The following is a 144,179-nucleotide window of genomic DNA, read 5'->3' on the forward strand; positions in this document are numbered from 1 at the left end:
TTGAGGGGGGAGGTATGTAGCAGGGTGCTGGTGCACAAGCACCTAATTACCCCCTGCTCAGCCAGCTTCAATCAGGGGAAATAGATTGGGGCTGGGGAAAAGGCTGGTGCCTGGCCTCAGGAACTGGCTGCACCTGTGGAAGAGCTATAAAGGCTGGCTGGCAGCCAGTGCAAGGGGGCGAATGGCCAGGGAAGGGTTAGTATCCAGACAGAAGGGAGAAACCCTGTAAAGAGGAGAAATGCCTGTAAAGTTTGTATATAGTATTGCTGGTGGTGGGAACTATTCTGTGAATAAACCACGGGTGCTGCAAAGGAGAAGCCTGACGGAGCTTTATTAAAGGAGCCCAGAGCACCAGGGGGGCAGGCCAAGAAAGGACCCGGTTACATAGGCATTCTCCACATAGATCAGAGATTTAGGATTGAGTGGTAGAGAGGCAGCGCGGACCAGTGGATAGGGCACTAGACTGGGCATTGGGAGAGGTGATTTCTCTTGGGTGGCCTTGACAAGTCACATCCTGTCCTACTCTTTTTCTATCTTGTCTATTTAGATTGTCAGCTCTTCTGGGCAGGGACCGCCTCTCACTATGTACATGCACACCCCCTGGCCCAGTGGGCTTCCAATCTCCTTTGGAGGCCTTTAGGTGCTACAGTACTAATTAAAAAGAACAAGTTGTCTTTCACTCACAGCGGTGACCTTTGCAGCTTAGGACAGAGGCAGATCAGCAGGGAAAAGTTGGGGGGTGGGGAGATTGGACGTCTATTGTCTGTCTTGTGCCCACTTTATGGAATTCACCCACCAGGGCTTTTGTCACTGGCTCTAAACCACATAAAAAACATAAAATAAATAGAAACCAGACCAATGCATTAGAAGATCCTGTAGCTGAAGAGTCAAAGTGAATAGCTTCAGAGCACACATGCACACACACAAAGATCCTCTCCTACACCTTTGCTTCTCGTAGTTTTGTGACAACAGAGATTATTTCTCACTGGAATAATGCAGCATTGTTGACATAAAAAAAAAGTCCCCTGCTTTGCTTGAACAGCACATGCCGTCTTGATCAGCTGTCTGAGGCGCCTCATCCGTACAAAGCATTTAAAGCTGTCTAACATCAAAAGTAAGGTAAGACAAGTCACTTTGATGCTCCACAGCACATGCCTAACATGATTATTGCAGAATCTTCCTGGTGATAATAGACTTATGCAAAGGAGGCCTTGACTCATTAACTCTTTTACCTTTCTTAGAATCCCCCTCACCTCACCTCCCCCCCCCCGCGCTTCTTTCTCTCTTGCAAAGCAAAAATACATTTGCACATAAGTGACAACCAAACAACAAGCTGGAGTAAGCAATGTGAAAACCACCCAGTCCCCCTCCTGAAAAAGAACCCTACCAGGGATAAGAAGTAGAGGCTCTCAGGTAAGGCAGGTGGAAATATGCCACAGAGGGAAAGCTCCCTCACTTGAGATGGGCTTATTCCTTTTTCACTTCCCATATCACCCCTTTATCTTCCAGAAATCTTATGAATGTATGAAAATAGAGCATCTGTCACCAGCCATCAGCATGGCTGATGACTGACAGTCTCTGGAACATGACTGACAGTCCCACATGTAAGGAGCCCTTGGAGGCAAAGTACATAAACAAACAAGCAAAACAACTAGCTTCAGGCTTCTCTTTTAGCTAGAAAGAAAAAGGGCAGATTCACCCTGGAGTTATTCCAGTTTTGCACCATGTAATGTAACTCAGTGGTAAATTGGGCCTGGAATGTTTAATGTGTCTTGCAGCTGGATAAAACAGAGTTCTGAGAACTATAGATACCTCAGTAATGAAGAAGCTCCTCCAATGTTTATCCATCCATTCTAGGGAAGGCCGATGATTTGGGACAAAGGGAAGGTTGAAACTCTGCTGGCAAGAAAAAAAATTAAATTTCTCACATGCTTTGAGGGGGGCTGAACATGGGGAACCTCTGAATGAGCAGACTTTGATGTTCTTCAGAGTTCTCTTGGTTAAAATCTCTTCTCAATGTGCAGGAGCCCGTTAGAGAAGCAAATAAGATGCCTGTGTGAATGCCTTTTCTTTTTAAGCAATAGAACAATAAAGAATGAAAAAAACTGGTGCTTCCATTCTTCATATGTGCCTGGATTTGGCTGAGGAATCTGCTGCTGAGATTGTCTGGATCCATTTTCAAACAGTGTAGGTGGTTAGCAGTGAGCTTTATGTTTGAGGAATCCACAGGCTCCATGTAGAGTCAGAATTTACTGCCTCTCCTTCCCCTTCCTAGGTGTTTGACTTACAAAGACAATGCAAAGTCCTGCCCAAGAATTCTCCCCAATCTAAGTTGTTCTTTGGGTTCCTTAAGACACTCCCTATGTCTTCTCTGCCTTAGGGCTTGGCTACACTTACAAGTTGCAGCGCTGGGAGTTACAGCGCTGGTCATGCAGCTGTGTAGGGCCAGCGCTGGAGTGTGGCCACACTGACAGCTACCAGCGCTGCAGTGTGGCCACACTTGCAGCACTTTCCAGCGCTGTATTGAGAGGTGCATTGTGGGCAGCTATCCCACAAAGCACCTCGTCCCATTTTGGCGCTGAGTATTGTGGGAAGGGGAAGGAAGTGTGCGGGTCATTCCGCTTCCTGTGCCAACGCCCCGTGGTGCATCGCTTCACATCCCAGCATTCACTCTTTCCGGCAACGTTTGGCGCCATTGTGAGTGTCTTTCTGTTTTACTCTCTGTGTGTGAATCGCGATTTCTGTGGCAAATGGAGCCCGAGCTGCTGAGGACTGTGCTGATGAGTGTCGCCAGCACAACACGTTTGGCAGTCGAGCTATTCCTTCAGCTCCAAAGTGACAGTGAGGAGTCTGACGATGATATCGATATCGATTCTCCTGCCGCGTGTGACACTAAAGTGCTTGTGGCATTCACGGAAATGCTCAGCACCGTTGAACGCCGCTTTTGGGCTCGGGAAACAAGCACTGACTGGTGGGATCACATCGTCATGGAAGTCTGGGATGATGAGCAGTGGCTGCAGAACTTTCGTATGAGAAAAGCCACTTTCATGGGACTGTGTGCTGAGCTCGCCCCCACTCTGCGGCGCAAGGACACAAGATTGAGAGCTGCCCTGACGGTGGAAAAGCGGGTGGCTATTGCAATCTGGAAGCTGGCAACTCCAGACAGCTACCGGTCGGTCGGGAACCAGTTTGGAGTGGGAAAGTCAACCGTTGGAATCGTTTTGATGCAAGTTTGCAAGGCAATTAATCGCATCCTGCTAAGAAAGACCGTGACTCTGGGGAGCGTGCAGGACATTGTGGATGGCTTTGCACAAATGGGTTTCCCTAACTGTGGAGGGGCGATAGATGGGACGCATATTCCTATTCTGCCCCCCCCCCCACCTGGCATCAGAGTACGTTAATCGTAAGGGGTATTTCTCTATGGTTCTCCAGGCGCTTGTGGATCACTGCGGGCGTTTCATTGACATTTACACAGGCTGGCCTGGAAAGGTGCATGATGCACGCATCTTTTGGAACAGTGGCCTGTTCAGGAAGATGCAGGCAGGGACTTTTTTCCCAGACAGGAAGATCACAGTAGGGGACGTCGAAATGCCCATTGTGATCCTTGGAGACCCCGCTTACCCGTTACTGCCTTGGCTCATGAAACCCTATACAGGGAAGCTTGACAGGAGCAAGGACCGGTTCAACTACAGGCTGAGCCGGTGCCGAATGACTGTGGAGTGTGCTTTTGGCCGTTTAAAGGCACGCTGGCGTTCCTTGTATGGGAAGCTAGACTTGGGGGAAAGCAGCATCCCCGCGGTTATATGCGCTTGCTGTACCCTCCATAATATTTGTGAAGGGAAGGGTGAAACATTCAGTCAGGCATGGACCACCGAGGTTCAAGTCCTGGAGGCTGAATATGCACAGCCAGAGAGCAGGGCTAATAGAGAGGCCCAGCACAGGGCTTCAAGGATTAGGGATGCCTTGAGGGAAGAATTTGAGGCTGAAAGCCAACAGTAATGTTTGCTGCCTTGCATGGGAGTGAATTGCACTGTTTACACTGTTATTCTATTATCCCTAAAATGATTTGCAGTGCCTCTTTCTTTACTGGGCTAAGGTATCTTTCACTATCTGCTATAATAAAGACTGTTTTCAAAGCCAAGAATTGTTTTATTGAAAAGAAAAAAACTTCCTTGACAGACAGACAGACACACAACTTTTCATGAACACAAGAGGGCAGGGGTGTGGGTTGGTGAATTGTACAGTCACAAGTTTGCATATGTCCTGTCTGGAGTGCTGTTTAATGAATCCTGCACTTCAGGGTGCATATACTGCATGGTGATGGGGGTTGAGTGCAGAGGGTAAGGGTGGTAGGTATCAGGGCTGGTTGGTGAACGTACAGGTGTTGGAGGCAGCCGGTGGTGGTAAGAACCTGGATGCTGGGGAAAGGCGGTTTGAGCTGACATTGGGGCACAAGGCAAAAAGCTTTGGGATGGGGGGGGTGGAGTAGCACGGTAGTGCTCTGCTTGCATGGCAACGAGTGACTCTATAGAGTCCGCTTGGCGTGACAGGATGCTTAGCAGCCGCTCCGTGCTTTTCCTCTTGGCCACTGCATTTCTCTTGCGGATCCTGCTTTCCTTCTCTCTCCACTCCTTCAATTCTTTACTCTCTCTAGCAGAGTGATGAATAACAGTTTTCAGCATGTCCTCCTTGCTCTTTCGGGGATTTTTCCTCAAATTGTGCAGCCTCTGTGCTGTGGTACATCTGCTCAGTCCAGCAGTCAAGGTCACTGTAGAAAGCCAGAAATGTATACATTTAACAGGGCAGCATTGTATTCACTATCTCCAGACATTAATTGCTACACTGAGGGAGTTCTTAGTCCTCAGTTTAGCATTCTTTTACCACACACATAACACAACAGAAGCCACGACATGGTGAGTGAGGGGTGCTTATAGAGGGAGAAGTGGGGCTTGAGTGATAGAGGGGTGCTTGCTTCGGGTAATCTGGAGTGATAGAGGGGTTGAGTGAAGATGCAGCTGCAGGGGTGATCTTCACTATCTCCCTATCTCTTCACTGAAGAGTCTCCCAACATTTTTCACAGGAGTTAATCCTGGAAGATATCTCCCTGCTGCGAGTCACTAGGGAACAGCGGGAGGCTCTTTTACAGCAATGTGGATTCCGCCCTGGACCCTATGCGGCTTCCCTGTGTTCAGAAATGGTCCCCCCACCCCTTGCGGCACAGTGGGTGACAAGTCCAAGTCCCTTGACTGGGACAAGGAACACAGTGGCTCTCCCTATAAACCTGCGCAGGCATATTGCCCACGCTCTGGCTGAAACTTTTGCTGAGATCACTGCAGCCGATTACCGCGACGTGATAGACCACATCAATGGGCTATTCCACATCTAGGCTGGCATGCATGCAGCCCTAAACCCTCTTCCTCTCCAGAAACATTTCCACCCAGAAAATAAAAGCCGCTTACCGGTAACCCGCTCCTCTGCTTGTCCTTCTGCAAGTGCTGGCTGCTGCGATTGGGTACTTTCCTCCTGGCTTGAGAAGAGCTCCTGGCTGCATGCCCACTCTGGGGTGTCTTCCCCCATCCCAGTAGCTTCACTCACGTTTTCCTCCCCCCCCCCGCCGCCTCCGCATCCGCCTCCTCCTCCTCCTGTCCCCCAGCCTGCTCAGAAGTGTCCATCGTTGTCCTGGGATTGGCAGTGGGGTCACCCCCAAGTATCGCGTCCATCTCCCTGTAAAAACGGCAGGTCGTGGGGGCAGCTCCGGATCGGCAATTCCCCTCGCGGGCTTTGTAATAGGCACTCCGCAGCTCTTTAACTTTCACCCTGCATTGTAGTGCGTCCCGATCATGGCCCCTATCCAGCATGGACCTTGGTACCTGCTCAAAGATATCGTAATTCCTACGGCTGGAGCGCAGCTGGGACTGCACAGCTTCCTCCCCCCAAACACTAATGAGGTCCTGCAATTCGCCAGTGCTCCATGCTGGGGCTCGTTTGCCGCGTGGAGGCATGGTCACCTGTAAAGATTAACTGATTGCACTCCACACCTGGCTGCAGCAAACAGGAAGGAGATTTTTAAAATTCCCGGGGCATTTAAAGGGCGGGTCACCTGAGGCAAGAGCAGTAGAGTGCAAACTGATGAGCAGAGTGGCTGAACAGGAATTGTGGGATAACTCCTTATTCCCTGGAGGACAATTAAAGCGCTGGTGAGTGTCCACACCTGCTGAGCAGCGCTGGATCACCAGCGCTGCACTCCTTATACCCCAACCGGGATGGGTTTTCAGCCAGCGCTGCAACCAGGGAGTTGCAGCGCTGGTTGTGCCCTGCAAGTGTGGACGGGGTGTAATTGCAGCGCTGGAAAGCCTCCACCAGCGCTGCAACTTGTAAGTGTAGCCAAGCCCTCTGACTTAGAGCAGGTCTACACTACCTCTTAAATCGATATAACTTTCATTGCTCAGAGGTGTGAAAAAGACACTCCCCTAAGTGACGCAAGTTGCAGTGAGTGACCGAAGTACTGTCCACACCGGCACTATGCTGGTGGGAGATGCTCTCCTGCTGAAATTGCGAGAGGCAGAAACTGAGATGGAGGAATTATGCCTATGGGAGAGTGCTCTCCTGTTGGCATAGCACGTCTTCACCAGACGCGCTACAGCGGCACAGCTGCACCAATAGAGCTGCGCCAATGTAGGGATGTAGTGTAGACTTGCCCTCCGTCTACCAATTTACAGTGTTTAAATGGCCCTGTTATCATAGTATCTGAGAGCCTCGCAATTTTTAATGTACTTATCCTCACAGCACCACTGTGAGGCAGGGAAGTGCTATTCTCCCCATATTGCAGATGGAGAACTGCGAACAGGGGCTGCTAACAGGGAGTTTCGCAAGGGAGTTTAGAAGGGGAGTGGGAAGGGAGCGGGAGCCCCTCGCCAGCCCTAACCCCTTCCCCGTGGCCCCCCCCCTAAAACCTATAAACCAAACCACATTCCAAAACTACTTTCCGTAAACTACCCTTTCACTAACTAGGAGACAATGCAGGCAGAAGCCCAGCAGCAGAGTGGGGGCTATCCAGTTTATTGCGCTGACTGTCGCATGTATGATTACCTGCCCTGTGGGCGGGTGGCGTATGTGTGCAGTCGGTGCAAGGAGCTCCTGGCCCCCAGAGACCATGTACGGACTTTGGAGGCCAGGGTGGCGGAACTGGAGGAGCTGAGAGAGGCAGAGAGGTATGTTGATGAGGCTTTCCGGGACACTGTAGAATTGTCCCACCTCCGCTTAGACAGCTCCTGTGCTGTTGAGGAGGAAGAAGGGCCCAGGGAAGTAGAGCAGTCGATGGGAGCAGAGGGAAACCTTCCCGTAGTTGGAACCCTCCTTCCAGATGGTGCTGTGGTTGCCTCTCGCACTGAGGTTGCCTCTCCGGGGGAGGGAACTCCAGCTTCTAGGAAAAGGCAGGTGTTAGTAATGGGAGATTCGATTATTAGAAATGTAGATAGCTGGGTCTGTGATGACCGGGAGAACCGTATGGTGACTTGCCTGCCTGGTACGAAGGTTGCGGATCTCTCGAGGCATCTAGATAGACTTATGTGTAGTGCTGGGGAGGAGCCGGTGGTCGTGGTACATGTAGGTACCAATGACATAGGGAAGGGTAGGACAGATGTCCTGGAAGCCAAATTTAGGCTGCTAGGGAGGAGACTGAAATCCAGGACCTCTATGGTGGCATTTTCAGAAATGCTCCCAGTTCCACGCGCAGGGCCAGGTAGGCAGGCGGAGCTTCAGAGTCTCAATGCGTGGATGAGACGATGGTGTAGAGAGGAGGGGTTCACGTTCATTAGGAACTGGGGAAACTTCTGGGATGGCAGGAGCCTATACAGGAGAGATGGGCTCCACCTAAACCAAAGTGGAACCAGACTGCTGGCACTAAACATTAAAAAGGTTGTAGAGCAGTTTTTAAACTAGGAGATGGGGGAAAGCCGACTGCTGCAGAGGAGCGTGTGGATCGGACACAGACTTCTCTTAGGGGAGAGTCTGATGATAGAGAATCTCCAGGTTATAGTCAGGAGCAGAGGAATGAGAAGTATAATGTAAGGGCCGGATCAGTTGATAAACAGTCACATAAAAAAGAATCTGGCACATCAGAAAAAGGCAGGCTAATAAACAGGGACAAGTTTTTGAAGTGCTTGTACACAAATGCCAGAAGTCTAAATAATAAGATGGGTGAACTAGAGTGCCTTGTGATAAAGGAGGATATAGATATAATAGGCATCACAGAAACCTGGTGGACTGAGAGCAATCAATGGGACACAATCATTCCGGAGTACAAAATATATCGGAAGGACAGAACAGGCCGTGCAGGGGGAGGAGTGGCACTATATGTTAAAGAAAGTGTAGATTCAAATGAAGTAAAAATCTTAAGCGAATCCACAGGTTCCATAGAGTCTCTATGGATAGAAATTTCATGCTCTAGTAAAAATATAACAGTAGGGATCTATTATCGACCACCTGACCAGGACAGTAATAGTGATGATGAAATGCTAAGGGAAATTAGAGAGGCTATCAAAATTAAGAACCCAATAATAGTGGGGGATTTCAATTATCCCCATATTGACTGGGAACATTTCACTTCAGGACGAAATGCAGAGATAAAATTTCTCGATACTTTAAATGACTGCTTCATGGAGCAGCTGGTACGGGAACCCACAAGGGGAGAGGCGACTCTAGATTTAATCCTGAGTGGAGCGCAGGAGCTGGTCCAAGAGGTAACTATAGCAGGACCGCTTGGAAATAGTGACCATAATACAATAGCATTCAACATACCTGTGGTGGGAAGAACATCTCAACTGCCCAACACTGTGGCCTTTAATTTCAAAAGGGGGAACTATACAAAAACGAGGGGGTTAGTTAGACAAAAGTTAAAAGGTACAGTGACTAAAGTGAAATCCCTGCAAGTTGCGTGGGCCCTTTTTAAAGACACCATAATAGAGGCCCAACTTCAATGTATACCCCAAATTAAGAAAAACAGTAAAAGAACTAAAAAAGAGCCACCGTGGCTTAACAACCATGTAAAAGAAGCAGTGAGAGATAAAAAGACTTCCTTTAAAAAGTGGAAGTCAAATCCTAGTGAGGCAAATAGAAAGGAGCACAAACACTGCCAACTTAAGTGCAAGAGTGTAATAAGAAAAGCCAAAGAGGAGTTTGAAGAACGGCTAGCCAAAAACTCCAAAGGTAATAACAAAATGTTTTTTAAGTACATCAGAAGCAGGAAGCCTGCTAAACAACCAGTGGGGCCCCTTGACGATGAAAATACAAAAGGAGCGCTTAAAGATGATAAAGTCATTGCGGAGAAACTAAATGGATTCTTTGCTTCAGTCTTCACGGCTGAGGATGTTAGGGAGATTCCCAAACCTGAGCTGGCTTTTGTAGGTGACAAATCTGAGGAACTGTCACAGATTGAAGTCTCACTAGAGGAGGTTTTGGAATTAATTGATAAACTCAACATTAACAAGTCACCGGGACCAGATGGCATTCACCCAAGAGTTCTGAAAGAACTCAAATGTGAAGTTGCGGAACTATTAACTAAGGTTTGTAACCTGTCCTTTAAATCGGCTTCGGTACCCAATGACTGGAAGTTAGCTAATGTAACGCCAATATTTAAAAAGGGCTCTAGGGGTGATCCCGGCAATTACAGACCGGTAAGTCTAACGTCGGTACCGGGCAAATTAGTTGAAACAATAGTAAAGAATAAAATTGTCAGACACATAGAAAAACTAACTCTTGAGCAATAGTCAACATGGTTTCTGTAAAGCGAAATCGTGTCTTACTAATCTATTAGAGTTCTTTGAAGGGGTCAACAAACATGTGGACAAGGGGGATCCGGTGGACATAGTGTACTTAGATTTCCAGAAAGCCTATGACAAGGTCCCTCACCAAAGGCTCTTACGTAAATTAAGCTGTCATGGGATAAAAGGAAAGGTCCTTTCATGGATTGAGAACTGGTTAAAGGACAGGGAACAAAGGGTAGGAATTAATGGTAAATTCTCAGAATGGAGAGGGGTAACTAGTGGTGTTCCCCAAGGGTCAGTCCTAGGACCAATCCTATTCAATTTATTCATAAATGATCTGGAGAAAGGGGTAAACAGTGAGGTGGCAAAGTTTGCAGATGATACTAAACTACTCAAGATAGTTAAGACCAAAGCAGATTGTGAAGAACTTCAAAAAGATCTCACAAAACTAAGTGATTGGGCAACAAAATGGCAAATGAAATTTAATGTGGATAAATGTAAAGTAATGCACATTGGAAAAAATAACCCCAACTATACATACAGCATGAAGGGGGCTAATTTAGCTACAACGAGTCAGGAAAAAGATCTTGGAGTTATCGTGGATAGTTCTCTGAAGATGTCCACGCAGTGTGCAGAGGCGGTCAAAAAAGCAAACAGGATGTTAGGAATCATTAAAAAGGGGATAGAGAATAAGACTGAGAATATATTATTGCCCTTATATAAATCCATGGTACGCCCACATCTCGAATACTGTGTACAGATGTGGTCTCCTCACCTCAAAAAAGATATTCTAGCACTAGAAAAGGTTCAGAAAAGAGCAACTAAAATGATTAGGGGTTTAGAGAGGGTCCCATACGAGGAAAGATTAAAGAGGCTAGGACTCTTCAGCTTGGAAAAGAGAAGACTAAGGGGGGACATGATAGAGGTATATAAAATCATGAGTGATGTTGAGAAAGTGGATAAGGAAAAGTTATTTACTTATTCCCATAATACAAGAACTAGGGGTCACCAAATGAAATTAATAGGCAGCAGGTTTAAAACAAATAAAAGGAAGTTCTTCTTCACGCAGCGCACAGTCAACTTGTGGAACTCCTTACCTGAGGAGGTTGTGAAGGCTAGGACTATAACAATGTTTAAAAGGGGACTGGATAAATTCATGGTGGCGAAGTCCATAAATGGCTATTAGCCAGGATGGGTAAGAATGGTGTCCCTAGCCTCTGTTCGTCAGAGGATGGAGACGGATGGCAGGAGAGAGATCACTTGATCATTGCCTGTTAGGTTCACTCCCTCAGGGGCACCTGGCAGTGGCCACTGTCGGTAGACAGATACTGGGCTAGATGGACCTTTGGTCTGACCTGGTACGGCCTTTCTTATGTTCTTATGAGGCACAGAGAGGTGAAGTGACTTACCCAAGGTCAGACAGGCAGTGTGTGGCAGAGAAGGGAATTGAGGGCTGATCTCTCAAATCCCAGGGAAGGACCCTAATCACTGCACCATCCTTGTTCTTTAAGACCCAAGACCTCTCATTCAGGGGAGCTCAGCTCTGATACCTGCTTTCTCCTTTTCTATTCCCCTCCAGGCTTTATACTGCAGGCAGATGTTTTGGGGAAGGGCAAGCTGTCTCCAAGAGAGAGCATTAAACTCTTCCTTCTCTGATACAGTATAGGGTTTGTCCATCCAGCCCATCTCAGCAAACAGTGCAGCTCATGAGTGAACCAGCCAACAGTACTACTCAAATAGGCCATTGACCAGCCAGCAGATACTATAGATATCCCGATGCTGTAGATCTGCATTCCAGCTAGTGACAGCAAAAGGCCCCACAGCCGATCCCCCTGAGCCATCCAGGTCCCTTGGTTTGGGTTCTTTTTAAATATTTACTACAGACTCATGCATGAGCCACAGTGGAAATCAATGTGAAATCAATTGACCATGTTAAAGAGTAACTAACGCATTAAGACAATCACTTTCGCACTTGAAAATAATTGGGCTGTGCTAGTCTGTTGTGGGAGGAAGCAGAATATATGCCATCTTGGTGGGTTTTCTTCTTTTCTCTGTGTAAGAAGTTGTCCAGCCCTATTTCCATCAAAGGGACCCTGCTCCACAGTGACAGGCTTGCAAAGTTTCTCTTCATATTACAGGTCTGGGATTTATGTATTTATTTTTAAAGAGAAACTACACTAAAGTTTTAATTAAGTGCCCCAAAGTTAGGCGGCTTCTCCGAACTAACTGAATCTTCTGAATCTGGGCAAAAAAGTTCAGCGTAGTTCTAATTTCACTGAGAGCAATTTTGCTATCCTCCATTGAAGCCATGTTGATTTTGGGCTGCACAAAAGGAGTTTGTGCTGAGGATTTCATGGTAAGTTAGCTGGTGCCATAGCAGGAATCACTGCATGAAATTCTCAGGCCTGTGTTATGCAGGAGGTCAGAGAAGATGATCACAATGGTCTCTTCTGGATTTAAAATCTCTGAATGGATCAAGCAAAACGCACCCTAAAAAAGCCCCACATCGATGAGCAAAGCTAGCCAGCTTGGCTGAATGCAGTGATGGAAATTCCCAGCATGTTATGGAACCATTGAGCTGTAATCACTGAAGGACAGGTTATCTGGGTTTGCCTGTGACTCTCCATCCCCCTCCCAGAGATTAAATCTGTTACAGTCACGTACCTTTTCAAAAAAACCTTTTACATTTAATTTCTGTCAGCACCTTATTCTCACCTGCTGCAGGTGAGACCCCACCTCAGAGTCTGCCACTTACACAGTAATTAGTGCAATCTCCTGGGATTTGTGTATGCGTGCATACAGCTGTTTTTCTTACCCATCCCTTCTTCTGAGAGGAATTTTTCACCAACTTGCTATGGAAACATCATGAGCCACAACAGCTCCAAAAACAGATCCCACTAGAGCAGACTGAAGGAGTTTTTAAAATAATTTATCTAATTGCTACTAGTTAAAATAATACAGGAGTAGCTTGAAGAATGCTGCAGAAGGATGATCCTGTGGTTAAGGGATGGGACTGGGGGTCTGGAGACTTAGGGTTGGTTCTTAGTTCTGCCACAGACTCACTGTGTGACTATGGGCAAGTCAATTAATCTCTCTCTGTTTCATTCCTCCAGCTGTAGAAATGGGAGAAGAGTATTCTCTTCTTCCCACCTTCTGATTGTCTTGCCTATTTAGATTGTAAGCTCTTCAGGACAGATCTTGAGTTACTTTTTGTCAGTACAGAGCCTAATACAATGGGTCCCTGATCTCAATTGTGGTCTCAGTGCTACTGCAAACAATAAAATAATAATAAAAATAATTAATAAAGAACCTTAGGTCTCTACCTTTAAATTCCAAGGGAACCCAAATGTGTTTCTCTAAAATAAATTCCATTTTCTATATTGGCTAGGAGACATTCTTTGTTGGAGGCAGGATCCTGGACTAGATGCAGTGCTGAAATGCTGTAGTCTAGCAATTTCTATATTTTTAGGGATGTGTGCAAGTTCCAGTGTACTGATTTGCCTTTGAGGCTTACTTATAGTGGGTGGTTTTTTCCCACCAAAAAAATCGGCCTACAGTCTTGGTCAAGTTTTGTTCTACAAAGGGCTGGCAAGGGAAATGAGTGCTTCCTATGTTATTTTGTTTCCTCTGAGCAGGTTTCTCCCATCCCTACTTGCAATCTGTCCTGAACAGAAAATGCATGATTAGTTTGTTCCAAGAGAGCTGAATCTGAGTCATAAAGCTCAGATCTGTCTCCAAACCCAAGACCTCCCCAAAGTTCAGGAATGGTCCCATAAGAATGGCCATACTAGATCAGACCAATGGTCCATCTAGCCCAGTAGCCTGTCTTCTGTCAGTGGCCAATGCCTGTTGCTTAAAGGGAATGAACAGAACAGGACGAATTATTGAGTGAGCTATCCCCTGACATCCAATCCCAGCTTCAAGCATTCAGATGTGAAGGGACACCCAGAGCATGGGGTGGCATCACTGAGTGTCTTGGTTAATAGCCATTGATGGACCTGTCCTCCAGCAACTTGTCTAATTCTTTTTTGAAGCAAGTTACACTTTCGGCCTTCACAAAATTCTCTGTCAATGAGTTCCACAACTTGACTGCGCTGTGAAGAAACACTTCCTTTTGTTTGTTTTAAACTTGTTGCCTATTAATTTCATTGGGTGACCCATGGTTCATGTGTTATCTGAAGGGGTAAATTTGTTCACTTTCTCCACACCATTTTTGCCCAGATCCATTTTTGTTCACTTTCTCCACAACATTCATGATTTTATAGACCTCTATCATATCCCCCTGTCATTTGTCTCTTTTCCAAGCCGAACAGTCCCAGTCTTTTTAATCTCTTGCTTCACATGGAAGCTGTTCCATCCCCCTAATCATTTTTGTTGCCCTTCTCTGTACTTTCTCCAATTCTAATATATCTTTTGTGAGATGGAGCAATCAGAACTGCATGAATTATTTAAGGTGTGGGCGCACCATGGATTTATATAGTGGCTTTATGATATTTTCTATCTTATGATATTTTCTGTCCATCTGGAGTGTTGGCTAAAACCTGTCTCTAGATGCTTATTATTATTATTTCTATCATGGTAGCACTTGGATCCTAGATCAGGGTCCCATTGTGCTAGGCTCTACACATGGTAAGAGATAGACCCTGACCTAAAGAGCCTACAATCTAAATAGACAAAGGGCCAATTATTATCCTTAATTTACAGATGGTGAATTAAATCAGAGAGATTAAGTGATTTGCCCTGATCACACAGAGTGTTTGTGGCAGAGCTGGGAAATGAGCCCAGATCTCTTGAATCCCAGTTCAGTTCTGTAGCCTTCCTCTCAATAACTGTGTAGGCTTGGATGTGTCCATTGCATAGGCCACAGAGACCTGGCACACACTTTCATTTAATTCAACCTTTTCTCCCCCTTTAAAATAGAAAAAGGGCTAAGACTTTCTTCCTGAGCTTCAGGGATCCGTTAATTGGCTCCCTAGTAAAATTACACAGAGTCGGCTGCCTGATAATGATTGTAAATGACAGAGACTATCAGGTTTACCTTGTGATGTCCCTGGGGAGCTTGCAGTTAGTTTAGTCTGAACTCTGCTTCAGCTGTTCGGGTTCCTTTCTTCTCGGCATGCGGTGGCTGGACTCAAGCTGCAGTCTTTCAAACCTAATTAGCGTTAGGGGAAGAGGGAAAAAAAAACAATACCCTTTTTCCTTCCCTCGGCTGACTTTGTAATGTAAGGACAAAGCCTAATTTATGCCACAAGTTCCTTTTGAGTTTTTATATTTCATAGCAATATCTTCTGTTGTGTTCGCATGAGAAGAGTATTTTAGAGTATTTGAACTGTGAGGTCCTTTCTCCCTCGGCATGGTTAAGAAGCACTAATCTCCGAAGAGTAGTTAATTATGACTGTTCCATGCATTGTTCAGCAGAGATTTAGGTATCTTCTGCCTCATATTAGAGAAAAGATATTATCATGCTCCTCCTCTCCGCGGGTGTGCTATTAGCATTTGAGCTCGTCAACATCTTGAAACATCAATAACAATTTAATTTTCAAAATCCATCTCTCACCCAAAAAGTAAAGCAAAACCAAACAAAAAGGACAAAATTCCTTCCACATGCCCATACTTGGACAAACTCAAGAGTTGGTTGGCCTTTTTTGAATTTCAATTTTTTATTATTTTTTTTAAAATCACATTTTGAAATTTCAAATTTTGAGGAACTTGGAATATTTTCTGGGAGAAAAGGCCTGATCCTCCAGCCTTTTTTCCTGAGCATTGTCATGGGTTTTTGAACATCTTTGTTCAACTGTCCTTTGCCCAGATCCTTAGCCTTCCAGCTGACCCATTTGTTGCTGTTGTTTTACACTTGAGAAGAGCAGCTTGCCAGGCAAGGAAGCTTTTCCCCCTTGGCACAACTGGCACCTATAAGATGGAGGTGGGGACTACCTTCTCTGAAGTATCAGGTATTGGCCATAGGCAGAACACTGGGCTTGAAGGACAGGTAGTCTAACCACACATGGTATGTTTCAAAGAATCTATATTTTACATTTACTTGGGAGGAAGCTCAAAAATAAAGGGAAAGAGGGAAATGAGATGGTAAATGAAAGATGAGAGGGGAAGACAGAGTGGAAGAGAGACAAATCAGAAACGTGTATTTCACAATTAGGAATGCACTGGGGAGCTCCCTCTGAGTCTGCTGCTCCATTGAAGTCAATGGGAGTTTTGCCACTGATTTAACAGCACAGGGCCAAGCTCTCCATGCCATCTTCCACAGAAGGGCAGCAGATAGTTATGCTTGGCTTTGCCCCTCTTCTATCCCTGTTTCTGTCTAGAAGGGAAAACTGTTACATGCCTTAGCTCTGTGTGTGGCCTGAGAACCAAGGGGGAGATACCTTATCAGTAATAAGTGGGTAATGCTAATTGGGGACAGATGGGTTACATTCAAAGGTAGAGCTGGGAACTGGGAGCCCAACTTCCATTGAATTTCCCTGCAAGCGAGGTGTAGCCTGATGATTAATTTGAGGAGCAAAATGCACGTGTCACTAATAACAGCCTCTTTCTTTGATGGCTACTTAGAGATTAATTATGAAGAAGATGATTGGTGAGACACAAAGAGATTTCATGAATTTTATTAATGCCACAATCATTATAAGCAAAATCACAGAATTAGAAAAACACGAACAGCAGCAGAATTCACATATTGTATACTCATGAATCCATGGGACTGTGGGTTCCCCTTAAGGAGAGAAAAGCATTAAGGTTGACACCATCCTGCCATCCTGAATTCTTGCCATGGCTCAGGTTCAATACCCCTGTATGCACCTATTTCTTACATCCACCTATTTCTGAGACCGTATTTGATTAAGTCTCGAGCTCCTGTCTATTCTTGGGCATTTGGGCTATCTATTTTGGGTATTCTCACTATTGTCGTAAGGGTAGAAGATTCTCTGTTCAATGACATTAAGGAAGTCTGGCTAAATACAGCCTTTGCAGGCTAACAGTCTATCACAGGATACATATTGCTAAATCTTCTAATCCAAGGTTACTTACCTATGCTAACTTACATTAGGCCTAACGTGCCTCATGCTAATAATTACTACTACTAGGCCCCAAGCTAAATATTGTACCCCAGGTCTACTGCAAAGCCTATTTGAAAATAATCCTTACATTTCTTTGGTTACTCCTACTTTGCATGAGAACTTGAGTTTCATTGGTGTTAATTTAGAAAGAGTTAAGATGCTTGCTAAGTTATAAATGATTATTTACCTGATCATCTGAGTTCAGGTCATGGGTCAAAGGTTAACATGGATGCCTAACTTCTGTAGGCACTTTTGAAAATCCCAGCCTGAGTGGTTACACAGTTGCTCATGTCAGTGTTTAAGCATTTCAAACTGCCTGCTACATCCCTAGGAAAAAATGACCAAGAAAGCTCATTGTGGGGTCTTATTAACCAATACATTCTTTTTTATTTCCAGGGAATACATCACAATATCACGTCATTCTGCTTTCTGGAGCTGACCATATGGTTCTGATGCCTCCTTGGTGAAAGATCCTCACAAACTGACAGGTCACTAGTTGCTGTGGTGCCGAATGGGACAACGCAAAACAGCATATCCGTAGGTAACATCTTGAAATCATTTGGGGGCCGAGCAATTGCATACCTGGAAAAGCACCAGAACATGAGAATCCAACAGCTCTGTGGGCTCCTTTTACCTTTGCTAAGTAATGCTCAGGACAGCTAGGGAATAGCAGCTTTTTGCAATGTCTAACTACACTTGAAAAATCCTTTTGAATAATTAGAACAGGGACTGCGAATGGCTAGCCAACTACAAAAGCAGTTTCTCCTTCCTTGGTGTTCACACCTCAACTGCTAGAAGAGGGCCTCATCCTCCCTGATTGAACTAACCTCGTTATCTCTAGACTGATTCTTGCCTGCATATTTATACCTGCCTCTGGAAATTTCCATTACTTGCGTCTGACGAAATGGGTATTCACCCGCAAAAGCTTATGCTCCAATACATCTGTTAGTCTATAAGGTGCCACAGGACTCTTTGTTGCTTTTTTACAGATCCAGACTAACACGGCTACCCCTCTGATACTAGAACAGGGATCGGCAACCTTCAGCATGCAGTCCATCAGGGTAATCTGCTGGCGGGCTGTGAAACATTTTGTTTGCATTGACTGTCTGCAGGCACGGCCCCCCTCAGTTCCCAGTGGCCATGGTTCACCGTTCCCGGCCACTGGGAGCTGTGGGACACGGTGGCCAGCATGTCCCTGCAGCCCACTGCTTCCCGCAACTCCCATAGGCCAGGAACAGCAAACTGCAGCCACTGGGAGCTGTGGGAGACTGTGCCTGTGGACAGTCAATGTAAACAATTTGTCTCGTGGCCCACCAGTGGATTACACTGATAGGGGGTGGTAACCTTCGGCATGTGGCCTGACTTAGAAGGTGCATACTATACAGTACCATTCATAGGCTTTCTTCTGCCCTCAATTATACCTAGGAGTAAGATGTAAGTTTTTAAGTGAGGTTAATTAATCACTGGAAGAGATTACCAAGGGATGTGATAAAGTGCTTTATCACTTGGAGAGTGGGTGTCTTTTTAAGAGAATTGCTCTAGTTCAACCAACATTTTTGGCTCATTGCAGGAATCACTAGGTGGGATTCTCTGGCCTTGGTTATGCTGGAGATCAGATTAGATGATTATTGTGCTCTCTGCTGACTTTAAAATCTGTGGAATCTATGAATTTGGACAACCCCACTAATGTCACATTCTGGCCTCTCGCTAACGGCCAGTGTTCACATGTAAAGAATAATCAGACATTAAATAAGCATCATTGTCTCTCATGCTAGCCCATAGTAGGCACTGTAACCACCACAGAATTAGATATATCTAAAGGTCTTTGTTCAGGGGATATCCAGGGCCATAACAAGGGTCCTTAGTTTGACTCAGAACTGGGGAAGGGACCAGAATTAGGATATCATGGAGGCACAGCACTGGAACAGATGGGGCTGCTCTAGTTTAAGATTAAGGTTAGCATCTTAGCTGCAAATCAAGACTGAGGTGTCTTGTTAGAGCCACATGAAGGCTTCATCTGCCTGCACTGAACATGTAATTAGTGAATGCTGTGACTCCTTTGTTTTCATGAGCAGTCCAAAATTGATTGTATCTCCTTTCCCACCATCTAAAATAATTGCTGCATTATGATTATGATTGATTAAACAGATATTTTTTGGATCTTTCTTTCCCAGCTCAAACTGAAGTAAATATAAAACACTGTTTCAAATAAAATGCACTCCCCTATTCCTGTGCGGATTGGACTCTTCTGTCAGACGGTAGAGTCCAAAGCAAAGGATTCCAAACAAGTCTAATGCTTTGCAGTAAATGTCTCCAAAGGAATCCTGCAGTGAGAGAACAAAAAGTATTCTTATCTGGAGTGGTCGTTCAGCCCTCTGGTGAGGTCAATTAGCAGATTTATTATTATTGGTATTTCTGTAGCACTGAGAAGCCCCAGTCATGGACCAGAACCCCATAGTGCTTGGTGCTATAGAAGCATAGAATAAAAAAAAAGGACCCAGCCCCAAAGAGTTTTTACAATCTAAGTAATATTAAGTAAGGATATCTGACACCCTTAGCCACAGATTCAGATCCAATTTAATGAACCTGAATTTTACATATGTCAGCTCAGTCTTATATCTCCACTAGAGCATGTGGGAATGGTTGTGTTTCATACTCAGCAGCCAGAGAAAAGCCAAAGCCAAATAAATTAGACTCTGATTCAGCAAAGTACATAAGCATGTTCTTAACTTTAAGCACTTGCTCAAGTCCCATTGACTGAAGGGCTTTGCTGAATCAGGGCCTTAATTTGGAGAGTGGTTTTCAAAATGCTTAATAAGGATGATCATTGCCTAATCTTGAAAGTCACATTCACTAGCCTTGGTACATGGTACATGCCAAGATTGCTCACCTACCACCCCCCTCCATTGGTCCCTGTGGATTTGTATGAAGGATACAATAATGACCACTGGAGAGATGACCATGGATAGCAATCAGGGCCAAAGGAAGCCAGGTATCTTTGGAAGAGACACATTTAGGCCAGGTCCTGGTCAGTAGGCACCAGCATTTTGGTAAGAGAACAACAAGAGGATAAGTTGATAGAGGCAGGGGCGGCTCTAGGGATTTTGCCGCCCCAAGCATGGCAGGCACGCCTGCAGGAAGTCCACCGAAGCCGCGGGACCAGCAGACCCTCTGCAGGCAAGCCGCCAAAGGCAGCCAGCCTGCCGCCCTCGCAGCACCGGCAGAGCGCCCCCCGCGGCTTGCCGCCCCAAGCACACGCTTGGCGTGCTGGGGCCTGGAGCCGCCCCTGGATAGAGGGTGATTCAGGTGATATTTCACTCTGAGACTTGCAGGAGACCAGAGTGTCAATATCATATTAAGACAGCAATATCCCAGCTACACAAGTGATTCATGGGATATTTTGTACATCGTCATATTCTTATTAAAGTTCCAAAATATCTTGCTGTAAAAATAAAGGATATTGTTGAGACGGTCACCGCTGGACACTCATGGGCTATCTCAGGTCAGTGTCACATGGGTGTCTGAATTTGAGTCCCACTCTTGATCCTGCATCACTGCTAGCCTGTGCTATTCCTTAGTTAGTGATATTGTTTCATGGAGTGGAAATGGTGCTTGTTGCATTGTGTTGCCGTATAACCCTCAGGCCACCCTGCACTTGTATGCAATGGTACTTGTCAGCACATGACTTAATACAAAAGACTGAAGAAGCAGGATGATTTATCCTGTGATACAGGTGTGGCCCAAACCAATTGCACTTGTATCTTAGTGGTACTGGAGCAGGTCTTTGGCAAGTGTAAATCGGACAATTTACAGCCATCTGAGGATCTGGCCCACTGTTGCCAAGTAGTAATAGAAGTTGGCATCAGACTACTGTGGCAAATTGCCGGTACTGTTATGCTGGGTCTCGCGCTTTCTCTTCTTTGGGGAAGGTTCAGGGCACCATTGCTTGCCTCTGAACTGGTATTTTTAATTACCCCACTAGTGTCCTTGAGGAGTGGAGTGGAGAGGCAGGGACCTGGGCCCACCCTCTTCTCCAGGTCCCAACCCAGGGGCCCTGAGGTTAGTGGTGAACCACTTGTACTGGTGGTTCCTTCCCCTGGGTTACTTCCCTCTCCTGCCCTTCAGCTTGTGGAGGGGCTTCTTGCCTTCCTTCTACACAAGCCAGGTGCCCCTTACCTAGGGTTTTTGGACTTCTCAGCCCACCGCAGCACTCTTCCAAACTTTCCTTTTGTCTCTCTTCAAAACTGTTCTCTGCTTCAACCAAACCTTCCTGCTCCAACAACCCACACTGTCTGACTGAAGCAGGGGTTTATATCATGTGACTCACTGCTGGTACTCTAATTGGCTTCAGGTGCTCTAATTGGCTTCAGGTGCTCTAGTTAATTTATAGCAAACCTTCCACCCCTTGCAGGGAATAAGGCTCCCTGCTAACACTCTCCTGCTGCCCTCTGGCCATGCTGTATCACACTACGTATGTGGTGAGGTTGGATAAGGGAGGAGATATTTATTGACTGCACTTGGTAACCAACCCACTATTCAGTGAGAGGTCATGAAATATTTACCCCATAAAACACTGAGATACAGGACATGTCATATGCACAGGATAGTCTGTTCACACTGCTGCACTGAATAGTGATATGCGACCTGATTGTACTCTCAATATTGGGTTTCCATTGACTTCAGGGGAGTTACTTCTAATTTACACCAGTGTGAGATCAGAACCAAGTCCACAAAGAGCAATACTACCAAGACTGTGCTATAACTCACCCGGGAATCTGTTAACAGTCTCTTAGACAGTGGCACAAGTGCAAGTTTGCATCTAGCTCTGGGGGCCACGTATGCCATGCTGTTGAAACTGCCACTCAGCATATTCTTCTCTGCCAGCTGTTCTTCCAGTTCAGGGTTTGTCCCACCCGTCACCAGAGTCTGGAGCAGAGCCAAGATGTGGTGGTTACGGTAGGTCTGGAAAGGAAGGTGACAGCAGACAGGAAAACCTCCAGTTCATATCAGGCTGACAAAAGCAATCACCCTATTAGTTTAAGATAGAAATGACCTTTGGGTACCTCTAGTACAGTAATCCCTGCAGTGCAGGATTATTCTCCACAGTGTGTGCTCCAGTGGTTTGACTAGACCTGATCAGAAAATAGGACTTCTCCCCGCTACCTCACCAGCCCGGCCACCTCTCCTCCAAATTAGATGAAAATGAAAAAGAATTCCTGTCCTGAATCAGGACAAAAGTGAAAAAAATCTCAGCAATCTTAATGAACCAGAAATCTGGGGGAGGGGTGTGTGAAATTGAATTGGGTCAACAGAAACGTTTCATTTTGATTTTGAGCTTTTTATTTTCTTAAATGCTTTTTGCAATAAATTATCTTAAATTTCTAAACAAAATATTGTTTGGAGTAAAAAAATGGAACACTTCACTTAGAAAATGTCAAAAAGGCGACATTTTGGCAATTTTGAAACTTCTATTTTTAAATATTTTTCAAAACAGGAAATTCATTGAAACCAACCCTTTTCTGAGAAAAGTTTTGGTTTTGATGAATTTGTATTTTCCAATGAAAAAATATTTAGTTGACAAATTCCCATCTATCTCTGATTACAGTCTAAATAGACAAGTCAGACAATGGGTGAAAGGGGAAACAGAGGCAGCAAGTAGTGAAAAGACTTGCCCAAGGTCACACAGAGGTCAGTGATAGTAATGGAAAGAAAGCCCAGGTCTTCTGATTCCAAGCACAGCACCCTAATTATGTGGCTATATTTTTTTTAAAGTTATGCAGCATGCTTTAGCTTCATGGGCCCTCTGTTTTGGAAAAAGACTGGTGAAGACAGAACTAACACATAGAGCTTTCAAAATATCACCCCAGAGTGGCGAAATAGAATACTCAATAAGTGTATAGTCCAAACTCTGCAGGACGCAGTGGGTCTGGTCCTCTATTGTCCTGCACTTTGTGAATTCATTTATACCAATAATAGTAGGCAAAAAATACTACCAGCTCAGAAAGATAGCTTCTGAAACACACTCTTCACAATGTAAGCAACTCCACAAGGAGAATCAGTGCCAGCCATTTAACCTAGAGAAGGAGGCTCTCTGGAGAAACTGTAAAGCACACCTTGAAACGAGGTGGGGTGGGGGGAGGGAAGACAACTGAGCTATTGCAAACCTGAAAAAAAAAGTGTCTGGTTCAAATTCAATTTTTTGGGGGGGAGGGGAAAATAGCATTTTTCTTATGTTTATCTGAATCAATTCCCTCTGTCCATAATCTCAATGCATCAAATCATTTAATTTCTACTCTTTCTCAAAAACTCATTTCCCACATGTAGCAATCTTATGGAATCTGTCACCTGCATTCTCAGGAGGAAAAACTAAACAAGCTGTGGAGAAGGAATGGTGTTACTAAATCCAAGCTAAACTCAAATCCGCTTAAGAACATATGAACATGTTGTTGGGCAAAAGGCTATAATGCTGTTAGAGTAATTATCAGCCTTTTAAAGTAAGGAGCTGTAGTGCAGGGTTATTCTGAAGTGATACTGTTCCAGAGGAATCTGCATTTTACATATTTAACTGAAGAGCACTGAGCTATTTAACATATCATTGCTGTACTTTTTGACATCAAAAGAATTGTATTTCCATACTTGGGTGAATTAATAGGATTTGCATGTCACCCTCATTCTGTACTTTCTTTGCTCAGTTATACTGTAGAAGTTTGAAAGGGGCAAAACAAGTAAAGAGATGTGTAAGAGTATATGCACGCAGGCAAGTTTCAGTGTGCATAAAATGGATCTCCAAGCTCACTGTAAAAGAGCCAAGTTCTTGTGATGAAATGGGGAGATACCACTGACTTCTCCATCTGTTATTTGGTTACAGCCTGAAGAGTGTGGATGTCCTTGGAATGCCACGGCATAGAACAGGACAGGCTGTGAACCCTATTCTCACATTACTGAGCAGTTACCTTGCTGAGCATGATAGGAAATCCAGACCAATTGTAGGTGCTGAGCATTTGCAAACCTGGCCCTGCATGAGTTGCCCCCCATCATGCAGAAAACCTGTGGCAGATCCATTAATTGCACTCTTTTCAGTGCCTTACCCACAAAATCATCCTCTCTCTCTTCTTGCGCTATATAGCTCCTTTCTGCCCAGCTAGCCATCAAGTATCAGGTTAGCGCGAGAGCCATTTCTACTTTGGACTTCCGAGGGGGTTATGCTTCACTTGACGGAATCTACTGTCGTTGCTTTTCCTCCACACTGACCTCTCTAGCACCGTCCTTTCCAGTTACAGGAAAACAACAAGCTGGCTCTCAGGCAGCCTCAAAAACCCAGGAACTTTCAGCAGATCTTCACAATGATGGGAAAGCAGAGATGATATTTAACAGCTGAATGCTTTCCTCTAGTCTTTATTCTCATTCGCTTGCTTTGCTTTTCCCAACCCTCTGCCTGACTAAACAATATCATGTCTCTTTTCCTTCTTTCCTACATTTAATGACCAGCTGAATCTGACCAAAGACGTTCTGCTGAAAAATTAGACCTGAGAGTTGATCATTCCTGGACTGACTTGGGATCTGAAGCCTGAGTGAAATTTTATCCTTTAAGACAGGTCATGCTAGATCTCAAGTTACTTTTACACTTGACACCAGCAATCCTTAATTACAGTCAGGCTGACTGACATATCAGTGACTAGCAGCAATATAATACTTTCCCTAACACTGGAGCCTTCTCAGGAAAGCATAACTGGACTTGACACTCTTTTTTTCTGGACTGCTTATCCCTTCAAGAGGTTTGCTGTGTATTTATTCAATTTCTTTAAAACTGCCGCCCAAGCAGTATCTTGTTACACCTGAATCCAAGGCACGTCACATGTAACTTGCCTGCAGCACTGAAGGTCGAGGGGGATGGGAGGTGGCACAGTTAAGAAAGAAGGGCAGCCAGTTTGGGAGATGCAGGCTTATTATGAATTGAGCTGCTGTCTTGCTGACAAAATGTTGGCTTAACTGCCCCACACTTTCCATCATCTGTGTCACTACCATCAGGATCACTCACGTCTGTCAGCAATCTGACATGGAGTACGTTATGGGGGTGGGGAACTGTCATATTCTCTCTGCTCTCCTTACATTTTCAATCCCGTATACCATGTTAAACACACTCTTAAAGATACAAATGTTATACGGAGCCATTGCCAACAATTTTTGCAGGTTCACAACTTTACCTCTTTTGTAAGAGTCCTAATCTGATGTGGCTTGCAGACATCTGGACCACATAGGGTCTATGATTGTGGCAACACGTGTAGCACATTAGTTGTACACCTAAATCTCTTTGTAGAAAACATACCACTGTCATGATACATAGCCCACGGAAGTCAATAGAACTACTCCCATTGATTTCACTTTTCAATCCAGCCAAATTGAATTTCCATGCTGGTGCCAGATGGACATCTCTGGAGAATGAAGTGTTCTGTTTATCCCCACATCAGTTATAGCAGGGTAGTGGTCATGCAAATGTCCCCCACACTTCAGCTCACCAATGCACCTCAAGCCGGACCTGGAGGTACCTTCTCCCACTCCCCTTGTCCCTCCCTCCCTTGGATGAACAAGAAGTTTGAGTCTTCATGGGCCATTCAGTTTTTGGCACTACTATTGTGATTTCCAACAAAGGGTCCAATTGGTGTCAAAGGTAATGATGGTTTGAACGAATACATTTCCCTTCACAGGAACAGCTTGTTCCTGATCTAAATCATGCTAAAAAAAAAGTCATACTAATCCTAAATATCTTTTACAGCAAGTAAGAATTCTTTAAAACAAACAAACAAACAAAAAACCTCTAATGAAAACACTATAAAATAACTCCAGATAACTCTTATTTATATAGCGTAGGGCAGCGGTTTTCAAACTGTGCGTCGGAACAACCTGTTTTAATGGGGTCGCCAAGGCTGGCCTTAGCCTTGCTGGGGCCTGTGGCCGAAGCGAAGCTCGAGCACCACTGCCCGGGCCAGAAGTTGAAGTCCGAGGGCTTCAGCCCTGGGTGGTGGGGATCAGATTACAGGCCCCCCACCTGGGGCGGTGGGGCTCAGGCTTTGGGCCTGCCCACCCCCACCCAGGGCAGTGAGGCTTGGGCAGGCTCAGGCTTTGGTCCCTCCTCTTGGGGTCGTGTAGTAATTTTTTTTATCAGAAGGGGGTTGCGATGCAATGACATTTGAGAACCCCGGGCGTAGAGAATGAGAGTGCTGATAATGGTGTGCACTGAATGAGATGTCTCTTGGAACTTATGGTTCTCCGGATTTCCCTTAACCCTGTGGAACTCACTGCCACAAGATATCATTGAGGCCAAGAGCAGGATTCAAAAAAGGAGTAAACATTTCTCTGGATAACAGGAATATCTAGAGCTATAAAATGTAAAGGATTAAAAATATACAAGAGTTTTGGAAGAGCTATAAACCCTCCTGCATTAGGGCATAAGACAAGCTCTAACTAATCCAATCACTACCTACTGCAGGGTTTTTCTTGCACCTTGGTCTGAAGTAGCTGGTATTGGCTGTTTTTGGAGACAGGATGGGAGACTTAGTGGATTTATCCCATATGGCAATTGCTATGTTCCTTGATCAGTTGTCCCTGTCCTAGCGAGTGGTTGTTTATGAGGCAACCAGTTACAGGAGTCAGTGATGTACTTACAGTGGACAAGAGAGAATCCAAAAAGCTATCTGAGAAGATAGCTCCACTGGAAAAGGTGGTGGTGAGATCCAGCTCCTGTCCTGGGATGTGAGAGGTGCTGCTAATGTTGTGATCAATGAACTGGACATTCGATGTAGCGTCTGTAGAATCAATCAAGCAAGCAAGCAATCAATAAAAGAAGGAACACTAAAGATCTTAAAAACACTGTAGTTACCATACAGGATGAGAACAGAACAATGATTCATCTAACCTAGCCCATTATCCTGTCTCCTGCACTAGCCAGAATCTATTGCTTTAGAGGAAGAAGAGAAAAAAAGCATTTAATGAACCTGACCAGTTGTGCACTGGGGCAAAAGCGTATCACACCAAGAACCCCCACCTTAGAGACACGGGGTAAAAGTTTCCAAAGCACTCAAATGACTTAGGAACTAAAGTCTCGTTTTCAAAAATTATCTAAGTCTTAGGTTCCTAAGTTCCCAAGTCACTTAAATGTTTTGGAAACTTTTACCCATAATGCCTCACTATCCTGTAGCAGTGAGTTCCACTAGTTAATTACATAATCATAAAAAAGAAAAAAAATGCTATGTGTTTAAATGTATCTAGTTAATTTTTTGAAACCCTTGCCCCATCAGTTCTTATGTTATGGGACATGGTGGGACGTCAGGCCGTCTGTCAGTCTTGCCCACATTTAAGAGCCAACAGAGAGTTCTTGAAGAAATCCTCATAATAAAAAATGGCATTGCTTTAACTTTCTTATCTATTTTTAATAGACTGTGTAAATCCATCCAGGCAGAAGGCACCTGCTGTGCTCCTGAATGCACTAGGTATATGCTAGTATTTTAGTGATGCCAGTGAGAATGTTGATGAATGACAGCAACACAGCTGGAGTGGGACAGAATGAGCAAAGGAATTAAGACCAAGAACCCATTTTTCCCATTAAAAATAAAACCTTAACAAGTAACCTTTCTGTGATTACTGATTAATGTATTTTGTGCCCTGCAGAGCTAGGAGGCATTTGAACAGATACTTAAAGCAGATGACTAAAATTGGCCAGTTTCACATTGCTGTTGAAAGACTTCTGATACCCAGTGACACTGGCGTTATCATTCAGCAGTGTATACAGAAATGTAACCAAACCTAGATGTTGGGGGTCAGACCCTCAACTGGTATAAATCAGCATTGCTCCATTGATGGGCCCATAAGAATCTGGGTATAAAACCCATGGACATACTAGCATAGATTGAAATAACCGGTTTTGTTTTTTCACCCATTCTTTAGGGGGGTTGTTATTGTTTATGTTTTTTGTTTCACTTATTGGCCTCTTGTGCCAAGGGTATCTAGCTGCCGGAACTCCAGAGGAACATCCAGTCATCCTGTGTTTGAGGGAGTAGCCGAGCAAATCAGAAGTTTGTTGCGTTGAAAATCCAAGCTCTGCCAGCCAGTTCCCAGGGCTGAACAAAAGCCCACTGCACTCAGTGAGAAATTCTATTGACTTTAATGGGCTTTAGATCAGCCTGATGGGAGTGGCTGGTTTGGCTAGTTCCCTTCCTTGAATACTCCTCCTCATGTCCCCATAAGTCAGGGAAAAGCAGCAGTCGATCAGAATATAAGGGCAGTAACACAACTCTCCAGATGTGGGAATGATCCTCCAACAGCTGTATCCATGCCTATTTCCTTCATGGGTACTCAGGCCAGTGTACTTGGCCAGCCAAGCTTGGCAATGCTGAATCAACTAAGATATCATATTGCTGATGAGAATCCTGAGGAAACGGCTTGGCTGCTTTTAATACAATGGGTCTGAGTTCCTGGAGAGCATTTTTTAATGTAGAAATTGGGTCTGCTGATGCCTTCTTATGCCTGTTGGGAGCTGGGAATCTGTAATGGGCTTCCTTTGGTAGGTGGTGACTGAAGAGCTCCTAGGAATTTACTAGTTACCCGTTATATTGTGGCAGCTCCTAGAGGCCTTCGCAGTCAGTACTCCATTGTGCTAACTATTGTATGGACATAGAGCAAAGGCCAAGCCTTGACCAAAAGAGATGGCAATTTGAAAGAGAGAGGATGAAATCCTATCCCCATGGAGATTAACGTCAAAACTCCCATTAACTTCAGTTGGCCCAGGATTTCACCCAAAGATATTAAGGGTCTAAGATATTAAGGGATACCAAGATGCTTCTTTTGGCAGGTTTTGAGCAGCGTGTGACTGGTATCCAGAAGATGCCTTTGGTAGATGGCAACATTGGTAATGGATGTCCTATTGCTGACATTGGTATGTAGTACCCAGCAGTGACCAGAGGTTAGCCACAGACCTGATCCAAAAAGCATTTATATATATGGCTAACTATAATGTAATAAGAAAAGCCAAAGAGGAGTTTGAAGAACGGCTAGCCAAAAACTCCAAAGGTAATAACAAAATGTTTTTTAAGTACATCAGAAGCAGGAAGCCTGCTAAACAACCAGTGGGGCCCCTTGATGATCAAAATACAAAAGGAGCGCTTAAAGACGATAAAGTCATTGCGGAGAAACTAAATGGATTCTTTGCTTCAGTCTTCACGGCTGAGGATGTTAGGGAGATTCCCAAACCTGAGCTGGCTTTTGTAGGTGACAAATCTGAGGAACTGTCACAGATTGAAGTCTCACTAGAGGAGGTTTTGGAATTAATTGATAAACTCAACATTAACAAGTCACCGGAACCAGATGGCATTCACCCAAGAGTTCTGAAAGAACTCAAATGTGAAGTTGCGGAACTATTAACTAAGGTTTGTAACCTGTCCTTTAAATCGGCTTCGGTACCCAATGACTGGAAGTTAGCTAATGTAACGCCAATATTTAAAAAGGGCTCTAGGGGTGATCCCGGCAATTACAGACCAGTAAGTCTAACGTCGGTACCGGGCAAATTAGTTGAAACAATAGTAAAGAATAAAATTGTCAGACACATAGAAAAACAAACTCTTGAGCAATAGTCAACATGGTTTCTGTAAAGGGAAATCGTGTCTTACTAATCTATTAGAGTTCTTTGAAGGGGTCAACAAACATGTGGACAAGGGGGATCCGGTGGACATAGTGTACTTAGATTTCCAGAAAGCCTTTGACAAGGTCCCTCACCAAAGGCTCTTACGTAAATTAAGCTGTCATGGGATAAAAGGGAAGGTCCTTTCATGGATTGAGAACTGGTTAAAGGACAGGGAACAAAGGGTAGGAATTAATGGTAAATTCTCAGAATGGAGAGGGGTAACTAGTGGTGTTCCCCAAGGGTCAGTCCTAGGACCAATCCTATTCAATTTATTCATAAATGATCTGGAGAAAGGGGTAAACAGTGAGGTGGCAAAGTTTGCAGATGATACTAAACTGCTCAAGATAGTTAAGACCAAAGCAGATTGTGAAGAACTTCAAAAAGATCTCACAAAACTAAGTGATTGGGCAACAAAATGGCAAATGAAATTTAATGTGGATAAATGTAAAGTAATGCACATTGGAAAAAATAACCCCAACTATACATACAACATGATGGGGGCTAATTTAGCTACAATGAGTCAGGAAAAAGATCTTGGCGTCATCGTGGATAGTTCTCTGAAGATGTCCACGCAGTGTGCAGAGGCGGTCAAAAAAGCAAACAGGATGTTAGGAATAATTAAAAAGGGGATAGAGAATAAGACTGAGAATATATTATTGCCCTTATATAAATCCATGGTACGCCCACATCTCGAATACTGTGTACAGATGTGGTCTCCTCACCTCAAAAAAGATATTCTAGCACTAGAAAAGGTTCAGAAAAGGGCAACTAAAATGATTAGGGGTTTAGAGAGGGTCCCATACGAGGAAAGATTAAAGAGGCTAGGACTCTTCAGCTTGGAAAAGAGAAGACTAAGGGGGGACATGATAGAGGTATATAAAATCATGAGTGATGTTGAGAAAGTGGATAAGGAAAAGTTATTTACTTATTCCCATAATACAAGAACTAGGGGTCACCAAATGAAATTAATAGGCAGCAGGTTTAAAACAAATAAAAGGAAGTTCTTCTTCACGCAGCGCACAGTCAACTTGTGGAACTCCTTACCTGAGGAGGTTGTGAAGGCTAGGACTATAACAATGTTTAAAAGGGGACTGGATAAATTCATGGTGGCTAAGTCCATAAATGGCTATTAGCCAGGATGGGTAAGAATGGTGTCCCTAGCCTCTGTTCGTCAGAGGATGGAGATGGATGGCAGGAGAGAGATCACTTGATCATTGCCTGTTAGATTCACTCCCTCAGGGGCACCTGGCATTGGCCACTGTCGGTAGACAGATACTGGGCTAGATGGACCTTTGGTCTGACCCGGTACGGCCTTTCTTATGTTATGTTCTTAAGCACACAAGTAATTCCTCCATTGGCTTGGAACTAGTCATGTGCTTAAAGGTAGGCACAGGCATAAGTGCATCACTGGACTGGGGGCTATATGATGGACTTTTTGCAAGACAACTGTTTTTGTGCTTTCAGGTCTTAAACTCTTGAGGGCATTTGCCTTCCTATCTTACCCCTGAGTCTGAAAACAGATTCCCAATCTGTTCTAGGCCACAGTGGGGGCAGAGAAGCATGTGCTAAGGGACTGGCCTCAATTCGTTCCTTTGTCAAAGATCTAACATGACTACAATGCAAAGCCATATCAACTGATTGCAGGTTTTTTCCCCTCCACTGCCATGTGGAATCCTGGAGGGAATTGTGCATTTCGTCCATTGCCTATCTCAAGCCACCAGCTTGACAGCATATTCTCTCCTCAGTGGGGCTGGATCGTAGCAGCCTGCTCAAAACATTCTGAGATGATGGGAGGCCAGAGACATAAAAACACACAGCACAAGTGAATATCAAAGCATAACTATGGGAAATTCAAGTGTCAGAGTGGTCCATAGGTCTGAGATGCTGGTAGGAAAGGTGTTATTATTTGATTATTATTTCTATTGCAATATTGGCTAGAAATCTCAGGCATGGATAGTACCCCATGGTGCTAGGTGCTGTACAAAAAGATGGTCAATGCCCTGAAGAGCTTACCACCTAAGTGAGGTATCATGCCCTAAACCTATGCTTTGTAATTGCTTCCAAACTATCAGTACCAAGACATGGGACAGAACGCTGATGAAATCAGGCTGGAACCCTCAGAGCTCAACCTTCTTTCATGATTTTTGCTGCTTCCTGGCACCTATGGGAAGTTAAGCTGTGATAAGGCAGCATCAGGACCATAGTAAGATGTTTTGAGGATGTAAATAAGGATAGTCTTGTGGCTAAGGCACTGGATTGGGACTCAGGAGAGCTGGGGTCAATTTCTGGTTCTGCCCCAGACTTCCTATATGACCTTAAGCAAGTCATGAGATCTCTCTATACCTCAGGTCTCCTTCTGTACATAAAAACGGCCATACTGAGCCAGACCAATGGTCCATATAGTCCAGTATCCTGTCTTCCAACAGTGTCTAATGCCATATGTGTCAAAGGAAATGAACAGAACTGGGAAATTGTCAAGAGATTCATCCCGTCAACCAGTTCCAGCATCTGGCAGTCAGAGGCTTAGGGACATCCAGATCATGGGGTTGCATCCCTGACCATCTTGGCTCATAGCCATTGATGGAGCTATCCCCCAGGAACTTAACTAATACTTTTTTGAATGCAGTTATACTTTTGGTCTTCACATCATCATCCCCTGGCAATGCATTCCAACGGTTGACTCTGCATTGTACTTAGAATAATAGAATCATAGAATATCAGGGTTGGAAGGGACTGCAAGAGGTTCATCTAGTCCAACCCCCTGCTCAAAGCAGGACCAATCCCCAACTAAACCATCCCAGCCAGGGCTTTGTCAAGCCTGACCTTAAAAACCTCTAAGGAAGGAGATTCCACCACCTCCCTAGGTAACCCATTCCAGTGCTTCACCACCCTCCTAGTGAAAAAGTTTTTCCTAATATCCAACCTAAACCTCCCCCACTGCAACTTGAGACCATTACTCCTTGTTCTGTCATCTGCTACCACTGAGAACAGTCTGGATCCAACCTCTTTGGAACCCTCTTCAGGTAGTTGAAAGCAGCTATCAAATCCCCCCTCATTCTTCTCTTCTGCAGACTAAATAATCCCAGTTCCCTCAACCTCTCCTCATAACTCATGTGCTCCAGCCCCCTAATCATTTTTGTTGCCCTCTGCTGGACTCTCTCCAATTTTTCCACATCCCAAAATTGGACACAGTACTTCTGATGAGGCTTCACCAGTGCCAAATAGAGGGGAATGATCACATCCCTCGATCTACTGGCAGTGCTCCTTCTTATACAGCCCAAAATGCCGTTAGCCTTCTTGGCAACAAGGGCACACTGTTGATTCATATCCAGCTTCTCGTCCACTGTAACCTCTAGGTCCTTTTCTGCAGAACTGCTGCCTAGCCACTCATCCCCTAGTCTGTAGCAGTGCATGGGATTCTTCTGTCCTAAGTGCAGGACTCTGCACTTGTCCTTGTTGAACTTCATCAGATTTATTTTGGCCCAATCCTCTAATTTGTCTAGGTCCTTCTGTATCCTATCCCTACCTTCCAGCATATCTACCACTCCTCCCAGTTTAGTGTCATCTGCAAACTTGCTGAGGGTGCAATCCACTCCATCCTCCAGATTATTAATGAAGATATGAACAAAACTGGCCCCAGCACCGACCCTTGGGGCACTCCACTTGATACCAGCTGCCAACTAGACATGGAGCCCTTGATCACTGCCTGTTGAGCCTGATGATCTAGCCAGATTTCTATCCACCTTATAGTCCATTCATCCATCCCATCTCTCTTTAATTTGCTAGCAAGAATACTGTGGGAGACCGTATCAAAAGCTCTGCTAAAGTCAAGGAATAACACATCCACTGCTTTCCCCTCATCCACAGAGCCAGTTATCTCATCCTTTTGCTGGTTTTAAACCTGCTGTCTATTAATTTCATTGGTGACCCTTGGTTTCTGTGTTATTTGAAGGGTTAAATAGCACTTCCTTATGCACTTCCTTATTCACTTTCTCCACACCATTCATGATTTTATAGACCTCTATCATATCTCCTCTTAGTTGTCTCTTTTCCAAGCTGAACAGTCCCAGTCTTTTTAATCTCTCCTCATATGGAAGCTGTTCCATCCCCTTAATAATTTTTGTTGCCTTTCTCTGTACCTTTTCCAATTCTAATATGTCTTTCCTGAGATGGGGTGACCAGAACTGCATGCAGTATTCCAGGTGTGGAGGTACCATGGATTTATATATTGGCATTATGATATTTACTGCCCTACTATCTCTCTCTTTCCTAACGGTTCCCAGCATTCTGTTAGCTTTTTTGCCTGCTGCTGCACACTGAGTGGATGTTTTCAGAGAACTATCCACAATGAATCTAGGATCTTTTTCTTGAGTGGTAATGGCTAATTTAGATTCTATTATTTTGTATGCATAGTTGGGATTATGTTTTCCAATATGCATTACTATGCATTTATCAATGCTGAATTCCATCTGCCATTTTGTTGCCCAGTCACCCAATTTGGTGAGATCCCTATGTAACTCTTTGCAGTCAGCTTTGGATTGAGTAATTTGTATCATCTGCAAACTTTGCCACCTTACTATTTTCCCCTTTTTCCAAATAATTTTTGAGTATGTTGAACAGTACTGGTCCCACAGATCCCAAGGGATACCACTATTTACATCTCTCCTTTATGAAAACTGACCATTTATTCCTGCCCTTTGTTTACTGTCTTTCAACCAGTTACAGATCCATGAGAGAACCTTCCCTCTTATCCCTTGACTCCTTACTTTGCTTAAGAGCCTTTGGTGAGGGACTTTGTGATCAGCTTTCTGAAAGTCCAAGTACCCTATATCCACTGGATCACCCTTGTCCACATGTTTATTGACCCCATCGAAGAATTCTAATAGATTGGTGAGGCATGATTTCCCTTTGTAAAAGCCATGTTGACTCTTCTCCAACAAATTGTGTTCATCCATGTGTCTGATAATTCTGTTCTTTACTATAGTTTCAACCAATTTGTCTGGAACTGAAGTTAGGGTTATTGGCCTGTAATTGCCAGGATCACCTCTGTAGTCTTTTTTAAAAGTGGTGTCACATTAGCTACCTCCAGTCATCTGGTACAGAAGCTGACTTAAGTGATAGGTTACATACCACAGTTAGCAGTTCTACAATTTCGCATTTTCAGAACTCTTAAGTGAATGTCATCTGGCACTGATGACTGATTATTGTTTAATTTACCAATTTGTTCCAAACCTTCCTCTATTGACACCTCAATCTGGGACAGTTTCTCAAATTTGTCACCTAAAAGAAATGGCTCAGGTGAGGGAATCTCCCTCACATCATCTGCAGTGAGAACTTTTGCAAAGAATTCATTTAGTCATTTATTCATTCATTTACCTCTGTAAGATGAGGTAGTCATACATCCCTACATCTTGGGGTGTTGCGAGGGTAAATTAATTAATGGATGTGAGCTGATAATATACTATAGGGATGGAGACCTATATGGGTAGAATGTACAGTCACTGGACCTTGGGCAGCTTTGGGGAGGATCATGTTTATGTGGAGAGCTACGTTTTTCTCTCTCTCCAGCTGGTGCAGTTTCAATTAGCTCAGCCAAATAGCCTCTCCTAATAGAAATTTTGTTATTTTTTGAATGTGTCTCTGGATTCTTCATTAACAGTTATTCCAAGTGTAATGACTACCAGGTCACAAGCAGCACCACCACAGCCATCTTTGGAGCTTTTCTGTACTTTTACTTCCTGCCCCAGCTGGAACTGGGAAGCACAGGGGATCATGGAAATAGGAGAAACAATAAATAAAAAATAAATACATAAATAAAATAACATTGTCAAACCTCAGACAAACAAGTAAACCTCCTATTCAAACCATCTCAGCCATTCCTACCGCCGCCTCAGAGGATCCAGCTTTGAAAGGGTTACCATAAGCTGTGCTGCAATGATCCTGAGAGATGGTTACAGATGGACAAGAAGGAAGGGTAGGTCATTGGTTCTGGCTCAGTTATGAATGGAGGGTGGTTCTGGAATTGACAGAACTGTCACTGAGTTGTTCAGTGCACATGGCACTTTTAAGGCTCATGCCAAACAAAACAGTGGCTGAGGGAGTCAGGGCCCAGTCAGGACGCCTAGCAACACACTATGCTAATTTGATGAGTACTGCCTTGTGTCAGCACTCTAAATGGAACTAAACATCCACATCCCTGGAGACTAGCAGCCCAGCCATACCACTCTGGTGTCACACTGCCTGCTATGTTACTAGTAATCAGTTAATCACTGCACATGTTTCTAATTAATGGATTTAGTATGTAATCACCAGGGGATGAAGATGAAACTGCCAAGAGTAGCATGAAAAAGCATTGTGGGTTGTCTCTGTTATAAATGAAATCCAGAGTGGCTGAACAATATGGAATGTGAAGGACAGACGTATTCACTGGGTCTGATACTAAAATGCGCCGAGCTCTCGAGCTGTCTCCAGACTAATATGGACCCCATCACAGCAGTGTCTGAATCCCTCACAGTCATTCTGAATTATCTTCACAGCACACCCCTGTGAGGCAGGCGGTACTTAGATTGCATGCTCTTTGGTACAGGGACTGTCTTTCTGGACAGTGGGCTGAAGCCTCCAGGTGACAGTGTAGTACAAATGAGATGAAAGAGAGAAGTGTTACTAGCCCTAATTTTACAGATGAGGAACTGAGGCACAGAGAGATTAAGGGACTTGCTCAGGTCCCAGAGGGAGTCTGCAGCAGAACCAGGAACTGAACCCACATCTCCTGAGGTCTAGGTCAGTTGCATAGCCACCAGGGTATCCTTTCTCTCCTCAATAGACTCACTATACACTGGGGATTTTGTAACACACTGTTATAGGTTTTTTCCCCTGACTTCTTCAAAGCCACCAAATTAACATTTAAATCAACCCTTTTAATGCTCCGTGGACATGCAGTGCTTGTTGTTTTCTGTCTGTGAATTTTAAAGGGGGTCTGGGGTAAATAAATAATGCAGTACGCATATCGCTTCTGTGAAATTTGTTCCCAAAGAATAACTTACTCAGCTCTGTGATGACGGGGATCCTTTTATAACTTGGCTCTGATTCATTCTCCAGTGTTCTCACTCTGCCAACTGCCTCTGCAGAAACAGTCAACAACAACATGAGGAGAGAAGAGAGAGGTAAAGGCGGAAGACAATGGTTCAGAGACTGACATGTGCAGAAAGGCACTTACCTGAGCCTAAAAAAATGTCATTGTCATGTAAAAATCCCAAAGCACTTCCTATAAATAGAAAATTTCTTGCCTCGGTTTGCTTTTCCAAGCTGCATTTTATTCACTCAGAGTTTCAAAGGATTAAAAAAGAAAAGCTCTCCTGAGAGCCGCTTATTGACATCATAACTAAAATATAATTACCCTCTGAGGAGCAGCAGGCTGGTAATAGTGTTGTTAGGCACAAAGCCCCTAGTAAGCCAATTTGCACTCCGAGGGTTTTTTTTTTCCCTTGAAGGACACTGTAAAGAAATGGGATAGGACATGTGCAGCAAAAGTGAAGGGGAAAGCAAAATGGCCTGCGTTTTGGAACTCAAGACCTAAGCCAGTGGTTTAAGCAAGACATGTGAAGGCCTCCTGGAAAACATTAGTCCTGATTCTCCTCTTACTTTACACTATCCGGGTGCCTTCAAGGAGTTAGTTCTGAGTTACATCAGTGGAAGTGAGAGGAAAACCAGGCCCATTTTATTTAAGGACAGTTTTCAGATACTGTGCTAGATTGTCTGCTTTCCCCATCTCTTGTTTGGATAGGATCTGATTCTGTCTCCCTTACTTATTTTCTATCAATCAACATCTAAGTGCTTATATTAGTGCCCATCACTGTAATATCTGAGTAGGTGACTATTAATTGGACCACTCATTGAGTAAGGCATTATTCCAAGTAAAGATGGCAGAATCCAAACTGTACTAGGGACTCTGACTAAAAGCAGGGTCTCGTCTCAGTCAGAGACAGGATATTGGGTAGTGGATCATCTCTCTTACAAATCCTATATAAAGTGGCTGAACAAACAGGGATAACAGAAGTATTATCTGGGTCTGGAAGTAAAATGCATTGAACCTTCTCTCTGTCTAGACATTGATATGGTCCTAGATGGGCCACTGGTCTAATCTATCCTGACAATTCCTAAATTCAGGTGACAGAACTGCCCAAAAACATTTGAAATATGGGGCAGAGAAGCAACACTAAAAGCACCTCCTGGGCATGCACTGGCATTTCTGAACATCTGCTGGTGACATCAGCTGAATGCCTGAAAATGAATTATTGCCTTTATTCTATCTTTGCACATAGTGTAGTAGCTGATTTGAATGTATGTCAGATCATTGCCTGGATACATTTTCCTTATGTCAATATTTTTGCTACCAAACAGTACACAGCACTGTACCTGAAATCTTACAAACTGGCAGGGTGCTATTACAAAAGATTACTTAATTGTAGATTACTACTGTACATTTGAATTTCAATAGCATATTAAGTTGTCAGACTTAATTACTGTTATATATTTAGATTATGCCACAGATTATTTAGTTCAGTACCTAGGTTTGCCAACCTGTTCACTTTGTGACATGACAGGGTGATAATTACAGCATTACTGGAAAACCTAAAAGTTTTCATGGGAAAGACTAGGAGCCCTTGGCATTCAAGCTGACCCTAATAAATGGTCATTCCTGTGGGCGTAAATAATGTTGACCTCCATGGGGGCCTGGTTCACTAAGAGCTCTTCAATTGTATACCCCTGGGGACAGGTAATGTGTGGAAGAGATGTGGTGGGCTCAGATGGAGCTCTCTGAAATGTTTATGATGAAATCCAAAACCACAAGACACATGACTGGTTCAGGCTTTGTTACAAACTCCAGACTCAGATCATATAGCTGCAATGTTGACATAAGAGGCAATGTTCACTTAACTTTTGAGGAACCTAGCTAGGACTTCTGCCTCAAAATCATGACAAATGTCCAACTTTTGCAAGGTTGTGGATTTGAAATGAGGTGGTTTTATTTACAGCTGCAAAGTTTAGGATGATGGAGAATCAGGGTCAGTAAGGTGGCTGGATGTCCAGCCAAGTAATTGAACGGTCCATCAGCAACTGATAAATATTGCACAGAAAAGTCCAGCTTTTAACTGTCTTTTTTAAAACCAGGCTTGCTGCTTCATAACATACATAAATAGCTATTTTAAATTGGTCCCTTCTGTACTTGCTAGCTCCTCAGATTATGATGATGTTAAAGAAAGATCTTCATAATCTATGCTCTCTCCTCCCAGACCAATAGTTACTGTCAGCCAATGCTTTTCTACTCTTGGTCCCCAAGATCAATCTGGGTCAAACCAGGGGCAGGTCTTCATCAGTCATTGGTTCTCTGGTATGAACCCCACATCCCCTAAAAACAGGATCTTGCATTCATGGGTGTGCTGCAATCCCACTTATTTCAGATGGACTAATTTGGACTATTTATTGGTTCCCCTGCACTTGCTTTAGTTCTGCTTCTCTATTTATCTTCTACATGTCTCCTCCCTGACCCCAATTCTGTGAACAGTTAGATTCTGTATACACTGGGTTTTTTTGTTTTTTTAAATTTTGTCTTGGAACTGTCAAGCTATGCCAGTGAAAACCCCAGTCTAGATGTGCTGTACTAGTATAAAATGGAGTTTGTACAAGCTAGTGCAATTTATTCTAGTGAGTTTCCGTGGTGGGTTGCAACAGTAGAAGCCCTGATATGCTTCTACTGGGGAACAGGTCTACATTACTATTTTCATCTCAAGCTTCCAAAATATAACTATAGGTGTCTATCCTGTGCTGTGGGCACCTACTCCACACATTAAAAATCACTGAATAAGAAAATGGCTGCCTATAAATACATCCATTCCTTCCTCCAAAGCCTCATCAAAGAAAAATAAAGGAGCCGTGTTAGGGGTTTGTAGCAGTGCAACCATAGTGTGGTATATAGACTGGTCCAAATTTCCCTAGTCTAAGCCAAACACCCATTTAACTTTAAGAACATAGTGGTCCCAAGAAAGTCAATGGGACTATCTGCATCTTAAACTTAAACATGTGTTTAAGTGTTTGCAAGATCAGGGATCTTTTGAGATAGAGCCCCCGCATAAATGGTTTTGCCAGCCTCACATCAGCTGTGTTTAGCAAACTGTTTGGACATCATCTATCTCTGTGGGCTCTTTTCTCTCCCCTATCCCCTTCTAGTTCTTTTACTTGGCTTAAATCAAGTAACCAAGCTCATTTCTTTTCCCCCTCACCTCACCAAAATGGAGACAGAGAATAGAAACCCCCCACCCTTCCTCATTTATATTTGGATCATCAGCTGACCTCATGAGGTTCCTTAGTTGCTAGCATTATTCAGCTGTTTCACCTGGAAGTATTCCCCTCAACTAATGCCACCTGAGATAATCTCAGCAGCAGGGAGCTACCTGCTAGAATTTTATTGCAAGAGATTTTAAACCCCTTCAGCACTACACACAGTGGCCCTGCTGTAACAATGCTCATAAAGAAAGGAAAGATCAACCCTAATTTGCACTTGAGGCCAGATTTTCAAAGGTATTTAGGTATCTAAATATGCAAATAGGCACCTACTGGGAATTTCAAAAGTGGCTAATCAAGTTAGCCACCTAGGGTAGGATCCATGAAGCAATTTAGGCATTGCAACGCTGAATGTTATAACACCTAACTTTTAAGTGCCTAGAAAATCACAGGGACAGCACTGTGATCAATAAAGCCAGGTTAGGCATCTAGATTCCCTACTAACAATGCATGGGGAAACAGAGGTGCCTCAGAATGTGATCCACAAAAGCCAGCATGCGAGGCAGGGAGCCACCTAAGCTAGCTGATGGGGCGTTCTAAGCCCCACTCCTCCCATGGAACAGTCAGAGAGAAAGAGGGAATGACCCTCTAGTATAGTGGTTAGGAATCCACCTGGAAGGTGGGAGAGGACCTGTCTACCTACTCCAATCACTTGTTATTTATCCACAGTGGAACAGCTTCAGCAGGAGACACTGAAGGAGCCCCACATCAGACTATCCCATAGCTCTGTGGTTAGACCTGCTCCTGAGAGGTGGGACCCCCTCTATTCAAATCCTTTCTCTCTGCTGACAGATGGGGGAATTAAACCTGGGTCTCCCACATGAGTAACAGTTATAAAGTGGGTACCACTACCTCCTCCTCCAGCTGGCTTTTGAATGGGACCCAATCCAGTAGATGTGCTCAGAGGAAGCCTACTGGATTGTGCCTTGCACGTGACTTAGGCTGCCGAATGCCTATCTTTCCCCCAGCTCCGGAGTCACTCTGAGGTTTTGGTGGGAGATAGGTGGCACAGCATAGACAGTGGAGCAGCAGTGAGTGAATGCCAGAGTCTAAAGCTTAGGCACTTACGGGATTTTTACAGAGGAAAGCTAGGCACTGAGTGAATTTAGGTGTCTACAAAGTTAGGTGGCAGCCAAGCAGGAGATTTGGTGCCACACCTGGGGATTTAGATACTTAATGCATAGGTACCTTAGTTACTTCCTGGATTGACCCTTCAGACAGCCTAAGGGCAGCTTTCAAGTACAGGACTATCTGATCTAGCAAGGCTGGGAACTTTTGTTTTTATATGTGAGGTTATTAAAAAGAAATAGTCATTCAAAAAAGTAACATTTTTACTGTATCTCCTGTCTTTAACCACTGATGCCTTTACTGACCACTATTTTGATTTTTACAGGTGGACTACAAAATAATTAAGAGGAAACAGTGAATCTAGTGATTATAGCAGTGGGAGCTGGGACACTTGGGTTCTACTCCAACCTCTCTCCACCTTAGTTCATAACCTGCTGGCTAACCATATAACCTCTCTGTGACTTGATTTACCCATTTGCAAATGGAGTGTAATAATAATTTACTTCTTCCTAGGGGGTAAATGTCTATAAGACGGTTTTGAGATCTTCATATGAAAAGCCCTATAGGAGTGTAAAATATGGCTTCAATCTTTTGTTGGATCAGCAGGGACTTCCTACAGGTGGACCCAGCTGCAGGATCTGGGCCTATAATTAAAAATAATTACAGCAGCAAGGAAGAAAGTGGGCTGGATATTTTAACAACACATCTAATGAATCTAGAAAGAGGAAAGAGCTAATTTATACTCAGAAGGTGAATCACTAAACAGATTTAATGGCTGGCTCAGGAAAAAGTTTTTTTTTTTATTGATGATAATGTCCTTTAAGTGAATACTACTTTTCTGTCCCCAGAAAACAGTGTAAATCTGAGAAATGACCTTAACTGAGTAGCCAAGGATCTATGAAATTGGGATTGTAGTCACTTTAGGGATCCAGAACTCACTAAAAAGTGAGTTAGGAGAGAGGCACCTTATATATACCTGAGTGAAAAACCTAGAATAGATAGAAAGGGATCATGTTGGGGAACTCAGTCTTTTGTCAGAAGATGCCAAAGCTGTTCGACTCAGTGGTGACAGAATCTCTTTCCTTTTATTCAGATTATTTTTTTAGAAAGAACTGATCACAGTAATGAGTAATAAAAACAAGAATAATTTGCATTTCCACATTGCCTCTCGGCCAAAGATCTCAACTCATGTTGCCAATGGTAATTAATTTGGCTTCACAACAATCCTATAACTTTGATTACAGAGGTGTACAATTGGGGTGCAGAATGGCTAGGTAGTTGCCCAAGGACACACAGCAAGTCAGTGGTAAGGATAAGAATAGACCTGATGCCAGGATTCTTGCTCTAACCACTCCTTCCCAAACCCATAAATAGAACCCAGGAGCCCTGACACTCAGTTCCCTGCTCTAACCACTAGCCCACACTCTATCCATAAGTCAGGAAGAGAACCCAGGAGCCCTGATTTTTAATCGTCCCATCTCTAACCAGTACACTAGACTCCCTCCCTGAAACATAACCTAGAGGTCCTGGCTCTCGCTCCTATGCTCTAACTACTAGCCCTTTTCTCCCTCTCCAGAGAAGCAATCTGATTCCTTATACTCTTGTCAGTATCCCTGTTTCTCCTATTCTGGGGCTGAGCATTTACTGAGCTTTTCCATTATCCATGATATAAGATTCTTTTCCCCCCATCCCTCTCGGTCATTTTAATGAATGAGGAAATCAGAGGCATCTTATTCCACATGCTCTGCTTCCATGGAACAAATCATCTTGTCATCTGTCCATCTCCCAACAGAATTGTTGGAAAGCGACATGGTGTGAGGAAGGATAGTCTTGTAGTTAAAGCCCAGGAGTGAGGATCTGAGATCTATTCCTGCCTTGTTGCTGACATGATGTGACACCTTTGGCATGGGCCCAGATCAACAAAGGAATTGAGCCCACAATGCCTGAATACCCTTGAGGACTTGGGCCACGTTGCCTAACTTCTTTATGCCTCAGTTTAAAGAACTGTTTAAAGAATTGTAAAACATTGATAATACCCACCGGCCCGGGGGCTTACTGGGGTTAATTAAAGTTTGTAAAGGGCTCTGAAATCTTCTGATGGACAAAGCTATAGACGTATTTCCAAGAGAGGTGGGTAAAAATGTACTTGAGGAAACTGCCCAGATGGGGTGGGAAGAGTTGTTTTTCTATTTTTCTCTATTATTGTTATTGCAGGTAAGGCGTTTGGATTCTGCTCATCACAAGTTTTCGTGATAAAGGCAAAAATGCTGAAGAGAAGAGAGTCAGTGATTGATAGTAATAAATGTCTTTTTATTCCTGTAGGTCGATCGATAGATAGATCGATCGTTCTCCATACCTATGTACAAAGATGTATGTACAGTAGCTATATCTATCTATTATGGATAGAGAGATACAAATATATATATATATATACACATACACACACGGTATATCTATCTATCTGTATGATCGATATATAGATCTATAACTATAGATCTAACTTTATACCTATGTACAGATCGCTTTTTAACTAATATATCTGTTTCAGCTACATGTACCTCTTACTCAGACATCCCTTATTAGTCACTTTTTCTTCTTTTTTAGTCCTATATTCATATTGTTTTGTCAATTTATTATTTAAAAACGTGTCTCTGCCTTACTCTAATCTTTCCTTTGGCACAGCCATTGTTTTAAAAGTCTTGTGAATGATAATAAAGTATGGGAAAACACTTAGGAGAGCCATATATTTCTCAGCCCGTTTTCAGTTAATTAATACTTCTCCTTTCCCAAGAGGAGGACAAATCTTGGCTCCTTTGCCAAATGAAGGGAGGAAGAGAGATGCAATAAATATTCTGCTGGACTGGATGTTTTGCTTCCATGGCAATTCTGTGCTAAAACTGCTGCTTAGATGAAAACAGCAGCAACCCCCCCCCTCCAAAATCCCCCATGGGGAAACATACAAATCTCTTACCTGTGTTGAAGGTTAGGGAATGTGTAATGCATCTGCCATCTACCACTGCCCATTAGCTCCATTCACATAGGCTTTTGCAAACAAAATTGAAGCTACTAAAGCTTCAGAAGTAAGCATGGATGCACCCCCTCATTCCCCATCCTCAGAAGGTGGAAACCCAAAGTATTGCTCTGAATTTGGAAGAGTCACTGATGTATTTATCTTTTGGAGGGATAGGCTAATTACCAGAGCAGTGGTAAATGAGGGGGCAATGCCCAGTGGGTGGTGGAGAGAGAGAGGACACAGATGATTCCTCATAAAATTTTTCAATTTGACTTTGTCGTGTTTTGCTATAACACACTGGGTGGCTCTCTGAGCACGTGGAGAATAGGTCCCAGAGCCCTTTCCTTCCCATTAAACACCTGCTTGCCAAGCAGAAAAGTGTCCTTCCCCACTCCCTGACTCACCTCATTACTTAAGCTTTCTCTGTTTTTAATTTTTTTTACAATTATTTTATGCCAAGGGGTTTCCTAGAAACCAAAGGATGGCCTGTGGGACACCTATGCCCCTATGGTTGTTCCTGGCAGTGGTAGTGGGTATATTTCCCAATACACACTGCCCATTGGTGAGAGTAGTCAGCTTCCTATTCTCCCTGACCCTTGCCAAGGAGTTGCTCTTAACTGGTGCCCCTCACCTCAAAGCTGCAAGATAGTGGGAACTGCTACCTTGTGTCCCTTGATTACTACCAAATCCGACACCAGTACTAAGGCAGACAGAGGGCAGTGGCTGCATTTTTTACTTCTTCATGTTGGACAAAGCAGGACAGGGACTGTGGCAAGAGTTTCAACCTACAATCCGTCACTGGTGGGACCTTGAAAAACCTTAAAATTGCCGACAAAAAGTGCATGTTACCATCGTGGATGGTGTTAGTGCAAAGTCCTGACCCCTTTCAAGGTTTATGCAAAAGTAAACTGAAATATTCCTCTTCTAATGCTGCTGCTTGAGAGAGGAGACAGAGATTATTTTATTTTCCCTTGCTTCATCACATCAAGATGCTCATCTACATAACTGAGAAGTTCTTACCTCCAGCAGTTGAACTGCACTTAAACTCCATGGACCGGATGTTAAGAGTGGCTAAAATGCTTTCTGTGTCCACCAGAGTTGGGTTGGTGGAAGCTCTCAGGTTAGAAGACAGGATGGTACACATGGTGCAGTACCTTATGTTAACTGCCCTCAGGTCTGCACAGGAGAGAGCGCTGCCCTGGTAGAAAAGGACAGATAATTGGAGTATGAGACTGAGAGAAGGGTGAACATTAAAGGGTCATAGGTTTGGTTCAGATAAGCAAACACATTTCAGAAACTTCTCCAACATTCCTCTCACCAGCAAAGGTCCAGAAACAGAAGTAGAAACTGCAAAAGCTTTGAGCTTCTCTTGTGAAATTTTGGATACCTTCCCACTTCTTCTGGGGAGCAGGTTCTCTGTGCTTCTGCAGGAAACCAGAGAGTGCAGAGGCACCCGTAAAAGAAAACAAACTTCGGAGAAGTGAAAATTTCTCAAGAAATTTTTGGGTTCAGGTTCAAGTTTTGGGGCAGAGGATCAGTTAAGTTCTTGTTGGATCTGAACGGATTTGTCCATCCCTGATGAGAATACAGAATTGCAGAAGGAAAATCCAGTGGAAGACAAAAGAAGCAAAGTCCCATCATAAGGGGAAAGTGTCAACATTGGAGTTTTGCACATGGTTACTAAAAACATATTGAACTTTAAAATGGTCTAAAAATGGTGTGAGTGTGTGTATGAGAGAGAGAGACAGAGAGAAAGTGAGAGACTGAACAGAGAAATTCTTACCGGGAATAATAGCAGCTTTGGGAAATTCTGGATAAATTTCCACTCTCTTTTCATATATTCCAGAGACCCGACAAAGACGATGTCTTTCAGCTCCTGGTAAGTGAAGTTACTGGCTCGTAAAGGCATCACAAAGTTCCGTAGCCCAATCAATGTCGAGTTAGCATCTCCAAAGACACAAACCACGATATGATCATGCAGAGGTGAAGTAGTTTGTCCCTGGTGCTTCTAAATTAAAACAGAACAACCCCCATGCTGCTAGTTTTTTACATTTTTCTTGGATCATTTCCTTACTGGATAATACCCTTGCCATAGAATCAGATTTTGTATAAAATGAAACAATTCCTCATAAGTTCTTTGAGTCCAAACTCACTCCCCTAAAGTTTTGGTGGCAGGAATACAACATAGCAGAGAAGATAGCTTACAAGGGTGAGGTGAGCTACATGTTCAAATCCCAACAGTATCTGCTGAGCCCTACAGTCTTCTAAGATGGTAAAATAAATGCTAGACAGTGTTGTATTTATGAGTCTTTCAGGTGAGCCTTTAAAAAGTAAGGTCCTGTTAGCTGTGCATGGATATTACAGATACAAGGAACTTTTTCACTAAGGGTTGAAAGTTCACCTTGAAGTTGTGGTCAAAATCTCTCCCCCTCACCCACACATACATTGCTGTGAAGTGTGCTCCTCTCAGTACACATGAGCAGTAAATTCCATGAAGCTTGCAACTTCCTGTCAGAAAACACAGGCTGATTGCTGCAAACAGAAGAATTTTACCTAGACACCAGATTAGAACCCATTCCTCTGCTGTGCTCAGCCAGAGTTCTGGATTTTAAAGGGACACTCCCTACCCTTTCTGCACTGGCTTCTCCTACAGTGCTAAGGTTTTGAGTGTGTTCCATATCATGGCTAATCAGTACTTCATTGCAATGGTGGGATTAGAACTCCAATCATCTTGCTCCAAAAGCACAGAGCAGTATTGCTTGGAGCAAGCTATTAGCAGTATAGGGCCTACAACTCACAGTGGAGCAGTTCTTAGTCCCTCCAGTAGAGAGCAGTGATGTACATACACAATTTTAAACCCTCTTCATTCCCCTCCCCCACAGTCTATTCACCTCAGCTTTACTGCTCCTCTCATCTGTGTCCCCCTCAAGCCCCTTCCCTTCAGGGTCCCCGCTCCCTTCTTTTCTGTCCATTTATCCGATATCTTCCCAACCAAACCCACCCCCAAATAAATAAATACATACATACTTTAAATTGTAGCACTAATATGACATCTGCTGCCTGCACACTGTTCTCTCTGCTTGTGTTTTATACCATGTTCCCCATGCTGTGTCTGCTACCCTGTGTTTGTGCATGAGCCCCCATTCTTGCTTGGTTCCTAGGCACTACTGAAGTCAATATGATTAATAACAACAACAACTTTGGCCAATTTGTTATTTGCATAGGATCATATTTATCCAGTTATGTATTTATTATTAATTTCAGGGTTGGGGCCCCATTGTGCACGGCAAGGTACAAATGCACAGGAAGACATGGTTAGTCATTGTCATCTCATTTAAATCACATAGATCAGGGGAGAGGCAGAGCAATCATGTTATGGAATTTGTTTCCCTATTTTTTGACCAGATGTATATTTGGGTTTTGCATTTCTGGTTCTGTGACGTCATGTTTCCTTGTGACACACTACACGGTTGTTTTCATCATCCTCTCTGCATGACGAGGTGTTGAGTAATGAGATGTGACTGAGGAAGCCTTATTTGATTGGTACATGGTATGTGTCCACATTAACCAGTCAAGAGCTGTCAATGTATGTATATGGTGTGTGTCCACCTTAGCCAATGAGGTGTCAAATTAGTAAGTCCTCATAACATTCTTTCCCCAACCGCTTTTCTTCCCAGAGAAACAAAAGCATTATGGCAGAGGAAACTTTCCTGATGAGAGATTACAATCATAACTAAATTAAATGATTGTCTCTAACTAATTGGATTAGTTTATATTGAATAATGAAACCTTCAGCTGTATTTAATGCAACATGCCTTAAGTCCAATGATTAATTTGTTGAATGGAGCTAAACAATTAAAAAACACAATCTATTATATAGTGTATTTAATAGGAACAATTGGAAAAACTATGGCTGCTGGAATCTGCAGAAAGAAATACTGTATGCAACTGCTAGATCAACAGGAGCAAGTTTGGTATAATAAGTGAGCAACAGGGACTGGCATGTCATTTTGGAGAAACATGTCTACACGCTTGGGGTGTAATTCCCAGCTTAAAGAATCACACTGGTGCTAGCGCTGATAGTGCTAGTGCACTAAAAAGAGCATAGCATGAGTAACGGGAGCGGCTCACCACCCTAGCACATATCCACCTGAGACGCTACGTACGTAGCTGTGTTGGTTAGCACCTCAGGCTTCTTGCACTGCTGTGGCTACACTCTATTTTTAGCACACTGGTTTGATCAGACCTAGTGCTGATATGATTTCTCGAGCTGGGAATCCCCAGCCCCAAGTGTAGACATACGCTAAGTATTTGAAAATGGAACTTAGGTGCTTTTGAAAATGCTACACTTGGTTTATCTGACCTGAGCCTCCAGGCTTTTCGGATATTTATCCCTTTCTGTTTTGGAGGTTGATGGGTTTTAGGATCCTTTTACATGCTCAGAAGGAGGATGCTGCATTTCAAGCAGCATGAATTCCAACCGGCTGCAAGTCTCCCAGCTGGCGGAACAGCTTGAACATTCTGTATGTCTGATGAAATCTTTGATCACCTCACTGCAAGATTTGGTTGCCTCCTCTCAGCATCCTGGCAGCTCAGAGCACCGCCTGCCATTTCTAAATGGAATTTTGTTCTTTTAAAAGACTAACACTTATAGTAAATAAATGAACTAAAAAAAAAAGTTTAAAGATTCCCAGACTGGTAAAATCAGAACACAGAAAGTCTTGAAATTTGCAATTAAGTCATTTTAAAAACAAAATATTTGAAAATCAGTTTCCCCTTTGCCTACCTGCCAGGACCCTCTAGTGAACCAGCTGCCTCCCCACTCGTGCTGCATAGGAAAGGCTTTGCTGAGGAGCGATTATGTATTATATTAGAGATATATTAAAAAAAGCCCCCTCTCTGTGCCCCGCATATAGCCCTAGAAAGGTTGGGGTTCAATTCCCAGCTCAGCCACAGACACCCTGTATGACCTTGGGCAAGTCACTTAGCCGCTCTCAGCCTGAGATTCCCATCCGTAAAATGGGGATAACACTCTTATCCCTGTCTTCTGCATGTAGCATATACCTTCTTCGGGAGAGGGACGGTCTCCTGTGTGCATGTCAGTGCCTAGCATGATGGGGTCTTTGTCTTGGTTGGAGCCTCCAGATGCTACTGTCGTACTAATAATAACAACCAGCCGGAGAAGATGGAACACCCTCAAGGATGGTACAGCTTCCAGACATTCCCATTCCCACCTGTCCCTGAGGCTCAACCCTCAGGGTCTCGTAGCATAGATCAGTGTCTAAAGGGCACAGTGTATCCCGAAGAGAACAAGAAAGAACACAAGTAAAGTGAGTGAGTGAACAGTGCAGGTGTGAATGTCCTTGGTACTGAGTACACAGTGGGTATCAACCTCTGCAGACAGCAGAGCCCTTCGATATTTAAAAAGGCATGCTAGTTCCATACAGCCTAGCTAATTACACCACACCTACCAGGATAGCCTGTTCCAATGGGACAGCCTCGCACCAGTGGAACATTCCTGTTGAATCCAGCAAAGCATTTCTATCCTCTTCTATCACGAGAGCTGCAGTCCTAAATAGACAGAGCAACTGATCAGCTACATCGCAGCCATGGTGACAGTTTAGCCACATTGAAATGATCTTTGTACCTGTTGGCAAAAACCCATCTTTGTCTGACTCATGGCTAGTCTGTCCCACTGCAGCAAGGCAGATCAGTTGTGTGGAGCTGTACATTACACACAAGAGCCCTGTCTTGTCCCTGATGGTACATGGTTACAGTGATGGTGGAGCAATTTAGAGAACACAAGAGGGGATTATTTAGATGAATCCTCTTGTTAATGTGCTGTGTAGAGCCAAGCAAATGCAGGGAAAACATATTCATCAAATATTTCTTTGAATTATTATATGGATGGTTCTAGTGGCTGTTTTGTGCTTGCTTCCCCTGAATACTCTAAGCATCGAGTTCATCAGCAGGGATGTTCGTGGAAAGAGCGATTTTTATGCAACCCTGGTCTAGCCCCAAAACCCAATGAAATCAACAGGAACCTTTCCATTGACTCAATGAGTTTTGGATCAGGACGATGTTGCAGTGTATTGACAGAAAGTACATTTCAGATATGTAGTTGTGCTTCAAAGTGTTATACTCATCTAATCAGGGAGCAGAAACAAGACCATGTGACTTACATATCCAATCAGGTTAAATTCTGAATGTTGTGATGTTACTGTTCCTCACCTCAAGAATTGTTTGGAGAATACTTCTGAATGACAGATAATTATGAGTAAATCACTATCTGATCACCGCCAACTCTTGAACAGAAAAAGAGGTGAAATGTGTTGAATAAATAATTCACTCAGAACGATTTTCTCTGGTTCTAAAGTTGGGGTAAAATCAACCTTGAGCAATTGTCAAGAACATTTGTCAAGTCAGGTACAAAATCTACTTGATCACCCTATGACTGTAATGACCACAATAATGGGGGAATTAAAAAAAAACACTTACGGGATTAGATCTTCAGCTAGCGTAAATTGGCATAGCTCCATTGCTTCCATAGAATTACATGAGCCTGCACCAGCCGAGGTACTACCCCTTCCTATTTGACATGTCTTAGGGCTTGTCTACTCTTAAAAGGCAGCAGTGTCGCTGTAGTGCTTTAGTGAAGATGCTACCAATGCCAATGGGAGGGCTTCTTTTACTGGCTAGGTACTCCACCTCCCAAAGAAGTGGTAGCTATGTCGACAGGAGAAGCCCCCCGTCCCATTGATATAGCACAGTCTACACCAGGAATTAGGTTGGTATCACTACATCATTCATGGTGAACAACGCAGTTATACCGGCATACCTTGCTGGTGTAGACCATGTGTCAGTAATCTCTCATCTAAACAGAATTAGCAAGGTGAGGTTCACTGAATGGGAGGGTGTTGCGGGGGCAGGAGGGAGGTGTGAAGGGAAAGGGTGACATTCCTTTATGAGGCTTGCAGGGCCTTTCTGAGTCTGTTTCTTTCCACAGGAGACCTCATCAAAGACCAGGCTGGAAGTTCCAGTTGGCTGCTGCTAGCTCACCAACCTTAGTCTAAGGAAATAATAACAAAGCCCCAGGGTGTCCTCGTTAGAATGGGTTGCCTTGTTCTTTTTAAATTAACATGTTTCTAGGTTTTATAAACATTCACCCATCATGAGACCAGCACAAAATATAAAAGCCACAAAGGGTCCATTAATGGCACTGAGCAAAGCTGTAATGACTGCAGCTTGCCAAGCAGCCTGCAAGCCTTCTCTGCAACATGTTCAAGATATTAGAACATGTGCTGAGTTTAATTTTAATCAGAAGTCAGAGAGCTGGCTCCATTGCAGACCTGCAGTGCCTTCTTAACCCTGTTCTCTCTTAGCTAGCACAGTCCAGCAAGGACCAGCACCAGATGTTTCAGAGGAAAGTGCAAGAACCCTCACCCATGGCAGATATGGGATAATCTGCCCTCATGATGGTCTCACTTTAGAGACTGTCTTAAACACTGAACCATAAGGTCTTATATCTCTTCCGAATTTAATTATTATTAACTATTAAAACTCTAGATATTATTGCTACCATGTAAATGTCTAGTCCCTCTTTGAATCTTGCTAAATTCTTGGCCTTAATGACATGCTCTGGCAGTGAGTTCCGCTACCTAATTATAGGTTGCATTAAAAAAAAATCCTTGTATCAGTTTTGAATTTTTCATTTTCCAATTTTATTTGCTTTCCTTTTGTTCTAGTGTTATGAGACAGGGAGATAGTCTAAACTTGTTCTCTAAACAGAACTGTCTACAGTAATTGATATATCCAGGGGAATAAATAAACCTGCATCCCTTTAAATCTCTCCAGTGTCTCTGTACAGTCTGATGCCAAATAAAGACACTTTTGTCCATTAGCCATACTGCTCCTCCCCAGTATTCAAGGCCTCCTCCCTGCTGCCCAGATAATGAATGTCCCAGCCAGTGATTAAATGGTATTTTGGCAAGTTAGAGACAGTCTTCTCACAAGCTCTTTTTACTCTACTCAGCTCTACCAATCAATCAGTGCACCCGTTTTCTGTCATAATAAAACCATCATCTATATATACAAGCCATCATGGGTGACATCTCCCTTCATTCCAATATTATAGGAAACATATATGCCTTGGAGGAAACACCTGTTGGAACCCTGAGATGAAAAAAAAAAAAAAGACTGCAAGAAACCCACTTCATCATAAAGGCATCCACCTGATGTCCTTGCCAAAGCAAAGGGGATTGTAATTTAGCTCACCATTCTTTAACTAAGGTTCCCTTCTGCTATATGCTCTGCAAATGGCATGATCCTTGCAGAAATCTGCTTTCCTTGGAAGAGGAATAAATCAGCCTACACTTAGATTTTAGGAATTTGAAAGTGGGGAAAAGAGTCTTACTGGTATATAGCAAAGAATCCTGTGGCACCTTATAGACTAACAGACGTTTTGCAGCATGAGCTTTCGTGGGTGAATGCCCACTTCGTCAGATGCAAGAGTGGAAATTTCCAGGGGCAGGTAAATATAAGCAATCAAGAAGCAAGCTAGAGATATGATATCTGTCTGTATTTGTGCAAGTTTCTTCATGAGGTTGATGGATTTCCACTCCATACGGCTAAATGCAGTGCCTTGCATGGTGTCAAGTATCAGAGAGGTAGCCGTGTTAGTCTGGTTCTGTAAAAGCAGCAAAGAATCCTGTGGCACCTTATAGACTAACAGACGTTTTGCAGCATGAGCTTTCATGGGTGAATGCCCACTTCGTCGGATGCAAGAGTGGAAATTTCCAGGGGCAGGTAAATATAAGCAAGCAAGAAGCAAGCTAGAGATATGATATCCATCTGTATTTGTGCAAGTTCTTGCATCCGACGAAGTGGGCATTCACCCACGAAAGCTCATGCTGCAAAACGTCTGTTAGTCTATAAGGTGCCACAGGATTCTTTGCTGCTTTTACAGAACCAGACTAACACGGCTACCTCTCTGATACTTGACACCATGCAAGGCACTGCATTTAGCCGTATGGAGTGGAAATCCATCAACCTCATGAAGAAACTTGCACAAATACAGATGGATATCATATCTCTAGCTTGCTTCTTGATTGCTTATATTTACCTGCCCCTGGAAATTTCCACTCTTGCATCCGACGAAGTGGGCATTCACCCACGAAAGCTCATGCTGCAAAACATCTGTTAGTCTATAAGGTGCCACAGGATTCTTTGCTGCTTTTACAGAACCAGACTAACACGGCTACCTCTCTGTCACTTACTGGTATATAGATGCTTAGGGCCAGATTATCAAAAGAGTTCAGGGCCAGCTTTTCAAGAGCTTGTCACTTACTGTTGGGGCCAAATTTCTCAAAAGGGCTGAGAATGTTCGGTGCTGGGCTTTTTCAAAAATCTGGCTTTGGGTGTCAGAATAAGAGCTGCTGCTTACTGAGTGCTTCGGAAAAGCTGAGCCTTGTTTAGATGCCTGAATGGGAGCTGAGCTGCTTGAAAATCTGGCCACAATTCTGAGTGCTGAATGTTTGAAAATCTGGAGATAGATGCATATCCCACTTGTGGATGGATGCGTAGGGATGTGGGGGTGTTTCCAGGTCCCAGATGTGGGGGTGTTTCCAGGTCCCACTCTGTGTCTGATCCACCCAGAATATGAATCTTTTATAGCCTCACCTGACAATGCTTGGCTGTTTAACCAAGCCGTAGAAAGACTTGTGCTTTCAGCTCTAGAGGTCCCCAATTTAATCCCCTGTGTGTCAGCCAGGATGGCAGCCATCACAGGTGCTCCAGAGTTGAAATGATAGGTAGATAGATAACTACAGTTTGATAGCGAAGTTTGTTCTTTTCCTATATCAACTCATAGTCAAAATTGTAACAGAAACTCATCAGTCACGTCTTAGTGAACACTAGATCAGTACCTCAGCTCCAAGGTATGCTAGAAGACAGACAGATCCATTATGTTTCAAACTTCATATGAGAACTTTGAACTAGCATAAGTGATTAACAGTTGTTTATAGCATTGCAAGACAGGAATGGAAGCCTTTTTATCATATCTCCAACTGCCAACAACGTCCTGCTGATAAGCTATCTTTAAATCCTTCACAATGTCTTTGCAAAGCTCTGAAATCTTTTTTGAATCCCCAGCCTGCAGCATTATGACCTTGGATGTTTCATTCTCACATAAGAGAATGTGCTTGAAGTGAGTCTTGGTGTCAGGTTTTTTTTTTTTTGGTGTTTGCTGAGTTCTTTGCTTACTTGTATTCCCTTGGCTTCGGCAAGCCGAGAACCTTTGCAAATCCTCGGAACACAATGCTGCCTTCTGTCTCCCAGTGTTGTAATGAGGAGAGGAAAAGGACATAAGACTGAATGCAAAGCATCCTACCATTAGTGGTGGATGGAAGAATTTCTTGATTATGCCTGAACAACTAACACACATGGTAAATCCCTGACGGGCCATTGCAGAAGATTTCAGAAAGAAGAAATCTCTGGGTACCTGAATGAAGCAAGCAGGTTGATTCAACAGCTGGAGCTTGGAAAGTCCTCATCCCACCAGCCTGGACATCGTTCCATTGTCTTCTGCATGTTGAGGCTCGTGAATGAGTTAATGCATGGAATATAGGCTATTCAGTTCACATCCCATTTGGGAATCCTCTTTATTGTTTTTTTAATCACTCCCAGATATTGCACCGCACATATGTTAGTCTTATACTTCAAGGAGGAGTGGGGCTTCAAACACAAATCAAAAATTGACTGTGCCTGAGCAGGTTGCTACACAGTCTTCCTTTCATGGCCATGGCTGCATTGTGAGAATACTGCTTATTCATCATCACAGATTAATTTATATCACTTCAATCATAATGGATCAAAGTGGTTTACGTACTTTGCATGGAACTGTGAGGTGTAATTAATTAATGTATGCAGAGGAGCTGTGCATAATTGCAAAGTATCATTATTTGTAGTATTGCAACAAACAGTTAACAAACATATCGAGCAACAAGTAAAACCTATCTAAAAAATAAGCCTTTTAGAAAAAAGTATTGTAATTGTATCCATTGAACCAAACAGCTCCTTAACAACATACATGCAACCCCCAGTGAAGTGAGTGGAGTTACACAGGTATCACTAAAGTTGCAACAGACAATTTTATTTATAGTACAGAAACACCTAAAGGCCACAGCTGAGATCAGGGCCTTATTATACTACGTGCTTTGCCTGCACAGTGTAAGGGGCAATCCCTGCCCCCCAAAGCTTTCAATATGAACTGACAAGACAGAGACAGGATGGAAAGTGATTTACCTGCAGTCACACACTAGGTGGATAGAAGGGCTGAGATCAGAACCCAGATTTTCTAACTCCTAGTCTAATCCATTAAGCCACAGCAAGGCCATATTGAGACATACCACGCTGCAGCAGCACAGCTATACCAGACGCTCTGGTCAAGATGCTCTATGCCGATGGGAAAGAGCTTTCCCGGCGGCATAAAAAAAAACCACCTCAGTGAATGGTATAAGCTATGTGGACGGGAGAAGCTCTCCCAACGATATAGCGCTGTACACACAAATGCTTATGCTGGTGTAATTTACGTAGCTCAGGGGTCTGAAATACTCACACCGCCATGCAACATAAGTTTTTCCAGCATAGGCTGTAGTGTAGACATAGCCTGAGACAGCACCAGCATTGTGCCAGTTGCTTTATGTTTAACTACAAGAATAAAGTTCTCTGTAACCACAAGGTTAGCAACTTTTGTTTTAAATGAAATTACATGATTATTACAGATTATTACATGACTGCAGGAGCTGGGCTTTAATAAAAACACCAAATATCACATGATTTGTCATAAAATCATGAGTTAGCAACTCTGTGAACAAAATGTGGGTGCAAATGTACAATAGGTAACAATGCTGCACTGTTGGCGAGATGGCCTAGGTGCTCTCATGGGTCCTTTCCACCTCTAAACACTATGAAGCTGTTTGACCTTCCTTAGTAAGCCGGTCATCTGATCTGTATGTCCCCTCTCTGCCCTCCACTCTAATTAGCTTCCTCAGAAAGGTTGCTAGCACTTTACTGTACAAGGACACGTTGTGCAGCACGCAGATAAAAGCCAGGTGCCATAACTCCAGCACTGACGTGTTTAATAACCACACCATTATCACAACAAAGCCAGACGCCCCGGTTGCAGATTGAATGTGTGTGTCTGCAAATTGTTTTAACAGAAAACAATAGATCATTATGAGTGGTGTCCATTTTGAGATCTCTGCTGAAGTTCCCAAGGGTTACTGTAGGGCCATTAAAAACGCTGTCCTGCCCACACCTATGTATAACGTATTGCAACTGAGAGATGGTTTAAAATTGCAAACCACTGACTCAGAGTCGTATCAGCTTCAGGACTCTGGCAGCCCCTAACTAGGTTAGTCTGGGACCCAACCCCCACTTCCCTCCTCCAAACACACAGATACACTCAATTCACCAGCTGTGACATCACCCATGATTGCCAGAACATCATTTTGAAGGGGTATTGTCCTGATACGATACTGTCAAAACTACTGTTCTCTGTGGTGTCCTGCTCATGGTTCCTTCCCACCCTCCCTGCATTCCAACTTATTTCATGTCACTGTACCACTGATTTAAATTGAACCATTTTCACCGAGATGAGGAAAAATGCCTTTTACTCACAGCACAAACTTCTGAAGGTACACTGCTGAAGAAGTGCTGTGGTTTGCCTTATGGTGGAAATTGGTGAAAAGCCCATATTTGGCTGGTTTTATACTATGAGAGAACTTTACACACAGCTGTACTGATGGAAAATGACCACAGAGATTTACAGTGCAAAGTTTTGGATTCAAGCCCATTGTCAATCAGAATGGGGTGGATGCTAACTTTAAAAAAGTAGGGCCTGATTCTGCTACTCACACTTTCAGCAGTGGCTTTTCTCGGTGACAGACTGATCAGAGAGTAAGGCACCACTCAGCTTGAGCACGGGTGGCAGAATTTGGCCCCTAATTATTTAATTAAAACCCCAAAGCACTTGATATGTATGAAGGAACAACGCTGAACTTGGCAAACAGGGAAAAACAAATCTGGTCATAATGACCAATAATCTCCAATGACAACCTTGTTTTTCTGAGAACTTCTTAACAGTTCCCTCTTTTTTGTTTTTTTGGTTTTTTTTGGTCACTGCTTATCAGAATTTGCATGGCTAGTTAGTGGGTTAATTTAATTATGAACAGTGCTTCTGAACATCCTGATGGGGGGATCTGTGGAGGGCAACAGAATCTGTTCTTGAATTATGAAATTGCACACACTCACACATCTGGAAGCCATCATGGAACAGATCACTGTCTTGTAAACACATGTTGAGTGTTGCAATATTGTACTAATCACTTCCAACCTGTCAAAGTTTGCAGGAGAATAGTGACTGGGAACATTTGGGATAATTTGTAACTTAGTGCCATCAGCTACTTCCCCCCACTTATCATGACGTAATTAATAGCAAAATAATCTAAAGAATAGAACTTGGGTTAGTCAAGATCTTCGATGATAGGAGTGATTTTTCACTAAGGCCAATATCCAGCAAAAGCTGGGACCCAGCTACACAGCAGCATATCATGTGATTTTTAGATGAACTGAATCTCTAGCATGTGAGACGAACTGGTCTGAGTCCTCTACAAGTGGCATGCAGCTCTGATGCTGGCTTTCTGCACTGGGGTGGTGTTGTATCAACCAGGCAAGGTACTAACAAACTTCAAAAGGACTTTATTTTTAAAGTGGAAACCTTTTTACCAAGCTGCTGCTGCACCCTCTGTAACTCTCACTCTACCTCCTCAAATCCACCCCCCTTCCTGTTTCCTGTCCTTTCAAACTCCCTACAGCCAGTGCTCCCAGTTCTAATAATCACAAGCAACATCTAAACACCACATTCCCTCCTCTCTTAAGAAACTCTCCCAATTAAAATAAATATTGTTGTTCTAACCACAGGAACAAATAGGAAACAATTCACTATACTATTGGCAGAAATATTACACTGAAACACTGTAGATACTACATAACAGTCTCTAGTCCAGACGGGTGGTCGTCTGGGTCTGAGAGGCCATCTCTCAAGCCCCAGTTCCAATGCAATGTCTTGTTGTGTTGATACTACTGTGAAGTCATCCAAGCAGACTGGGTGTTAGTATAATCTCCTCTTGGTGCATAGGCAGGTGCAAGATAAGAACCATTCCATACCCGCCCTTCAGAAAGTTGATAGGTGTAAGGTCCCTTCTTCTCTATGATTGTAAGAGAAGCTGTGAATTTATGGTCCCCTTTGCATAAAATTCCAGGTTTTTGTATTCTAATGAAGGAACCACACTCAAACGTTGGTTCCGTAGCACCCCGCCGCTTGTCTGTGAAAGCCTTATACTTTGCTTGGTTCTGTTCATCTGTTTTTCCTCACCTCATCCTCGGTTGGGGCCTCAGGTTGTGCCTTTAACAATCCAGCAATGTTCAGTTTAGTATTCATCTGTTTCCCATGCAGTAACTCTGCAGGTGATCTTTATGTTGTGGCATGTCATGTAGCCTGGAATGCTTGCAAGAAATCAGTAGTGAAGGGTATCCACAGTCGCCCTTCCAGTTTAGCCATTTGCAAACTCTCTTTCAAACTTCTGTTAAACCGTTCGATTTCCCCATTGGCTTGAGGGTAATATAGGAATGACCTTCTGTGTAAAATGTTCCTCTCTGCTAGAAAAGTTTCAAACTCCAGGGAAGTAAATTGACTACCATTATCTGAAACCAGTTCTTTGGGGTTACCTTCCCTGCTAAAAACTGAAGAGAGGAACTTAATAACGGTAGCAGAAGAGATTTGTGATGTAAATGCTACCTCAGTCCATTTACTGAAATAGTCTATTAAAGTGATGGTATAACGACAGTCAATTGGAGCAGCATCAAAGGGTCCTACAGTGTCAATCGCCACTTTTTCCCATGCAGATTCAGGAAGAGGAACAGGCTGTAATGGAGGGGTACATGTCACTGCTGTCTTATCATGCATTCGGCAAGTGACACAGGATTTTCTGAGTGCTTCAGTTTGAGAGTCTATCCCTGGCCACCAATACAGATCCCGTCGTCGTTGTTTGGTTCTGACAATTCCTTGATGAGTATCGTGTGCCAGGTGTATGAGTTTTAACTGTAATTCTTCTGGCACAAGTAGCTGGTGTGTACCTCATAGCACACAGCCATCGAGCAAAGAAAGTTCATCCAGAACTCTAAAATAAGGCAGCAAAACTGGGTCAAAGTTTTTAGGGTTACTGGGCCATCTCTGTCAGAAATTCCCATAGTTTTTGTTGAATTGGACACGCTGAACAAGCAGCTTGAAATTGTTCTCTTGTAACTGCAGTAAGAATGCTTGTAATAAGTGTGACTACTACATCCTCATCCTCCAGTGGACCATCTGGTGAAGGCAAAGCCAGGCAAGAAAGGCAATCAGCTACCACATTTTTGTTTCCAGGCTTATATTCCAGTTCATAATTGAAAGAGAGTAGTCTTGCAGACCATCTAGCAATATGATACCCTGCTCTTCCCAGTCCTTTCGTGGTGAGCAACATCGTCAAAGGGCTGTGGTCTGTGCACAATTTGAACGTGCAGCCCCACAGGTAAGTTCTCCACTTTTCAGTAGCCCAGACATAAGCAAGTACTTCTTTTTCGACTGTAGAATATTTTCTCTCAGCATTACTCAGTGTCCTTGAAGCAAATGCAACAGTCCTCTCTGTGTTGTCCTCATGAAGTTGTGTGAGGACAGCCCCAAGTCCATAATCCGAAGCATCAGTAGTTACAATTGTGGGCAATGCAGGACTGAATAGTGCAAGTACAGGACTATGTACAGTCAAGTCTTTCATCATTTCGAAACAAGCTTGTGCATCCGTTGTCCACACTAAGGTTGAACTTCTCCATAGTAATTCTTGTAACGGTTCAATGACAGAAGCATAATTGGGAATGAATTTTGCATACCAGGAGGTAAGAACCAAGAAGGGACATAAGGTTTGCAAATCTGTTGGAGGAGGAGCATTTGAAATTGCCAGGATATGGTCTGGATCAGGTTTTAGTCCAGCCTGTGAAATTGTATGCCCCAGAAAGGAGAGTTCAGTTTGTCATTTGCATTTGGACCTATTGAGCTTGAGGCCTGCTTTGTTGATGCAGTTTACTACAGACTGCAGGTTATCATCATGCTCCTCAGTAGTATTTCCAAACACGATAATATCATCCAAATAGCACTGAACTCCTGGTTGATTCTTCAGAATCAATTACATCATTTTTTGGAAGGCACTTGGGGCTGATGCGAGACCATATGGAACACATTTAAAACAAAATAGTCCCTGATGTGTAATAAATGCTGCGAGGTCTCTGCTATCTTCATGCAACATAACCTGGTGGTATGCGCTCTGCAAATCAAGAGTAGAAAACATCTTTGCTCCACGGAGTTCTGCAAATACTTCTTCAATGTGAGGAAGAGGATGGCTGTCAATCACTATAGCTTTATTTGGCTCCCTTAAGTCCACACAAAGGTGAATGCCTCCACCCTTCTTCAGCGTCACTACTATAGGTGAAACCCATTCCGAGGAGTTAATCTCTTCAATAATGTCCTTTTGAACAAGTTTTCTAAGTTCCTCTGAAACAGCTTCCCTGACTGAAAATGGTAAGCGCAGTAATTTCTGTCGTACAGGCATCACATTATTCCGCATTTTAACTTTATGCAGAAACCCATAAGCACAGTCGAGTTTCTCCTCAACCTGGTGTTGGGTCCCAGCTGAAACTGGTGTGTATACCACAAGAGTGCTTTGCTGAGGAAGGTCAATTCATCCATTAACTACCCTGAGATTTAAAGCAGCCAATAAATCTCTGCCAAGGATAGGAGTGCCTTTGTGGACAATGTAGAACTCTGCAGTTACACAGCAATCACCAAAAGTAACTATTGCTGGCAGGCAGCCATGTACTGGAATATGGCTTTTCAAATACCACACCAACTGAAGTTTGGGTTCAGTAAGAGGCACATCTTTAAAGTAATGCAAATAGATGGAATCAGCTAGTATAGATACTGCTGAGCCACTGTCCAACATTAGCTGAATAGAGTGTGATTTACCTGAGGGTATGGCGGAAACGTTTACAGTGCACAATATCTGTTCTGGAATATGTGCAGTAGTGGTTTTGTCCACGCTCAGCACAGTAACATCTGGTATTGTAACTGCGTGCACCTGTTGATTGAACTGGCTACTGCGACATACTTTAGCAAAATGCCCAATCTTTTTGCAATGATTGCACTGAGCTACTTTTGCTGGACATCCTGTGTAGCTCGCAAGGTGTCGTGAGGATCCATAGCAAAAACTTTTACTGTATTTTGAATTTGACGATTCAGTGGCTTTTCATTAGTTTTCCTCCTGCAATTGTTTGTCTGCGGCAATAGTGAACTTTTCTGCAAAGGAGTCACAGCCTGGACTGTGCCTCCTGTATCCCTGCTCATTATTTTGGCTTCAGCTGTAGCTGACTCAATCTGAGTAGCAATGGTTATTGCTTTTTCTAGTGTAAGTCGTGGTTCTAGAAGTAAGCGTTCTCTTACAGGAAACATGGTTGTTTTCTCAATGAGCTGGTCTCTAATCATCTCATCTGCCATACTCCCAAAGTCACAAGTTACAATCAGACTCCTCAGGGAAGCAATATACTGCATTATAGTCTCCCCTGGTTTCTGCCCACGCTGGCGAAATCTGTAGCGATTAGCTACTACATTCACTTTTGGCACAAAAAAGTTCTTTAATGTAGTGAGTGCAGTCTCATATTATCATCTGCAAGGGGAAAAGTGTAAAATATACACTGCCCTTCTGCTCCAAGGCAGTAGATTAGCAGAGCATGCTTTCTTACTTCAGAAATCTCTGTAGCACTGATTGCAAGCAGTTAAGTCTCAAACATATGGATCCAGGCAGTAAAAGCAATTGGAGGCTCACCTGGGCTTTGCAGAAAGGGTGCAGGTGGGTTCAGAGGCAGAAGATCCATCCTCGTCGCCATAATGTTGTATCAACCAGGCAAGGTACTAACAAACTTCAACAGGACTTTATTTTTAAGGTCTTTACCAAGCTGCTGCTGCACCCTCTGTAACTCTCACTCTACTGCCTCAAATCCACCCCCCTCCTTCCTGTTTCCTGTCCTTTCAGACTCCCAACAGCCAGTGCTCCCAGTTCTAATAATCACAAGCAACATCTAAACACTACAGGTGGATTTAATCCAATACAAAACAATCATTTTCTCTTAGGGAGACATACCTGGTGGAGTAGTGGGTGTTTGGACTCAGTGAAACAAAGAGGACTTTTGTTGAGCCAGGATTGAGCACAGAAGGTGAAATTCACCCCACACAAGGCCAATGCACCATTTAAGTCCTGTTTAGGCCCAATTTTGAGTGCTTCAGTGGTGCAAAGGTCTTGTGGCTAGCCCTCTGCACAGGGCTGAGTTCCACCCAGGCAGACTAAGGAATTCAGGACTTGGCACTGTCAAAGAGGCTTCCTACCAGTATTTCTCACATGCTAGCGCACCAGTTCAACCAACAAAATATGTCTGCCTTGTACTCCAAGGAGCTCCAGTTCATTGTTAATCCACTGCATACCTGTTTAACTCAAATCCCCATATAGTAATTAAACAGTTTTTTTTAAATGGATCATTACAATGTGATTTATGACTTTTGTGTAATTGTCAGAATTACTGTAGGTAATTAAAATACAAAGTGCATGCTGCCAGAGACTTCAGTCACTCTCTGCACTCTCATTAAAAATCAGGAGCTGACCAAATTAGAAATAGATTGGTTTGCACAAGTTCACAGGGAAAGCTAATTATGAAACTTATCCTTATGCACTCAGAACTCACATAGTCAGTCACGCAAAGTCTTAAAGCGATAATACTATTGTACAATGTGAAATGGAGTGAGCAATATATGGTGGGAACAACTCTCATTACGCTGTGCAAAGCAACTTCATTTTGCATAGTAAGTATATGCCCAAACCCTTTGGAAAGCTTGATAATGGACATGAGAGAAGGGAATAAAGAGGCTTAGGGGAGAGAGAAAGACTATGCTTTCACATGAGATTTGAAAAGAGGTAGAAAAATGCAGGGAGGAGCAGAAGTTGCAGAGAAGAAGGCTCTCTCACCAACAGTGGCAAGCTGGAGAGAAAGAAACAGAGTGAGGAGAGTAGCAAGCGGAGCTGAGAGAGATGAAGTCTGTGAGGTTGGCTGGAACAAGTCCATAGGCATCTTTAAAAACAAGGAAGGGAGATTTGTACTGGACTGTGAAATGCATGAATAAACAAAGAAGTCAGCAGACGGCAGGGGTTGAAATGACACTAAAGCTGGCTGGGAATTTTTTGGCAAATTGTTTTCACATCAAAATATGTTGATTTCTCAGAACTGAAACTGTTTGCGGGAAAGGGTTTGTTTTGATTAATTTCTTGACTAGAAAATTTTTTGGAAAAAAAAGTTTAGAAATCATTGAAAAGTCCAGTTTTTGATGTTTTTGAAACAAAAAATTTCAACTTCACAGTTCACGATGACTTTTCCTTTTGAAATTTGGGCTAATAATAGTATTTTTAATGGTCCAGATTGAAACAAAATGTTCCTAAATTACCTAAACAAAATGTATCAATTAACCCAAACCATTTTTTTTCAGTTTTTCACAGGTTTGTGAAAATTTGAGATTTTGAATTTTCATCCTGATTTGGAATGGACATTTTTTCCCCCTAAATTTCTAATATTTTCCCAATATAGAAAAAAAACAACATTTCCCACCCAGATGTAGTTGTCACCTCTTGATGCATAAAATTCTGCATGTCCTGCTGTCTGGAGAGCAGGGACAAGAGGCTACGGAGGCCAACATACAGATTTCAGCTGAGTTTAAGTCAAGAAATAAATTGTTGGTGAAATCATGGTCCCATTGACATCAGTGGCAAAACTCTCATTGACTTCAATGAGGACAGGATTTCTCCTCCATAAATTATAACATGTCCTTAAAATTCCAGATGCAAATAGACATTTTTTCATTAGTGGTTATGCAAAAATTTGATACTTGTGTTTTGGTACCAGTAAATGAATCAGATTTATATGTAAACAGATTTATGATGTCACTAAACCAGGCACCTCTTGACAGGTTTTGCACTCTTTGCACAGCTAGAGCTGTCACTAAGTCTCTTATACATATCACCACTTGATCCAGGCTATAATGTCTCATACACTGGTGTGTTGAGCTTTAGGCTTATTGGTTGAGTTATCCTTAAGATGAAAAAGACATCAGAGCTCCAAGATCAAGACTCACCCGGCGCTGTGTTAGAATAATAAATGAGGACATTTCAAAAATTATTTTATAAAGGAAAAGAGGAACTAACAAAATGCTGCTGGAGCTGAGGTTGAGTTGTGTTGGGTTCCTTACAGGATTCTGGGGCTTAGGCGTTGTGGAGAGAGAAAGAGAATATAGCTGAATGTATCCCACCTGATTTCTCCAGTCCAGATAAGTCCAATGAGCTGCATTTATCAGCAGATCTTATCTATCAATTTATCTAACCTGTCATCTTGACACAGACAAGGACTTTTTGCTAATACACAACATGAAGCATAGACTCCACTCTAGGGTAAAGAATAGAATGCAAAATAGTACCCTTGCTTCCCAAAATACAAAACAAAACAAAAACCTGCCTTAGATCAGGTTCACAAATATTAAAAAACAAACAAAAAACAAAAACAAAAAAAAACCCTGTTCATTTCACATGAGTCTACCCACCCCCATCTTTCCCCTACAACTCCCCAGCACTCTTCATTTAAGGTCATATGGCAAATCAGATTTTCAAAACAAGATTTGGGAAAATGTGGATGAAATAAGAAATGGCCTCCTAAACATTTTCCAAAAACCCAGTCAGAAGGGTTAACTTTGTTTTTCATTCCTTGTCCCTCTTAAAATTTCAATTTCCAAATGACATTGGAAAGGCCAAAATTTCCTAGATAAAAGAGGCATGGAGAAGCATCCAAACTTTTCACATTTATCCAAACCCTCTGAGGTTGCACTATGGCTTTAGACACCCACTGACATTTCCATCAACAGAAAAACAAAGGGAAAGTGAAACTTGTTTAACTCGTAAGTTAGGTTTTCCCCCTGACTGAAACACAGGCAGCTAAAGTTTCCCAGAACCCCCGCTCCTTCAGGGTAAATGCCAGGTAGGGATCAAAAGCACGCAGTGCATGCTGACAAAAAGGATCTTGCTTATTGTAACAACACTTTCTCCACCTCTATCTATCTCCCTTTTCTTGAGAACACAGTTTTACACTTGTCCTTCATACAAATAACCCGAGGGTGAGAATTATTCAGAAGGCTTGTGTTTGACACCCCATCTGTTCATTTCTGACAGCGATATATAATGTAAGGCTATAAAAACTTGAAAAATAATGCAACATAAAAAGGGATTGACTCGGCTCCAAGAGGCCATAAACGGTAACAAATACCATTGTATGATTTATTTCATGCTGTAATCTTTACAGTAAGTCATCTTTCAGACATTTCCATGTGACAGGTTTTAATAATATTAATGCCCAGAGCAATCCAAATCATCGCCAATAGACATATTTATCAAGCTGCCAATCCAAGTAAATGAAATTCTATAAGCAATAATGTAACATGTTTAAAGGAAGCTAATAAAACAAGTCAGCAGAGAAATATTACTTCAAAGTATTCTCTCTCTAATCCGGCCCTGGATGTTATACAGCCAAAATGCAAATCTTTCCCCTATGTGATTTATTGCTCCAAAAATACCAGTGACCTTTTCGTGAGCTCCTGCACAGCCCCTCACACACATTCATAAAGATCGCGATGCATTCTGCCAGATTAGCTGAATGCTGGAGTGCTTACCATTATTGCTTTGTTTTGCCTTGCCTTTGGATTGAGATGTGATGGGTAGCATCAAAGAATATGATTTTACATCTTTAAGATTTATTAAAAACTGACAAGCCCTAACGTAGGCTTCGCAACTCAGCAGGTATTTAGGAACAATTATCCAGATGCTAGATAAGTTTCAATTAAAGAGGAACTAAAATTTGTTTTTTTTAACCTGGTTTTCCCTTTCATCTAATTCAGTTTTTATTAATCCTTTGTTTGGCTAAACGATCTCCCATCCAGGACAAAAAAGAGTCTAAGACAGCACAATCAAGAAGCAATATGGGATCTTATGCACAAACACTCTTTAGTACCTATCTAGAAATAGAGCAGGAATGAAAAACAAGAGTCATCAACTCAGCAAAAAATACACCATTAAATTTGTCACGCCTATAGGCAAGAACTTGCGGAAAAACCATGTCTAGTAAAGGAAATGTATTGATGGAAGGACTCATAAGTGTCTCAGGATCCTAACAGGTTTCTATTCTTTCACTTATAGCCCAGCTTTATAGAATTTCTTTTGTGAAATGGTACCAGTTAAGTTAATTTCCGGGATATAAAGACCCACTTCCTGGTGATCTATTTTGGGTGAAAAAATGTGTATGTGTGTGTGTGTGTATTTGAATTTTGTATGTGTAGTTTGTGAGAAGAAATAATTAATCAGAGCTCGGCATGCAACCAAAAATCTATGCATGGCCTGGGCCCAGTGGGTGTTTGAGGTCTAGTAACCCTGCCCTGTTCCCTCCACCTGGACCTCCTTGACATTTTCTGAATTTCAGGTTCTTGATGAAATTTTAAATTGAAAATACATTTTTTTGACAAAGAACCCACTCTCGACAAATATAGACACAAGTGTTTTGTCAAAAAAATTGAGTGAAAACTTTAAGCTAGTGAAAACTTTTCGTGCAGTGAAAAAGTTTGCTGATTTTGACATTTCAAAAGTTCTGAAACTGTATTACCATATTTTGAAAATTCCTGTTTTTTTGGGGGGGGAGGGGCAGGGGGGTACCTACTCTACCTTCTCTCTCACACACTCTTTAGATGGAGTCTATTTTAGTTGTATCTGAGCACCCTTTTTATAGAGTGCTTAAAACTAAGTGCCTTAAAAGTCCCCAAGTCCCTGTAACCTTCCTAAACAAGGGGTCATGTGATCTCTAAGTTCTTGTCTATGGAAGGGAATAGAGCCATTTGTAACTGAACTGGTTTAAGCATGAACAGTTCAGTAGATTTACACTAACTAGAATGAATTGGTTTAAGATCCTTTGCCTATTCCCTAAATATTGCACTGTCCCTAAATCATTTCAACTGCAATGCCCTCTTGGCATCCATCCTAAAGTTCTCACCATAGCTCCCAGAAGTGGTGCATCATGAAGATTTTGAACAGCCTCTTGTACACAATGTGAACCAGTGCAGTTAGTCTGTGTCCATATATGCGCTGCAATAGTTCAAGACGAAGTGGCTTCTAATGCTGCAGCAGCAGAGCATACTCCAAATGGTATTAAGCCAGTTTGGAAAACTTTTGGAGCACTTCTGTGCATGAACACAAGGGCTGGGATTTCAAAGGAGCATCTGAGAGCTAAGTACCCAGCTCCCACTGAAGATCACTGGGAGCTGGGCTCCTAAATTTCCATAGATCCTCTTTTAAAATCCCAATGGAGGTGCAAAGGATCCCTAGTTCGATGACATTTCAATTTGTCAAGAAGGGTTTTGGTCCAGGGCTCAAGCCAGGGAGACACATTCTACTGCTTAGTGGTCAGGGCAATGGCCTGGGATGTGGGAGACCCAGGCTTAAATCCCTGCTTTGCTGCATTTGGGGTCCAGAGCAGGGATATAAACATGGGCTGCGCACATTGCAGGCCACTGCCCTAACCTAACCTCTGTGCTATGGAGTGTGATAGTCATCCTCTCACTAGAGAGCCCAGGATGGAAATGCTCAGGCATGTTCACTCAATTCCACTGTTGCAAAGACATGCACAAAGTTTTGTTTCATTCCATGCAGAACAAAACCAAATATTGAAACCTGGAAAGTGACTTTAACAATGTACGGGGTGAGTACGGTAGTGCCCCTGCAGGGGAGGCAGCCACACCCGGAGGGGGTGGTTTGCTTGCAGTTGGTCCTGGCCACTCACTCAGCTCTCACTAGTGGGTCCAAATAGCTGCATGTACACTGCAGTGTCATACCCTAGTACGTTACCTCAGCTGGCATGCTAAAGCTAGTGAGAGTAGTTAGTGGTGGCAGCCGCTAGAGAAGGGCATGCCTGGCCCTCCAAGGAGTCGAGGTCAAACACTTGTGGAATATTAGACAATAGAAACTGAATGAAGAATGGAAAAGACTTCATTTGGCCCCGTTGTCATTGCTGAGAATAAGGACGTGAACCAAAGAAGAAAAGAAGTTACCAAAGCACAGAATTGTTGTACTCTGGACAACTCTACCTAGCAGAGTGTGTATCCGCTTTGTGAGCTTGGGCACATCACTTCCCCTCTCTGTGCGCCCCTCCCTTTGGGCTTGTCTTCGCTACAGAGCCTTCTCTGGCATAGCTATGCCAGCAGATCCCGCTAGTGGAGACGCAGCTTAAGCAGACTGAAGTTCTTCTCCCAGCATAATCACACCACCTCCCCGAATGACGTTAGCTAAGATGACAGAAGCATTCTTCTGTTGACATAGCTGTGTCTACACCAGAGATTTCACCAGCATTGTTCTGTTGGCTAGGGGTATGCTTTTTTCCCATTCACAGATGACATAGCTATGCCAGCAAAACTGTGTCACATAATCTGAGACTTTGGCTGTCTTCTCCATTTAGACTGTGAGCTCTTTTAAAAAGAGATTGTCTCTTACTATGTGTTTACACAGTGCTTCCTGATCTCAATAGGAGCCTCTAGGCACTATTATAATGACCATAATAAGTACTACTACTAACTGTAACATTGTAAAATGTTCTCCCATGAGAAGCAGTGGAAGTCCAATCCCTGGTGGCATTAAATCTAGACATCCGAAAACCTTGTGTAGGGTACAGTGATGACTTGGCTGGATGGGACATCATTGCCTCTTTTGTGATTTGATGGTGGGCAAGAATCTTGATGGGGAATGGAATTATGTATTTGCGTATTTGGCTGCATCTTCAGGGAATTACAGAACATCTCCTAGTAAAATTTGTGTTCCTTTTCGTTAAGCGGCAGCAAAGATCTCAACGAAAAACAAATAAATAAGAAATTCCTAATCCCCAAGGTGTAATGCCAGAGTATGGAAACTCACTTCTCTTGAATACCTCCCTCTGGCATAATTGACTTTTCATGCACATTTTAAAAATGATATTTCAGCAGGTTGTGAGGGCTCTTTTTTTTTTTTTTTGTAAATTATGTTGTGGGATGTAAGTGGAAAAGAGACGTGTTATAAATTAATTGTGTTTTCACTTATATTTAACGAGTCAGCACAGTCTAACAGCGTGTGTGCATGTGTTTACTATGCAGTTCCAATATTTACAACTGACCTAACTGGTTGTAGAGCAGGAGCAATGAACAACGTTTTATTGTTCTGATCCTATGTAAGTGCTGGGGACAGCTGCTCAGCTGCAAAGCTACCCAGAGGAGACCCTGGAGTTTTTATTATGCCAATGCTTGTCTTTGCTGTCAAAACATAGAAAAGGATTGTGTGTGGGGGTGGTGGGGGTGGTATTTATTAAGATTTGTTTTCTTCAGGTCTCTGGTGTTCATGAGCCGTTAACAGACTTAGATCTCGAGCCTTTGTAGAAGGAAGGTGACAAACATTGTGTGACGATATCTGATTAAAATATGACCATGTAGATCGTTGTTGCTACCACTGTTATATAATTGCAACAATTCTTATACAAAAAGTGTATCTAGTAAGATGTCAATAGAAAAGTTATGATTTGCTGAAAATTATTATAGTGTCACTGTGCATCTCTCAGGGTCACAACTGAGAATATCAAATTCAGGACAAACTGCTGAGAAATAGGATAGACACACCCCAAAACTGGTGGTTATTCTCCCATCAGATATACCAAACCAGCAACAAAAGTAAACTTTGGTTTCACCACACTGGCTAACAAGAAGTCAGGAAAGCAGTCTCCTTAGGCATTCCAGTCCTGGATTCAACACTCAGACACTAGACTTAAAGATGAGTGGTTATTTAAAACCAGTTTCATCAAACAAAATGATTCTTCTGATTCCAAAAGACCAGCCACATATCCAGGTCAATATATAACTCAGATCTTACCCAATAATCACACTGTTGCCAATCCTTTACTATCTAAAATCTAAAGGTTTAAGAAAGAAAGAAAGTTAAAATTGGTTAAAGGAATCAAATACATACAGTAATTGCAAAGTTCTTGGTTCAGGCTTGTAGCAGTGATGGAATAAACTGCTGGTTTGTTAAGTCTGTGGGTGCTTCCAAATCACTGGAAGGTCCTTGATCCCTTGGCTAGAATGCTCCCATTAGTGTCAGTCCATAGTCCAGAGATTTGAGCAGGAAAGAGGCAAAATTGAGGTGTTTCCAGGGCCTTTTATAGCTTCTCTCAAGTGAAGGGAAACCCATTGTTCTCACTGCGGAAAATTACAGGTGACAAGATGGTGTTTGGAGTCACATGGGCAAGTCACATGTCCATGCGTGATTTTGCTTAGTCATAGCAGGAAAGTCCATTAAGTGTAGATGGGGGTCTTCCATTGTGAGTTAAGTATTCTTTAATGGGCCATTCACTTGAATAGTTTCTTCACAATGTGCTGGCTAAATACCTTATCGGTGCTACCCAGAAGCAAACAATACATGCATAATCATAGCATAATCATATTAAGCAAATCATAAGTTTTCCATTGACACCTTACTTGACACACTTTGTATAAGATTTGTTGCAATTATATAACAGTGATAACAACAATGATCTACATGGTCATATTTTAATAAGATAACGTCACATGTTGGTTGTATGTTCCTTCCCAGCCAAGATCTTGTGCACTCCCCACAAGTCCTTGTATAACAACTCTGGCCAATATGTGCTTCATCCCCCTCTAGTGCATGGTGCATCACAGTATAACAGCCTACTACTGCTGCCAGCTATGTATCAGATAGTGATTCCCCTTACTTGGCTGAGCAGCACCTTACACAATAAGTAGTCCCACTGAAGGTCAGTAGGGATGCTTGGGAAGGTAAGTACTACTCAATGTGAGTAAGAGTAGCACAATCTATCTTAACTGGAATGTCTCCTTTAGTCCCTGCAGGAGAGGTCTCTAGTGTGGTGCCCAGGTTCAAACTCTACTGATGACCATATATCCAGTGGAGACAGCTGGAGGAATTTAGATTGTGAAACCTGGGAAGGTCTCCCCTGGTGGTACTGCCACCACTATGGTCAGCAGACTGATTCAGGCTGGTGCTTAGGCTAGACAAGTGGGACTGCTGTCAGGGGGTTCTCTGGGATTCAAGGCCATTCAACTTTATATCATCCTTTTCCCATGATGCACCAGAGTCCAGATTTGCTAAACCTTCCAGGCATGCAAGCACTTTTTTGTCAGGTGCTGAGTTCAGAATGCCTGGCTTCTTGCAGAATTGAGCCCTTCGAGGAAAGTATGGGTTGATGGACTGAGAAGCTGGATGTGTATAGGGCTGAACTGAGCTTCTGCGAGGCCATTCAATTAATCAAGGCAGGGAGGAGCCATTAAACCATCTATTGCAATCAAAACCAGTAGCAATGCCACAAGAAGTAGTAGGTGCAAAGGGTTTTTAGTTCCATCCTGAAAGAAAACACCCTGCCATTCTCATCTCTCACACAAATATTCACTGCAGCAGCAAGACCAAGAAGAGTTCTGAATTTCTTACCTGGGAGTGATACCTGAAATAGGAAGAACCCCAAGAGACATCGACTTTACTGGCTCTCGATCTGGAAGGTACAGTGTTTCTTGGGGAATCTTCAGCTTGTCTGAAAACAAAGGCAGTGAATATATCCCTTGGTTGTATTTATATGCTGATTGCAAGCGGCCATCCTGCCATAGGAGAGTTCTGCAGGGGCTTAAAAATGCTTGACAATGGGGCTTTGGGTAATTGCTTAGCCAAACAACCACACAGCTAATAAAGCATGGTATTATATTATGGTGCATATGTATAGTATGTACATGATAGCCTTTAAGTGACTATGACTCATGGTTTCATTCCAAAGGGCTGTTCAAATAAATCTTTTTGTTTGTGGTTTTTAGGGGATTCATATAAACCAAAAAACTAAAAGTAAAACTCACTCAAAACTGCCAAGTTTTGCCCTCCAAAACAGGTGACTCTCCCATTTATCCTTTGGTAATGCAAACTCCAAGCTATATACCATTGGGTTAAATCGGACTTTTCCAGTGTCTTTGGTAGTTGTCTTATTCAGTGAAAGGTGAATACCTTTACCATGCACTAAGGGCTTGTCTGTGTGGGGACACTCAGGAAAAGTAATCCGAATTAACAAAGGTGTGAATTTGAAGTGGATTTGTTAAACCCCATGTGGGCATGCTCGTTCAAATTAAAGGGGCCTTAACTCAGGACTTGTCTATACCGTAACTCAGTGTGAACTGTGTGAGTATGAATTGCAGAAAACACCAAAGTGTTGCACTCTGCTTCATGTGAACACTGCTGGTGTGAACTAAAAAGTACACTGTTTGTCATAATAAAGTCCTGTCTGAAAGAGGACTGCATTAACTGGTAATTATGGGGTATTGGCCATGTATATGGCTGTCATGTGCATATTATACGCTATAGTATAGTTTGAAGGAGGACTACGTTAACATGAACAAGGTACCTTTCAGTTTGCCCCAACTGCATCCACCTGGGGCAGTTAGAGCACAGCTCTTCAGTGCACTCTGCCATTCACACCCCTCCAGTTCACACTATGGAGCTGTATAGCCATAGCCTGCTCAGTTTAGTTTAATTCACTTTCAAGGTGAAATAAAATCAACCAAATTAAGGCCACTTTATAATTCTGCATCAAACTGTCCACATGGATTTAAATAGGTTTAGATTTAGTTCAACTAATTCATTTTAAAGGTAATTCGGATTAACTTTCTTGAGGCTTGGTCTACACTAAAAAGTTATAACTGCATAGTTATGTTGATCCGGGGTGTGGGAAAAAACCACACCCCGGACTGACATCGCTATACCAATATAATCCCCTGTGTAAACACAACTATCTCTATGAAAGATGACTTCCAACAGCACAGCTAACTTCATTTGGGGAGGTGGTGTTCCTGCACCAACAAAAAAAATTTAAGTGAGGCCAGTATAATCTCCATGTAGACATATCTTTACTGTCCCCATGTAGACAAGCCCTTAGGTCCTATGGTATAACACACACTTGCACAGCCTGTTATACCTGGGTGTTCAACTGCATTTTGTGGGAAGAGAGTGGGGGATGCTCTTTATGTGTGAGTTACGCTTAGATTAGAGAAAAGCTCCAGACAATCTCTTCCTCCTGATTAGAAATAAAAGTCATAGAGGGAAGAGTGAATCTGTCTTAGGCATTATATGGACCCCATTACTCACGCAATTGTCTGATCATCTCATAGTCTTGAACCTTTTTATCCTCACAGCACTCTGTGAAAAAAGGCAGTGTTATTACGTCCATTTTACAGATGGAGAGGTGAGGCACAGAGAGATGAAGTGAATTGTCCAGTGTCACACAGGGAGTCAGCAGTTGATCAGGGAAATTAACCTAGGCCTCCCAAGTAACAGACTAACACCCTAACCACTGGAGTATCATTTCTCTGAATAAACTGATGTTCCATCTAATCCTCTCTTGGCCAAATCCTGAGGTCCTTCCTGCTGAGTAACAACTGTGCAAAGGTCTCAGGATTTGGCCCACTGCTTCTCAGAGTCTCTTTCTTGCCGCCTGCCTTTCCACTCTGCATTCCTATCACTGTCGGAGCCGGACAGGAGGCTCAGCAAAGATCTCTACGTTACGTGTGTCCAAACATGTCCCATGTGTGTATGTGGGTGGAACTTGGACTGAAGAGGCATTCAGACCCACATATCTCTTCATCGCACAGTCTGACAGAGGAAACCTATCACACGCCCTTTATTTCCTTCTGATGTTGTAACTCTTCCCAAATTGTTCTAATCCAACTGAAAAGTCTCACGAGTTAAAACATACACCTGGCAGAAAAAGGACATTTTTTTCCATGAGCCATTTGTCAACTTTAATAAGTAGCAATTGTACCACACAGGTGTGTTAGAAGCAGGTGCATTTACTCCTGGTAACAAGATAGCTCTATCTACCATTCTACCCACCTCTATTTACTTACAGTGTCCTGTCTCAGTTTATCCAAGTGACTGATATTTCCTTATCTGGGGATTTGTTTTCCAGGAGGTGGGTGGGAAAAAAACCAGCTCTCTGAGGGCACAGCATGCAGCTGTCAGCCTTTACAGGAGTTCAGGCTTAATAAAAGTATGGTAAGCCAAGACAGATATGGTATAAAAACAGCCTAACTAGCTTCAGGAGAAACAATCATCTGAGAAATCTCTGAGTCTGAGAAAGGATGGTTTTCAGGTTAAGGCATTTGACTGTAAGTCAGGAGATTTGGGTTCATTTTCTGGCTTTGCCACAGACTCCCTGTGTAATTCACATAAGGCCAGATTCTCAACTGATATAAATCAGGGCCCTTGACTTTCAAGGTGGTAAGGCTGAATTTTGTCATCTGAGAGTTTGAGCTGGGATTTTCAAAAATGCCTGACGACCTTCTTTAAGCACCAAGGGATTTTTGAAAATCTCATCAGGTGCTGGTCTACATCTGTAGATGACAAAATGCACTTAAAAATCTGGTCCTAAGTGGCTTATGAGCACAAGATCTATTAACTTAAGTTACTTAGGGATTATCTATATGTGGAAATTTATTGATATTACTATATATATACACAGACGCTCCCCAACTTACGCAAGTGTTCCGTTCCGGAACGCCTGCGTAACTTGAATTTTGCATAAGTCGGGAACGTATACCCAACCATTACACACACACACCTCCCCCCCCTCCACCTTTCTAGCTTACAGAACTTACAGAACTTTTTCCGTAAGTGCGGATTTGTGTAAGTCAGGTTTGTGTAACCCGGGGAGCGTCTGTATATTGTGACAAAGTTCCTCCTCTACTTTAGTGGGTCCTGCGCTTATTGGCAGATTTTCTCACCTCAGTGATCTTCCCCACAGTCTGGATCAACTCCTCCTGTGTCTGATCAGGAATTGGGAGGTTTGGGGGGAACCCGGGCCTGCCCTCTACTCCGGGTTCCAGCCCAGGGCCCTGTGGATTGCAGCTGTCTATAGTGCCTCTTGTAACAGCTGCATGACAGCTACAACTCCCTGGGCTACTCCCCCATGGCCTCCTCCAAACACCTTAGAATCATAGAATCATAGAATCTCAGGGTTGGAAGGGACCTCAGGAGGTCATCTAGTCCAACCCCCTGCTCAAAGCAGGACCAAACCCAACTAAATCATCCCAGCCAGGGCTTTGTCAAGCCTGACCTTAAAAACCTCTAAGGAAGGAGATTCCACTACCTCCCTAGGTAACCCATTCCAGTTCTTCACCACCCTACTAGTGAAAAAGCTTTTCCTAATATCTAACCTAAACCTCCCCCTCTGCAACTTGAGACCATTACTCCTTGTTCTGTCATCTTCTACCACTGAGAACAGTCTAGATCCATCCTCTTTGGAACCCCCTTTCAGGTAGTTGAAAGCAGCTATCAAATCCCCCCTATTCTTCTCTTCTGCAGACTAATCAGACACCAGGAGGAAGGTCCTTCTTTATCCTCACCACAGGACCTTCCTCCTGGTGTCTGATAACGCTTGTACTCCTCAGTCCTCCAGCAGCACACCCTCTGCCTCTCAGCTCCTTGCACCTCTTGCTCCCAGCTCCTCACATGCACTTCCTCTCCTCTGGCTCCTCCTTGCCTGACCGAAGTGAGCTCCTTTTTAAACCCAGGTGCCCTGATTAGCCTGCCTTGATTGGCTGCAGGTGATCTAATCAGCCTGTCTGCCTTAATTGGTTCTAGCAGGTTCCTGATTACTCTAGTGCAGCCCCTGCTCTGGTCACTCATGGAACAGAAAACTACTCATCCAGTGACCAGTATATTTGCCCTCTACCAGACTCCTGTACCCCTCTGGTCTGGGTCTGTCACAATATATATATATATTGTATAATTATACAAGTATAACTATAGCTGTAGATTCAACTATAGTGAGATAATTATTGCAATGCTGATAAATTTCCTGGTGTAGACAAGCTCTAGGCATGTTTGAAAATCTCAGGCCTTGTCTACACTTAGGAGGGTTTGCCGCCATAGATATACTAGTAGACCTATATTGACCACACCTCCCAGTGGAGACACAGCTTATACCAACAAAAGAATTTGATTGAACTCATTCTCCAAATGGAATAAGCCAAACCGGAAAAAGGACTCTTTTCAACATAACTGTCTACACTAGGGCTTTTGCCAGCATTGCTATGTTGGTTGGCATGCGATTTTTTTCACATCCCTAGCTATGCCAACATAGCTATTCCAGTAAAACTTTCTAGTGTGGACCAGGCCTCAAAACTGCTCGAGATGTATGTGGTCTCTAGATAGAGGCTTCAGGCTGGCTCCCTTCTTAAAAATACTATGGCAGCCCCAGATGGCGGAAGGTTATGTTTTATTACCAATAGCTATTGGCAAGATTTAGGTATTTTGCAGATAGGGCAGGAATAGCCCTTGTCTCTGATTTTAACAGATTGCCCTTGCTTTTCACAGCCATGTGTACTCCAGTTAAATGCTGACACTGTATGTCATGCACAGTGGGAAAGCTTTTGGCTACTTTAACTGAAGTTCAATTCTCTTAGGTTCCTGCATTCATTTGAAGATTAATGAAAATGAATCATATCCTTAGCTGGTGTAAAATTACCCTAATTTCATTGAAAACAATGGATAGAGGCTGATTTACACCAGCTGGGGATCTGGCTCATGATTCCTTATCTCACTTCGGCTGACAGTGGAACTAGAGGCAGCTAGGACATTATGTACTGATTAAGCTGCATTACTTCTTTTGTCACAGACCAAAGCACTTATTTTTATGCAGTGTTTTGCTCTGATACATCCAAAATGCTAGCGGGAACTGACGGCAAGTTCTTATGTTTGGTAATACTTCGAACCCTCTGAAGCACATGTTTCCCTGCAGTCTATCTGGTGCAGAACTGTAAACAATTGTTTTTTATCAGGCTACGTTTATATTAAAATCCCATCTTGCCCTTTCATCTAACTGCCTTAAATTGCACAGGAAGGAAAAGGAAAAGCCGTCAGGTGTGAGAGCTCTTACAGTCTCAATGTCTGTCCATCTGTCTCTTGATGACTCTTTTTGAGATATCTTTGTATTATACAGAAGCTTCTGTTCTGGGAATCAGCTGGCTTTGGGGGACTTTAGTTGCATCTACTTTAATAAGTATGTGGGACTGAAAAATGGGCTACAATTTCTCTTTATAAACGACATTCCTACATGGAATCCTCCAGGTGTCAGCATGCTTATGTTTGTTCACATGGCCTGTTTTGTTGAGCACTCTCTATGAATGAGTTTTTCCTTGATCTCAGCCTTGTGCACTTCAGCCATATATTTAATAATGGGGCTTGGCTGCCATCTACTGCTGAAAGGAGATTTAATTTAAAATATATATTTTGTGTGTATGAATTTGCTGAGTGCTGATGAAGGATACCTGACTGACAGCTGTGTACAGCAACAGTCCTATATCCAGGGCACAGACACAGTGGTTGAGAATTTCAAAACAGTCTAGATTTACAGATACGTTCTTCACTAAAACTAGGGGATTTAGACACAACTCTTCCATTAGACTGCTTTTGAAAATTTCAGCCAGTATGTATAGCTGCTGTGCATGGGTGCTCCAGAGGGCCACCAAAACGGAGCTCAACATTATTTTGAGGAGTACACTGTTTGAGAATAGGGGAGTATCACAGTTCCATGGTCTTTCTGGTACGGCCGGCTCTGGCTTTTTTGCCACCCCAAGCAAAAAAAAAAAAAAAGTGTGTGTGGGGGGGTGGCCGGAGCAGCAAAGCAGGGGGGAAAAAAAAACGTGCAGCCGGAGCGGCAAAAAAAATCCAAAAAAACCTTGCGGCGCGGCCAGAGCGGCAAAGCAGGGGGAATTTTTTTTTTAAAAACCTGTGGCGCAGCTGGAGCCAGGGTGCAGGGAGACTCCCTGAGCTGCAGACGTGCTCCAGCTAGAGGAGGGGAGAGGGAAGGAGCGGGGAGGAGAGAGAGAAGTGGGGCAGCCAGGGCTTCAGTGGGGCACTTCCCACGCGGCCCCGACTGCGCGCAGCCTGCCAGGAGGGCTCTGCGCTGCTCCAGTCGGCTGGGAGGGAAGGACGCAGGCTGCCCTGCCGAGTTTGCTGCAGGGCGCTCCTCTCCTCCGCGCCGCCGCCCCCTACAGGGAGGCTAGATCGGCGAACCAAAAAAACCCAAAAAACCGGCCGTGCCATCCTAGGATTGGGCGGAATGCCGCCCTGTAGAATCTGCCGCCCCAAGCATGAACTTGCTCGGCTGGTGCCTGGAGACGGCCCTGCTTTCTTGTCATGGTGGTAGAATACAAGTTGTGCTCTAGTCAAACACAAGTTATTGAGCTCAATATAGAGATAAGTGGGTGAATTTTAATGGCCTGTTATGTACAGAAGGTGAGATTAGATGATGTAATGGTACTTTCTAACCTTGAACTCTATGAATCTATGAAGCAAGAAGAGTGTTAATTAGTAATGACCAAAGTGATGTACATTTTGGCGTGGACAGGTATCCACTAAGGAATGAATTGAGATCCATCAAATCATTCATGTAAGCCAATGAAGAACCAATGGACTGAAGGAATTTGCACTTATTACCTGGCGTAGATTTCAGCAGGTGATATAGTACTGAAAGGCTGTAGGTCACATTTCCAGTGCCAGGGAATTTGGGGTGGGATGGGAATGAGCCATTCCACTGTTGCACTGACATTATCGTGAATAGGAGTTTTTCCCATCCAATCTATGCTTTCCCAATTTTTAGTCTAAACTCCTTAAATCTTATAATACAATCTTGCTCAACCTCAAATACATCTTTGCTGCCTTCATTTTTATTATTTCCTAGTCTTATGATGATGATAATATCTTATATAGAGTAATATCTTGACATCCATACTCATTGTCATATGCAACCTTTACTTAGGGTAATTCCCACTGACTTTAATGAGAGTTTTGCCTGAGCAGGAATTGAGTACAAACTGAGTAAGGACCTCTGGGTTTATCTTGTAGTACCTTTCACACCAAAGCACCTCACAAACTATACACATCTAGCACCAATGAAATGCAATTGCCCCAGACTCCAGTTCTGGAGTTAAAGAGCAGCAGCCCATGCAAAGTATGACAATGAGCATAGGGGAAATTCTGGCCATGGAGATGTGGCTCTTATAAAAATGCAACAGGAACCTTTACTGTCCAGTCAGAGTAGTTGGGATCAAAAGGTCTTCTGAGAACTCATCTGAAAGATCTGCACTCAATAAATTGTATGTAATTCAGCTTCAATCTTTCAGAAGGATAAAGGGTTATGTTCAAACCTACATTTTCACAGACAGAATAAAGAAGAGGATGGCTCAGTAACCTAAGAATCAGGTATGAATTAGCTAGCTGCTTCCTATTTCCTCTAACTGAAACCCAGTCTGAACAGAACGTTACCTGAAAAGGATCTTGTCCGAGATTTGCTTCTGCAGTGACATTTTTTAATCAGCTCCGGATTATCAATATCACTATGGCAAGCTTTACAGTAAAAATGAGCCCTGAGCAACAAAAGAAAATCAGGAGAAATTGGATTAAATTTAGCGGAGTGGAAGAATACATCCAAATGCATTTGTTAACTCTTGAAAGCTCTACTTTTCTAGAACTTTTTTACTGTAGGATAGTACGGAAAGTTACCTTTTGACTTCCACCTTGGATTTGGCAATAAAAAAGCCCATTGTGTTTCGATGGATCTTTATCTGTGCAGATGGGTTGACCAGGATGCTATTGGAAAACAGTTTGGAAACAAACAAACAAACAAAAAGGGAAAATTACCGTTCACAGATTCCAAGGGTGAGGTTTTTTGGCCTGTGTTCTGCAAGGAGTCAGAGTAGATGGTCATAATGGTTCCTTCTTACCTTACAGTGTACGAGGCACTTATACACCACCTCACTATCACTGTTGTGTTCAAGTTTCACAACACCCCGTCATTCGGTGAAGTGTTATTTGCCCCATTTTACAGATGGGGAACTGAGGCAGAGAGATTGACTTGCCTGTGGACACGTGGGGAATCTGTGGAAGAGCCATGACTCAAACCCCAATCTCCTGAGTCCCAATCTAATATCTTAATAACAAGACTAATCTTCATAGAATTACCACGATATAACAACATTTTAAAAAATGTTTTAAAAATGTTTTTTAAATGTTTGTTAGATTGTTAAGTTTATAGGAAACTGACTTTTTTCATTCTCCAAACAATTTAAAAACATTTATTTTAATGTAATGGATAAATTCATAGTCTAGCTGCAGTTGCTGAATATTCCAGATAGATCCAGGTGCACCCGCTGTGTTGATGAGAATGCCAAATACTTCCCATTGAAGCATGCCTGTTGTGCTGTTAAATGTATTAGGGATGTGCAGGTTCAATGCACCTGCTGCGCTGCTAAACATACTATTACATCCTGGAAAAAGACACCTGAACATCCCAGGCACATTCAGAGAGCGTGCACCTGCTATGCTACTATAAGTACTAGGTAGATTTAGGTAGAATCCCCTTGCAGTGTTACTAAATTTATCAGATACAGTTAGGCAGAGCTGCTCAGCTGCTGGATGTACCAGTGACATTCTAACATCCTACTTATTTCAACCCAGTTTTAATGGATCTTGGCAGTACAGCTGGAGCAGGGAACAGCCACATAAGGATGCATCTTTTCGCTTCCCACCCAAAAAGGAAGAGGTCCCCTCCCCTCAGCTCCTTCTCCTCTTTAGTTGCCCAGTTACTAATGAACAAACAACTGAGGCAGAAGAAAAACATATTCCTTATTATTATTATTGTGACAGCATCTAGAAGCCTCAGCCATGGACCAAGGCCCCCACTGTGGTAGATTTTGTACCAACACAGCACAGAAAGATGGTCTCTGCCTCAAAGAGTTTTCCCCCTTGTCATCTTTTTCTCATTCCCATTATTTCCCTACAGACGCCGGAAGCACCAGATTCACCCAGGGACTGACTTGCAGTGGAGCTAAGCACCCATGACACTCACTGACTTCACAGTTGTGAGTATTCAGCACCTCTGGAAATCAGCCCTGTGGTATCTTTAGTAGTTTTCTCTTTCCTCTAGCCCTTTGTTTTGTTGTCAGTGTTTCTTTTCATGTTCTCAGAAGTTTCCCCCAAACAGGCAGACACTTCATTTACAAAGGCAGAAAAAAATAATTGCACTTAATAAACTGCTGTTTTCTGGATAATTTCTTAATGTTTCCTAAAATCTGCAGCATTGGCTCATTCCCCTTTTCTCAGCCAATTCCAGCATCCCCATTAGGGTGTCTTGCATTTCATCATTAGAGCAGTTAGGGACTACTATCTGGCTCTGGCCCAGATCAGCTTCAGATTTTAGCAGATTCTGCTTTCAGCACTGACAGACTATGCCTTTGTGACCACACTTCATGGAGTTGAGGAACCTTGGCAACTTCTGAGGTTAAAACCTAGGGAAGTGTTTCTATTAGCGATGGAAAGAAATGGGCTCAGATTGAGCTGGGTCACCCCAAATCAAGGTGAAACATCTGCAGTTTGCACATGAGATGCCAGTTAAGATCATGAAGTGAGGCCTAAACTGCTGAACAATTCCTGTTTTCATGTGCCTGTCTCTGTCCATGGTCATCATTGTCATGTCCCTGGTACCGTGGTCTTGTACTGGCTGGGAAAAGGGCCACTATGCCAGTCATTATTGTATAATTGTGCTATACAGAAGAAGTCACATATTGACCTTCCCTCCTCCCTCAACACAAAGAAAACCACAACTTTCTTTGTGCCCGAACCCAAGAAGTGCTGCCAGCCTTCATCTGCCATAAAGCCAGTGGGAGATGAGAGTGCTCAGTAGGAGGGCTGGCTGCAAAAAATCCAGAGATTACAAAATTTGTTTTCATTCCAACATGGAGTGAAACCAAAACCTTTTGAAATTCTTTGCAAAAACAGAAAAAGAGAGAGACCTGTCTCAGAATAGCCAGCACATTCAACTGAGATGTGGAGGACCCCAGTTCTAATCCCTATTGTAGATCAGGAACTTGAACCTGGGTCATATCCCAAGTGAGTCTCACTTAAGTCTTGCAACATTTCTGCCCAAACCAATACATTGCCCAGGGACAAATTTCATCCAAAGGGGACTGGGAATGGTTACTAAATAGACAAGTTCTTGTTAAAAGAAATGGATCAGCAGCTTCGCTAGTCACCTGTTTTCATGAACGCCAGATCTGAATTCAATTGCGAGCAGCACAAGGTCCAGCTTCACAAAGCAGAACCTGGGGAAAGGAAACAGGCCCGAAGTGGATTGGTTAAACTGCATTAAGTCCCTGTGTGAACACTTTTATTCAGAATTAGTGTGTCCTTATTCAGCTCATCTTAATTCACTTTGGAAGTGAATTAAGTGAAATCAGATTAAGGCTCTAATAGCTCGTCTACACAGGGAATTATTCCAGGATAGTGATTCCTGATTAATTCCATGGGTGATGTTCTGGATTAAGAGCTTCCAACGCATGAAGTTAATCAGGAATAGTTAATTCACTTTATATTTACACCCTACCTTATTCTGGATTGACGTTCAAAAAGGAAGCAGGGAAGTAACACTGAACTCTGTTCTACCTACCGGCAAACGTCTGGAAAAGTCATGTCCACAAAATCATTGGAGAGCCAATGAGTCATCACTTTGTAGTCATTGGCATCGAAAACGTTCCTGTGCTGCAGGCCTTTTCTCTTCACCTAAAATAAATAACCATGGAGCAAATGTTGTTTCGCGAAAGAGGCAGTGTAATACTGGGCTGCCTCTGGCCATGATTATATATTAGTGTGGCAGCCCTGACAGTTACTAGAATTCAGTGACACCCAATGGCTACTGCAACAGCCACATGAGCAGCACTTAGAATAATGGGCCAAGTTAAACCATAAGTGATCTGAATGCTTCACACTCATACATTAATTGAGGCTGGTTGTTTAGCAGGACTAAAAATGGAGAAAGTCACATAATGATGAAAACATACAAAGAAGTTCCAGAGTCAAATAATTTTGAGCAAAAATTCCTTTACTTTGCAATAACAATTACTCTGTCTACCTATCTATTATAGGGCTGGTCTTCTCTTAAGAGTTTTAGTGATGTAAATATGTTGGTTAGGGGTGTGATATTTTGCGGGCCTAGTTATACTGGTAAAAGCCAAAGAGTAGGGGCAATTATACTGCTATAAAGGTGCTTTATATCAGTATTGCTTATTTTGGTTCCTCAATTGGAATAAGCTATACCAGTATAGTCTCTTTAAACCAGTATAACTGTGTCCATCCTAAGGGCGTTGCTGCTTTAACTATACCAGTATAATATGCAGTTAAAATAGCAAAAATTTCTAGTGCAGAGAAGTCCTTAGGGTTTTATACTGCCACCCATCACCATGGTATATTACTGCCTGCCAAGAAAAACAATTAATGGAGCTGTTTGAAAATTCTCTGATGAAAAGGTTTTGTTTTTTGTTTTTAAACGGAAAATGGCTTTGTTGACAAAATAGAAATTTTGGCAAAAAATGCTGATTGTCAAAGCCTTCCAGGGTTTCATAGAACAAAATAAAAAAAAAGTTTTTTGTTTTGTTTTGTTTTTGTTTTTCTGGCAACCAGAAAAACACAAATTTTGATCAGAAACTAAACACCTGAAAAATTTTGCAGGAAAGAAAATTTCCTAACCAGTTTGAACAATTAATAGTAGTTAACTAATATCTTGGGCAATTTATTCCATGGCCATAATTACTGTTTGATAATGGACCGTTTCCTTATATCTAACCTGAATTCCATTGTCACTTGAAAAATCACATATACAATTTTTTCTTGGAAGGAAAAGGCAAAAATAATTTTAAAAAAATGTGACTAGTAGAAAAGATACCTGTATTACATCTAGGCGCCATGCACTTGACTTACTAGCTTATGTACAGTCCATGTTCCTGCACACTAAAATAATTTATTTTATGTAGATTCCAGATTTTTAAGAGTGACTACCAACTGTGAGTGCTTCTGTTCTGGGATGCTCGATTAGAGAAACCTTGGGCCTGGTTTTGAGACATGTGGAGCACCAAAAATTCCACCGAAGAAAGCGGGTGGATGAAAATTTTGATGAAAATATGTTTAGTCAAAAATCTTCCAACAAGTTTTAGGTACAACTTTTGTATATGAACCAGACCTATATTTATTTCATATTCCATTCACTTAATCTGTATAAGCAAAACCTGTGAATGAAAAGTATCAGAAGTCAGAAATGGTATAATTCTCTTGCCACTGTTCTAATCTAGAATAGAGGGAAATTCAATTAGCATAGAAGCCACTTATGGAAGGCATCTCAAACGACCACTAGGTGATAGTAAAAACATATCCATTGCAGCATGAGGAAACATGAGGCTTCTCTAAACAACTTAATGCCTGACAGTTATTTCTTTTTATTACATCTTCTGGCATTGGCTGTAAGAATTGCGAGCAATTTTGTGTACTGAAAAGTTAATATCTTACTTGCTAATTTTTCTTCTTTAATAGGGACTGTCATAAATAAACAGATCAGGGTTAAGGTCTCTTTTACCTGGAAAGGGTTAACAAGCTCAGTAACCTGAGAAACACCTGACCAGAGGACCAATCAAGGGACAGGATAATTTCAAATCTCTGTGGAGGGAAGCCTTTGTCTATGTTCCTTCTTTGCTCTGTGTTCTCTCTTTGGATCTAAGAGAGGCCAGACATGTCTCCAAGTTCTCCTGGAGTATTTCCTACTATCCAATATAGTGAGTATTAAAAAGGCGAATTAGTCTTATAATTTGATTTCTACATTTGCAATTGTGTGTTTTGCTATAGAATTTCTTTAATTCTGTACTGTTATTGCTTTTACTGAGAAAGAAAGGAGGGGGGATTCTCTCCAGAGATTGATAAGTTTAGACCCTGTGTATTGTTCCATCTTGGTATTACAGAGACAGTTACTTTCTTTTTATTCTTTAATAAATCTTTTCTGTTAAGGACTTGGTTGATCTTTCCTTGGGTGAATTCTCAGGGAAAGGGGAGGAGGGAGGCATCCCTCTGTAGTTGAATCCCGGTATCTCTCCTAGGAAAAGGGAGGGGGGAGGAAGCAGGGGGGAATGGTTTACTTCTCCTAGGTGTAAGAACTCCATGGATTTGGGGCTCTTGGGATCCCCAAGGATTTTGGGGAAGGACTGTGTCCCAATACACGTACATTATTGGGTGGTGGCAGCTTTTACCAAATCTAAACTAGGATTTTAGTTTAGGGGAGTCCATGCAGGTCCCCATATTGGAACGCAACAGCTCTAAGTGGGGGTGAGACCTATGACATGGTAGGCAGCGGCTGGGATAAATTAAGAACCAGAAGCCATAAAGAGCGATTCTCTTCTTCTAGAGCAGGAAAGCAACCTGAGAGAAGAAAGGGGGGTAGAAGTATTCAGCTTCTAACAAGGTTTTGTTAGAAGGAAATTTTCAGCGAGGCTGGCTGAAGGGAATAAGGGTTTTCTAACAAGGCTTTTGTTAGAAGGGACACCTACTGAGAGGGTACTTAGCAATTTGCAAGAGACAGTTGCAAGACCGGTTTGTTTAGTGCTGTGAGGAGGAGGGGGACATTTTTTTTTCTCTTTCTCAGTCTAAAGCACAGTTGGTAGCTGTGAACCAGCTACATCAGCATAACACCAAATGCAAATACAGAGTTTTTGTTTCTTTTCTATTCAGTCTCTCCGGGAATAGAAAGGGGTAGGAATTGGAGGAAACAGTTCACTGACTGCAGAGGGGTGTGGCCAGCACCAGAAAGCAACACCAGCAAGCCACACAGAAAATTCACTGACTGCAGAGGGGTGTGGCCAGCACCAGAAAGCACAAAGACATGAGTACCAGTCAAACAGCTAACCACAAAAAAGACATGGAGAAGCAACAAGCCAGAGAGGCTGACCACAGGAGGGCGTTGGAGCTCCAGAGGGAGGCCCACCAGCAGGCCCTGGAATTAGCAAGAGCTAACCCAAATGTTCCAGCCAACCCTAACAATCCTTCTCCAGGCACTGTTCCCCATCCCAAAAAATTGCCCACCTACATGGCAGGTGAGGACACTGAGGCCTTCTTAAAAATTTTTAAAAGGACCTGCCATGGGTACAGCATCCCTGAAGACCAGTACAAGGGCTGGTCAGGAAAGTGGACTTTTGCTGTCTATGACAGTTATTCCATCCCCATGCTACTGGGGGAAGACTTGGCCAACCATGTGGAGCTGGCCAAGAGGGGGGGGGAGTGGTCACCCGCAGTCAGGCCAAACAAGCTTCCACTCCCATCCCTGTTCCTGAGCCGTCCACCAGGGCCCCGTCTGTGTTACCAGACACCCAGACAAAGGTGGTGGAACCGAATCTCATGCCAACAACTACAGCAGCCATAATACATCCAGTCCCAGGACCGGAACTGAAAAAGCAACCAACGGCAGAACCAGCGCCAGTACTGACGCCAGCGCTTGCAACTCCACCGCCAGAGGGCGCCAACGGGCCTGAACTGGCAGAAGCAGCAGACAACCCTACCCAAGAGGCTCTGCCGGAGCCTGAAATAACACCTAGTGCACCAGCGGAAAGCGGTCCACAGTCAACGAAAACAACCTCATCACCTACATCGCTTCCAGAGGGATCAAGCCCAAGTCCACAGTCTACGGAGGAACTGGTGTCTCCAGCCTCAAGGGAACAGTTCCAGACTGAGCAGGAAGCCGATGACAGCCTTAAGAAAGCTTGGGTGGCGGCACGGAGCAACCCACCGCCTCTCAGCTCTTCTAATCAATCCCAGTTTGTTGTAGAACAAGGACTTTTATATAAAAAGATTCTTTCTGGTGGACACCAGAAAGGCCAGCATCCTCAAAAACAGTTGGTAGTTCCAACTAAGTACCGGGACAAGCTCTTAAGCTTGGGCCATGACATCCCAGTGGTCATTCTGAGGTAAACAGAACCAAGGACAGGTTGGGGAAGTCCTTCCACTGGGAGGAGATGGGCAAGTACGTTGCCAAGTATGTCCGGTCAAATGGTTAAAAAGTGTTCTTAAATGTCAAATATCTTGTTGTTTACATACTTAGTAGTATATGTAATAGTGCATGTGTTTTGTTAATCTGTTTATTTTAAAGTTCTATAAGGAAATCACCGCCAGTGTGTTTCCCCCACTGTCTGCGATTTGGGGGGCGTGTCATAAATAAACAGATCAGGGTTAAGGTCTCTTTTAAGAATTGCGAGCAATTTTGTGTACTGAAAAGTTAATATCTTACTTGCTAATTTTTCTTCTTTAATAGGGACAGATCAGGAAAGGGAGAGTATATTAGTATTCACTCTTTTGCAGAATGATAGTACCTAAGTCCTGTGCACACTTAAGCCCCAATTAAATTCTATTTGGAGGGTGTAAGTGGTTCAGTGGCCTTGTTCTGTCCCTCTGTAAAGGCTGAATCTAAGGTTATGTCTACACTGCCCAGCAGCTTAGACTTCAGGGGTATGAATTGCGGTGTGCACCAAAGTGCTGTGCCGTATCTCCCCCATGTGGATGCTGTGGGCATGAACTAAAAGGTTCCCACTTCGCATTAATGTAGTCCTGTTTACCTTTTAGTTCACACCCAAAGTGTGCAATTGGGGGAGTTATACTAGAATGCTTTGGTGCACACTGCTTTCCATTCCCCTGTTGTCTGAACTGCCAGGCTGTGCAGACAAGCCCTAAGCCTTGGTCAACACTTAAAACACACTTAAAACACAGAGCTACGGTGCTCAGGGGTATGAAAAGTTCACACTTCTAAGCACCGTAGCTATGCTTACCCTAACCCATGGTGTACCGTGTAGACACAACTAGGTCAATGGAAGAATACTCCCATCAACTTAATTGCCTTCACTTGGAGAGGAGAATTATCTACAGCAATGAAAAAAACCCTTCCATCATGGCAGGAAGCCTTACTACGGCACCCATAGCGTAGACATAGCCTAACTCTGTAAGAATAAAACAAAGACGGGAAATTAATGCACACAGAGAGATCCTAAACCGTGAGAAGTAGGGTATTAACTACACAGGATGGAAAACCTACCCCGGGACTGACTCCCACCTCATTTACATCAATCAGTTCAAATCAGGAGTAATTCCACTGAAGTCAGCAAAGCTACACTGGCTTGAGAGGAGAATCAGGATCCATACCTTTAATCATGCTGTAAAGCATTATTGCAAACCTGTGGTACTACATTCAAGTGTTAAATAAAAATAGCCTATTAGATTAGCTAGTCTCCCCTGCCAAATTAAGTCCCAGTTTAATCAAGATAAGCCTGAAAATACCCAGGCACAGCTTCCACTAAAATGAGGGATACATGCTTGTCAGATAAGATCCTGCAGTGGTCAGTCACATTATTTGGACAAGTGAAGGGCTTACCTTGGTACTCTTTTGCCTAATGAACAGGCTTCTTAGGAGTGTGGACAAGCCTGGGACCAAGCAACTCTGTGCTATGAAGCCTAGTTTTAGTTCAGACAAACAGATGATGCTGTCTCCTCTACTCCAGTCCCAGCTGGGGATGTTTGCCAGGTATACCTGTCTCAGGATAAGATAGTGAAAACAAGTGAGGGTCAAGACAGGCAGGTACATGATGTTCCTATAAAATAAAAACTGTCTTTTCTGTCTCCATTTTTTAATTTTGAAAAAAATAGTTATTGAAATTTTCAAAATAACAATGTTCTAAAAATGTTTACAAAACCAGTAATGAAGATTGTGAACAGCTCTAGGCCAAAGTTTTTAAAAGGGGCTAGAGATTTTGGGTGCCACTTGGTTTAGGTGCCCTACCTGAAAACCTTAAAGGAGCTAAACACTTTCTGAAAATCAGGCAGCTTTAAGAGGTCTCACATGGGCCACCAAAACATCGAGGCACCAAAAAAATCACTATTTTTGAAAATCCTGGTCTAGCTCCTATCGTTCTGAAATCTAGCCCAGTAGGGATCCCACACCTTGCCACAGTGGATCAGACTAACTGTCCCTCTAGTTTGGTCCCCCATATCTTGCTATAACTAATACTTGAAGCTTTGCTGGAAAGCAAAAATAAATCTCTGCCAGCTGAGCAACGCTTCTGATGGGGACAGCACACAATGCAGAGTTAAAACCTAAACATATATTTTTAAAACAAAAAATCTAGCAATGCCCCTTTGATGGCACACAATGTGCACGAGAGAAGAAGATTCAGTTATTATCATTTAGTAACATTAACAGACATACTTGATATGGTAGTAATGGAAGGAGGAAGATCTATGGGGTGAAATCCTGGTCTTACAGAAGTCAATAGGAATTTACCCATTGATTTCAGTGGGGCCAGTCTTTCACCCATGATTAGTAGCACTAAAGGAATAAGATTAGACTGACAAAGCTACTGGGCTACCTTTTTATGAGACTGGATTATCTGTATAATGACTCTCGTCTTTGGATAGTGATTCTTGACAGACAGCGCCCTGCGTGAAAAATATACCTGTTGGTTAATGTGCTTTGTCTGGGCGAAATGCCCTCAGGTTTCATAGCCTCATCACAGTGGTAACTGCACAGCGTAGCAAGAGGGGAATGTCTGGTGGTGGGAGAGAAGGTGGGCTTAGGGAGAACAATAATTCATATAGTACTTTCCCATTGTGCCTTTCCCACAAATGATTTTTTACAAATGCAACAAATTGATATTCCATCTATAGCGGGGGAGGCACTTCACTCCCCATTGAAATGCAGCCACCTCTGGTGTGAAATGAAAGGGTGCCTGACAATGTTATCAGACAAGAACTGGAGAACCATACCCATTGGAACATTGGACATTGGAACAATCATACCGGGGGGGAGGGGATTGTTTCTGAGAGCCACTGAACAAAACTGCAAACCCTGTATATGATGAGAACCACTTCAAGCCAGGGGGTGCTGCCACACCTCCAGCACCCATAGTTCCAGCACCCCTGATCAGATCTGTATCCATTGAGAGCTGCAGGGGGGGGATTCAAGGAGGTAGCAAGTATTCTATGATTTATTTGTATTGCAGTAGCACTGAGGAGCCCCAGTCCTGGACCAGGACCCCACTGTGCTAGGTGCTGTACAAACACAAAACGTAAATAATTATCTAGCTTGGAATTTGGGCCAGAACAGTACTTCTGTAATGATTCTGAAGAGGAGCAACACACCTATTGAATCACTAGCACCAGATAATTCAGCATCTACAGGCACTCTAGGACTCTCACATACAAGTACTGACTTAGCCTAATCAGTGCCTAAGGTAGGCCACCTGAGAGTGCAGGACTGTTTCCTCAGGATAAAGGCACCTGTCCCCTTGAGAGCTGCAACAGTATTCATGAGGGAGAGAGAGCAAAAACATCATCCACTGTGGGGTTTGGGAGGTTAGAGAGCTGTCCGCATCCTTGGTCCTCTGACACAAAAGGTGATGTTAGGGTTCTGCTTGCAGAGAAACTTGTGATAGGGTAAATACATTCTGCTCCTTCCTGGGTCTGCTCATTGCATTTGCAGGTGCTAATATCACCCAGATACAGAAAGACAATGCTGGAGGATCTCACCCTACCTCATGATATTGGAGGTGTCTTCAACATAAGGGTCCGAAGAGCAAGTGTCTGCTAGGATCAGACAAGCATCTGCAGATCCCATCTGTTTCTCAGGAGAGAAAAGCAGATTCAGAGTTTGATTCCACATGAAGTACAATAATCCCCTGTGTTTAGCTGACTTACTGTCAAGAATCTCTACTTTCCAAAAAATGCTACATTTATTAGTGTTATATCCTTGGGGCAGCCGGTGTAGGAAGCAATCACTTGAGGCCAGAGAGCAGACAGCTAACCAAAACCTCCATTTTATTTACAGAAACAGAGAGCTCACTCAGCCGGTTGAAACCGGCTGAGCTATCCCTTAATAGTCTAACTCAGTTGCCATAGTAACAAAACCCATGACAACCAAATACACAACATATTCCTCCCCCCCCTAATAAGAACATCCCCTAAATAAAACACACACTAAACTAGAGAAGGAGGGTAGACTGCCTCCATTCCCGGCTAAACCCTGGGGATTATTTTGCCCCATAACCGTGGGTTCGCCCTAACTAAAGATCCAGCCGATGAGGAGGCCTTCTGTCTCTAGGTGGATTACGGCGAACTTCTGGTGTTGTTGCACCCGAAAGTACTAGGGGCTCAGGGTCCGCAGCACGAATAGGTGAGGAGGTGGTATCAGCTCGTGCTGGGCAAAGGGGTATCTCAGCTGCCGGCAGTAATGGAGGAGAACAGTCAGGAACAGGTGACTCATGATTCGGTGTCTCACCAGGAGGGGTGAAGTCAGACCCCTCAACTGCAGATGGGTCCTGAAGACTGGCATGACCTGGCAACAGCTGATCTACATGTCGCCGCCAGGTAAGATTCTCTGCAGTCCAGACTGTATAGGAAACAGGTCCTGTTTGAGTGATGACTGTGGCCGGGACCCATTTAGCTCTGGAAGTATAATTCCGAGCCAAAACTGGCTGCCCTGGGCTAAAGGTTCGGTCTTTTGCTCTGGGTGCCCGTCTGATTACTTGATATTGCTGCTGATGTTGCACAGTTTGTCTGGGTTCAGAAGGTTTCAGCAGATCAAAGCAAGTGCGCAGCTGTCGTCCCATCATTAGAAAGGCTGGGGAAGCCTGGGTCGTAGCATGAGGTGTGTTTCTATAGGAAAGTAAGAAGGTATCCAGACGCTTTTGAATGGAGTGTTGTCCCTTTGCTGATTTCAAAGCGTTTTTCATTGTCTGCACAAATCTTTCAGCTAATCCGTTGGTGGACGGATGATATGGTGCTGACATGATGTGGTGTATCCCATTTGCCTTCATAAAATTTTGAAACTCCTGAGAGATGAACTGCGGTCCGTTGTCGCTCACAAGTTGTTCTGGCAGACCAAAACGACTAAAGAGTCCTCGTAGTTTTTGGATAGTACTCTCTGCAGTAGTGGACTGCATTATAGAGACTTCTGGCCATTTAGAATGGGCATCTACTGCCACCAAGAACATGCTTCCTTCAAGGGGGCCAGCAAAGTCAACGTGAATACGTTGCCACGGGTTTTCAGGCCAGTCCCATGGGTGTAGGGGTGCCCACTGGGGTGCATTTCTTACACTCTGACATGACATACAAGCTTTTGCCTTCTCTTCAATAGCACTGTCCAATCTAGGCCACCAAAAATAGCTTCGTGCAATTTCCTTCATGCGCACTATTCCACAGTGACCGGAATGTAGCTGTTCTAACATCTGTGATCTCAGGGGTGGTGGAATAATGACACGCCTCCCCCACAACAAACAACCAGATTGGACCGATAACTCCGTCCGCCTGGACATGTAGGGAACAAGGTCGAGTGAGACCGGAGAGGTTTGTCGAGATTTTCCATGCATCACCAGGTCCATAACTTGGGATAATACTGGGTCAACGCGGGTTGCCTTCTTTATCTGAGTAGCAGTGATGGGTGTATTCTCTACCTGTTCAAAGTAGAAGATTTCCTTTTGGGCACTATCTTGATGTTTGACCGGTAAAGGCAACCTTGAGAGGCCATCTGCATTGCCGTGCAGAGTGGATTTCCGATATTTGATTTCATATGTGTGTGCAGAAAGTATCAATGCCCAATGTTGCATACGACTAGCAGCTAATGGGGGAATGCCTGTGTATTCCAAAAACAATTCCTAATGCCTCACGTTCGATTTGGGCGTAGTTAGTTTCTGCTTTGCTTAGAGTGCGTGAAGCAAAAGCAATAGGTCTTTCTTCTCCCGAAGGCATAATGTGTGACACGACCGCTCCCACTCCATAAGGGGAAGCATCGCAGGCCAATTGCAGGGGTAAGGATGGATCAAAGTGCGTTAGAACTTCAGAATTTAACAATGCATCCTTAGCTTTGTTAAATGCAACATCACAGGCTTCAGTCCACTTCCAGGCCTTGTTCTGCCCAAGGAGCTCATGAAGTGGTTTTAGCAGTGTGGCTAACTGTGAGATGAACTTTCCATAATAGTTCAGTAGTCCTAGAAATGAGCGTAGCTGGCTTACATTTCGAGGTGGGGGAGCCTCCACAATAGCTTTAACTTTTGCAGAGGCCTTATGAAGACCTGCAGAATCGATGATGTGTCCCAAATATTCAACAGAGGGCTTGAAGAATTCACACTTGTCTTTGCGAACTCGTAGGCCATACTCTTCCAGTCTTTGTAGGGTAGCCTCTAAATTCTTTAAGTGATCCTCTTCATTTCTTCCAGTGACCAGGATATCATACAGATAGCACTGAACTCCTGACAAGCCACACAAGATCTGGTCCATAGCCCTCTGGAACAGGGCGGGAGCCGATGTGATTCCGAAGGGTAGGCGACAGTATCGATAAAGCCCCTTATGAGTCACAATAGTCAACAGCTCTTGGGACTTTTCATCGACGTGCATCTGTAAATATGCTTGACTCAGATCAATCTTACTGAACTTTTGTCCCCCAGCCAGGCCTGCGAAGAGGTCATCGATGCAGGGAAGCGGGTATTGCTCTGCACACAACACTGGGTTGACAGTGACTTTAAAATCACCGCAAATCCGGAGAGAGCCATCTTTCTTCACTATTGGAACGATAGGAGTGGCCCATGAGCTATGGGTAACTGGTATTAGGACTCCATTGGTGACCAGGCGCTCCAGGTCTGCTTCAACTTTTGGCCTGATGGCATATGGCACAGTTCGGGCTTTCAGATATTTTGGTGGACTACCAGGTTTAATGTTCAATGTCACAGTGATTCCCTTCATACTTCCCAAATCATCTCCAAAAACAGCAGCATGTTTCCTTAGTATAGGGGTTAGACTGGTTTCTTCTTTAGTCATCCGGTGCACTTCTGCCCAGTTCAGCTGAATCTTCCCAAGCCAAGACCTACCCATTAAGGCTAGGTAGTCACCTCTCACCACAAACAGTGGCAATTTAGCCGCCTGTCCATTGAGCTCCACCTTAACATCAATAGTGCCCAACATGGGCACAGCTTCACCTGTATACGTCTTCAGAACAGTTTTTGTTGCCTTAAGCGGAAGATGCTGTAGCTTTTCCTTATACACAGTCTCAGGAACCAGCGAGACAGCTGCACCGGTGTCTAGTTCCATGCGTATAGGTTTGCCCTCCAATAAGGGGGTTACCCAGTATTCATGTGAGCCCGCTGCCAAAGACAAAACATGCAGTGGCACTTCCTCTTGTGAGGAGGTGTCACCTTGATCATCCTGGGTCTGCTCTAGGGTATGCAAGGTTCCTCTTTTTGTCGGCCAGACCACAGGCCTCTTTTTCTTTTGTTTACAGGCATACTCAATGTGTCCCTTTTTGCCACAGTGTCGACACACCAGGTCCTTACACCAGCATTCTGATGCCTGGTGACCCAGCTTACCACAGCGGTAACATTCTTGACTCTGCACCGTTTTGTGGGTCAGTTCTTGTGACACTTTTTGCACCCTAGGGGATGCACCGATGTATTGTGCCTCCCTTGTAGCCAGTTCCATGGAGACAGCAATATCAACAGCCTTCTGTAATGTAAGCTGAGCCTCTGTCAGTAGGCGCTTCCGTATAGCTTCACTGCAGAGGCCACACACTAACCTGTCACGCAGGGCATCATTTAACATCTCTTTAAATTCACAGTGTTCTGCTAGCTTTTTTAAAATGGCTACAAATTGTACAACTGTTTCATCTTCCTTTTGGTCTCTTTTGTGGAACCTATATCTTTCAACAATTACCAGTGGTTTTGGGGAGAAATGAGACCCCAGGATTTCCACAATGTCACTGTAAGATTTAGTCTCAGGCTTAACAGGGTGTAGTAAGCTGCGTAGCAGAGAGTAGGTTTTAGCCCCTACAACAGTTAAGAATATTGGCACCTTCTTCGCTTCTGTAATGTCATTTGCAATACCAAAAAGCTCAAAACGCTCAGTATACACATGCCACTGCTCTGTATTCTCATCAAAAAGCTCCAGGGGCCTGGTCAGAGTAGCCATGATTTTTAGTTTCACTTTCACAGTCAGTGCAAACAAGCAGCTTTTTTTCTTTGTTTGGTCTTTACCTTGACTTCTACTTCCTTCTGTTACTGGAGCAGCACCAGGATCCCACCCTCGTCGCCAGTGTTATATCCTTGGGGCAGCCGGTGTAGGAAGCAATCACTTGAGGCCAGAGAGCAGACAGCTAACCAAAACCTCCATTTTATTTACAGAAACAGAGAGCTCACTCAGCCGGTTGAAACCGGCTGAGCTATCCCTCAATAGTCTAACTCAGTTGCCATAGTAACAAAACCCATGACAACCAAATACACAACAATTAGAACCATTTTATATGTTTATTTTAAGGCCAATTGGTCCCAAATCGTTTTTGTCATTTATTTTCATTTTCCATCTTTCCAAGTCTTAATCCATTAAACTCAAATTTTTAGGATTAGATTCTTGTATCCTTGTTCACGCTGAGTTTCACCTTACTCAATTGTTCCATTGAAATACATGGGAGTGCTTGAATAAGGTTCTAATCAATGCTAGTAGTGGCAGAATTTAACCATTTGGGTGGATGGAGCTCAGCTGGAGCCTGGATTTTCAACACTGTGACTCCTGAAAGAAAATGGTGGATGGAAAAAAGGGGGTCTTACCGCAACTCTCTTCAGATCTTTATAGTTCAGTGCAGAGCCATGGAAGAAAGTGGTATAGGCAGAATAGCATTTGAATACAGTTTCCAGCTCCAGACTAGGAAGAGTTCTACATGATAAAAAATTCAGAACAGAAGAAAAAGTCTGATCAGCCCCTAATAACAATGTTCTTGACCCTTCCCCCGAAAAAAAATTTCCTTTGTTTATGTGCCGTTTTAAAAATCTGCTTAAAAGGGACACTGGCAGATCAGTGAAGGCACATAATTTAAGTTTTATGCAGCCTAAGTGTCATGGAATTTAAAGAAGTACGATTCCATTAAAATGAGTGCAGCCGCACTCTGCAGCATAGTGGTACTGCATGAGAAGCAGAAAGCAAGACTTGCTAAAGCCCTGATCCTGTAATCTGCATCCTGGTGGAACCATGGGTCCAATTCTCTCCTCCCTGTGCACTTCAGGTCACCTCCTTCCCTTAAACTCAGTTATTTTCCTAACTCATTTCCACACTCTCATTTACTATTACTCCAAATACAAGAGACGTGACCCAACCTTCCCTTGCAGAATAATAGATTTTAAGACCAGAAGGGAAGTTGAGATCATCTAGATCATCCTGTACACAAGCCAGAGAATTTCAAGCCATTACCCCTGTATTCAGCCCAAAAATTTATGTTTGGCTAAGGCCAAGAAAAGCATCCAGTCTTGATTTGAAAACAAGGGATGAAAAATCCACCACTTCCCTTAGTAGTTTGTTCCAGTGGTTAATCATCCTCACTATAAAAAATTATGCCTCATTTCTAATTTGAAAGTGTCTGGCTTTAAATTCCAGCCACTGGTTCTTATTATGCTTTTCTCCACTAGATTAAAGACCCCTTTAGTACACTGTACTTGCTCCCCAGGATGATATATGAACACTAATCTAATCACCTCTCAATCTTCTTTTTGAGAAGATAAACAGATTGAGCTCTTTAAGTCTTTCACTGTAAGGTATTTTTTCCAGTCCTCTAATAATTTTTGTGACTTTTTTCCACATCCTGTCCAATTCTTCAACATCCCCTGCAAAATGTGGGTGCCAGAACTGCATGCATTACCCCAGCGCCAGTCTCATCAGTGCTCCAGAGTCAAAATCACCTCAGACTGTAAATGGGAATCCATTGGGAACCAGGCAATACTTAATTTGCACATGGCCAGTCAAAGAGAGATAAATGTCTCCTCCCCCTGAGAGACAGGAATATATGGATCACCTTTTGGTGACCTGTCTTTACAGACCTAGAGAATATATTTTATTGTATATACATAACTCCTCACATATTTTCCATACAAACATGTCTTTGTGATTATGATGAGCAGTGTGACATAGACTTTCACTAGAGAAATTAAATGATATTCTCTGACAATAAGTAGATACCAGACCCTGTAACCCTTATTTACCCCTGTGCCCTCTGCCAGATAGCTCCAAGAGATCCTTGGGTGGGTCATAGAGTCTTATATAGAGTGAGTCCAAAATGCAAGATACACTCAAAAAGGAGAACATTTTTATTCTCATTAAACATTTATCACAGAGAAGATTTTATCATAAAGCTTCCCAAGGTGGGAAGGTCTCACATGACTCTCTGCTCTTATTTCCCATTAGTTACACAGTGTGACTTCCCTTGCCCAAAGCCACCAGGCAAGAGAAGTATCCTCTAGCTCCCCCAAACAACTGTGCTTAGGAAGTGACTTTGAAATGTTTAGTGGGAATACTTACTCTCCCAGAAAGACAATCTCAGTGCAAATATCTCTCGTGTCCTGGGCCAGGAAGTTTCTTAAGAAAGCTGTCACACTCTCCAGAGTGATATCACCGCAAACAACAATGTACCTACAGAAAGAGATTCAGAGAACTCTCTGTTATGTTTGAAACCTGTGGAGTGCTTATTATAAGCATGGCATTGTGTGTAACAATTAATTAGCCACTAGATGTCTCTGTGCGCTATATAGAGTTCCAAACAGAGTGTGGTCCTGGGTAAATATGGCAACAAAGTTGAAACTCAAGTTGTGTGGAAGCCTTTTTGTTTGTATCTGTAGTTGTGATTGTGATTCCATATATCGTGATCCTGTAGGTTAGAAGGGTTATTTGGTAAACAAGGGGGATATATAACCCTTTACAAGTATTCAAATAGTGAGGACACCAAAGGGAAAAAGGACTAATTTAGGAAGAGTTTGGGGGATACTGAAGAAAAGTTTAAGAGGTGACTTAATCAGAGTCTGTAGGTGCATACACAGGGACAAGATATCAGGTAGTAAAGGATTTTTTAGTCAAGTAGACAAAGGCATAACAAAATCCAAATAACTGGAAGTTGAAGCTTGACAATTCTGAACTGGAAATAAGATGTACATTTTTAACAGTGAGGGTAGTTCATCATTGCAACAATTTACCAAAGGATATATAGTGGACTCTCGTCAATTCAAACCTTTAAATCAAGAAGAGATGCCTTTCTGAAAGAGATGATCTAGTTCAACCACAAGTTATGGGCTTGATACAAGGTTACTGGATAAAATTCTATGCCATGCTGGAGGTTGGAAAAGATGATCTCACTGGTGCCTTTTAGCATTTAAATCTCTCAGTCTATGAATGTATAACTAGGAGTGATGAGATAAAATTAAGCCAAAAATAATTTAAAATTAATATCAGAGAGAAAATGTTACAAGTGATTTCTTTAATACAGTGGGATACTCCCCCAAGGAAATGGTGGGAGCTCCATCACTTGAGTCACTGAAAAACAGAGTTGGCTGACAAACAGGTCAAGGCAAATTAAGGGACATATTTCCTTTTATTTTTTTTTAATTAAAAATAAAAAAACCTCAAACTCTGAAAATGTTGACCTACTGACATCATCCCCCCATTTTTGTTGATATTTTAAATTTCAATGACATTTTTCGCTGAAATTTGCAAAATGTCAACTGATTTTACTGAAAAATAGAATGGACTAAGCACTGAAGAATATACGGGAACAATCCTGCTTTGTTTGAAAGGGATGGGCTAATTGAAATGATAGGACTCGTCTATCTGTAATTTAGACTTCCTTTCTTCTTAGGCTATTTCTACACTACCGCCTATGTTGGCATAACTTACAGTGCTCAGGTGTGTGAATAAACCATCCCCAAGTGACACAAATTACACTGACATAAGCACTTGTGGGCACAGTGTTATGTTGTCAGGAGAGCTTCTCCCACTGACGTAGCTTCTTCCGCTTGAGGAGGTGGGTTTTTTATGCCAACAGGAGAGCTCTCTCCCATCAGCATAGAGCGTCTTCACCACATGCACTGCAGCAGTGTGGCTGTATTAGTACAACTGCACGCTGCAGCGCTGTATGTATAGATATATCCTTAGAAATAAAACTCATTCTGAAGACAGCTGTTGTTGACTAGATGTGCATTCAGATACTTTGGTGATGAGGGCCAAGACGGATGGGTGGAAAGATAGAAAGTTTCAGGCTTTGGCTCAAGTTATTTTGTGAAGATTCAAATCGTTCCTTATTTCCTCTGATCTAATCTGTAACCTAACTAGTAAGCTTCTCTTTGTTTTGCAAAGACAATATAAACAATCACACTTACTTTCTTCCTCTCACTACCTCATACGAATCTCGGTATTGTTGATTGCCACCAACGATATCCACAATTTCAGGGATAAAATTTGCAAACAAGACCTAGAGTGTCAAGAAATGCAATCCTACTTAGAGCCATCTCTACTTTTCCCATTGTCCAAAGGTACTACTCGTTGCATCCCCTTGTGGCTATGTCTGGGGATTAGCTCTGTCCATTCTGACACCCACTTACTTTGGTCACTCATGCCATGACCCCTCTTGCTCTCTAGAAGCTGCAGTGCTTCCGCTTCATGGCTTGGCCCTCTGGCCAGACCACTGTACAGTTTTCCCTTTCTGGAGTAACAAAGTCTCACCAGACCAGCTGCCATTCCAGGCAGTCTCCCCAATTCAAGACTGTTGCACTTCCCCAGTGGCTAGGAGACCCAGGCCCTCCTTCTGCAGCTTTCTTCTCCACCCCCGCTTTGGGTAAACCTTTCTGTCAGGGTCAGAATCCCAGGGCTTCCGCCTTCTCTTGTCACTAGGCCCAGAGAGTGAATGTTACACCTCCACGCTGTAACCCCCTTCGGCTCTCTCTTCCTGATTTTATACAAGCCTCCATCAACTGCTGCCCAGACGGACTCCATCTGCAATTAATGCTTGTCAGGGAAGCCTAAGTCTCCCCCTATGTGCAGCCTACTAAGTTAATTAGTACTCTTCTGAGCCACGTTAACCCCTTCAGGCGTGGTGTGGAGTGAACACCTCACCCATGTTAAATTTCAGGCCCTAAATTGTGAGTCACTATAGAAGCTCACAATAAGGCTTGATCATCCTATAGTCATCATAAAGACTGGGGCAATGCCCATTGGGTACATGTGCGATACAGGAATTTTCTTGCTTATTTCAGGGGTCAATCTAGTTCAGTATCCTAGCTCTGACACTGGCCAATACAAGTTGCTTCAAAGAGAAGTACAAGAAACCCTGCAGTAGGCAGTTATGAGAGGGGGCAACTTCCCCACACAGACACACACCCTCCAGATGCCTACTATAGTGATGGAAGGATGATCTAGAGGATAAGGTATATAACTGGGAGTCAGATGACCTATGTTCTAGTCCCTCCTCACCCATAACCTCCCTATGTGACCTTGAGCAAATCACTTAATCTGCCATTATGCCTCAATTCTTCATCTTTAAAATGGGGATAGTAGTCCCCTACCTCATAGGGCTGTTGTTGGATTCAATTCATTAGTGATTATGAGGTGATCAGATACAACAGTTATGAGTGACATATAAATAGATAAGATATTTTCCTAACTCTGATTAGTCAAAGCTTGTGCCCTGAAGCATGAGGGTTAATATATTAAACACTTGCAATTTTTTTGCTATTAAAATCCTGGGTATCCTTCTTAATAGATATATATCCATCCCTTTTTTAATCCTCCTAAGCTCATGGCCTCTACGATACCTTGTGGCAGTAAGTTCCACCGACTAATTGTTCATTGTTCAGAAAAAAATATTTATTTTTAGCCATTTTATATTTGCCAACTTTGGATTTCATTGAATGTCCCCTGGTTCTTGTATGGTGAGAAAGGCAAGTGAATGCAGTTCCCTGCTCTACTGCTAGTCATGCCAACATCTATCACAGTAGAAATGCTGAACCCTGAGCTTTGGTGTTGGCATTCAAATCAACTAAACGTCTTGTCATTGCATTAAACTCCAGAGAACTGGCCACTTGTGGAAAGGAGATAATGGTTTCTTACCAAACCAGCGATGATGAAGAAAATCATGAAAATACGACCCAAGGACGTTTTAGTCACAACATCGCCAAAGCCAACTGTTGACATGGTCACCATTGTCAAGTATAAACAGTCAAAATAGCTCAGGGACTGGGAATTTTGATGGTGGACCCAAGGATCTCCACTATTCTCCACCTGCCGGAATTATAAAAGGGTAGGAAAGGGTTTGAATCCAAGATTTTAGTTCAGGTCCATCTCTAATTAATGAGTGTGTCATGGATACATTTCAGTGCATTCTGAAAGAGTCAATGCCTTTTGAAAAGGTTTGGTTGAGTGGCAAATCTTGCTGCTGTCTCTCTCTCTTTATTTTCCCATGAATGAAACAAGCATTTTTGTTGCTATAGGATCTGCTGCTTATTTCCTAGCAAGAGTCATAATAATCCCTTGCCATTGATTTCCCAGTTGGATGAGTTGCCAACTGCTCTGTTCCAATATATAATTATATAATAGGGCTTACCTCCCTCACTTTCATCTGCCCTGTAAGCTAGGGTTGGGGAACCTCTTTGCCGGAAAGAACATAAATGAAATTTGCCCTGTTGTAGCTACATCCACATAGCTAAACCCATGTAACCCCCGATGCAGTAGGGTAACCAGACAGCAAGTGTGAAAAATCGGGATGGGGTGGGGGTGTAATAGGAGCCTATATAAGAAAAAGACCGAAAAATCAGGACTGTCCCTATAAAATCAGGACATCTGGTCACCCTATGATGCAGATATGTGACAGCAGTGCAAAATGGGGCTTGCCCCAGTGCAGATTAATCTGGTCACACACCTAAGCAAGTTGTGTTGGTGTAAATTCTGCTTGGCTCAGGTACAACATGTCTGCATTAGGGATTTGAGCTGATGTCTAACGGTCCCCTACTCCTTTGGGTGACTAATTTCTGAATCCACCTCACCCTTGTTCCCTGCCTAGGAACAGCTTGTCACTGTGCAGCTAAGAAGAAACTGCTTCCCTGTTTGTACTATATTCCATTAACGTTGCTACCATCATTTGGGGAGGCAGTGTTCCTACCCTTCCACTGATGTAGGCTGTCTACCCTATGGGGTTATGCTGGCATAGATACGGCTTTGTAGCTATGCTGGTCCAATCTCTATAGTATACACAGACCCTTACAGTGGTCTTTCAGACCAATATCTACTTCTGTCTCATCTCTCCCCAGTAAACGTCTACATTTCCCCAGCAAAATGTACAAAGAGAAAATGCCTAAGCACTGTTTTATGGCTATCCAGGAAGGATGTGGAACTAACTGTACATACCAAGTGAATAAATCCTGCAGCTGTGAGCCAGGTGCTGAGAACTGCAGCTAACAATTTGGACAGCTTGATTGAATTACTGAGGACAGGAGGGGGAAAAGCTCATTAAAGACATTGCATACGTTATGTTACAATTTCAACTGCCTGCATGACTCCATCTACCTCTTGCAAGAGACCTCCTACTGGGCATAATATTTTTGATTTTCCTTCTTCCTTCTTAATAGATCAGCCAAAGCCACAAAGTTGGATATAGGATAGTTTGTGCAGTTCAGATTCAGGGTCAGAGGCCAGATGCAATACACGGATCCACATGGAATCCTGGATCAGAATTGTCCAGCAATGAATTACACCCACTTTCTCCATTTCCTAAACCAGTCAAAATACAGGAGCCAGGAGACAATGATACATGGCAGACATCACTTGACCAGACTTTGACTTACCTAGTCCTGGTGATCTTGAGAAACTGCAATATTTTGGGAAGTTCTAACAATCTGAGTGCTCGCAAAAACCGCAGACCTGCAGGAAAACAACAAAGGAAAAGGACAGAGAAAAGCAATGTCTAGCAACAATGTCTCTGTGTGCGTGCGTGCGTGTAAGCGTGTAAGCACACATGCACACTTCTGTTTTCATCGGTAGCCAATGTCATATCAAACTTGGCTCCAGGACCATGCGCCTCTTGAGTTCAACTTAAGCCCTCAAGACAGGGCTTGTATTATACAAAACTATAAGGACTGAAATTCCCATACCTATAAATCACCTTCACCTCTGCATAGTAAAATAATCCTGGGAACAAGATGTGAAATAACAATAATGGGGAACTAGATCTCCAAGTCCTACTTACCAAGCCAGTTCCTCTTTAAATAGTAGGCAACACAAATTGGAGGGATGGTGAAGAAATCCACAATGGAATTGAGCTCGAGCCAGAATCTCAGCTTGTTATTTGCTGCCATGAACTACAGAAACAGGCAAAGTCAAGGAGCATGAGAACAGTGTGAGACTGAAGCACAACAGAGCAGAAATGAGGCTTCTGTGGGTACCCAATGAACGTTTCCCAGTTTGTTTTAAAGTTGGGCAGCTTGGGGCAACTTAATCCCTAGTGTAGCTGAACTGCACTGACTTCAGTGGAGAATGGAGTTACAATAAGAGGATTTGGTCCATCATCTCACAGTCATAGTAATGAACCATATCTCCACTGACATCTAGTTACCCATCTTTTTTTTCTCATAGAATCTAAGTGCCGATGACACTGAACTAGCAAATCCAATGGTTGGCAAAACCCACAGCCATTGTTACCCAAATCTGTCAGAAGGAAAATCCTATTTTCTAAAAACTTTGCCAGAGTTCTAATGCCAAAAACTAAGACAAAAGGGCATTTCACATCAGTGCAGCCAATGGTATCTTAACAAATGCACACTATGATCCACTCCATGCAAGGGAGAATGGAGGCGAAATCTAGCTAATTGACTAGATGGTCTGAGGATTAGGGGCAAGGAACACATTGTTCACAGTGGGAGCTTCAAAAGGGTTTAAGAATTTATCAGGCTGGGGTAAAAAAACAGATTAAAAAATGGAAAGACAGAAAATTCTTATGAGCCTTGGTAACATTTGTACCTTGGCTACAAAAGCTAAGCTAAGGCAATCAGATCTCATGCTTCAGAGCACAGACATTGCTGCCAGGACAGGAGGGAAGTTTCTTTAATGAACAGTCAGTCTGGTGCATTAAGAAAGTATTCACTTTTTTCTGAAACATCAGGTTTTGCTCACTGCCACCAATGGTCCGAACCAGTATGGCAAATCCTATGTTCCTAATTGGCAGCAACATGGTTCACAAAGGGGATACATCTATCTTAGCACTGATATGGCCCCTCCCCATCACCATGGTACCTGAGCCTCACAAACTCTAACGACACTTAGTTTGCAACACCCGTGGAGGTAGGGAAGTATTTTTATCCTCATCTTACAGAGCAGTGAAATGACTTGCCTAAGCTCACTGAGGGAGTCTGCGGCAAAGTTAGGAACTGAACCCAGATCCTGATACCCAGTACAGTAACATAACAGTCAGACCATCATTCCACCATAGCTGTTAATGCTGGGGAGAGATTCTGATAACCTTGCTCATGGCAAATAATGCCTTACTTCACTATTGGGGTTAGTGTGGAGTAATGTCACATACTGTGTCATACTATGTGATGAAGGATATCAAAACCTAGCCTTTTGTAATGATGCCCCTGGTATTAGGACGTATTCCCTCTTGCTATCAGAAATGTCCAGTCTCGCTTACATATTGGAATTTGAGACATGATTCTGATCTCATGCCAGTTCCATACTGGTGTAATCCCATTGATTTCCGTTGAGTTGATTCCTGCTTCATATTGTGGTGAGAGGAGAAATATTCCTTTCATGTTCCTTCATGCTGTCACATGATTTCCAAGTACTTATTATTTTAACTCAGCTTGATTGTAAAGTGCCCTTACCCGTAATCCAAAATAGAAGAGGAAGAATGCATTGAAGCTCATATCTATAGAAAGGGTGTGGTCTGTGAAGTAGTGCTCTACGGGGCTAAGGGAGGAAAAGTCATCATTATTTGCATTGATATTGCTCTTTTCATGCAAGAATCTCCAAACGCTTGACTAACTAATTTATTAAACTCTTGCAAGATGCTTATGAATTAGGGATTATTTCTCCATATTTGTGATGATTCACAGCCTGATCCAAAGCATATTAAAGTCAATAAGTCTGTCCATTCACCTCAGTGGGCTTTGGATCAGACCCAAAATGAGACACAGGGGGATTAAGTGATTTGCCCAAGTTCACACATGAAATCAGTGGCAGAGCTGGGAATGGGACCCAAGATTTGGAGTCCCCTATTCTAATCCATACTCTTTCTGTAGTGCCACCATGTAAGAGAGGCACTGGCAGAATCTAACACAAACAAAGTTGAAATGTGTGTGTACCTCCATGATGTCATTGTCCCATTTACACATTTAGGTCCTGATCCAACATCCATTATATCCAATACAGAAACCTGCAATGGCCATTGATCTGGCTTTTATTTTGGTTGTGGAATTTTCCCAAACTATAGGTTAAGAACACACCAAACAATTTAAATCTCTGCTTTCTCAGTGAGTTGGGATGTATAAACTAATAGTGAGTTAGATTAATTTTTTTTTTGAATCAGGCAAATTTATTGGACATCTTAATTTTCATATATTTACATAGTATTTTATTAGACACTTATTTGTAGGGTATGTCTACACTGCAAGCAAAGGTGTGATTTTGTCATGGGTAGACATACCTGTGCTAGCTTTAATCTAGCTAGTGCAGATAACAGGAGTTGTGAAGACATGAAAGCACAGACTTCAGTGTGGGCTAGCAAACCAAATACATACCCTGGCTCCTCGGCAGACTTGAATTTAGGCAGTTAGCCTGGACTGAAGCCTGAACTGCCAGTTGTTACTCACTCTAACTAGCTTAAAGCTAGCCGGGGGTATGCTTATGTATGATGCAATCACACCTTCACATGCAGTATAGACATGCCCCTAGTGTGAAATCATAGCCCCACTGAAGTCAATGGGAAAGCTGCCATTGACTTCAGTGGGGACAGGATTTCACCCTGAGAGAGCACTAGATTCTCACACCTGCTATCTCTGGCATGCCACCTATGCCAGAGTTTGCTGTGAGGGCTGCCTTAGGAGCTGGCTGTGCACCAGCTGAAGACGCTTCTATGTTAGGGGCATTCTTAGTTGGAGAGATCTGGCCAGCTAACCTGGCCTTATAGGTCAACCAGTGTAAAAACTTAATATACTTTCTCATGGAGAGAATAGGATATAAATAAGAGTAAGTACTTGTTTGTTTATTGAAAAGAAACTCTTTTCCCTCTGTAGCTACTCCTAACTGTTTGGCAGGTTTCTGATGTCTTGGGATTAAACACAATATTGGATTGCACTTGATGTATAATTCTGCTTCTGAGGTTTACCCTTGCTGTTTGAACTCACTTCAGTTTGTTCCAAAGCTTTTATATTTTATTTATTTTGTTTTAACATTCCATTTTATTTTCCCAGTATTGTGCAGCAGTCTAAATAAAGTGTTGAGAAAAGAAACACTGCTGTGGCATATTAAATTGATCACAAGGCTTTACATACTAATATATTTTTTACCCCTGAGCACTTCCTGTAAAATATATGTATTTGGGTGAAGATTGCTGGAGGCCACAGTAGGTTTCCTACTCAGTCTAGTTATTTTATTTCTGTCAAATTGTTTACAAAGGTCAGATTTTCAAAAAGATCTCAACTCCCATTTGGGCACCGAAATAAGAGGCCAGATTTTCAAAAGAGTTCAACATATTGGGTGCTGAGCTCCTTTGAAAATCTGGCCATAAGTGTCAGAATGTGAGCTACTGAGTGCTGAGCTCCTTTGAAAATCTGGCCCCAATTGTGGGTGTTGAGCACATGGAGATCTGGCCCCAAGATTGTTTGAAAAAAAATTTAGCTCCACGAGGGGAAAAGAAAAAAGAATTCAGTTTAAGGAAATTTGAGCAGAAGAATGTTCATGGAATGTTTTCCTTTTCTGGTTACATTATATAATTCAGTGAGTGTATTTATACTGCAATTACAGTGTAATTACATTTTAGTTATGCTTTCTTGCACCTCTAATTATTACTAAATTTGCAAAACTGGAAGTTTAACTATATGACTGAGTGGGTGATTATTGTGTAAATATAATATAATGAATGTTCCTGAAAGCTAAAAATCCACATATTAAGTATGAAATCAAAGAGATGATAAAGTGTAATTCTGTAATGTAGTTAACTTCTGGTGACATGAATAAGTGGTAATTAGCTATTGTAACTACAGTGTAACTACCATGTAATTACAAACATTTAATTTTAAATATAGCCCATTTTCTTTCCCCTTTTGCCCAGGAACATCATGCACTCTGTTGTGTGGGTCTTCTTTAGAATAATAACCTTCTCATTGATCAGTTTCAATGGGATAAATCAAAGAGGATATTATCACTACCTGACTTTTTAGACCAGAGCATGTCACAAAGAACACAATTACATTTCTATACTGTCTTGTTCTCAGAACAACAACTGCATGTAAACATAGTCCCTTCTTTCTCAACATCAGATCTGTTGATTTTTATGGACACAAATGGGATTCACTCTTATTAGCAATTCCAATCAAATGCAGCTGTGCAGAAACTAGATGGATTCTATTCTGCCTGATGCATCATCAGTAGAATCATCAGCTATCTTCTTTATTGCTGTGGATGATGGGAGAAGCCGCTGGATTTTGTCAGCTTGATATTATTTGACTTTGCTGCACCAGCAGTTGGGAAAAAAAGATAATTTAACTCTTAATTGGAGCCAACTTGATTTGGAGTTTGCTATAAGAGAATCTATTATCTATCTAGTTATTTATATGCCCCCTCCTCACCTTAGCATCTGAGCAGTTCATGGGTGTTAATAAATTTATTCTTACAACAACCCTGTGAGGCAGGGAAATATCACTATCCCTGTTTTGCAGCAAGGGAACTAAGGCAGAGAGAGTTTCAGAGTCAGAGGTTAAAAAATACTCAGTCCCCAAAAACGAGGTCACATGATCAGAAGTGATTTCCAGAAGCCCAGGTGAGAGCTCCAGGATGCTGAGCACCGTACTTTGGAGAATCTGGCCACTTTATTTAGGTGTAGGGTGACCAGATAGCAAGTGTATAAGAAAAAAAATCGGGACTGTCCCTATAAAATCGGGACATCTGATCACCCTACCTAGGTGGGAACTGATTTGAAAATCTGGACCTAAGTGACACAGCAAAGGCCACAAAGGAAGTCTTTGGCAGACTTAACAATTGAACCCAAGACTCCTGGGTCCCATTTTTGGATTTTAACTATAAGGCCACTTCCTCCTTAAAATAAGGCTGTCATTTCCAAATGAGCCTAAGGGAGTTAGGCATGCAACTCCCATTGAAATTTAATAGGAGCTGGGTATGCAACTCTCTTAGGCTCCTTTTGCCTGTGTTTGTAGACACAAGACCACCCTTTAAGAACATATATCATTTTGGGCTTCTACAGCTTGTTCCCATGTATAAGGAAGCAATAAACATTTTGGATAAATGCCTAGATTCTACTTACAAGGCACAGTTGATAAAGTAAATGATGAGGGATCCAATACTCAGTAGGAACACCAGTATCACCTAAAAACATAGGCATCAAGCAGGAGATGTCATGTTACTTGCCTGTCTGAAACTGACATAGATTCCAAAAACACAGCTAGAGTATCCCCTGTGGAATTTATCTGTGACTTTGGGAAGAATGTCAGGAAACAAATAATCAGTTATCTGAGCTCTGTGACAAAGGTAGGAAATGGTTTTTAATTTAGATCAGTCGCAACAGATGCTCAGATGTTGTTAATCGACATAGCTGCAGTAAAATCTAATGTATTATGCCAATTTACCAATACCTAATACACAGAGGAAGGACAGATAAGTTTGGCAATAAGTTCTGATGACAAGTGGCAGTAATTTGACCCAGCACTTGGGGAAATGAAGGGTGACTGTTGATGGATCTTCTTCCCAGTATTATATGGTCCAGATTTGTGCCTGATTTTGTCTAGTTCATAATGATTATTTGACTTAGCTTGTAAGCGTCCTGGGAGAGAGAGGTGTTTTCTTTCATGTTTATGTAAAGCAGTATGCATCTACGCAACACTCTGCAATAAAGTCCCAGGTACATCCAGGGATCTGTGTACATTAAAAAACTGGGTAGATGCAAGTTTCTCTGTTTATTAATTCGGAATAACTTCATTTACAGGCATTTCTACTACAGTCATCATCATCTGCATTAGTGAACAGAGATCATTACTCTTTGATGGAAGGAGAAGGTACTTTCAGTCTAGTCGAGTGACATTAAATAAATAAATTGCTGTTATAGTTGGCCCCTGTACTTGCAGTCTTGGTTAAGGGGGCAAGCACCCAATGGGTCATGAGGACTGAGTCCCTTTGATTATCCACAGGATAGAGTGACTGTGCAACCTGACCCAGCAATCTGCCTCCATCCTGACCTGGAGTGACCCCAGGGCTGTGAATATCTATCATTTCATTTTGTATTTCTTCTGCTTAGGGAGACTTTTCAGATTACCCTACCACCCCAATCATGTCTGGTTAGAGGAACAGGGTGAATTGTTGTGTGTGGTTCGCTGGAGCACCACCAATGGGCTTTCACTTTGCTTAAAGAGTCTCAGAAGATTGTTTGACAGGCCTTATCATCCCTAGCAGGGGACAAAACCCTGCTAACCAATCCACTTACCAGCACACGCCCCACACATGTTTGAGCTGACAGCATCATCTCCACTGACTCCAGGAAGGCTCCTTTCCAGCGAATTGAAATTTGCCTCATTTTGGGCAGCCACTGAGCACGTTGTTTGTGCTCCCCCTAAGAGAGACACAAATAGTTTGGGACCCTAGGAAGTACCAGAGTTTACATGGCTTGCTAGGATCGTGAAAGCCACTGAATGGGATCCTGCAACATGCATCCAGTACAATACGCCAGACTAGAAAGAAAACCTATATGGTGCCTAGTCTGCAGCTCTCCCAGGTGAGCTAACAGGAAGAATTTCCTTGGATGAGGTGGCAGGAGCTGTCCTGAGATTCACTTTGCTAGAAGTCATGCTGGACAGACGCGACAGAATCCCACTGTCACATCACAACAGCATATAGGTTATTTTGTCCTCTGCCGCATGGTAGTCACATGACCAAATAGTCAATTAATAACTGATTGGCATCTAATGAAAACAAATTGTCAGAAGAAAATCAAACCCCCACAGACCAACCCCATAACACACAAACCCAAACCCACAGATATTCACCTGAGCGCAAACACACAGAACACATACACACAAATGCTCATATGCACACACACTATTCTGAAAAGAAAGCAGTGAAAGTATTCTTCCGGCAAACAGCCACATAGGTTTATCACCATCAATAAGCCATATAACTGTACAACTTAAATGTGAGTTAAACAGTATTCCAGAGTAATCAAACTTCATGATTCAAGATATCAGTTGACTGCCTGCAGGGAATGGAAAAGACATTTTACTCGCCGTACATAGCACTGTGCATTTGACCAGATCCATTATGCTAGGTTTGCTTGCCTTTCTGTTTGGGTCTCTGTTTGGGATAGGATACAGGACTGCCTGGACCAGTGGCCTGTCTGATGATGGAGTATTTTATGCTCTCATGGATGACATATGTCAACAACCCTTATGTTATGGCCATTTGTAGCCTTGGACTGGAGGAAACTGGGTCAAATTCACCCTGGAGTAAGCCAGCACATCTTCTATGGGGTTTGTGAGATGTCACTCCTGCTTGCACCAGGAATGAATTCAATCTATGAACTCTGGATCATTTAAACATTGCTCTCACGTATGCCTTGGAATATCCCAGCTCTCGGTTGTTGTTTTAATGTGACCTGCAAGATTCACCCCTTTGTTTTTCCCTTATATGTGACCCCAACATGACCCAGGACTGGGGCTTTCATTGTCCTTGCAGCATCAGCTAACTGTGATTAGCTTACCACATTTGCGGGCTTCTTTCTTGTCCTATAGGTATGGCTATTAATTAGTAGAACATATACCCAATGCGGATTTATTCTGTGGGTAGAAAACTGTGAGCATCTCTTCCCACCACAATATTCAGACACTTGCATTTTAGGTCTGATTGTCTATTAGTTTCCTTTCCCTTTTCTTTTGTAGCCAAATTTAAAAGGCCCAAGACTTCCAAAATGTAGATTTTCCCATGTCAGCACCCAAACATGCACTACTTCAAGAAGACTTTGTATTTACCTTTGTGCTGAGAATGCACTTTGAGATGAACTTGTAAGCATATTTGGCTACCCTGGCAGCTACTATGAGGAACAGACCTCCTAAGAAAATTGACAAAGAGGAGAGGATAAAAGCCAATTGCACGTATTTTGTACAGAAGGTTCTGTCCTCATGCAGGTTAGTACTAGTCATTTCCCTCTGCCTGCTTCTTTCTCAGCTTCCTCCACTGCTCTCTGTGACATTCTAAGACACACCATGCTTTTGTAGTATCATTGTGACATCGTTATCAACATGCAGCACTGTGATGTCACTGCTGTTACAGGAAGAGAAGAGGTGGAGATGCAAAAAAGATGGATTCAGGGCTTTTTTAATTTGGGCTATCTCTTATTATTAGGGATACTGGTGTATTTTTCTTTGCAGTCATAACACATTGTAGTACATGCATCTGACAAAGTGGGTATTCACCCACGAAAGCTTATGCTTATGCTCCAATACGTCTGTTAGTCTCTAAGGTGCCACAGGACTCTTTGTCACTTTTTACAGATCCACACTAACACGGCTACCCCTCTGATACTTGACACATTGTGGTACTGTTCACTTCATAAATAACCCGTAGCTTTTTCACTGAAAATCTTTCAAACAATCCTACTCTCAAACTCTGATCTTCTTCTTCTTAATAAATAATATTAGTAGAGAGAAAAGATGGTTTTCTGATTAAAGAATTAGACTGGATCTCAGTAAATCAGGGTTCAATTGCAGGCTCTAGCACAGTATAAAAAAAGGAGCATCTCACAGTCTCTCAGAGCCTCACTTTCCGATCTACAAAACAGGGAGAAAAATCCTTCTTTTCTTCCATTCCTTGTTCATCTTGTCTATTTAGATTGTAAACCCTTAGGGGAAGGACTGTTTCTTAGTAGAACACCATCTCAGTCTGGAGCTCCAGGCACAACTGTAATATAAATAATAATGCCATAAGAATTGGGGTTATTTGCCAAATTTGGATCCAGAAAAGCTTCAACTTTGGGGCATCCATAATATTTGGGGCAGGGGTGATCAGTTGGGAGTTCTTGGCTGGGTCCACCAGTTCAAAGAGAAATACAAACAATAGGACATTTGTACAAGAGGTGATGAAAAGGGCTCAGATGGCCGGAATTGAACAAGGGAACTCTCTTTCTCTTCTGTCTGAAGACTGGTTTATTAAACTTCATCAACATACTTTAAGGAAAAAATAGTTCTTCAGGAGAAGTTGCCGTTCTACCTTTCTGTCCAAAGGTGGCAGCATTTCCTTAGTGATTAGCTGGCAAGCTATTGCACTCTGATATAAGAAGGATTCTTTGAAGGGTTGGTGTCATAGCCAGGCCTTGGCCAGAGGGGAGAAAAACAGAAGAGGAGTAGCAAAATATGCCATAGTCAATAAATTGCTCAATAAAAACAACAGCCCATCTTCTTCCATTCAGGCCCAGCCACCAGATCTGCAGCTGCTAAGTTGGGTTCAGATGCAACCAGTTAACTCAGTACTTTTTCCTTTTTTTTTTCCACCCCACTGAAATATAATTTCATCAAAAGCTCTAGGGCTCCTCAAGAGTTTTAAAGTCCTTTATGAAGCTTTCAGATGAATAATGCAATCAGATTCTTCTTCATGCAATCAGGCCAGCTGAGTGTGAAAGTGATGATTTCTCCTGAATGGGGGAATGCATGCACATGAAAACCAATTGGTAAAATAACAGCCTAGCAACTCGTCGTCTGGTGGGCACAGAATGTATTATTGTGGCCTTTAAATACAGTCATTATTTAATACTCCTCATCTGAAGCGCCAAAAGGGACTGTGAGTGATTGGAACTAATGGGACGTGTTTTGAATGGTGAAGACTGTACTTGGACAGTTTGTCATCTGGCAGAATTGTTATTTGTGTATGTCCCTCTACACTTTGACACGCCACAATTACAATCAGCTACCCATCTAAGACTCCAAAATGCTTGAGCCAGGAATTGAAGGCTGTTGAAATAAGTTCCCAGAGGGAGATAAAAAGACTATTGTCCTAAGCTGAGTAACTTTCCCCTGGTTTTGCGTGTCTTGTTCACACACACTGAATTTGGCTGTGTACTCACAACCTCTCTCCGTGCCTGGATTTTCTGGAAGGGTTTTGAGATCACAGGTTACGGGGAGTAAACAATCCAAAATTGTCTGAAGTTCTGACCCTGCTTGGAACTGCCAGGTATGGGATCTGCCATTGCCAGAACTCTCCAAGGGGATTTCTCTAAGGTGTAACCTCATCTGGTGGCAAGATTTTCTGTGTATGTCCCCTGCATATTACCAGAGCTAAGTTTCAATCCAGAAGCACCAAGGACTGTAGGCAGAAGCCCTCCTAGGTGACCTAAAATAGAACACTTGGGAGGAAGGATGGTCCTGAGTTTAAGGCACCAGGTTAGGACTCAGTTCCTGGCCTTGCCACAGGTTACTATGTGACATTGGGTAAGTCACTTAATCACTCTATGCCTCAGCTTTCTATCTGTAAAACAGAGATAACTGATCTTTTGCTCACTCCAGAGTGAAGCTCACTTTCAGTAGTGAAGTGATACCTGTGTGTTTATAATCTGTGGGGTGAAAAATGATATTATTCTGGCTCTGAAACCAATCTCCCTGTTTCTAATGCATAGCTACATGCAAGAGTGAAAGGCTCTGGTGTTGGGGAGGCAGCGGGGAAAGACTTCATTAGCTTCCTTCTGCCAGAGCCCTGTGGTGAGGAAAGGCTCTGGTCGCAGGAAGATGCCAGAGCCTTTCCCTGCTGCCAGAGTTTTTCCCTGAAGCAGGGATAGGCTGCAGCAGTCAGGAGGCAGCAGGACACTAAGCTGCTAAAAATAGCAGTGTAGACAGGGTATATACACAGTGGCTTTAGGCATGTCTTTACGGAACTTACCTATGCAGTGCCCCACCATCTACATTGCTGTTTATACCTGTGCTGGGGGGATACCAGTGTATGTACTCTACATGCCAACAAAAGAAGTGTGCCATGTAGACATGCCTGTGCTGCCATATGGAGGTGTTGCCTCTGAGTGGCAGCATTTGCATGTTTTTTGCATCCAGCCGGGTGAAGGGCTGGCTAAACACATCAGCTCATGTCTTCAGTCAAGTGTCCCCAGAGCAGAAACTTAGTCAGTCACAAATCACAATCACTCAACAACAGTACAGAGCTGCAGAAGGAAAGAAAGTGATTTATTAGCATGCAGCAGTGCACTGTCCTGCCTTCACAATGACAGGTACACAATCCAGGAAGGAGAGCTTACCGGAGAGCAGATTTTTGTTTTATTTTCTTTGTAAGTTGTAGCTTATGTTTCACTGATGTGGACACACAAAAAGAGAGACTCAAGGTCACTCAAGAAGTCAGTGGGAGAGCTGGGGTCAGCCCCCAGGAGCAGAGCTGAATTGCACATGGTTTTCCTGTCCCACAAAACATTTTTGAGACATTGAAAAAATTTCCCATCCCAAATTAGGATGAAAAGTCAAACTCTGGAAAATTTTCAGAAAACAAAAAATGTTTCCATTCAGATCACTCAAAATATTTGCTTCTGATTTTGATCATTACATTTTTTCCTCTACTATAATTAGCTAAAATTTCTAAACAAAACATTGTTTTGAACAGGCAAACCAGACATTTTGTTCAGATAATGTCAAAACAAAATGTTTTGACCGTTTGGAAACTAGGTTTATTTAAAAAAAAATTGAGTTGAAACATTTATCGAATTTGACCATTTCCCACAAAAAATGTCAGTGTTGACAAATTTGCATTGTCCAATGAAAAAAAAGGGTTGACAAATTCCTGACCAGATCTGCTCATGACTCCCTCACGCCCAGGCCTGTGCTTAAGTCACTTAACCATATTCCCCATGGTCAGATGATCTCTGCTGTAACAAATCGGTGTGGCTCTACAGGACTTGATGATTGTCGCCATGTCACAACATAGGGTCACTCAGAACTTCAATGCAGCAGTGGGGATAGATCCCAGGTCCACATTCTCCAAAATCACAGAGCCTTATCACTTGGGCTAGAGGAGAATCTCTGTTAGGTACTAACAATATAGAACCTATGACCCACTCCTGAGCATATCTGATTCATCCAATTAAGAGATTAGTATGCACATGTCCACGCATATACAGACACAGAGTTCATCACAATCCTCCATCCCTAAAGAAGACATTAGAGAGGAACAAACATTTCTTTATAAAACATTAAGCTTAAAAACATTGGCTCTTCTTTCCTAGCAGGTTTGGGAATATTGAAATGAAAAATCCATTTTTTAAAGCAGTGCTACTCTATTTTACAGCACATTGAAGCCTGACCAACCATAAGTGGAGCTTTCTTCTTTCTTGCTAGTCACTGGGGCTGTTGGCAAAGCTCTGTCTAGCTACTTACATGGACTCCATCATGGAAGGATCTAAGCACCAGTGCAACACAGCAGAGAAAGTTTGACTTCTAGAATCAGATGTGCAAACTGCTGGTTAGCCTGTAGAACTCATTGCTGCACTGTATTCCTGGAGCCAGAAGCTTAACAAGATTCAGAAAAAAATAAAATATCACAGGTTGAGCAAGGAATTGAAGCTCAGCTCTGACCTGCACATGAATCAGGATCACATGATGGTAGCCAAGAAGTGGCACCTACTACCTGAGGGGCTGCCTTTCACACAGTGAGAGAGCTTCAGGGAGCAGGAAGTGTCAGGACTAGAACCTGGGGGAAGAGATGGAGGAATTGTTAAACCTTGAAGGGAGGGCTGGCTGGCTGGGTTTTCAATGGTCCATAGATTTTAATGGCAGAAGGGACCACTATGATCATCTAGTCTGATCTCCTGTATAACACAGGCCAGAGAACTTCACCCAGTAATTTCTGTACCAAGCCCATAACTTCTGTTTGAGAAATAGCATCCAGCCTTGATTTAAAAGCTTCTGGTGATGGAGAATCCACCACTTCCCTTGATAAATTGTTCCAGTGTCTAATTACCCTCTCTGTTAAAAATTTGCACCTTATTTCTGGCCCAAGTTTATTTAGCTTCAGCTTTTGGCCATTGAATCCTATTTTACCTTTGTCTACTAGATTTAAGAGCCCTCTACTACCAGAATTCTCTTTCCCATGTAGGTTCTTGCAGACTCTGATCAAGTCACTTCTTAATCTTTCCTTTGATAGATTACATAGGTTGAGCTCCTTAAATCTGTCACTATAAGGCAAGTTGTCCAGACCTGGAATCATTCATTTGGCTCTTTTCTGAATCCTTTCCAATAGTTCAACATCTTATTGGAAGTGCTGACATCAGAACTGGACACACCATTCTAACAATGGTGTCACTAATGCTAATGGATCGAGCTGTATGCTTATTAATAAACTAGATGCTTGAAAAGGAAAGATTTAATCTTGGAATGCATTAATTGTGTGGTGTTGGACTGGAAGAATGAAAGTTGAAGTATTGGGTGCCGGGACTGATAGGGATTAAACTTCTGTTTGGATAACGGAAACATCCACTGTTACATTAGAGTGGATAAAAGAAAAAAGGGGATATAAAATCTGCTGCTCCAGAGCACAAATGAAGCACTAACTGATGGAAGCAGGGAAGAATCTTCTCCTATGGGCAGGTTATGGTATAATTGCCCATCGCATGCACAATTCTTGTCAGTGCTGGCAACTGTTAGAGACAGGATGCTGAACTAGATGGATACATTGAATAACTCCTATGTTCCTATTAGGTCAAGAGCCAGGACACACCCTGACAACAGTAGCAGAAGGCCCGGGCTGAAAGACAAAATCCTCATGTCGTCTTTGTGCCCTCCTTCCATTCCCTCTCCAGTTAGGATGCTGGGAAATTAAATGGGGAAGCTTGATGCAGAGGCTGTACTTGCCCAGCTCAGTCTCCATTTTGCAAAGAGATATCTGTGCATGAACGTTACACTTTTCCCATCCTCTGCCTGGTGAACTGCTTCTGCTTTAGCTGTGCTCTGAACCTTCCAGGTGCAAAATAAAATGGATCGGCCTGGAATTTGGATGTGAATGAGCCCGGCTGCTTGCTCTAGGCTTCCAATTTAATAAACATGCATCTACACCTAATGAACAGTCTGTCACTTCCCTTTAATAGAAATCACCTGCTCCTCTAATAAACATTAAACAAATTGACAGTGCAATAGCCAGGGCCTCTCATCTTAACGCCACCTGCACCAAAAGGAAAATAACCCACTAATATCTCTTCAGAAAGGCCATTATTCTACCTAATATGAGAAACTTGCCCGACGTGACAGAGGATCAAGCGCGTTTGCGTGGAGAATATTCAGTGCGGCATATTTTTTAGGAATGAGATCATTTCTCATTTTCTCTTGATGATAATAATAATCCTTCATGTTCCTGCAGTGCTGCTTCTCTGCCAGAGCCAGCCGCCAGCAGCTTTATAGGCTCTGTCTGAATGAGCAGGTGGCAATTGATGCACCTACTGCTGGGACACAGCTGCCTCTGCAGCGGAATACAGCCCGGACACTAGGCAAGAAGAGTGTCTTCTAAGGAGAGAAGGGATAACATTGTTGCAGAGTGGCCAGTGTGTAAACAAGCCACTGCCCTCTACTGGAAGGAATCTGAATTGCTCTATTGGATGTCATAGGCCTTATATTGCTAACTGCTAATGGATGTTGTCTCTTAGCTTAGCTGGTTGAGACCTGTGCTTTAAGGATCAGCAGGTTCTGAGTCCTCTTCTGGTTGTTACCATGACCTGTTGGATGGACACGGTGCCTTTGGAGACCACTGGTAAAGCCTAAGATCTTTCCAAAGCTTTCTAAGGGACCCCTGTTTTAGATTATTTGTAATCATATCCAAATCCCCAAGATGGCTTTTGAAAATTTCAGTTTTATATTTTCATTACAAAAGTGAAAACAGGGAACTCTGCAAATGTTGCCAATAGCTCCACAGGCCCTTTAATGAGCATATAGGGTCAGGACCTTGGACAGCTCCTGGTCATGCCATCTGCTTGACTCTTCAGTACTCTCAATGGCCTGTCTCAGGATGATCTGTTCCTTCTCCATGAGCTTCTTGAACCCTGTCCACCGGTCTCTGGCCTTGACAATCTCCTTTCAATTGGTCTTCAAAGCTTTCTCAGCTTCGGCAGTCATTACAAAGGGATACTTGAGGCTAACGAAGGGTTTTAACAGCCTTATGCAACCTGCTTGATTGGCTCAATCACACTGATTTGGAAATCATGTTTTATCTGATGGGGGCTCTTAAAACTAACGAGGGTACAAAAAATGTTGGGCTAATAGGAGACTGAGTGCATAAGGGACGGTGACAGGCACAGCTCCTAATTAGCAGCACTTTTCTGGCAGCACTGAGAAGGGCTCTCGAAGAAAGAGAGTGGACTGGGAGAAGTGGCACTTTAAAGGCAGGTGCATGGCACCTCCAAAAGCCAGGAAAAGTACAGGCTGTGTGCTAGAGCAGCAGTTCTCAATCTGTGGGTTGGGACCCCAAAGTGGGTCACAACCCCATTTTTATGAGGTCACCAAGGCTGGAGCCTGGGGCCAAAGCCTGAGCTCCACCAGCTGGGGCAGAAGCCAAAGCCCAAGGGCTTCAGCCCTGGGTGGTGGGGCTCAGGTTACAGCCCCCCCCCACCTGGGATTGAAGCCCTCGGGCTTCGGCTTCCCCTATCCCCCCCCCACACATACATGGGGCAGCAGGGCTCAGGCAGGCTGAGGTTTTGGTCCTCCCTCCTGGGGTCGTGTAGTATTTTTTGTTGTCAGAAGGGGGTCATGGTGCAATGAAGTTTGAGAACCCCTCTGATAGAGCCTGGCAGCATCCTGTGTGATTCCAGAATGTGGACCACATCCTCCCACTGCTTTTAACTGCCAGGGGCAGGGAACCTGGGGATCATCTGAGGGGAAGTCTCCTCCCTTCCTTTCCAGGGCCTGTGTTTCTGGAGCCAAAGCTCCTATATTCTAAGCCCTCAGGCTGCATGCATGTGGTTTGGATAATGACCAAGGTGCCAATCTCTGCATTATGCAGACATTGAAAATTCACCCTTCTACACTAGGAAGAGAGGCAAAAGTTGTGCTGCCATTGTCCATACTCACCCCATTCAAGGGAACATTCACCCCCCATGCTCCAGTTACTTTCTGCCAGCTACACTGGTGCAAATAGGTCACATGACCTCCTTGGCAGCATCCCCCTGGCATAAAGCCAAAACCATCTGCCCTGTGCTTCCTCCAGGACTTCTCCACTGCATGTGGGCATACTGGGGGAAATATGGGTTTGGGTGAGGTGGATGTGCACTGAGGCAATTCCTGCCTGCTGCAAACCCCTTAGGATTATGGCAGAAGGAAACACAAAGTTTGGGCAGCCACAGAGATGCCTGAGCCTGCATCTGTAGAATAGGGGCATTTCAAGAGAAGAACCTTGCAATGGATAGCACATGGATGAAAGAGGCTCAAAGAGAAGCTTCCATTTAGCTGTTTATCGGGCCCTTGTCACTGTAGTATCTGAGCACCTTACAATCATTAGGTTTTCCTGTAAGCTAGGGCAGTGCTATTTCTCTCATTTTACAAATGGGGAACTGAGGCACAGGATGGATTAAGTGATTTTCCTGATGTCACAAAGGAAATCTGTGGGTGAGTGGAAATAACCCCATGTCTCTTGAGTCCCAGAATAGTGCTCTGTCCCCACGGCCATCCTTACTACCCTGTTGGGTTACAATTCGACTCTTCTCATCAAACTCACATAACAGGGTTCTACATGTATTTTCATTTTTGCCTTCACCTTTGAGTTTTATGGGGTTTCTACCTGAAGTGTCAGTGTCAATCCAGATCCCTGCTTGCTTCATTACCACATTACTATACGTTCATTGCATGGGGCTGGTGTATACTCAGAGCTATGATTACATTCCACATATCCACTGAGGCATCGAAGCTGCAAATTAAACCCTGTGAGCCTTCTCAGGCTCTCTGGGAGGCAGTTTCTCTCTCTCCTCTTGCTCATTTAGTCTTCAGTTGGATCCTGCTGGCTATGTCTTAAGTCTACAGGGTCTAGAGCCTTCATATGCACACAGTACCAGGAGTTTGTGGATAAAGGGATATTAATATCCCTTTATGATTATTGCTAACTTTATTACTAAAAATAGCACCTTTAGTACAAGGATCTCAAAGCACTTTACTAACACTGACTAGCAATCCCCCTGTGAGGTACTGTTCCCCCCCTCTTTACAGATGAGGACTCTAAGTCATAAAGAGGTGAACAGAATTTCCCAAGCCTATGCAGTGAGTTAGCAACAGAGCTGGTAATGGAACCCAGAAGTCCTAATTCCCCAGGACCAGTTCTCCATCACTTTGTGATTTCATTTACATCTGGGCAGAGTGTCAAAACATGACCATTCTGATCCAGTAGCATCTGGCACTCTCTGTGCATGAGTGTGAATGAGCAACCAAACAGAAAGGAAAGGGAGAATCAGGCCAGAGGCATCTGCTTTGGCCACCCCCTCTTCTTCCCTCTCCACTTCTTCGCAGCAGACTCACAATAGCGTCAGTGGCACAGGACCCTCTGTGATTGTGGGTTTAGGCAGAATTTACTCCTTGGTGCACAAGAAGAGGGACGCTGTTCCATGGACAAGGAGCACAGCTGGATTTGGGGAACAACTAAGAGGTGAAAACATTATCTAAAAGTTGTATCTGTTCTTATCAGTTTAATATCTTCTAGTTACTCTATGAACTGGACTGGCAGGGAACAATCATAGGCTATTTATTAAAACTTTGACTGTCTTACTTCTCTTTTGAAGTGAACCAGATTTCCCAATGGGAAATTCCCACTGTGCTCCAATAAAACTCTATCTACTTTTCTTTAGGCAGAATATCTAAACCAAACATGCAGTGAGGCCTCCAAGGAGCTGATGTCAAGTGTTTGTTGTGCCTTCCTCACGTGGCTAGTTCATATAGAAGATAACAACCTACTACCGCTACAAGGTAACAGCACAGTAACTGTTAGCACACTTCCCTACCATTTGAGCTTTGGTGCTGAGAGTTCAAACACTGCTGATGACCTATGAGAGAAATCATTATGTTAATGGTACCCTCAGCAGATAAGGCATAGTTATCTGTTCCAGGAGAAGAGGAGGATGGTATGGCTACAAGCATTAAAGTAGGAATCAAAGGGTTTAAGGCCCTTGTTATTCTTCTGCATCCAAAAAATGCCCAAAAGTTCATAAGGACCCACATTTAAATATCCCAAAGAAATAAGTATGAATCAGCTCATTGTCAAACTACTCAGCAGTCAAAATTAAATGAGTGAGTGTCATTACAACATGGGGGGAACAGGGGAAAATGGGTAAATAATATTGACAAGAGTGCTGGTGAGACCCAGACTCTACCAGCATTTGCATGAAAGTCCTAAAGTAGCCTGGAATGGCGCTGAATGTTATTAGTGGGATCGCCATTACTTTTCCCAAGCCAATCTCTGATCTCACCAGGCCAACTGGCAAGCAGTTTGTTAAATGACATGGCTGCAAAGCAGTACAGACTGTAAAAATGATTAGGCCTTTGGCTTCAGTGATGCTGATGTTGCAATCCAGAAGAGAGGCTTGCTGATATTCTGTCTAGTTCTGCAATACCTGCAGAGGCACCTGCAAGGAATCCAGGAGAAGTGCTTTGGCTTTTACATACCCGAGTCTGTGTTATTCAGTCACAAGTATTTCGCTAAGCAGGATCCTGCCTCCTGAATACTGGCCTAAGAAACCTCCAAGGAGCATCTAGGTGCTGCAGAAAGCAATGCTGGTAATTTAAGAGCAGTCTTCTGTCAAAACTCTCAAAGAACTGGGACAATAGCCAGTGTAAATGTTGCAGCACCATTAATTTCAACAAAGCTACACCTGTGGAGCTACACTCATTTGCACCAGCTGAGCTTCCAGTTCTGTAGCCCTACTTTTACACAGAGTGACTTGAAATGTTTAAAGAGCACACGTTTTACATCATGTTCAGTTTGAGGTTTGGGATGAAAGTTTGGGTCAGTCCTTCTTTTAAATCAAACCCCTTTACCTGTTCCAGATATACTGGCATGGGGTTTCAAAGGAGACTAATGTAGTCAGCTGCCCATATGTCACTGAATTGCAATGGGTGTTAGGCTCCTAAATCACTTTAGTCCCTTCTGAAAACCTCCTCCATTATGCTTTTGTTGGTCTTGCTGTTCACTTAGAACAGAGTAGTTTGGAAGAACATCCATATATGTAATGGTTTGGCCTGCCACATGTACTGCTATGCTAATAAAAGGAAAAACAACTTACACTGCATATAGGTTAGTCTAACCAAACTGCATCAGACAGACAAAGATTAACATGCCTAAATGATACATGTGTTCTAATTAGAGAATGTAATCACCTCAGGCTGACTCATTATTGCTCCCTTTATGTTTATCATTTCAGCTGCATTAGGGTCCCTGGCAGTTCTTTTATCTGACTTTTATATTCAAGGGCATCAGGTTTTTAATCATTAAACACCTTAAATTCTTGTTTCTCAGGGAACTTTGAAGAATAATAATTTTTCTAGTGTAAGCTTTGTATCCCAGAAGCGTGGTACAAAACCTGTCCTCTCTGGCCACTGCATTCTTGTCAACAGGTCTCCCCTGAAGTCAGGGTACGGAAAAGTTGATCAGAAAATAAGGAACACACACACACACAATTTTTTTTCACAGATTTGCATCAAGTTTAACTTGGAAAATTTCCAATCAGCTCTAGGATATGCCTAACCACAGCTAAATGTCAGAGCTACAGGTATTTTCATGACACTTGAGTCCAGGGGTCCATTCCTCCTCGTGGCTAACAAGAGCATGTAGCAATTCACCAGTGACTGTGGAGAGAGTGGCAATTGAAGATCATTCCTCCTCATTCCAGTTTTCTTTCAGGCACCTTCATGCTCACATCCATGCTGCCCTCTGCTCATTGAGGGATCTCCCTGTAAAAAAAAAAAAAAAGCAGTTGCTGCATTGTATCCTTGTCAAATCCCTCCTTTAAAATTCACTTCTCTGGAGATGCCTGCAAATCACTCAACAGCAGCTACGCAGTTGTTCTGATGACACTTCTCTTCATTAAGCCATCAAAAAGTTTTCCACTGTTTACCTTGTCCCTCACCCCCTGCCCATTTATTTCTTTTAATCTCCTGTGATTGTCAGTCAGATCTCTTGGAGAGGCTGTAAGCTATTTGGGTCTTTTCGTTACCTGTGTACCGTGCCTGGCACAATACCATCCTGATTTCCCCAGCGGGGCCTTTAGGAGCTACCATCATAAGATTAATATTTGTTGTGCTGATAAATTTAAGACCTTGGTCTGCATAGTACTCTAAAGTGCCCACCTGCCACCTTTCACTAACATTAAATTCAGTGACAAATAAAAAGAATGGCCTGGAAGAAGGAATGTGTTGTGAACAACATATTATGGCTAGATCTGATACCTGGTTCCTGTTTGGGAGCAATTTTTAAAGTTGATTTCCCCAGAATTTGCCAGGTACTTGAAAACCACAGATTAAATTTCACACATTAATCCAGGTTTCATATACACGCCTCAGCTTCTTGTATTATTCAGAATCACTAGACAAGGCGAGAGGCTTTGGAGCATACAAAGTGTGGGCAAAGCAGAGAAGCTGTTATTCCCTGGTTCAGGTTGTGGTTTGGATTTTTTTTTTTGAGGATTGGAGGTATTAAGAGTGATTTATATTCTGTCAATTTTATTCAAGAGAAATGATATTCTGCATTTCAGCCTTTTCTGATTAATGCTGGGGGAAAAAAAGAAACTTTTCTTCTCTACACTCTGCAACCTAATCTTATTTTTCTCTTTTTTATTTGGCACTAATGCTAGAGTTACTGGCAGAGTTTTAAACTGGTTATGAAAAGCAACCTTTTTGTTAAAGATATTCTCCCCCTAAGTACTTTATATTTCATTGAGAAAGGCTCAGATCAGTTTCAATCAATGTATGAATATATATCTATACTTGTAAGAATATGTATGTGTATATATAAATGCTTGTGTATACACATGCATACATTTTATGTTTACAAATGCTCATATTTGTGCATGCATGTATATGTATTTGTGTGTATATCTGTACATATACGTGTTACATGGATGCACCTGTATATACACACATATACATGTTTATATGTATGTATGTGCATATATTTATGCATGAATGTATGTGCATGTGAATGTTTATATATATATGTATGTGTGTACATGTCGCTACACCTATGTGAGTATGTGTTTATGTATATTTCACTTGAGACATGATTTATTTCATGCCTTCCACATTCATGACACTGATAACTGCCCATTATGAGTTTAAGGTTAAAACCTGAAATATAAGAAATATACATGGAGAGGTTCAGAAAAGACTTGGCATAACATTTCTCACATTTGTGAATACATGTTTTTATTACGTGGTTGGCTTCATGTGGTTCTGAGGCATGCATAAATCTGGCTCAAAATATAAAAATAGCCCACTATCCATCTTTCTGTAGCAGGAGATGCAGGTTCACTGGTGCAGGTAAGATAAGCACTGGAAAAAAACTTTACAGCTGCTTGCATAAAGCTGTCAGCAGACGAAACGAGGAGGTTTTTAAGCTCAAGGAATGAGAACCATATTGATACGAACTCATGTAGCAGGAGTACTGATGAGAACCCATATCTGGGTGTGGATGGGGCCAGGAAATCCAAGTGTAGACCTCAGTTTCTGTACCAGTATGAATACAGCAAGTTGTAGAAAACCACCACGGAAACCCAGTTCAATGCAATTCCTAGCGATAACATTTCCTCTTATCTAGGCCTTTCATCTAAGAATCCCTTCAAGCACTTTGCAAATGCTTAGGATAGTCCCTCCTTCACTGTGGATGCCTCATATTAGAGCTTGCCAACAGCAACTGGGCCTTAAATAATTAACTCTGACAATATCTTGTTATGCAATTATACAGAGAGGGAAAGAGGCATGTGGTGGTGAAGCCATGTACAAATGTCAGCCTGGGGTCCTGGCTGTCAGTTTCATACTGCAACCACAGCTCTTTCCATAACAATGTAGAGCTGGATTAAGAAGAGGCATAGTGGGGAGGGTGTGGCTGGGTTGTATAACTTTTCTGCAATTTTTCACAGAGCCCTGTACTTAGACATAAACAATTGGAGGTGGTGCTCAAAGCGAAAATTCCATCAGCAGCAACCAAATCTAAAAGCTATGGGGCTACATGTGGGTACAGGGAGCTACTGGTGCAGAGCTGCCTGCTTGCTTGTTATAAACCCAATGATGCCAAAGAGCTACATAGCCCTGACACCACAGAACTCCATAGCCTAGACTCTACTCAGCACCCAAAGTAGGGTGACCAGATGTCCCGATTTTATAGGGACAGTCCTGATATTTAGGGCTTTTTCTTATATAGTCACCAATTACCCCCTACCCCCTGTCCCGATTTTTCACACTTGCTATCTGATCACCCTAGCCCAAAGATACAGTCACAGACCAAGTGGCTCAGATAACTTTTGTCTGAGGTTTGAAAGAAACTGGTTACTTTAAAATTTAAAATTTTGGTTGTACTTATGTCTGCACTTCTGTTTTCAGCTAGGACGAGAAGCCAACATACCATATCTGGCCATCCGCTCAAGATGCTCTTGGGATTTTCACTCTCCCATGAACATGTGCCATAAAAGCCAAAATATAAAACTATCCACACACGATTATTCTAGCTTTGATTTTTCAGTCAAAGATGTTCTGGATGCTTTATACAGACCTAACTCATCAGCGTTTTGTGGTAAACTCATCACACTGGCTTATGCTCAGATACAATTAAAAACCTAGATAGATAACTTTAACTGAAGCCCATACTGTGGGTTCCTCAGAGGAGCTCATAAGGACCCCAAGGCTAAGAAGACAAAAGTATATGTAATGTGAGAGGCCATGTGAAGCTGCTGCATTCCATAAGGAAGCCTTTTTGGCAGAGTCGCCAAACAGCCAGTTTCTCTTTAGGCCCCACAAAGCAATGCCAGCAGGAGCGGGTGGAAAGGTGTTCTGCTCTCACGGACCCTCCCACCTTGCAAGGTCCTAGACCCCAGGCTCCAGCCTGAGCCCAGAAGTCTACACAGCAATTAAACAGCCCCTTAGCCTGAGCCCCGCAAGCACGTCCGCTGGCATGGGCCAGTGGCGGATGTCTAAGTGCAGTGTAGACATACCCATTAGATGCAGCTCTGTTAACAGCTGCCCCTCACAGCACAACCTAAATTTGATGCCATGAATTTATATTAAAGTGTTTAATTCTGATGTTTCTCTCCTGCCATCTTCTTCTGGGCCCTCATTGTCAGTTAATCACTGTGGGGAGTGTTTGTTTGTTTCATTATCAACTTCCTGTCCATTGCTGGGGGAAAAAAATTAGGCTATAGAGGAAGAAGCTCAAAGGAAGGCTGCAAACTTGTACTGAAGAGTTTGTCTCTGCTGAGGTTTGCTGTGTCAGAGGAACTCAGTTGTGTCTACATGCTGCAAGTGACTGCACAGACACACCCCTGCATGGATTCACTTGCAAGATCAGAGCCTAAGAGGCTAAATTGGGGAAGTCCATTGTCTTTGTATAGCCGGAAAGGGAAGAAAATAGCATGCACTATTATTGTACTTAAGACCCCAAATAAGATCAAAATCCCATTGTGCTAAGTTAAGTACATACAGATAGACACCCCACCCTCACCGCCATTCCTGCAAACAGTTGCACAGCCAAGTCTGTAGCGGAGCCAGGTGCAGAACCCAGGAGGCCTGACTCCTGTTCATGTTAGTTAGCCAACAGCAGAATGATAGTAGATGTGTAACATATCAACAAGAGCATTATGACCAAATGTGAACATGCAAATATTGATCCATTGGCTGCATTTAGGGGTGCAGTCTATATAGGGTCTGATCCAAAGCTCATTAAAGTCCATGGGAAGACCCTTCACAGTCTGTCTTTTGAAAATCATTTGATTGAGCTGCATTTGTTTCTCTGTAGAGTGGAATGTCAGCTCTTGATATATACAAATAGTGCTGGTTTTTAAATTTTGCAAGTTGCCTGGTGTTTGAGATTGGTGCTACTGAAACTGAAATCAATCAATCAGTCAACAAAAGGCACCAGCGTCCTTCTCCAGCTCTGTCAGTCATGCAACTTTCACCTGGACCCAAATAATCACTCTAAAAGAAGGGGGGGGAGGGAGGAGAGGGATTGTTTATATGTAGAAACTAAAAACAAAACCAATCCAGAATGTGCAACCTTCTCTACTCCTATTTATTTCTCACCATGCATTGTATTTACCTCTTCTTTTTCAGGTACAGTGCCTGGCTGTCTACAGACCTCAGTGGGATGAGGTAAAGGCTCACATTTACTTCACAAGGGGCCCAGTTATTTGCTCACACCAATGTAATCAGGCACAAGCCTCAGTTCCACTAAAGCCTCTTTATTGCACTTACACCCATTCTAATGCCCCTTTCCATTGCCAGGTGAAAACCTGGGCCCGCTTGAATCAATGGCAAAACTCCCATTGACACCAATAAGTGACGATTTCACCCCAGAAGTGGGATAAGTGGACCTTAGTGTAAATGAGAATTCAGGCCACTCTTGTTAAGTAGAGGAGAATCAGGCTGTGTGCCCTGAAGGAATGGGTGCCCTTTTTATGATATAGGGACTCAGTGATATTCTCTGGAATTTACCCAGTAAGACAGTTGCCCACCAGAACTGTGACATTTTTCAAAGGGCCTGACAGCCTTGTTCCTGTGAAAAATACCATGGACTCTTTAATGACCTGATGGCTGGGAGGCCCCTTGCATCACACATCATCTGAAAGACTGTTAGCAAATAAGCCTGCAAACCAGTCACTGTAAAGCAGTTCAGTGACTATATCATGCGGATTACATCACTTAGACACTGGCTAAACCACAATACTATGCTTCCAGCCAAGAATTCTCCCTGTTATTAGAAAATCAATTACACCTTCCAATCCCGACTGCAAATATCAGAGGTGACTAAGTACCCTGCACTCATGTTCACTCATAAACTTCTCTCCCTGCAGTAGGATCACCTCAGAGGCTATAATAAAATTTGTAACCGGTGGTTTGTACACATTTCAATATAATTTCCTGCAATTCAGCCTGGTGAATGGAAAACAAATTTAAATCATGATAAAAGCCCAGGCAGATGCTATCCATAATGTTAACTGCTTGTCATATGTGGAGATGTATTCTATATCCTTTGGGAATGGCAGTTCTCATTTCTCCTCAGTGCTAAAGCTGTAACATTTATTGTCTCTGAGCAAGAACTACAAGGTATTCTACTCGGATGATATGTTTGCTCAGAATGGGGTTCTGTGGTTTATAATTTTCCTTCCTTGGCTTCCTCTTTCTGCTTTTATCCAGTATTACAAGGACTTTCTGCTTTTTTTCCCCTTCCAAGTCTAATCAGAAAAACAGTAAATCACTCCTCCTGTTCTGCTTCTATGCATTTACACACACACACACACACACACTCTAAACTCACAAGTGTCTGTTGTATTTTTCCCTCTTGCAGCTATGCCAGATGATGATCCTCTCCATCTTGTCCCCAAAACTATGGCCCTTATAAATTAAAGCACTTAAGCATATGTGTGTCTTTAAGCATGTGAGATATCCCATGGCGCCAATGGGACAACACACATGTTTTAGGATATGTATAGTCTTTATAGCCTGATCCAGCTACCACTGAAATCAATGGAAAGACTGCCATTGGCATCCAAGTGTGTTGGATTAGGGTTTCATAAACTAGATTTTCCAAAAGCGTTCACTCAGCACATTGAAAATCTGGTTCTAGGTGCTTTACTGAATAAGGACCTAAGCAGGATGGGAGTAGGACTCTGAACACAGGGGACTTCCAAAGCGCCTCTGGGTATTGGTGTTGATTTACTATATGTGTGTCATTCTTCTCTCTGTGCAAACATTTTAGCAATGGTGCAAAGAGACCCTGTCCTGCTGGAAGTGTTGTCTTTTACATAGACATAAAACTGACACTCTGGCCACCTTAAGTTACTGAGCATCCCCTGGCACTTTTTGGAAGAATAGGGGGTTTGCCTCAGTGTGCCAGCCTAAATCCTCTCAAGATAACTGTTTTCTTCTTCCTTAACATCTCCTGCCCCCTTTCAAAGTGGATAGAGTATTATTCATTTCCTGTCCTAAAATGTTTCATGGCATTGTTTCACTCTGCTAAACAGCTGCCATGCCCAGTACCAGAGGTAGATGCATTGTAGTTGTAGGTGACAAGATCCTACCTACCATACAGGGATGTTTTGAAGTTAAAACTAATTAATGTTTATAAATAGTTGTAAAACTTCAGATAAAAGATGCGGTACAAGTGTAAAGTATTGTTATAAAGGAAACCTAAGTAGCTTTGATGACTAGCTTTTTTGTGTATTGCTACACCCACTCAGGTTACATTTTGCAACTTAGCATGTCAGTTCTGTGCCACAAACAAGCAAGGAAATGAACCCAGGCATGGGATCAATGATGGGGTTTGCCCTATGTTCTAGCATGGATTTTATGTGATCAGTGACTGAAGCAGAACATTTTCTCTCCATCTTTCCTTTCTGGCAAAGTGTTTATGATGGGTGCATAGACACAAAGACTAGTAGAATCTGCCCCCTACTACCTAGGCTTCATCTTTAATACAACATAGCAAGCTAACTGATCAACAGCAATGGAGTTGGTAGTCCATATGCAGAACTGACCTACTTGCTCATGCCTGCAGTAAACAACAAAAGCATTTGCATTTGCTAAAGTTATGACTGGTTGGAAATATAAACAAAATCAAATGAAACAAATAATAATCAGATGCACTTGGGATATTTTGTGGAAGCTCCTTCACACACCTGCAAAGGAAGTAATGGAATTGTTCCCAGAACAAATGACTATGCAGCCCATGAATATATTTAGCCTTCCTAACAGACTTGGCATCTCAGTTTTCTGTGTTTCTTCATAAATAGCAGGCATTGATACATTACTTGATCTCTATGCACATGGGGCAATTATTGGCAAAGCAAACTATTAGATAGATAGATAGATAGATAGATTAGATCTTGCAACCTGAAAAATATATAGTCAGGCTCGTTAACAGTCTGATTGAAAGCCCATTGAAGTCAGTGGGAGTCTTTTCCTAACTAGAGCCGGGAGGGAAATGATTTTTTTTTTCCTGAAAGAAATGATGACACAACATTTTCTCTTCCTACATTTTTCAGGTTTTCATCAAAACAACAAAACTTGAACATTTTTCAATGAGAATTTAAAAAAAAATGGATTTTTTTTCATGAGTATTTCCATTTTGTCCTAAAGACATTTCGCATGAAAATAAAGAAAATATTTTGATGGAAAATGTTTGACCATTTCTTTACCTATCTGCCTTTTCTGCTTTTGAATATTTCTCCCTTCAGTGTGTGTGTAAGTGCTGTGCTAAATCAGGGCTTTAGGATGTGTAAGTGAGGAGGGACCTTGATCAGCCATAGTGACCAATCAGATTCAGTGAATATGTAATGAAGGGGGTGGAGCCATGTCAGTTGGTGGGCTATCTCACCAATCCAGGAAGGAACAAATGCTATGCCAAAGTCAGTTTCAGCTGCTTACTTCAGGACACAATTTACTGGTTAAACAGAATTCTCCTGAGTAACACAAAACAAAACAATTCCTCAATTGCTTTACCCTGGTCTCTCTCAGCCCTCCCTTTAAATCCCCTATTGGTTATGTGACAAGCAGGTAGCCCTTAATCCTTTTCTGGCTGATTTACCTTGTCACTAGCCAGCATTCTCCTGGCCTCAATGAACATCTCGGCACATCTCAGTCAAATAGCTTGCTTTGGGTTTTGTCACGTTTGAGGGATGTGCTTGACCATATTTAAACTCACATAGGCACACATCCCCACAAGAGACACTTCACTGAAGTTAAACATCTTTTCACTAACCATGTTTGGTTAGAAATGACAGCTATTAAAACAAAACAAAAACAAAAGAACAAGCAGAGAGAGAGAAACAAGCCAACTGAAGTGTGCCCTGCAGAAATTCAGCTTCCTTGGTTAGTTCTAAAGAGCACTTCAGATCTGCAGGAATCAAAGTGACAGTGGTGTTAGCCAGCAGACTGGGTGAGTAAGGCTAGGAAAATGTTCATATATTTGTATTATTATTTTTGGCTTTCCTTTGTCTCCTCCTCTGTTGTGGTTTTCAAAGTGAAGCACATTGCAAGCCCTGTTAGAAATGAACGATTAGCCAAAACTAGACTGCAAACAGATTAGCAAAATTACACATGTGTAGTATTGGATAGCTTGGGCTATTGCTCCATTGCAAAATATAGGTGTGTTTTTACATAGACAGCTTTCTTGATATAAAATTATAGTGGAAACAAGATACTGTAGTTTTTACCTTGATGCAGGTAGTCAAGGTAAACTCCACATGGTGATGTAGGGTTCACCTCAACTAGCTACAAAGAAGTAAAACTACCTGTGCCTTGTTTCCACTGGTTTACATCGAGATAGCCTACTCGAGTTAGCTATCTGGATGTAAAAACACACCCCTTTTGGTAATGAAGGCAAAGCCCCAAGGGTCAGTAATGGATTACAGAGTCTTTTTCCACTACGCTGATGGATTTAAACTAGGATTAGTGGTGACAAAATTATCTTATTATATAAGTGTGTGGTGGCCCATGTGATTAGGTCTCAGTCCCATTCCTAGTGAACAAGTGCCCCTGTTACACAAACTACTGCCCACCACAATTAACACACTCTTTGACTCTCAGTCTCAGCAGAGAGTCTCAAGACTGAATGGGCACGGAGACTGCTCTATATTTGCTCTGTGGAGACAGGCTGTCAGTCTTTCACCCTGGGGTTGTCAGTTTGGTGTCCCTCACTGGCATTCTCCTATTGACTGCTCTCAACCTTTGAACTCAGTTGATGCCCCCAATCTTTTTTGGTCCCTGTCTTCTACTCAAGGGGATGGCAATCGTTGTACCAAGGCATGCCCTACTTCAGGGGCCTCTTCTGTTTTCCTCTACTCAGGTCATATAGGTGGACACCTTCCACTGCTCCCGAAGCCCTGATTCTGCAACCCCAGTGGGAGTGTTGCTGTTTCTTTCATTGGGAGCAGAACTGGGAACTAAATTAACAAGCACACGTTTTTTAAATAATGAAATGAGCAGGTGGAAAGAGCTTGTCATTTTTTGTTCCCATTTTCCCTTGATCACTTTTTATTTTTCAGAGCTTCAGGAATCAGAGCCATTATGCACCACCCGCGCTATTGAGATTAAGTAATTAATTTAACTAACGAGAGAATCTCTAAATGTGTTTTTTAATATAATTATTAATTTTTGTATGTGGTTGCCTAATTTCCTAGGTAAATACCAAACTATTGACATTTTGCAAGGCTCGCATTTATAAATAGCATATTTCCAGAGAGCTAACCTTAACAGAATCCTCTTAGAAAACCTATTATACTCTTTAATGTAATATAAAGTTTTATTACTTTTTAGCAATTACAACATTTGTTTTGCATAATTAATTATCAACTGGCTTCAATCTGAAAAACTCATCATTCCAGCCTCTTCTCTCCTTCCCCTAGCTACGCACTCTGAGTTCAGATCATTGCAATAATTACTGGAGATTAGAAGGAAAAGGTAGATTTTTGTGTGTGTGTTCTACTATATTTGACAATAAACATATTTTTTTATAAAAGACTCCAGCTGGAATTAGATCCTTGGGCAAGACATTTTATGTAATAAGATTGTTGAAAGAAGAAAGGCAAGTTATCTCTTTTTTAAGGCAGGCTTTAAGCAGCTTGGAAGACTATACAGGACATTTATCTATTGACTGCTATTCATATATTTTGAGGTCTGTTGACTCAGGTATGGGAAAAATCTTTGAGAGATGATTATTATTGTCTACTATTATTGTTATGTTATTATTGTAAAGCCTCAACCAAGAATGAGGGCTTATTGTACTAGGTGCTGTAGGAACACTTATGAAAAATCTTTGCCCGAAAGAGCTTGCAGTCTTGAACCCCAGTGCTGCAGGGAGGACCACGAGGGAAGATTCCTCTTCTTGTATGGAGCTCATGGCCACATCAGGACAACAGGACGCTAGTGTAGGTTTCATTCTTTCCAGCCACAAGTATATTCCAACTTAGCCTTCGAGTGCCCCATGTGTAAATTACATACGATCGGTGAGAGTCACATATTTCAAGAACAAATGGTGCCTAGTAAAGTTATGTGAATAAATTGTACATCCTGCATGTAGGCTCCAGTTTGGGAAAGCACTTAAGCACATGGCTAAATCTATCCCTGTTCAGGACAGAACTTGAGCATGTGCTTATTTTTAGCTATGTGCTTAAGTCCCATTGACTTCAATAAGCATACGCTTAAAGTTAAGTATATAATGCTGCATTGAGATGCCCTCCTGATTCAGAGACAACATGTGTAGTCCTGTTCATCTGAGGATCTCAAATTATTTTACAACCAAATGCTAAGTGTTACGAAACCTCATTAGAGATAGGGAAACTGAGGCACAATAATTGTATGTGACCTGCTCAAAATGACATGGCAAGTCAATGTCAATCCAGAGCCACAAACCAGAAGTCATAGACTTAATAGGTTAGAAGGGACCACGAGGGTCATCTAATCTAACCTGCCAAGATGCAGGATTTGTTGTGCCTAAACTTTGATTTCTAGCCACTGGTCTGTTAATGAGACCACACTTATACAAATCTTTATAATCAGTATTAGCAATATGACACTAGATGCCCTAAACATATTTAGCCTATTTCTTGAAGAAGCTCTGCATGTGTGAAATCAACCCATGATATATTTGTTTCATCTCCTCCTTGAGAACTTGGTAGGAATGCACATGAATCCAAACTGACCAACTCTCTCTCTCTCTCTCTCTCTCTCTCTCTCACACACACACACACACACACACACACACACACACACACACACACACACACACACACACACACACACACACACACACACACACACACACACACACACACTCTGCCCCTACTCTGCACTTTAAAAAAAATACACACTGGCCAGAATTTTCAAGAGCTCAGAATCCAGAATTGGGTGGTGAGAACATTTGAAAATCTGACTCATACTTAAGTGCCTAGTTGGGGGTTGCCTTCTTTTGAAAATGCAGCCCGCCGCGGTGAGTAAAGTAATACACATGCTTAGGTGTTTGTAGAATTTCAGCCACAATGATTATTTCCAATTACACTAAGTTTCCAAACCAAGAAATTGCTTAAATTTTTTTTTACCCTACAATCTCAACAACAAAACAATTTTGATCCATTCTGCACCTTCCTGGAACTAGACTCAAACCTCTTTCTCCTGCTGAGACCACAGATCATTAACATTGTTAATGTTCTCACTAAATCTGTTTGGAGAATGTGACAAGTCTTATTTGTTACTGACAGACCAGTTGGGAGTATGTTTAAAATGCATCACTCTTGCTGTTCTACCCTTTGAATGGATGTGTGGTTCCTGTCAGATAGACTTGCTATTTTGTTAAAGACTATCTGTTATTTCATCAATCTCTTTAGCTGGCTTCAGAAGGGAAGACTTTGCATTCTGCTCACTTCCATCCCTGCTTTTAGATTTTAAAAAGCTTGTCTTTAAAGTACAATGATTGCAGCCCAGGGAAGGAAGGAATGAGGAGGCTTTTCAAGGTGGAATTTAGAAACCAGGAGGTACTTGATTTTTTTTAACAGAACTATTTTTAATTAAGTTGTAAAGCTAATTACCATAAAGCCAGATACCATATCTGCTTTTGCACATTAACTTTATAAAAAGATCTTATCAAACCATCAAAGGGTTGACCCTTCTAGCGCTCAAACAGAATGCAAATCTAAGTAGGCTGCATGTAAAATTAGACAAAGTCATTGGGATTCAGTTTCTGGTCTTTACTTGAAACAAATAAATACCAGCAATAACATTTTTCACCTCGGAAAAGGCCATGTGGTCTGTTTGTCCAGCTATCCCTCCATCCAATCACGTGGCCCTCATCCTGTAGTATCTGACTGCCTGGATCCGTTCACTAACCCAGACAGTACTGTTGTCAATTAGGTTTGTTTAAAGGTACTGTGGTGGGTTGATATTTGAATAAGTAAGAGCAAACTTTTCCAAAGGAGACATTGATTTAGGCTGCCTCAGTTTCTGGAAGAAAACTAAGGATACGTCTACACTGAAGTTAAACACTCGTGGCTGGCCCATGTCAGGTGACCTTGGCTTGCAGGGCTCATGCTAAAGGGCTGTTTAATTGTAGTGCAGACAGTTGGGCTTGGGCTGGAGCCCAAGCACTGGGATCCTCCCCACTCAGGGTTTGGGCTCCAGTCTGAGCCCAAACATCTACTCTGCAATTAAACAGCCCCTTAGACAGCCTCCAGGGCCGGCTTTCGCCAGTGCAGGCCCGATTTGTGGGGCTTGTACTCACCAGGAGGTGCTCTGAGTCTTCGGCAGCACTTTGGATTTCCACGCTCCGGCCGGGGTAGCAGGGCCGCGGGACTTGCCACTCTCCGGCCGGGGCCGCGGGGCTATGGGACTTGCTGCGCTCTGTCCAGGGGAGCAGGGCTGTGGGATTTGCTGCGCTCCGGCCCGGGGAGCGGGGCCGCGGGACTTGACGCACTCTGGCCGGGGGAGAAGGGCTGCAGGACTCACCACACTCTGGCTGGGCACGGGGTCCTCTGAGGCATGGGGCGCGGGGCCCTGTTAACCGGGGGGCCCGATTCCGGGGAATCGGCCTAAAGCCAGCCCTGACTACCTCAAACCAGTATTATATATGGGATATTGCACCAAGCATTACTGTCAAGCAAGCTGCTCGATGGTTATGCAGGCTATGAACCCCAGCAGACCTGTCAGCTGCTCACACACTGAATGATGCCTGAATGCCCACACTAGCTCTTCCTGGTACCTGGTTCCATTTCCAGTTTATCCAGAGCCTACCTGCTACTGTGTCCTGACTGAGAGGAGCAAAACACAACCCATTCTGGGTATGTGCTAAACTGCAGAACAGGCACTGTGCTACTTCACTCTCTTGTAGTTAAAGAGTCTGCAAAGCTCTCCACAGTGATTACAAGGGACCAACGCCCTATGGCCCGTGTTTAGAGGTCCCCTCAATTCCCATAAGGTGACAGCATGTCACAGATCTTTGAATGTTAAGGTGAGTGCAGCCAGTTGTAATATGGAGCAGATGAAACCTATCTGGAATGCCTGATTCTGGTGAGCATCACCCCGGTGATGAGTGGGTCTGTCAACTTGATGAGCGGACCAGCAGAATGAAAGATCTCAGTCTGTACCAAGCAGCTGATGTTATGAAAAGCAGTTTGAGGGAGAGATGCTTCATTTATAACACCAGGTCAACTGAGGAGGAGTTTTTCACACTTCTTGTTGTGTCCTCATACTGCTTCCCGCCACATTTGTGCATATACAACTGCCCTATCACTGCGCTTCACCAGGTCACTGTCAGAGCATTCATGGTGAAGCAGCTGGCATCACAGGCATGCTTCATATTTTGCCACAGTCACAGGTATTGATCATCGCATCTCTAAGCTAGCCAACTCCAGTGCGGCGTTGATTAAGGCAACGCCATGTAGTCCATGGCTGATCTGTACCGGATGCTAGGTGCTCAATTGGTAGGAGCCGGAGTGCACAGTCTACAGAGTTGTTGTCTACTGTTGTTTGTCATAAGTGAACCCTTTTCTGTTTGGGTGACAATGTTACACCTTTAACGGTTGCAAGAAAACTTTGTTGTGACATTGGTCAATTCAGTGTCACTGTTATATTGTATAAAGAAAGTCTTGCATCTGTACTCGACTCTACTAACAACTTCCTAGAATATGTATAGAAGCTGTTGATGTGTGTAGGCTTAAGGTATCCTGTTATATAGGGGCAGGCGGTGTTAAGTACAAGTTCTAGCTTTTTTGAGTGAGGGGATCAGACCCGCACTGCACACACATATTCAGCAGAGGAGTAGCAAAGTGCCAGTGCTGTTGATCATAGAGTTGACGTGTCTGCACCCCACGCTGATGTATCCAACTTGCTGAGCTTTGCACGCTGCAACCTTTTTTCCTAATGATTTGACAGGTTGCCATCATATCAGTCACTGCTGGCCAGTCCCTTCATATTCATGCAAGGAAAGAGTCAAACTGCATTGGCTCAGTAGGGAGCACTCTAGCAGCTAGAGCCTGGCACTAGGCAGTCAGGATTACTGGGTTCCACTCTCACATGTGCCAGTCAATTAGGGGGAAATTGTCTAAGTCACAAATGGCTGCTAGTACCTAACTCTTAGAGAAAATCAAGCTGAAGTGAACACAGCCCAAGTGAATGGGAAATAAGCACCTAGCTGTAATTTCTGCTTTTGGAAATCTCCCTCTTTGGGAGGATTTTCAAAAAGTTATGATTGATTTCCAGTGCCTTATTTTTGGATGCCCAATTGGAGACACTTTAAAAAGGCCTGATTTTCAGAGGGTGGAGGATCAGCAGTTCCTGAAAATCAGGTGTTTTTACGGGTAATTTAGGCACCCAAAATTTAGAATTACTAGTCACTTTTGAAAATCTTGGCCTCCAAAGCACCTCACTTTCCTGTATGTAAAATGGAGTTGATGCCTATCTCACAGGGCATTGTTACAAGGCTTACCCAACTATAGCAAGCTTTCATATAGTACTTTTCATCCACAGCTCTTAAAGTAGGGGGTGAGTATCATTCTGCCCACTGTACTCACAGGGAAACTGAAACACATCAAGGAGAAGTGACTTCCCCTAGTCACCCAGCACTGCAAGCCAGTGACATAACTATGAACAGAATCCGGGTCCTTTTGAAACAAAGTTGAGTGCCTCATCCACTGAGCTATTGTGCTTCTCAAAGTTTGCAAAGTGCTTTGACCTCCCCAGATAAAGCTCTTAGAAGAGGACAAAGGATATGTTTTTTTCTTGTCTGTATTGGGGGGTACTGCACAATTTTCCCATCTTGATGTAAACCATTGTTCAGTGTGTGTTGCATGTCCCTGTGCCTGATAGACAGAGGATATGAGTCTGCTTCAACTGATAGTTAGGGAGCTGGTTTTTTAGCTCAAGATGTGAAGGCTGGTGCTCTTGAAGCTTGGTCTGCACACAAAGTTGTGCCCTTTTAACTAAAGGAGTGACTGAATACTAATTTAGTTAAACTTGTGCAATTTTGTGGGTGAATGCTTTTATGCTGATTTAAGTTTTGGCTTATAGCAACTTAATTTACTTTGCTATGTTTGCAGCTGCAAGCTAAATGGACATAACCAGTTTTAAACTCATATAAGAAAGTCTACCCAGAGAAGTTGCACTGGTTTAATTAAACCGGTTTAAGTTCAGTGTGTACAACTTCTGTGTGGAGCTTTGGAGAGCCTGCATCCATTCCCCAGTGATGATCCAGATCATTGCTATTGAACTTCCTCCTCCCAAGAATGTAAAGTCCCTGCTTCATGATATCAGAGAATGGCTGGTGGAGAATGCTTTCGAGCATCAGCCAGAAAGGAAATCAGAGCAGCGTGCTCCCCTCATGCCTCTCTCAAGAGTCAAGTGTGTGCTGCTCTCTACACAGTTAAGAGATATTTTAATAGGTGACCCTGCTTAGATTTGTCTGGCTGCTGAACTCTTTAATTTGGTCCCTTGTCACAGCACAATGCCTCTGCAAATTTAACAAGCTGAGGGGAATTTATGGCTTTGACTTAAAAGTTTTTAAATTGTTATTGCTTTTTCTTGTGGTTTTTTTCCCATTTAAACCAGTTGCAAACCTTGGGGAGATTTCATGGAGAGTGATTTAAATCATTCCATCTCGCATGTCTGTTACCAGAGCTGGTATAATGCAGGATTGTTATCTAGCTCACAATAAGGGGAGGTGTAGTCTGTTGAATGGACCCATAAAAAGTGAGATGCCCATTACTCCTGATTGTATTGCCACACACTGATATTTCATGTAATTCACATATTCTAGATCACATTATCCATCAAATATATCATTTCATACTAATAATAATGCTTAGCAGTTCTATTGGGCTAGTCACTATGGATTGCAAAGTGCTCTTCATTATCCCCATCTAGCCGAGGGGGAAGCTGCGACACAGAAGGAGATTTCCAAAGGCACAAAGGGCACTGAAGCTCCCCGCGCTCATTGAAAGGTCACCTGATTCTCAGTTGTGCCTTTGAAAATCTCCCCTCGAGAGTTTAAATGAAAGCACTTTAAAGCAAGTCAGAGACAGAGCTTGGGTTAGAATCCAGATCCCTCGAAATCCCATGCAGTACCCTAGCCACTGGACAGCACTGCTCCACTTATTACACATTACATTCACTTTGAGAATACATGTGTAAATGTACTTGTGTCTACCACATGTGCCTGTGCACATGTAGGAGTATGTAGTAGATGCACATTGTACAGTCTACCAGCCCTATGCATACATTAGCGAATGCTGATTGGATAGAGCATAGGACTGGGACCCAGGAATTCATGAGTTCTAATCTCTTCTGCCACTGACTAGCTGTGTGGTCCTGAAGCATTAACTTCTCTATGTCTAAGTTTCCCCTTCTTTGCTCTCTCTCTGGTGTTTTTTGAGGGCAGCTAGGTCCAGATTGTGCCCTGATGACCCCATGTGCACAAAGGGGAAAGGCATACAGAGCTGCACCCTTTGCACAAATGCAGTTTCCAGAGAATAGGGAAGCATTGAGGAGATCCGGTCATGGCAAAGCTGGTTGGGTGTACAGTAGGGAATGTGCTGAGCCCCCTTTTAACAATGGGTGTGCGCCTCTTGCATACCCAAGAGCTCAGGGAGGAATTCTGCCTCTGCCTCTACCACTGTGTTGGAAAATCATAGTGCTAATGAAGCCTTTCCATATTAGGCCTGAGTAAACCAAAGTTATGTTATGCTTGTCCAAACTGTGTTGGAAAGCTTACAGAACTCATTAGACTGAAGGCCGTGTATCTACCTAAGTCAGCTATTTCGCTTATCAGTTTTGTTTGGCTCCCCAAGTATATGTTGGCTCCCCAAGATTATGCAGCTGTGTTCCCATGTATGTCTTCAAGATATTTAGTACAAAGGGTCAACAGATGTACCTTGTTTCCCCTTCAGAATGACAAATGTATCCTCAACAGCTGTATGTCTCTTGTAGCCCCCACAAAATGATATATGTATCCTGCGTACCCAATTATCCCCTAACAGATACATGTACAGGTTCTACAGGTCAACCAAATGACGTAGACGAACGTAGGCTAAGTTGTTTGTTACCGGCTATAAAGGTAGGCCGCTTGGCCATGAAAGGTGTGTGTCTCTCTCTGGCACTAGCCGGGACGAGAACACCCGCTCAGCTGACCGATCAATAAAGGGTGTGGTACTCGTCTTCCTGTCTCCGTGCCTCCTTGGTGTAATTAGGTAAGCTCCAGGGGGAAACGAGCCCTTTTGGCTAACAAATGGCGACTCCAGATGGGACTTCTCTCCCTGTAGGGGGCGCGACCGGCGGCCGAGGACGGCTCAGGAGAGTGGCCACCTTGAGCTATTGGTTTGCTCGAGCTCCGGGTCGCCGCAATCGGCCGGGACGGCTACGCCCCCTCCATAGAGAACTCCAAACGACACGGAGGCAAGACAGTACCAGAAGAGGGGAGTCCACCTGCCAGACGTGGCCACTCCGGGCGTGGTAAGTGCGTTACCTCCTGGGTTTTGAGGATTAACGCCCCCGAAGTGCGGGTTGGACCTTGGGCCCCTAACAGGTTTTTGGTTAAGATACCTAGGTACAGCCACGGCTAATGAATAATTCTGTTAACTCCACTAGTTCGGGGGCCGTGCCGAACGACTATGGGACTGTGACTACTACGCTGTTGTTTTTATTCCTGGTAGGGGTACTTTTGTTTTTCATTATATTGATGTACTGGAAGCCGAAACTGTGATAACCGGGTCTAGGAGTGTGTGAAGATCCATCTAAACAATGCCCATTAAAAGGTACCTTTAATCTAGATAAGATCATATATCTCAGAGGAGCTTTTAATCACTAAAGAAAAGCCTCTGACACAGTGTGAGCAATTTGTCTAAAAACGGGTTAATTTAAAACTCAGCTTCGCCCAGAGATAAAAAGAGAAAGTTGTTTTATGCTCAAGGTCAAGAATCAGTACAGACTATGTTAAGTACAAAAAAAAAAAACAGCCCTCCCAAGAGCGGAAGCATGTTGGAAATTCTGAACAAGCTGTATACAGGATAATCTCCCGTCCACCTATTCCCCCTTTTCTGAACGTTATATACAGACGTGGCCAATCTGGACATGTGTGAGTATTAACGTGGCTTAAGGCTTGGGGCATTTATATTTTTCTTGAGTGATGTGGGAGCATTCCCAACACTCTCCATTGTTGTTTTATTATTTTTAATGAAGCTTTAAAATTTGGTTATATGGTGTGCTTTCTCTATCCACCCCCACACCGTCCTGCAGTGTCAGTTTGATCACCTGACATGAGGGATAATTGGTAACAGAAATTTGTCACAGTTTGGTGAGCAATAGAGAATGGGGGAGCCCTGCGGAATTTACACCATCTATCTGTTTTACCCTTGTTATTTTATGTTTGCTCTGTTTGGTATTGTTGGTGTTATATGTTGAGGATTGCATAATTAAAGGTGTGCCCATTCTCAGCTGCAGTAAGTCTGAGAACTGGAGAAGGGTTTAGCATTCCTCTCTCCACCCTGGTTGACCAGGAAGGGTGGCAGGTGGATCTACCCCCAGTCGTAGCAGGACTGGGCAATAGAGTAGTTGGAGAAAAGGAAAAAAACGTGTATTTGATAACTAGAATTGAGCAATTAAGAGCATAGCTCATGAACCAGGCAGCAACTCAAACCTGCGCCCAGGGCAAGTTGCAGGCCTTGAGACAGGACTTCCAGTTAGAAAAGGAAGCCCTGGCTAAGCAAGTACCAGTCCTTCAGGGACTTGTTAAAATTTAACCATTTGTGCTCAGCATACGCCGTAACAGTAGTGTGTTTGCTACAAGAGGCAATTAAATAGTTAAACGCCAGTGGGCCATACTAAAAACGGTTCCAAAAAAAAAAAAAAAAAGGATCGGGCCCAGGCGGCCAGGCAACAGACAGAGAGCTTGGAGAACAGGTTGGAAACTTTTGAGGGTCTAGTGGAAGGAAGGAGTAAGTAAGTGTAAGCATGGGGATTTCAAATACTCAGAATGATATTTGGAATGGTGATTTGAATTGGTAAGTGGCTGTTGGAAGACAGGCAAGTGATTTAAGGGAAGGGCAAGTGATTTTTAAAGGAGAGTGAAAAGTTAACTCTGTAGTTGCTGAAGGGAATAGTAGTTGAACTTTGTAAAGATGCTAAAGAAAAAAGTTCTTGGTGTTTTTTTTAAATATTTGTAAATAAATTCAGGCAAAGAAATTATTAAATTGCAATCATTTGGCTATGAACAATTTTGTTGAATTAGCTAAAGAATGTATACAGTGCTATGTAAATAAAAATGTATTAGGCTCTAAGGCACTATAAGTGGTGATGTTTTCTTTCAGTGTTTAAAAGCAGGAGTTAAAAGTAAAAAGCAAGCCAGAAAGCATCTGTATTAATGCAAATTATCTAACTGATAAGGTAGAGGCCACTGAAACCTGGGCTGCCTATAAAACACATATAACAAAATATGGGGTAATTCCCCTGTTTTGCCTGAAATCAACAAGGGTATTTGTATATTTTAAGCAATGATTGACTGCCCAGAAGGGGTAGATCTTTGTTTTTGTCTTTCAGATAATCAAAGAAAACTAATGCCAGCTAAACAGCATTCAACGTACCATGATTTACTGGCACAGTAAAAATTATGTTTTGTGTTCTATGTTCTGTCTTGTGGTGTTTGTCTCGTAGCCAGAATTGTTGTGTTTAATATTTTCATGGGATGGTCTGATTTGAAATCAAGCGGAAGTGTTGGATTGAAATGCAGATACTTGTTTTGTTTAACTTAGAATACAAAGTGTTTGGATACATCAGAAAAATGTGATCTACTAAAGTCTAATACATTTTCTTAAGTAAGAGAAAGAAACTACATTGGCCAAATCTTTTAATTTAAAATTGTTAAAATTTGTGTACCGACAGTCTTTGGAAGCAAAGACATGAAAAGTTAACCCACTCCCCTTATTGTACAGGGGATCCTTCTGGCTACCTCAAACTTTTAGCCAGAGGGCTGGGGATGGTGGATAGCTATTGGACTAGAGGTTATATTACGTGAACTTCTCAAAGTGGGTGTGCTTGTCCTAGTTTGTTGTTCCAAAGCTCTGTAATAAGGTTATATTAGTAAAAAGGTATATGTGGCATATATTAAATAATAAGACTAATGTACTGTATAACAGCAATGTGTATATGTTCATTGTTAACAAAAGGTGTATAAGTAAAAAGTAAAAGTTTCCTTTGTAGGTTAAAAAAGCCAAGAAGGGAAAAGGAAAAAGAACGAGTTAACTGAGGAAAAAATAGTTAACATATTCAGTTTCAAGATAAGACACTGACTCTGTTCAAGGACTTGGCTAACAACCAAGAAAAGGGGGGGGGGGCTTGAATATACCCAAGCAGATGTAAAATCTGCAAAGACACTAATGCAATGTGTTAGGTTTCCTTTTTACACAGGTAAAGACGCACTACCCGAAGACCCTAGCAGCCCTGCCACTCCATGGAACCAGAAGACCGGATCAATGTGAAAGACCTCCAGCGAAAGACTGCTTTGGCTCCATGCTGGAACGGCCCTTATTAAGTCCTGCTGACTACCAACACCGCTGTGATGTGCCAAAGACTGACTGCCTGGACCCAGGATTCTCACTGCAAAAAGACCCCTCCACCTCAGAAGAATTTTCCTACTGATGATTAGCCTATTTCTTTTTCTAGTTCTATTGTGCTTCTGGACAGCAGGGAAAAAGGACAAGGTGACGTGCTGGTTGAACCTCTCCCTTGTCCACGCACAAATTTACTGTGCCTTTGAATTTTTCTAAAAGAAGCAAAACCATTACAGGGTGGTGTATTCCTAATCCCTCCCCTGTAGAAT

At 42.8% G+C, this 144,179-nt stretch overlaps 1 protein-coding gene across 3 annotated transcripts; it reads right to left on the bottom strand.

Annotated features, from left to right (window-relative positions):
* Positions 1–16,875: 16,875 nt before the first annotated feature.
* On the bottom strand, positions 16,876–111,358 carry KCNU1 (potassium calcium-activated channel subfamily U member 1). 3 transcript variants are annotated; one of them, XM_045003296.1, is made up of 28 exons: positions 111,155–111,358; positions 109,618–109,743; positions 108,445–108,506; positions 104,789–104,873; positions 103,156–103,267; positions 102,755–102,830; positions 102,318–102,393; positions 101,025–101,195; positions 99,299–99,390; positions 97,452–97,562; positions 95,714–95,819; positions 90,659–90,741; positions 89,495–89,564; positions 88,504–88,659; positions 82,723–82,835; positions 82,310–82,378; positions 79,782–79,868; positions 79,545–79,645; positions 73,365–73,415; positions 71,673–71,772; positions 49,398–49,497; positions 45,710–45,934; positions 44,947–45,124; positions 36,548–36,625; positions 26,495–26,634; positions 21,599–21,793; positions 19,055–19,155; positions 16,877–17,413 (listed from the first exon to the last, which is right to left on the bottom strand). In XM_045003296.1, exons 1-28 carry the CDS (start codon positions 111,323–111,325, stop codon positions 17,236–17,238), a joined length of 3,213 nt encoding a protein of 1,070 aa, XP_044859231.1. In that variant the 5' UTR covers positions 111,326–111,358; the 3' UTR covers positions 16,877–17,235. The 3 variants fall into 3 exon arrangements, with proteins under 3 accessions (XP_044859232.1, XP_044859231.1, XP_044859233.1); XM_045003297.1 differs by lacking the exon at positions 79,782–79,868 and having other exon boundaries at positions 16,876–17,413; XM_045003298.1 differs by lacking the exons at positions 16,877–17,413; positions 19,055–19,155; positions 26,495–26,634 and having other exon boundaries at positions 21,657–21,793.
* Positions 111,359–144,179: the final 32,821 nt, after the last annotated feature.

Source organism: Mauremys mutica, chromosome 2, assembly GCF_020497125.1.
Source record: "Mauremys mutica isolate MM-2020 ecotype Southern chromosome 2, ASM2049712v1, whole genome shotgun sequence".
Classification (NCBI taxonomy): domain Eukaryota; kingdom Metazoa; phylum Chordata; order Testudines; family Geoemydidae; genus Mauremys; species Mauremys mutica.

Bases quoted from the DNA above. Each gene is read 5' to 3' on its own strand.
- KCNU1 (XM_045003296.1), bottom strand. From the start codon at position 111,325: ATGACTAGTACTAACCTGCATGAGGACAGAACCTTCTGTACAAAATAC. The intron at 99,391-101,024 runs GTAAGAAACCAT...TTGACACTCTAG, and splicing joins TCTTCATCATCGCTGGTTTG to GTCTTGTTTGCAAATTTTAT. The intron at 97,563-99,298 runs GTAAGTGTGATT...CTCTTTCTGTAG, and splicing joins GAGGTAGTGAGAGGAAGAAA to GTACATTGTTGTTTGCGGTG.